The 144179-nt window shown below is 42.3% G+C and overlaps 1 protein-coding gene across 3 annotated transcripts; it reads right to left on the reverse strand.

Annotated features, from left to right (window-relative positions):
* Positions 1–28134: 28134 nt before the first annotated feature.
* SPRED2 (sprouty related EVH1 domain containing 2) lies at positions 28135–114018 on the reverse strand. Of its 3 annotated transcripts, none has more exons than XM_050952186.1 (6): positions 113878–114018; positions 58646–58823; positions 57500–57668; positions 54544–54608; positions 32133–32282; positions 28135–31469 (listed from the first exon to the last, which is right to left on the reverse strand). In XM_050952186.1, exons 1-6 carry the CDS (start codon positions 113922–113924, stop codon positions 30819–30821), a joined length of 1260 nt encoding a protein of 419 aa, XP_050808143.1. In that variant the 5' UTR covers positions 113925–114018; the 3' UTR covers positions 28135–30818. The 3 variants fall into 3 exon arrangements, with proteins under 3 accessions (XP_050808143.1, XP_050808142.1, XP_050808144.1); XM_050952185.1 differs by having other exon boundaries at positions 28135–31472; XM_050952187.1 differs by lacking the exon at positions 113878–114018 and adding an exon at positions 71946–72123 and having other exon boundaries at positions 28135–31472.
* Positions 114019–144179: the final 30161 nt, after the last annotated feature.

Here is a 144179-nt window from a genome sequence, read left to right on the forward strand (position 1 = left end):
TGGGTGAATGCCATCTGGTGACTCGTTACTGTTAAGTTTATCAATTAATTCCAAAACTTCCTCTAGAGACACTTCAATCTGTGACAATTCCTAAGATTTGTCACCTACAAAGGACAGCTCAGGTTTAGGAATCTCCCTAACATCCTCAGCCTGATGTTAGGCTGAAGCAAATAATTCATTTAGTTTCTCCGCAATGACTTTATCATCTTTAAGCACTCCTTTTGTATCTCAATCGTCCAGGGGCCCCATCGGTTGTTTAGCAGGCTTCCTGCTTCTGATGTACTTAAAAAACATTTTGTTATTATCTTTTGAGTTTTTGGCTAGCTGTTCTTCAAACTCATTTTTGGCATTTCTTATTACATTTTTACACTTAATTTGGCAGTGTTTATGCTCCTTTCTATTTACCTCACTAGGATTTGACTTCCACTTTTTAAAAGATGCCTTTTTATCTCTCACTGCTCTTTTACATGTTTGTTAAGCCACAGTGGCTCTTTTTTGGTTCTTTTACTGTGTTTTTAATTTGGGGTATACATTTAAGTTGGTGGATTTCTGAGTATTTATAAACAGGCCCAGGTCTGAGAAGGTCAACTGGATGAAGTGGACTCTGGAGTCCATTTGAGCCCCGGTCTGGAATCTGACCAGACAGTTGTCGGGGTAAGGGTACACCTGCACTCCTTGCCTTCTCAAGAAGGCCATTACAACTGTGATGCACTTTGTAAACACTTGCAGAGCTGCTGACAGGCTGAACAGGCAATCCGCGAATAGATTGTGCATGTGATCTAAGATGAATTTGAGGAACCTTCTGTGTTCCTGAAAAATCGAAATGTGAAACTGAAGGTGGTGTACCAGTCCCCTGGATCTAGGAAGGGGATGATGGAAGCCAACAAGACCATGCAGAACTTTAGCTTCTTGAAGTAACTGTTGAACTGGCACAGATTCAGGATAGGTCTGAGACCTCCCTTGGCTTTTAGGATTAGGAAATCATGGGAGTAGGACTCCTGACCCCTTAAATTCTGTGGAGCCTCTTCCACAGCTCCCACCCGTAGGAGTGACTGCAGCTCCTGTGCCAGAAGTTGCTCATGAAAGGGGTCTCTGAAGAGGGATGGGGAGCAGGAGTGGAGCAGGGCAGGTAGAACTGAACTGGAAAATATATCCCACATGCTTAGTACCCAAAGCTCTGTAGTAATACAGGAGCATGCCCAGAGAAAGAGGGACAAGCAGTCCACAAACAAGAGGTAAACTGCCTCTAATGTCTGTGTGACTGGTACAGCATCCTCAAGTGCAGCATCAACAGGCCTGCTTAAAGCCCTGTGAATGTCTGAGAGGGGCCGGCATTGATGTCAAAAAGGACAGGAGTGGAGGTCTATGTCTGAAGCCCCTGATTTTCTTCCTCTGAGAGTCCTGCCAGGCTGGCAGAGGGAAGAACTGGGAGGATTGCTGGGGCTTTAGTGCTTTCTTGAAGTCGACAGGTTGTATAAGCCCAGAGACTTCAAAGTAGCTCCAGAATCCTTGAGGCCATGGAGCTTGGGTGTCTGTCCGCTCTGAGAAGAGTGAAGTTCCCTCAAAGGGAAGGTCCAGGAGAGTCCTCCTCTTGCAGGAGGACTGAGGAAGCCATGGACTTGGCAGCCGAATCTGCTGCGTCTAGGACTGCTTGCAGGTAAGCCCTTGTCAAGGACTTCTCTTCCTCAACCAATGAGAAAAACTCCTGTTTGGCATCTTGGGGCAACGAGTCCTTAAAATTTAACAAGGAATCCCACTGTTAAAGTTGTATCTGCTCAGGAGTGCTTGTTGGTTAGTGATCCTGAGCTGAAGGCCCGCAGCTGAGCAGACCTTTCCTCCGAACAGGTCCAACTTTTTTGCATCCTTAGCTTTGGGGGGTCACTCCTTGCAAACCATGCCACTCATGCTCATTGGCTGCAGAGACCACGAGGGATCCCGGACCAGAGTAGGTATACAGGAATTCATACCCTTGAGCCAGGACCAAGTACTTCTTGACCTTCTTGGTCATGGGAGGTAGGGAGGCTGAGGATTACCATAGGGCTTTAATTGGGACCATGATGACCTCATTGAGAGGGAGAGCCAATCTTGACGGGCCTGCCACAATCAAAATGTCCACCAAGGAGTCGAAGGATTCCTTAACCTCTTCCACTTGTATGCCCAGCTTTTGGGCCACCCTCTTCAATAGTTCCTGGTGGGCCTTACAATCATTGAGGGAGGGTGACCATGGCCTCATCAGGAGAAGAGGAGGAGGAGGCCAACACCAGCAGAGGGCCTTCCTCCTCATTTTTGGCACCAGCCAGATCCCATGGCATTGGTTCCTGGTGCTCATCTCCAGCCTCAGTACTGGAGTCTGGATCGGGCACTGCCCGAAGGGGAGCAACTCTTCCCTCAGAGGCCACTGAACAGCCACCGAGCACCTCAACTGCGGCCCCTGCATTTAGGGAAACCCCAGGGGTTCCAGAATGGCCATTGCATGGGTACCGGCCAATGCCCTGGAGGTCAGGAGATCGACAGCCCTTCCTGGCCCAGGTCCAGCACCAGATAGCCCTGACTTGAGGTGTGATGGGATCAGCTCCTGTTATGAGAGGAGTACAATGCCACCTCAGACTCTGAAGATGAGGAGTCTGTGCCCAGTGACCATGGAGGAGTGGCCCTGACTGGTGCTGGGGAGACGAAGAATGGGATTGGGCCATCATGGCCAGTTTCCTCTTAGCACCAAGGGCCTCAGTGCCAAATGGTAGGCTGCAGCTTCGTGTTCTCTTCTGTCCATCAGCACTGACACCACCAACTCTTGCACTGCTGTCAACGCTGGTACCGAGAGTGAGAGGAAGTCTCTTGCCACAGCAAAGGACTCCAGGTTTGAAGGTATTGCCATACCACTAGTACTGTGCTGACGGGACGTCCAGCAAATGGGCTGGAGACAGAGATGCTGTCTTAGCTGCAGGAACTGCAGAGTGGCCTGATACAGATTGCACCTTGCTCTGGAATACATGGCCTGCTCCTTCTCAGGGTTGGGGAATGTCCCTTCTCAGCTGGCAGCTTCTTTTGCTTCTTCCTCAGCACTGGAGATGGAGAGCAGTGCTGAGATTCCTGGAGGGTTGGAGGAGCACTTCTCATGGACAGCGAGATGCTCAGAGACAAGTTGGAATGGCCTGGCTCCAAAGGAATTCAGCTTAGCCTTCTGATCCTTTTTAGAACAGGGCCTGAAGTCCCTGCAAATTTTGCAGCAGTCCCTGATGTGAGCTTCTCCCAAGCACTTATGACAGCTGGAGCGTGGGTCGCTCAGGTGCATGGCCTTGCTGCAGGAGGCACAAGGCTTGAAGCCCAGCAACCGAGGCATGCCCCAGTGCCGAGAGCAGATGGCACTTGGCTGATCACAGAGAACACTCACCACACTGACTACTAATACTTCTGTCATAACATTTTTTCCCAGATCTGGACCTTAGCGACCAAAATATGGGTGTTAGCATGAAAACCTCCAAGCTTAGTTACCAGCTTGGACCTGGTATCGCTGCCACCAGCTAAGAATTATACAGTGCCTAGCTCACTGTGGTCTCCCCAAAACCTTCCCTGGGGGACCCCAAGACTCAGATTCCTTGCGTCTCACAACAAAGGGGAATAAACCATTTCCCTTCCCCCTCCTCCTCTCCAGGTGTTCCCTCCCTGGGTTCCTGGAGAGATATACAGAAGCAAGCTCTGTGAATCTAAACAGAGGGATTCCACCCTCCCTGTTTCCAGTCCTGGAAACACAAGTACCGAGAGAGCTAATCTCTCTTCCCCCCTCACCCAGAGGGTATGCAAAGTCAGGCTTAGTAAATCTAACACAGAGATTTTCCCCTGACTTCTTCCTCCCACCAATTCCCTGGTGAGCTGCAGACTCAATTCCCTGGAGTCCCCACTAAAGAAAAACTCCAACAGGTCTTAAAAAGAAAGCTTTATATAAAAAAGAATGAAAAAGACATTAAAAATAGGCTCTGCATTAAGGTGACAATATACAGGGTCAATTGCTTAAAGGAAAAAAATGAATAAACAGCCTTATCCAAAAAGAATACAATTTAAAACATTCCAGCAACTACACACATGTAAATACAAAATAAAACAATATAAACCTATTGTCTTACTATCCTTGTACTTACAACTTGGAAACAGAAGATTAGAAAGTCAGGAGATAGAAAAATCACTTTCAGAGCTGAGAGGGCACAGCCACAAGACAAAGAACAAAGAACTCACACCCAAAACTTCCCTCCACCCAGATTTGAAAAAGTCTTGTTTCCTGATTGGTCCTCTGGTCAGGTGTTTCAGGTTCCCTGTGTTAACCCTTTACAGGTAAAAGAACATTAACCCTTAGCTATCTGTTTATGACAACTTCATAACTACAAACAACAACTATCTGCAATTTAGAAGAAACAAAGTCCACTGAGAAAGACTTGCAAAAGCAAGGTAAGCAGAGTTGTAATGACCATCCTGGGCGATAAGAAGGAACTGAGGGGGCAGAGGGTCGGCAGGGCCCTTTATACCGGCACTATGAGTGTGCAGCACCAGAGGGTGACAGAGCCGACTGAGGGAAAAAATTTCTGGGGAATGTCCTTGGGGTGCGCACTCACCTACATTTGAATGGACATGTGCAAACACTTAAGAAGAAAAAAAGTTCCTATCAGAGGATAACCCAGCACTGGGGAGATCACCACAAAAGGTTCACCGGGATGCTGGAATTAGGGGTGCTGGAAGTGCAACAGCACCCTCGGCTTGAAGTGGTTTCCATTATATAATTTAGTTGTGTTCCGTGGCTCTCAGCACCCCCACTATACAAATTGTTCTAACACTGCTGGTGTCCCTGGGCAAAAGGCTGCTTTGCTGTGGTGTGGAGGAATTACATACATTGTAAATGTTTTGTGCTCAATGAATAAAACCTCTATCACTGTTACAGTAGATAGGGTACACAACTATGAGGCATATAAAGCTTTGTGCTTCAGAGCAAAAATCAACCACTAACTGCCTGGGCTTGCTAAGAAATATCCTCTATGGACAGGTCATTCTAATAAGGAGTTTTTTACATCTTCCTTCTAAAGTTATTAGTTACAGCTGGAGACAAGAGCCCAGCCTAATAGGCCATTGGTCTGTTCCAGCAGGGCAGTTTCTATGTCCCACACTATTGAATGTTTGGCACAGCTAGCTAAAATATATGCTACTACATTCCCAGCACACCTCCCTTCTAGGGAGGATTTCAGTGACATTTTCAATAACATGTTCTATCTAAATAGTGGGAAGATAACATCTGTAGGAATCTCCTTTATATTCTTTACGACAGAGGCCTATCTCTTCTCTATCACAAAGAACCTACACATTCATAAGGGTCTAGCTTTATTCCCCAGGACAGTTGCAGTGTAACAGAGCAAGTCCACCATTTCATAGCACTGTACAGATCACTGCACTATTCTCTCACTACCCCTCTCCCTGTTACTTTCAGCACTGCCAGTCACATCTGTAGATCACAGTCCTTCCATTAGGAAGCTGGGGCTTGTAGGCTGAGAGTGCTTGAAGATTTATTTCAAGCTCAGACGGTCACAAATGGCAGTTGCTCCACTATAAAGGTATCATATTTTCTATGAGTTCAAAAACTGTCTCTGCTCAGCATCTGGATTCTCTACTCCTCATGCCACAGCTTTACAACCACTTCCTTCAGGAACTTGCAATAACGTCAGCATTGATGGCACCTTTTCAGATCTAAGTTGTGCAAAGGGGGTTACATTTATTTTATTAACAAGCTCCTTTCAGGGATGCTCATTTCAGTGCTTGCCATCACATAGCAACCCTCATGTGTTTAGACTTTTGTGTTTTAAAGAGACAGCATCAACGCGAAAACTAATCAGATTTAAAAAAAAAACAAATTTAAAGTGGTTTGAGGGCCTAATGCCTTCTCTGATTGCTCCTGCCAATTTGTGTGGCTTCTTTTTGTTTTACAGTGTTTCTCTCTTTCCTGGTTGAAAGTCTCAGAGGACACGGAAAATTGACCATATTAACAAAGGAAATGGTGAAACCATCTATACGCAAAGTGCTGTCAAATGCAGTGTGAACAAACTGGATAAATATCAACAAAATTCTAATCTCTTTTGTTTTGTTTTACATTGTCTCTGTTTCACATTCATTCCACAAGCTTAGGTGTTAGAGTAACAATGACAGATACATCCTTTGCAGACAGATGTGGTTATCAGTTGACAGCGTGGTTTTCAAGTGACCTAGAGTTTTCTTTCTTGCATTTTCCACTCTTTTCTTTGCAATTTTAGCTTGCAAACATATTGTGCTTAAACACGAGGGCCGCCTTGTTCCCCGTACATTCTCTTCCTGCAGCTGGTTCCTAACCATGCTGAATGTGTGACGTTCTCGTGGCAGCATACTGGTATCACCCACAGAGTTATGACCCCACAGCTGCAGAAGGTGGCTCTTATTTCAAACACAAATCTTTAAAGCTGATGTGTTATGGGCAATGGAAATTCCTTTTTGTGGGTCATGGTAACATCCCATCGGAAGCGGGGAAGAACATAAGTCGTAGGAAACTGTGGGAGGTTCACCTCATGGAGTTCCCAGTGAATGCACCTCTTTGGGAGAAGGGCCTGGAGACCACAGAGAAAGCAAGGAGCGTGACATCCAAACCAAATCCCAGGAGTGAAATCCTGCCTCACAGAAGTTAATGGGAGTTTTGCCAGTGATTGCAGTTGGTTTAGGATTTGGTCCTAGGGATAAATGGGGAACGACAGCTCCAGCTTTGTCTATGCACTGTTTTTCACTGATCCTCTCCCACCTGCATTGGGAAAACAAAACTCATTCAAAGCCTGTGAAAATGCCTACTCAGTAAATTATTTGTATCTTTATGGTCTATTTAAGTTTTAAATTAAATGACATAGTTTTGCCACTAACTTCCTGAGATCCTGCATTTTCTTCTCTGTCTTCTCCACAGCAATCTGCCAATCCTCCCCAGGGAATGTCTACACAGCAAAAAAAAAAATACAACCACCCGTCCTGTGGAGTCTCAGAGCCCAGATCAACTGACTTGGGCTTGTAAGGCTTGTACTGCGGGGCTAAAAATAGCAGTGTAGACATTTGGGCTCAGGCTGGAGGCCAGGCTCCGAGACCCTCACCCTAGCAAGGTTTCAGAGCCCGGCCTCCTGTCTGAGCAGGAACATCTACACTGCAAGCCTGACTCAGTTGACTCAGGCTCTGAGATGCCTGGCCAGGTTTTTTTTTTTTGCTGTGTCGATGTACCCCTCAGTCTCCCAGACCTCTAGGGTCCCTTCCCCATAGGGTTTGACCCTGTTAGATGCACAGGTGGGACAGATGTCTGCATCACAAAGCACTCCACTCCAATTAGCACTCAGGGTGTGCATTCACACACCCTACTCAGGAGCACATTCGGCCAGACAGGGAAGGGGAGTGGGATGGTGTCAAGGTTCCTTCCCCACTCTGAACTTTAGGGTACAGATGTGGGGAACTGCATGAACACCTCTAAGCTTAACTACCAGCTCAGATCTGGTTTTGCTACCACCACTCCCAAACACTAACTCCCTTCCCTGGATAGTCTTGAGAGATTTCTTCACCAAGTTCCTGGTGAACACCGATCTAACCCCTTGGATCTTAACACAAGGAGAATTTAACCATCCCCTCGTCCTTTCACCCACCAATTCCTGGTGAGTCCAGATCCAATCCCCTTGGATCTTAAAACAAGGAAAAATCAATCAGGTTCTTAAAAAGAAGGCTTTTAATTAAAGAAAGGTAAAAATCATCTCTGTAAAATCAGGATGGAAAATAACTTTACAGAGTAATCAGATTCATAGAGCCCAGAGGAACCCCCCTCTAGCCTTAGGTTCAAAGTTACAGCAAACAGAGGTAAATCCTCTCAGCAAAAAGGAACATTTACAAGTTGAGAAAACAAAAATAAAACTAACACACCTTGCCTGGCTGTTACTTACAAGTTTGAAATATGAGAGACTTGTTTAGAAAGATTTGGAAAGCATGCATTGATGTCCTGTCTCTCTTAGTCCCAAGAGCAAACCACTCCCAAAACAAAGAGCACAAACAAAAGCCTTCCCCCCACCAAGATTTGAAAGTATCTTGTCCCCTTATTGGTCTTTGGTGTCAGGTGTCAGCCAGGTTACCTGAGCTTCTTAACCCTTTATAGGTAAAAAGATTTTGGTGTCTCTGGCCAGGAGGGATTTTATAGCATTGTACCACAGGAGGGCTGTTCCCTACCCTTTATACTTATGACAGATGGTATGTGACTGCTACCCTTGCTGTGGATGGTGGAAGCCATTTTCCAGTGGCGTTAATCTGGCACGTTTATAATTCCTTGCCAAAAGATCATTCAGGAACATCCCTTCATCTCAGCTGGTTGAATGCATAGGACCAATACACCCAAGATGTACCAACTTCCTGGTATAATTGCAGCTTAATAGCTGTGTTGTTGCTTATTAATGTGCACTTGTAAACAAGCATAGTTGCCATTCAGCATTGAGCTAACAAGCGAGAGAGAACTAGGCTGATATACCTTCCAGCTGGGTGACAGATGTTTGCTTCACAGTATCAATGAATAAACGCATTTTCCTTTTCCCCTTTGGAAGGCTTCCCTTTTCTGGAGTCAGGGTTCTGGGGTTTTCCTCAACACATTCATTCATTGAAGCACACCCTAAGCAAGCAGAGAGTTCCTTTGGTGAGTCCCAATCCAGGGGCTAATGCAGGGAAGCCTCTTTCATTGTTGTCAAGCCACTAGGGACTGCCATGCAGCTGGAGTTCATTTATTTATTTTTTAAAAGATTCACCATGTCTTAGGATTTCAGCTCATTTTGATAATTTCAAGATTCTGCCTCCATAGCAATTCCCTCTCCCCACACACACACACACACCTTTTCCTTTTTGCAGCCTGAACCTTAGCAAATGCTAATCTCTAACCATTCCTCTTAGAACATCAGCCCCTGCTGGGGAGAGGAGGGCTGGATATGGACTTTATAGAACCTGAATATTAATATTGAATATTAAGATCTTTAGTCCGTTGCCTAAATATGGACTTAGGACATTGTTTTTTAAAACTTGGCCTCAGCTTTTATGTATATTTTATAGCTGGGGCAGCACACACTACAGCTCAGGCTGACTTCCAGTTTCCATTCTAATCCACCTGTTTCAGTTCATAACTTTTTAACACAATTTCTTTTAGGGTGACCAGATGTCCCGATTTTATAGAGACAGTCCCAATTTTTGGGTCTTTTTCTTATATAGGCTCCTATTACCTCCCACATCAGTCCTGATTTTTCACATTTACTGTCTGGTCACCCTTAATTCCTTTCAGTTTAAAATTTCCCAATCATATTTTTTTGAAAATTTGGAACAAACCCAATGGTGCTGTTTCTGAGATGTGTGCATTAAAAATACAATATTCCCTATGTTTTGAACAGAACATCTGCAAAACATGGTTGAAGTTTGGACTTTCTAACTTGGCTTGTTTCATAGTTCTTAATAAATCACGTCTGAAGAAAAATCAGTAGAGACTATAGGTTTAAAGTTGTGTGTTTAAAGTCAGAAATGTCACAAGAGGGCAGAAGAATTTTGCTATGTAAACTTGAATTTTTAATGCATCCAGAGTTTGAATCATTCCAGAGCTAAAGGTGATCTGAATTTAGGAGGTCTCAAACGTAAGGGTGACTTGAGTTTGGAAAGTTGTCAAACTTGATACTTCAAGGTCACAAAACTGAAAATTCCATTGGCAATCGTCCCTGCCCTCTTCTCCTCTTAGAAAACTGAACAGGAAAATTCCATTCAAAAACTCAACAAAATAAGCTGACATTAACACAGCATTGGTAGAGAAATGAAGAACTCCAATGTCAGGAAATGCATCTCTGAGATTGAAAGCTCAATATTAAAACCATCCTTTGCCTTGAATATATTTTGGTCAACTGTGAATACTATCATAACTTAACAAATGTAGATGTTGAAAAAGAAATTCCAGTTTATAATACACTGTGTACTTGACAAATATGATGATAGTCTAAGGATAAACCACATTTTAAGAGTATATTATATTGCAGAAGGCAGAGAATTCAGACTGAGTTTAACTCAGTGTTTGTTGACTTTGGAGTGGCTGATTTCTCTCCAGAGTTTGTTTATTGATATATCAGTATACAGTTATCAGTCACACAGGCAGGCACTTTTATAGTGCTTAAAAAAGTTACGCCAGTCAAAAGTACTTATGTTGTCATCTTGTCTGACCCTGCATAGACAGCGGGCTGCTCTAAGGGACCAAACAGAAATCAGACCCAAATCTGTCAACTCTTGTTTACAGGCAAGAAATGGCAGAATCAGATGAATGACACCGACTGGCTGTGCATGAATGCAGGGAGGCACGCTAAAAATATTTGGAGAGATTCAAGTGCGCCGCACCAAAAATACATGCATAGTTTCCACCATTGTAAATATCTAGTCTCTGGTCAAGTGCCAAGCATTTTTATATTTATTTCCACTTGTGCCATCAAGCCATTGAGGAATTTAATCTCATCATTCAAAATGTTAAGAAAACAGCTAACGGCACATTATCCTGGGCTAGGATGAGGTATTAGAAAGATGTGCATTCCTTTAAGCATTATGTGCTGAAGGCATTGAACTGTCTCTGGTGTTAGTTCTGCAATCAGTCGGCCACTTTGTTTGTAAAAAAGGGTTGGTCATTTATGAAGCCAAGTTTTATCCATAATAAACATTAGAAACACGCACAACAATGGATATGCTAATGGCTAGCTCACGCGTAAGCTTCAACTGTCATGACAGCTGGCTGGCAATTCACATTCCAGCTGGAATTAGCCCAAGACCCCAATTTACGTGTTCTACACTAATTGAGACAATTGGTTTGTTTCATGCTCTATCTAGAAAGTCTGTTGTGTAACCCAAAACTTCGCAAGCAGAAGGCCTGCTAGCGAGAAAGGAAAGATGATCTTGCGTTAAGGCCTAGTCTGGAATACGGGCTACTTTTGTTAAATTCTTAGCTCTATCACAGATTTCCTGTATGACCTTAGCTACGTCACTTAAACTCTATGTTTCAGTTCCCCATCTGTGAAATGAGGATAAACAACACTTCCGTTATCTGCCTTGTCTATTTAGATAGGCAGTCAGGGACTGTCTCTTACTATTTGAGCTTACCACAATAAGGCCCCAGTCTTGGCTGGAGCCGAAAGTATATTTAGTATTAAGTAGCAGCTAATATTTCATAACAATGTCAGAGCTCCGGGCCCCTGTGATGAGGAGGAGGAAAGCAGCCTGGGCTCCTGGAAAGTTGCAAGAGGTGGGAACAGCCATAACCATGCTAGTCAGTGGCAAAGCGAATGTGCCAGGGGATAGTTACACTGAAAGAGCAATGGGTGTGTGTAGACAGGGATGATTTGGGGAAGGCTTATTCCCTCACCCACATCAATTAGTTGGTTACAAACCTGTTTTTATTATTTACCAGGTTCTAAAAGCAGCCATGAGCTTTGTATCTCCTGGCTCAAGGGTTCTGCCTCTGACGGTAACAGTGCGGCGCGGAAATCATTCAACTAAAATACTTAATGATCAGGCAACATTAAGAATCTGACCTACAAGAAACCTCCCTTGTGTGTATTAGGGTTGTATAGATGGAGAGACATGTATTAAACAGCTACCTGCCTCTGGCTGTTCCAGCTGTCTCATGGGTGATTTCCTTTCTTCCTGCACTCCTATCCAGGTAACAATCTGATGCTCTTCCCCGCACCCAATCCAAACATTTCCCCTGTAGCCTGTATTTGGATTCAAAATTCCTTGCCTAGTGATCTCCCTTGCCACTTCCTTGAGTCAAAACACCCATGTCATTGTCTTACCTCACTGATCCTGAAGTTTGCAGCAGGTGTCCAGCTCCGCATCTCCCTCTGGCTTTGGTACGGCTTTCATGGGGAAGGACCGGGGGAGGTGTTTGCTAGCTTCCTGAGTGGGCCTGGCTATTACAATACTCTCCTAGCCCATTCCTTGCAACTTCCCAGCAGCTAGGAGAGTGCAGAGGAAAGGAAATAAGGGATGTTCCAATCTGCTCTCTGTCGCACAATACATCTGCTTCCAGACATTAAATATGCTTTGTTTTTTAAACGTTTAGCTACATTCTTTCTGATACAAGAGAAGATTATACTTAAATGTAATAAAAACAGTGTGACTTTCCTTTTAATTCACCCTTCCCTTACCCAGAGATACGGCAAATCAGAAATCTTGTCCACATTTTGCCTGCTCATCATTTGCAAATGTGGTTACAAGTTGGCATGTGTCACAGGGTCACTCACCACACTGGTGCCTCCTGCTGGGTGTTTTGGGAATTAGCTCAGTTCCGGCGGGTGCGCCCTAGGGTGGTGGTGGCTCTCCCATCCTCGCCTCTGCCAGCAGACCTGTTACGGCTCCTTTCTGCTCGGCATCTGGTTCATGGCACAGCTCCCCGGCCATGTCACCGTCTGGGGGACTCCTCCATCAAGAGTCCAGCCACTCCTTGCAGCAACTTGGAAGTTCACAGTTGGGCTGCTCCTACAGCGGCTAGAGGGAGGAGGGCAGGCCTGCCCACTACTCCAGGCCCCAGCCAGATCCCCTGCAAATAGCAGCTTCCTGCTGCCTCTTCCTTCCAGTTTGCTGTCTCTAGTCCCTGGGCCACTTCCCTGCAGCCTCAGTTCTTTCTGCTCCTGCCTCTGGAGCCAGCTCCTTTGCCCGCTTCCCAAGTCCTTGAGCCTGTTAGTCCTGGCAGCCTGTCAGGAGCCCTCTAGGAAGCCAGTCTTCTCCCTAGGGGTCCCTGCACAGATCACCTCACTCTGGTCTGCAGCTTCCTTTTATATGGGCCAGCTGGGCCCTGATTGGCTGGTCCGGCAGCCGCCCTAATTGGCTGTTTCCCCTGCAGCCACTGCCTGCCGCCCAGCCTCCTTAGGCTGGTTTTAACCCTCTCAGGGCCAGTGAGGGGTAGGCGCCCCATCACAGCATGGTATAGAACTGCTTACACAAGCACCAGGGCCGGTGCAACCATTTAGGCGACCTAGGCAGTCGCCTAGGGCACTAGGATTTGGGGGGCACCATTTTCTTCGGCAGCGACCGCGGCGGCCGGATCTTCGGCCGTCCCGGTCACTGCCGGCATTTAGGCGGAGGGAACTGGGGCAGGGGAGCGCGAGGAGGACCGCCTGCAGCAAGTAAAGGGGGGCGAAGTGGGGGAAGAAGTGAAGCAGCCACAGCGTGCTCGGGAAGGAGGCGGGGCAGGGGTGAGCTGCTTCACTTCTCCTGCCTCCCAGGCTTGTGGCGCCGATCAGCTTAGGCGCCACAAGCCTGGGAGGCGGGAGAAGTGAAGTAGCCACAGCGTGCTTGGGGTGCTCGTGCTCGTAGCAGAGGTGAGCTGGGGCGGGGGGGTGCCTCAGGGCGGAGGGTGCAGGGTGAGGAGCTGCCACAAGGGAGGCGCCTCAGGGCTGGTGGGGGGGGAAGCTACCATGGAGAGGGGGGGCCTCAAGGCATGGGCGGAGGAGGCACAAGGTGGAAGTTTTGCCTAGGGCGTGAAACATCCTTGCACCGGCCCTGACAAGCACAAATGCAACATATGAGGAACCATAAATGTAGGCAAGAATTGTGCTATAAACTAAACATAAGGTAATATATAGCGCTAGCTGGATTGTTTAAAAAACACTCTCTCTCATGCTAAGCAGGGAAATGGTGCTATTAGCCCATTGATCTAAAGGGGAGCTGGGGTCAGGCCCTTCATATTTTTTATTTCAGTCTCCCACTTCATTTTAAACTCTTAAACTGAACCCCTCATGTGTCCTCGTTTATTCCAAAGGCAGAACTTGTGGATGGTTTAAACTGAATCCTGAGTTCATCAGCTGAGACAGGTTCACGAATGAACCAGATATAAAAAAACCAAGGGTGCAGAACACAAGGTGTGTTAGAGTGTCGATTGTTACACAACAAGGGCCTATTTACAGCTGAACCGGCACATCCTTGGAGACTTCTTTTCCCATTCAATGTCACTTAAAGATTCCTGTTGAACGTCTAATGATAAAAATAGCTAGTAAGTATGCATAATAAACCTGTAAATTATTTTGCGTCATATACAGATAAAGCAGCCCCTAAAACCAAACTGTATGATATTTTGATTGGAGAGTGATGAACTCGACAATTGCAACTCAGTGTACTATGCACATCCCTACTGTGATTAAATTACCTTTTAGCCTCACCTCTTTTGGGACAGGAATAGTTACTTATTGTATAGTCATACTGAACTTAGCTTAATAGCGATAACTTTGTACCTAAGCTAAATTATGATTTAATTGGCAAAATTGAACTTGGTGGGATAAATCTCATGACTGGAATATTGATACTGACGGCTTTTTCAGGGAGGACAGACAGGGAAAAAAGGGAGGAGGTGTTGCATTATACATCAAGAATATGTATACTTGTACTGAGATCGAGGAGGAGAGAAGCAGACAAGTTGGAAGTGTCTGGGTGAAGATAAAAAGGCAAAAGAAAAAAACATGGTAAAGAGTCTACTATCGACCATCAAATCAGGAGGAAGAGAAGGTGAATGAGGCATTTCTAGAACAAAACAGAAATATCCAAAAGACAAGACCTGGTAGTAATGGGGGCTTTAACTAACCAGACGTCTGTTGGAAAAGTAATACAACAGAACACAACATGTCCCATAAGTTCTTGGAAGATACTGGGGAGAACTTCATGTTTCAGAAGGCGAAGGAAGTAACCAGGGGGACAGACATTTTAGACTTGATTCTGACTAACAGGAAGGAATTGGGTCTGAAGGCTGGAAGCAATTACGTCGAAAGTGATCATCATGAAATGATAGATTTTATTATTCTAAGGAAAGGAGGAAGTGAGAGTAGCAGGAGGAGGAGGATGGAAAAATTAAAAAAAAAGACTACTTACAAAATCAGAAGTGGTGGGTATGGACCTATGGGAAGAAAATCTAAGGGAAAAAGGAGTTCAAGAGAGCTAGCAGTTTGTCAGAGACAATGTAAAAGGCACAACAGCAAACTATCCAATGTAAAGGAAAGATAGGGAGAATAGTAAGAGGCCAAAAATGCTCCATCAGGAATTCTTTAATAACCTGACAATCGGAAAGGAATCCTACAAAAAGTGGAAACATGGACAAAGGGGCACTTTCAATTGTTGGTCTGGGCTTAGACTTGGAAGCTTGTATTTCTAAATGTATACAATATGATCGCACTCTTCCTGCCTATGACTTGTCAAGGTGGTAGCTCCTTAACATAAAAATGTGTGGGGAATGTTTACGGCTGGAAGGAATTCCTAGAGTGGAGGGGTATCTCCAGATTTAGGAAGATTCACATATACAGAATACTGAGCAGACACGTTAGTGCCTTGATGATGGATGCATGTTCCAGCTGTTTGGTGATGCCTTTTTAACAGACTGGAACATTTCAGTTACTCCAGTAGTAAATCTTCAGAAAGTGAGTTACTTCTCTGAGTCACAGGTTGACGTTATGGAATAGAACAACAGAGACTAAGAGAGGATATATATGGCCCTGTAAAGGAGAAGGTCAGGAAGGATGAAAGAAATCTCATGTCATGAGGCCACCTGAAAACATGCTGCCAAAAGGCCCAAGAAATGGAGCTGAAGAGTTCATGCCAAAATTACAGTGACAGAATGTGCCGAACTGTGAGTTGCAGCCTTTTAAGGGTAACTATGTCTTCGGTCCAGGAAGCATAGATCCCCTGTTTGTGGGGTTAACGGAAATGCAGACCACATGATTGTCTATGCAATGATAGACCTGCTAAACACAAGTCCTGACTCACATTGCAAATACTACTCAGGTGGTCTGCAGAGTTTGTGTGGGCTGGGACAGAAAAATGTTAACAAAATCAGACCTAGAATCTTTGAAAAGCTGCGACAAATGCTGGAAGTCAGGCCAGTTAGGTTATACATCTAAAAGGTTACTCTGCTTGGGGGATAGATGCAGACTTAGGTAGCATGCCTTTGTTCAGAAAGAGCTATTTGAAATGCTTTAAAAGGAAAATCTTAGTTAGGAGCATGTCCCACTGCACACCCTATTAAAAAGGGTCAACAAACATGTGGACAAGGGGGATCCAGAGGACATAGTGTACTTAGATTTCCAGAAAGCCTTTGACAAGGTCCCTCCCCAAAGACTCTTACTTAAACTAAGTTGTCATGGGATAAGTGGGAAGATCCTTTCATGGATTGAGAACTGGTTAAAAAACAGGGAACAAAGGGTAGGAATAAATGGTAAATTTTCAGAATGGAGAGGGATAACTAGTGGTGTTCCCCAAGGGTCAGTCCTAGGACCAATCCTATTCAACTTAATCATAAATGATCTGGAGAAAGGGGTAAACAGTGAGGTGGCAAAGTTTGCAGATGATACTTGTCATAAATATAAAGGGATGGGTAACAACCTTCCTGTATACAGTATTATAAAATCCCTCCTGGCCAGAGGCACCAACTCATCTTACCTGTAAGGGGTTAAGAAGCTCAAGTACCTGACTGGCACCTGACCCAAAGGACCAATAAAGGGACAAGATATTTTTAAACGGCGGGGGGGAAGGGCTTCTGTTTCGTCTTTTCTGTGCGGCTTTGGTCGGAGCAAGATCAAAGCAGCAAGTAATCCAACTGCTATGGGATTAGTAAGTATTTAGCAAGGAAACACGCTAGATTTACTTTTATTTTGGCTTGTGAATTTTCTCTGCGCTGAGAGGGAGGGTATTCCTGTTTTCTTTTTGTAACTTTAAAGTTTTGCCCAGAGGGAAACCCTCTGTGTTTTGAATCTGATTGTCTGTGAGATTATTTTCCATTCTAATAGACTCATAGACTTTAGGGTCAGAAGGGACCAATGTGATCATCTAGTCTGACCTCCTGCACAAAGCAGGCCACAGAACCCTACCCATCTACTTCTATAACAAACCCCTAACCTACGTCCGAGTTACTGAAGTCTTCAAATTGTGGTTTGAAGACCTCAAGCAGTAGAGAATCCACCAGCAAGTGACCCATGCCCCATGCTGCAGAGGAAGGCGAAAAACCTCCAGGGCCTCTGCCAATCTGCCCCGGAGGAAAACTCCTTCCCGACCCTAAATATGGCGATCAGCTAAACCCTGAGCATGTGGGCAAGACTCACCAGCCAGCACTCAGGAAAGAATTCTCTGCAGTAACTCAGATCCCATCCCATCCAACATCCCATCCCATCCAACATCCAATACCCCCCAGCTTCGTGTCATCCGCAAACTTTATTAGCACATTCCCGCTTTTTGTGCCAAGGTCAGTAATAAAAAGGTTAAATAAGATTGGTCCCAAAACCGATCCTTGAGGAACTCCACTAGTAACCTCCTTCCAGACTGACAGTTCACCCTTCAGTACGACCCGTTGGAGTCTCCCCTTTAACCAATTCCTTATCCACCTTTCAATTTTCATATTGATCCCCATCTTTTCCAATTTAACTAATAATTCCCCATGTGGAACTGTGTCAAATGCCTTACTGAAATCGAGGTAAATTAGGTCTACTGCATTTCCTTTGTCTAAATAATCTGTCACCTTCTCAAAGAAGGAGATCAGGTTGGTTTGGCACGATCTGCCCTTAGTAAAACCATGTTGTAATTTGTCCCAATTACCATTGACCTCAATGTCCTTAACTACTTTCTCCTTCAAAATTTTTTCCAAGACCTTACATACTACAGATGTCAAACTAACAGGCCTATAGTTACTCGGATCGCTTTTTTTCCCTTTCTTAAAGATAGGAACTACGTTAGCAATTCTCCAGTCGTACGGTACAACCCCTGAGTTTACAGATTCATTAAAAATTCTTGCTAATGGGCTTGCAATTTCATGCGCCAGTTCCTTTAATATTCTTGGATGAAGATTGTCTGGGCCCTCCAATTTTGTCCCATTAAGCTGTTCAAGTTTGGCTTCTACCTCAGATGTGGTAATATCCACCTCATATCCTCACTCCATATCCTCACTTCCATTATCCCTAAGCTCCTCATTAGCCTTATTAAAGACTGAGGCAAAGTACTTATTTAGATATTGGGCCATGCCTAGGTTATCCTTAACCTCCTTTCCATCCTCAGTGTTTAGCGGTACAGAGGTACTCCTTTCACCTTTTTTCTTGAATTAAAATTCTTCTTTTAAGAACCTGATTGATTTTTCATTGTTTTAAGATCCAAGGGTTTGGGTCTATGTTCTTCTGTACCAATTGGTGAGGATACATTCTCAAGCCTCCCCAGGAAAAGGGGTGTTGGGGCTTGTGGGGATATTTGGGGAAGGTAGAGCTCCAAGTGGCCCTCCCTAAATGTTTGTTTAAATCACTTGGTGGTGGCAGCGTTACCTAATCCAAGCTACAAGGACGGATTTGTGCCTTGGGGAGTTTTTAACCTAAGATGGTAGAAATAAGTTTAGGGAGTCTTTCATGTGGGTCCCCACGTGTATCCTAGAGTTCAGAGTGGGGAGGGAACCCTGACAATACTAAACTGCTCAAGATAGTTAAGACCAAAACAGACTGTGAAGAACTTCAAAAAGATCTCACAAAACTAAGTGATTGGGCAACAAAATGGCAAATGAAATTTAATGCAGATAAATGTAAAGTAATGCACATTGGGGAAAAATAACCCGAACCATACATACAATATGATGGGGGCTAATTTAGCTACAACTAACCAGAAAAGGGATCTTGGAGTCATCATGGATAGTTCTCTGAAGCTGCCCATGCAGTGTGCAGCAGCAGTCAAAAAAACAAACAGGATGTTAGGAATCATTAAAAAAAGGATAGAGAATAAGATGGAGAATATCTTATTGCCCTTATATAAATCAATGGTACGCCTACATCTTGAATACTGCTTACAGATGTGGTCTTCTCATCTCAAAAAAGATATACTGCCATTAGAAAAGGTTCAGAGAAGGGCAACTAAAATGATTAGGGGTTTGGAACAGGTCCCATATAAGGAGAGATTAAAGAGGCTAGGACTTTTCAGTTTGGAAAAGAGGAGACTAAGCGGGGATATGATAGAGGTATACAAAATCATGAGTGGCGTGGAGAAAGTGAATAAGGAAAAGTTATTTACTTGTTCCCAGAATATAAGAACTAGGGGCCACCAAATGAAATTAATGGGCAGCAGGTTTAAAACAAATAAAAGGAAGTTCATCTTCACACAGCGCACAGTCAACCTGTGGAACTTCTTGCCTAAGGAGGTTGTGAAGGCTAGGACTGTAACAGGGTTTAAAAGAGAGTTAGATAAATTCATGGAGGTTAAGTCCATGAATGGCTATTAACCAGGATAGGTAAGGAATAGTGTCCTTAGCCTCTGTTTGTCAGAGGGTGGAGATGGATGGCAGGAGAGAGATCACATGATCATTACCTGTTAGGTTCACTCCCTCTGAGACACCTGGCATTAGTCACTGTCATTAGACAGGATACTGGGCTGGATGGATCTTTGGTCTGACCCAGTATGGCCATTCTTGTGTTCTTATGTTCACAATATTGACCACAGTTCTGTTACTTTTCAGGCATAAAAAACAAATGGCAATTAATTAAATAATGCAAATAATTAAATTATCACTCTTGTATGTCACTTCGATATTAGTTTATGGAAAAAACAGCTGGGATTTTCAAAAGCCTAACTTTGCTCCCATTGAATTCAATGGCAAAAGGTACAATTTACTCACCTACCCATAATTTTTCTGTCTCTGAAGTTAGTACTTGGTGCTCTGTGATCCATTACATCTGGGTATTCCTCTTCTTTTTCCAAGCATAGAGGCACCGCTCTCTTTTTTTTTCTCAACCTTTCTTGGTGTAGACATAGCACTCTTTTGCTGGTTCTGGGTTATACTGGTTTCACTGAATGAAAAACTATGCAGCATAACTATCTACACAAGGGCTTTTCTCAGTATAGAAATGTCATTAAAAAAATATCACACCCCTAACCAAGATGGCTATACTGGCAAAAGTTTCTGTACATTCTGATTAACAAACATTACGAAAGATCATAGTCATCTCCAGGCAAGATTCAGGCATGATCTTCTATCTGCTAGTTCATTAATTGTTTAAAAACAAAAATGCATGGCAAAGCAAGATCCCAAAATGAGGAAGAGGAGGTTACTTACCTGTAACTGGAGATTCTTCGAGATGTGTGGTTCCTATTGTATTCCAAATACAGGTGCGCATGCGCACCATGTCCCGGAGCCAGGCGCTTTTCTGCAGCAGTGTCTGTTGACCCACGTGGTTGTCTTACATCACCGTGTGCTCCATGCGAGGTCATAGGAGGCCAGGCGGGGCAACACACCCTCAGTCCCCCTCTTACTGCTGCAGAGAGAGCCCGCAGCAGAGGGGAAGGTGTACGGGTATTGGAATACAAATAGGGTCCACACATCTCAAAGAACCTCCAGTTACAGGTTCCTCTTCTTTGAGTGATGGTCCCTATATGTATTCCAAACGTGAGTGAGTATGGAGCAATGATCAGCTCAGAGATGGGTGTGAGGATGCGATGGGTAAGGCCTGCTGCAGGATAGCCCGGCCCACAGTCCTATCAGCAGCTGCCCATTGGTCGATGGTGTAGTGAGTTGTGAAGGTGAGAATGGAGTGCCACATTGCTGCACGGCAGATCTCATGCCAGAGGATGTCTGTCAGGGAGGCAGAGATGATTGCGTGCACTCGCATGCAGTGTCCCGTGATCCTGCCGGGCAGTGTCACATTGGAGTGCATGTAACACTCTGTAATGCACTTGGGGGTGGGGGGGAGAGCGCGAAATGCATGAGTCCTGTGCAAGTAGAAGGACAGTGCCCTGCGGATGTCCAGGCAGTGCAGCATCCTGTCTGTGGGAGTGGTGTGCGGTTTAGGATGAAAGACCATGAGATGGATGGACTGGTTGAGATGAAACTTGGAGACAACGTTTGGGAGGAACTTAGGGTGAAAGCACTGGGAGATCTTGTCTTTATGAAAGACTATATATAGGGGGATCTGCCATCATGGCTGCCAATTTGCTGGGAAGAAGTGATGGCCACCAGGAAGAGGACCTTCATGGATAGGTGGGCAAGGGAGTATGTGGCCAGCGGTTTGAATGGAGGCCAGGTGAAGGCAGACAGCACGAGGTTGAGGTCCTGGGAGGGCTTGGGGTGGGAAGCAGCTCATCAGGCCCCTCAAAAACCAGGAAGTGGTAGGGTGGGTAAACACCGATCAACTGTTCATAGGAGGCAGGAAGGTGCTGAGTGCCACAAGGTGGATGCAAATCGAGCTGAGTGTGAAGCCTGAGTTCTTGAGCTCCAGGAGGTAGTTTATGATGACAGGCACGGAGACGGCATAGAGGGGGAGGTGGCGGTGTTGCCCTCATAGACTGCCGCCTATTGTGTGTAAGGATATGGTGAACAGGTGATGTACTGGCATTGTCTACATGTGAGCCCTATCCCAAAAAGCAGCCCGTCAGTTGGGTTGGGGTGGTGAACCCTGCCATTATCCTGGGTGAGAAAGGTCCAGCAGGTTGGGGAGGCTGATCTGTTCGTGGACCAACAGTCTGAGTACATTGGGAAACCAAAACTGTCGGGGCCAGTGTGAGACTATATCAGGATGACCTTGACTTGGTATCAGCAGATCTTGTGGAGGACTTGGGGAAGGAGAGGAACTGGAGGAAAAGCATACCAAAGGCCGTTGCACCATGGAAGAAGGAGGGGGTCGCCCTTGGAGTTCTGAACCCTAGTGTAGTAGAGGGGGAACTTGAGGATTGTATGGGTGGCAAAGTGGTCCCCAAGGGGCGTGCCCCAAGCGTGGCAGATGGAGCAGAGAGTGGGATTGTGGAGTTCCCACTCATGGTTGGAGGTACCAGGTTCTGCTGACTGCGTCGGCCAGGAAGTTCTGCGCCCCTGGGAGGTACACCACATGGGGTATGATGCTGTGGTGGAGAAACCAGTTCCAGAGGCAGATAGCCTCTGTGCAGAGTGACAGAGATCTGGTACCGCCCTCTTTGTTTACGTATGCCATGGCGGTGGTGTTACCCAAGAGGATCTGGCTGTGTTGGTCGCAGAGCAGAGACAGGAATATGTGGCAGGCCCAGCAGACCACGTGCAGCTCCAGTGTGTTCACATGCATGCGCGCCTCTCCGGAAGTCCACTTCCTCTGTGCGGCATGGCTGGCCAAGTGTGCTCCACACCCTGCCAGGGAGGCGCCTGTGGTGAGGGCAGCCGTGGGGATAGAGGTAATAGAGGATTGGACCCAGCTGGGGATAATCAAGAATGAGGGTGGGTGATGTGGAGCCTGCAGACTGAGAGGAGCCACAGCTGTAGGCAGTACATATGGAGGCATGCGGGCAGCATCGCCATGTGGCTGAGGAGACAGAGACAACGGCACCCCATGGTGCCCAGGTTGTGGCACAGGGGCTTCATGAGGGACGTGAGAGTGGTCTGCCGGGAGGAAGGCTCCCACTGCGACAGAGTCCTGGTGCGCTCTGATGAAGTGGATTGTCTGTACTAGGAGAAGCACAGATTTCTCTTTGTTGACAGAGATGACCGGTGGAGGTGGGTCGCTGCTGAGGAGCAGCTCAACTGGTGTAGGTGTCTGCAGGGCTGAGAGAAGGCACTGATGGTCCGGGATCAGACTCTGCATGAGGCCACGAGGAACTTGCAGAGGTGCAGAAGTTGAGCATCAAGGGGCCTTGATTGGAAGGACTTGAAGATATTGCAGCAGGAGACAAGGTGTGTCTTGCATAGGCAGTAGAGACAGCGCATGTGCTCATGAAAAATGAGTGAGAGCATGAGGCGCAGTTCTTGAACCCTGGGACATGGGGTATAATCCCCTGAAGGGGTTGGGGGGGCATGCGGGGCTACTATATACACAAACTAACTTATTTACAAAAGTAAGAAGCAGCAGAACTATCTATTTACAAAGGACTGTCATTCTCATACAGGTGACAAGTGCGAAGAGAGGATTCCAACTCCCACCATGTGGTAAGAGGGAGCTGCGGGAGCGTTGCCCCACATGGCCTCCTATAACTTCTCATGGAACACGTGGTGATATATGATGACTATGTGGGTCAACGGCCACTGCTGAGGAAAAACATACAGCTCCAGCACATGATGCAGTTTTTGGAATACATATAAGGACCATCGCTTGAAGAAGAATCCAAAGATGTCTCCATCTTTCCTTCTTTCTAAGGGGAAAAAAAGGAAGAATTTAAATATTTCTCCTCCAATTAGAATTTAATGCCAATTAGAGGATGCCCTGGGTCACGTCTCTCAGAGTAACAAAGTGTCCACTTCAGAGAAAGAAAAATTTACCATAAGTCAAATTGACTTTTCTCCCTTGTGAGCACTGGGTGCTCTGTGATCTATTAAAACTGGGCAGTAGCCAGCAGTAAAACCAATCTCCAAAACAATCATCAATAACAAACTGAGCCAAGAGGAAAACCAGTTTTTATCTGCAGATGAGCTTTTATTGTTAACTTTTGCTTTTCCTTTTCCCTTCCCCCACCATATGCAAGGTGCATAGAAGGACTGCAGATGGGTAAGACCTCAAACTTAGTTCCTCTCCTGGCCAATGCAATTGCTAATGGGGACAGTTTTTTAATAGAAAGTACAGGGAAAATCCCTCCATGTATTAAAAAAAAAAACATTCAGAGATTACCTAAAGCATCACATCATTCTACCACTCTCCTGACAGTGTCTTGGATGCTCCACAAAAGGGTAAGAAGTGGAGTAGGCAACAAGACTTCGCCCCAATAAAGAGCCTTTCTAAGAGCAACGCCAATATCTCTCTGGTTGAGACACAATGAGTCTTGAAATGCCCAGATTTGGGGACAGTTTCCAGATCTGAGCAGGAAGTCCACAAACTATCCTGAATATTCTCCTGTAAACGGAGAGGTTTTGAGAAGAAACTCAAGTGCTGTAGAGAGAATCCTGGAACAGACACTACCTACAGATCAGGAGCTTCAAAGATGCTAAGCTAAGCTATTTAGGAGTCAGAGACTATGGGTGCCTGGGCCACCATAACGGATAACTGCTTGAGGACTCAATAGTTTTAGGCAGTGTGGCATAGTGGTTTGGGCACTGGATTAGGACTCAGGAAAGGTAGGTTCAATTCACAGCTGCTGCTTCGCTGGGTGACCTTAGGCAAGTCACTTCCCTTCCTGTCCCTCAGTTTTTCCATCACTAAAATAGCGATAATTGTACTGATCATCTGTAGAGCACTTTGAGATCCAGGAATGAAAAAGACTAGTTATTCTATGTTGCTATTCTCATACATTCAACTGGCATCTGCTTAGTCAGGTGACCTACAGGCTGCTCTTACTATCCTTTGTGAGGGCTTGGTGAGCACCCAGCATATAGTGGGCACTACTGTAAACAAACAAAGTAATAAATCAACAAAACGTCCTGCTCTATGAGCACGAAAATTTCCCTTGCTTCATTCAGGATTTTTAATGAGTACTCCAGCCTCAAAGGGCCAGTACGCCCTGAAGGGACACTATTTGTTGCTTCTTTTGTGAATGACAACCAAATTCAGAGGAAATCTTGAGAAGGACAAGCCACTTAGCTGCTTGCTACTGAAGGAAGTTGTTCTGATGAGTTTCTTGGGACAATCATTTACCGTGAACTGAATAGGGCCCATTAAAGCTCCCTCAGTGATGCAGAAGAGAATCTAGTTCCTAATTCTAGAAATTCCATGAACAATCAGGAACGTGTGTAGAATACAGCAGTACATCACCAACACAGAACAGATGTTAATCCACTCACCGTCTCATAAAGTAAGTGGAGTACTTGGGGAGTTTCCAGAAGAAATACAAACTGTGAAATATTTCCTTAGGCAACTGTACTAGAACCAGGAATGTCTAATAGAATGTCCAGAGGCAGGCCAGATCCTGATTGAGAGGACACTAGGGAACACCTGTGAAGACAGATGAAGGCACGGGACTTAAATAGTTGGAAGGCCCAGTCAGTATATACAGGTAATATTTTGTATCAGTGGGCCATCAAGTCTATGAGCTTTCAGTCATCGACTGGACATCAGATACATTGGTAGACTGGTAAGTCAAGGAGGGAAGAGTAGCCAAAGGCAAAGTGCAGGTAGCACTGGCAAATTGGCACATGAGGATGGGCTCCAATCCTGAAGAGAAGTTTAACAGAATGGTCCTAACTTCATGCGGAAATGGGCGTTGCACATTGTCATTCAGCCTGGAGAGAAACAGTACTGGGTAGAACTTGTCTGTTCTCTCCCAGCTAGTCAGTGTTTTGAATGAACCCCCTCTCTCCCTGCACTCTCTCACACACAAATAGTGCTCAGGAAAAGGAGTAATTGTTTCTGGTAAAATAAAGGCTGCAATTGCCTGTTTACTTTTCCCAAGGAAGGAGAGGAATTTGAAAGTCTATGGAGAGATTCTCTGAGGCAGTTTTTAATTTGATTTGGAAGGCTTGAAAGCTATGGATGAAAGCTTTGTTCTAAGCGAAAAAACAGTGGAAATCAAGGTGTTTTTTACTCCCTTTCTGCTCTTTTTTTTTTTGTCTCATATCCCCTTTTGGGGTGCTTTTTTGGGTTATAGTACACTAAGGCATCTTACAGAAGGCATGAACTGACCACCTCAGAAATGGCAGAGGCCCCAATCTACTGGGCATCCCAGCCTCACAGCTGAAGAACACTGTTTTCACAGCTACAGCTCTTGCTGTTGTCCAGTCTGTGGACTGCCCTTCAGAAAGACAAGGGAATCAAGGGATGATTTGAGGGAGTTGGCTGAAGTTTGTCAAAGAAACCTGATAGCTTTCTTTGAAAGGGTAACAAGCCTTGTGGATGGGGGGAAGTGGTAGATGTATTATATCTTGAATTCAGTAAGGCTTTTGATAGTGTCTTACATGACCTTGTCATAAACAAACTAGGGAAATACAGCATAGATGGCTCTACTATAAGGTGGGTGCATAACTGGTTGGAAAATCATTCCCAGAGAGTAGTTATCAGTGGTTCACAGGCATGTTGGAAGGGCATAAAGAGTGGGGTCCCGCAGGGATCGAGTCTGGGTCCGGTTCTGTTCAATATCTTCATCAATGATTTAGATAATGGCATAGGGAGTACACTTTAAAGTTTGCGGATGATACCAAGCTGAGAGGGGTTGCAAGTGTTTCGGAGGATAGGATTAAAATTCAAAGTGATCTGGACAAATAAGAAATGGTCTGAAGTAAACAGATTGAAATTCAATAAGGACAAATGCAAAGTACTCCACTTAGGAAGGAACCATCAGTTGCACACATACAAAATGGGAAATGACTGCCTAGGAAGGAGTACTGCGGAAAGGGATCTGGGGGTCATAGTAGATCACAAGTTAAATATGAGTCAACAGTGTAACACTTGCAAAAAAAAAAAGCAAACATCATTGTGGGATGCATTAGCAGGAGTACTGTAAGCAAGACACAAGAACTAATTCTTCTGCTCTACTCCATGCTGATTAGGCCTCAACTAGAGTATTGTGTCCAGTTCTGGGTGCCACATTTCAGGAAAGATGTGGACAAACTGGAGAAAGTCCAGAGAAGAGCAACAAAAATAATTAAAGGTGTAGAAAACATGACCTATGCTCCCTATGAGGGAAGATTGAAAAAAATTGGTTTCTTTAGGCTGGAGAAGAGAAGACTTGGGGGGGGGGGACATGATAACAGTTTTCAAGTATGTAAAAGGTTTTTACCAGGAGGAGGAGGAAATTTTTTTTTTCTTAACCTCTGAGGATAGGACAAAAAGCAGTGGGCTTAAATTGCAGCAAGGGCAATTTAGGTTGGACATTAGGAAAAAATTCCCATCAGAGTGGTTAAGCACTTGAATAAATTGCCTGGGAGGTTGTGGAATCTCCATCACTGGGGATTTTTAAGTGCAGGTTGGACAAACACGTGTCAGGGATGGTCTCGATAATCCTTAGTCCTGCAACAAGTGCAGCGGACTGGACTAGATGATCTCTCAAGGTCCCTTCCAGTTCTATGATTCTATTCTATGTGAGCCCAGTTCAGAAGCCCCTTACTCGTGCAGTAACGCCCTATGAGCTTTAAAGTCTTGCTGAAGTGGTTTTAAAAACACCTGTACAACAAAACGGTGTGCTCTCCTCTCTCAACGATGTGATTTTAGCATCAGATTGTAGCCTTTCTGATTTGTCCACTGGAACGGGCAGGCTGAGGGTAGGAGCAACTAGATACTCAGCAGTGTCGCTTAGATGAAAGATGTCAGGCTCAACAGGATGTCTAGCTAGGCCAAACTGGAACACATGAAGGGAAACTGGAAAGAGAAAATCTTCTACCTCCAGATTCCAGCTATTTTGGCATATATAGTGGTGGTGTAGTCACGTCCGTCCCAGGATATTGGAGAGATCAGCCAGGACTGGACAAAGCCCCTTCCTGGAATTATTGGGGTAAAATCTGGCAACTGAGGCAGTCTGAAAAGGATGGTGGTGGTGGTGATAGGGGTGTGTTCCTGTGCTGTGGGTTTTCCATAACCTTCTAACTTACAAGCTTCTTAGTGACACTCCTGGACGCAGTATTTCACCTCAGTCAGAACAGCAAATAGCCCCAAACCCAGCCAAGGATCTCTAGCTTGTTGCTTCCAAGACACCAGATCCTGCATCTGAATTTCCACCTCAAACAGTTCAAAGCTTGCCTGCCACACTGCTGCTGTTGGGAGTCAGCCAAGGCTGCCATGCTTCACCTTGGTGTACCGTGCTTCCTATGATTTAATTGGACCTGCTACAGAAAAATCAAAACCAAACACAATGGGAAGCCTGGAGACACAAAGAGAAGAGTCCTAGGGGAATCTCCTGCTTCTTTGAGTGGAGATGAGACACTGGGAGACAGCCAAGTCTCTGAACAGCTCCACCCGCTGGCAGTACATTGTCACTCTAGACTAGCGGGAGAGGAAACTCCATACTTGGAAAATGAGGAAGAACTCAGTTATAATAGAGCATCAGGTGCCCAAGAGGAAAAAATCCCCATTGACCTCAAAAATCCCATGCTAACTGGAGGAATTGACATCATGTGTTCACCAGGCTTAAAAAAAAAAAATTCTTCCTTTATCCCCTCTCCTTCCATGATCAGTTTTCTCTTGTGTAACCCGCATTAATAACAACGCTATCTCTGTCTCAGCTCCAAATCTGCAAATAATGTAAGCAGCATCATTTTGATATGATGTATTTATATTTACATGGACTACGCTGATCATACATATTAGAAACAATAAAAAAAGAAGTTAACTAAAATGTACATCATACACTTGTATATATATTTTTTACACAGAGGTAAAAAGGCTTATAAAAAATCAATACAACAGGGTTTTAACTTTTAGTATACAGATACATTATGGATGTAGGCTTCAGGCACTTTCATTTGTTAATGTGAGCAATAGCTTGAAAAAAACCTCTTCACAACTGAAATAAAATTTGGTTAATGTTTTGTTACCACAGATACAAAAATAAAATCTGGAGAATGTCTCTCAAATGATTGATGTCAGTATTGCAAAGCTGACTGGGAAAACACTACACACCGTTCAGCTGCAGTGTGGAGACCAATGAGAAATATTTACAAATAAAGCCTCCATTTTCTACCATTGTGCCCTTACACCATTGCCTTCACAATCCAAAGAAAATGTGTAGCAAGATCGACAAGTATTACAAAAACCAAGAGGGGTCGGGAAGAGGGATTTTAAAAAAGACGACATACGTAAAGGCTTGGAGTATGTCTGATTTACTTAAATAAATAGGGGCACTTAATAGAGACTTGACAAAAAACTGTAAGATCTCTTCGTAGTGTTGTGCTTTGTAGAGGCAAGACCTTACAGATGTTGGTTTACATGAAACAAACTTGCAAAAAAAAGATTGTTCCATCACATCTTTTTGAGGCTGGCTTGATGTTTACTAGACACCACTGAGAGATTTGTCATTTCCGATCAGGTATGAAAAATTTGTATTTCACTCAGTGAACCCAGACACGTTACACCAAGAGCAAAAATCGATCCCTTTCTATTATCATTCAATTTTTTTGACCCTAAACCCAGCAATTGCTGCAAATTAAGTTTACCAAACTCTACAGTCTAGAAGTACGTTGCATAATTAACGGATAGTTTACAAAAAGCTGTGATTAACTCTCAGAGGAACTGTTGGAACATTCCAACTTGAAAGAATGGCAAGCATCTCTTAAATCTATTTGGCAGAAATAAAGAGTTCCTTTCCTTTAAGACTGATGTCAATGTGCAATAAGAGGGAGGGAAGGGGCATGCACCCACTGGCAATTTACTGCAGAAAAAAATTATGGCAGAAACAGCAGTGCCAGCTTTGACAAGCCAATCCCTAGCTGCCTCAAAATATTCAGATTGTACTATGCTAGTTAGAGCTAACTGATCTAAATCATTTTTTTTTTAATAAAAATTATTTGGCTATTCCTTGTAATATATTAGAAAAATACTCTTTTCCCAGCTAATTACAAGCCTTGTACACAAGACATGACAGTAAAATTTTTTTTTAAAGTATCCTCATCTTGCTGTATGCGTAACACAACCCTCTGGATCCACTTTCAATATCTGGGTGGTGAGCTGGGAGGAGAAGGGTATAGGAGACACTTAGGCTCCAACCCTGCAAACGCTTACTCATATGATGAACTTCACATATGTGAGTAAGTGCTTCTAAAGTCAATGGGATCACTCACACGTATAAAAGTAGCACATGCATAAGCATCTGCAGGGTCAGGTCCTTAGTCAGGAAACGGGAGTGGTTATTACATGTAGGCTTTTTATTTTAAATACGTATTCCGAGTTACTCTAACATATGGATTTCATTGTGGATGTAAAATTCTCGTGCACATGTATTTATTCTATAGAACAAAATGTAATTTAAAATTATTTTTTTTCTGCATAATCCACCACTTGTTCAATGTTTCTCAAAACCACAATGGATTATGCTACTACTTTTGTGGTTGCGCTGGCTATCTTATTAATAATTCTTTGCATAACAACGACAAGAATATTAGTGTTTTATTATCAAATAAAGATATAGCAGGGTAATGAAAAGTTCCTTTCCATTATGGAGAATTCCAAAACTAAAGTTTTATTTGCAAAACTATTTAAGGAAAAAAAGTTTAAATTTAAAATTTCCCTTTCAAGTATTGATCTGAAATGAATGCAGTTTGGAGGACTCTCAGATTCTCAAAAGTTAACTGAAATTAAGGCTCATTTCCCATATTCACTTAATATTTGAAATTTAACTTCAGAGAAATAATTTGTTTGCCAAAAGAAATGATTATGGACTCTAAAGAGAAACTGCAGCTTACATTACTATTTTGGCTTGAAAAAACAAACAGTGACAGCAATACTGTGTTGTGGTACAATTTTGTTACTAGAACACCTTCTATACATACAATAACTGATTGCAGGTTAAAATACTTTCTGGGAGGGATTTCGTTCCATTACACTACATTCTCAGAGTGCCAATGCTTGCTAGGTGTAGATGGTACTGCTCAAGGCAAGCTACGGCAAGACTGATCCACATTAGAGATGTTCTAAAATCCACCACCATCCACAGTTCATATCTCAGAGTCCTTTTAACTGAAAAAATATAAACATGTACACGACATTGTTTGATTACAGATTAATAATACAAAAGTCTATGCTGTAGGTTAGTTTGTTAGAACACTTGAAGAGCAAATCAATGCAGAGTGGCCCTTGAAAAACCAAACATAAATGATCCAAGTGGTTTCTGGACTGTGTTGGGCGCACAGGCTGCATCAAAATATAAAGGATTTGAATGCTCCAAACCAACGTGCTCCTTAACTACAGGGAAAGCGTAACACAATTTAAACTTGTGTGTAGTCATCCAGCTGCTTTGTGTTTCCCACCACAGCACCTGCACATAACCCCACAGTGGTAACATGCCCGAAGGGGCAAGTAACAGCACATACATGGGGCAAAGAAGGACAAGGCGATAAGGGCCATCCACCGGAGGCAAAACTTTTCATCACTGGTGTCACAGGAACAAGGGTCTGTATAGTCTCCTTCTGGATCAGACATACAGTGATAGAGCATACTGTCCGCACACCACATACAGCTGACTCGACGGATGCAACTTCTGACGCGGTCTGGTGCATCCTGACACTGACCTCGCCTGTTTTCCTCATGATTGAATATGTCCCTGCAATACACGCACCGCGATCTCTCGCCATCTTCCTTCCGTCTTGGTTTGAACTTGACAGGCTGAGTCTTTATCACAGCACCTTTTATATCTTCACCCAGGTCAAAGTCTGAGCTGTCTACGTAAGGATAATTGTAATCATGTTTTGAGGCATCACTTTTGGCAAAACGTACATACGAGTCCACATCGTCGGTGTCGATGTACTTCCCTCGCGACGGGGCATGGCGGTAGTCCTCATAACCTGTCATCCAAATCTTTTCTCGAGGGTTAATGCGCACTATCTCCTCATCATCATCTGGAAAGCTGACATGTCGATAGGACCTTTGTACTGACTGCTGGAGAAAAGGCAAACAGTTTACTTTTCTATCAATGACTGGCAGAGGCTTTTGACATTTTTGATCAAGTGTTACTAAGCATCATTAGTGCATTTGGGAAAGAAATTTTAACCAGTGTTTTCTTAGTTTTTTTAAAATTTTTCTTGATCATGCACATTATTAAAATGATAAAATTAACTTAATTTTCTTTTCTTTTTTGTATGCTACTAAGCTTTGATTAACAAAATAGATTAACCACTTGCACTTTATATTGTGCCTCACTTTCTGCACTAACATGGTTGGAACAACCTTTTACATGCTGTGACTCTACGTTGCAAGAGAAAATAGTTTCAGAACCTGCATTCCATTTAGACATAAGGAAAGGCATGTTGCTCACTATGCCTCCTGTCTCTCCCCCCGCCCCCCACATATTTGTAACCACCACAGGTACAGAGCCCCAGGTTAAAAATCCACATGCCAGCTCAATGCTGCAGTTGTCTGTTGCAGCCAGCATAGGTGAATATTCAAATTCCAATTTTAAAAAAACCCAACCTCCTTTTCCACTGAAAACGTCTAAAAACAAAATTCGTAAGTCTCTTAATATTAGACTATTTAAGAACGTGATGCTTGAACTTTCTCAAGGTATCCCTATAAGTAAGGAGGATTTAATAAGAAGCTCACTTGTTCTAGTTGGTAGTGGTCAGAGCTATACTGGTCGTGAACGTGACCATGAGTGCAAATTCTGCGATGTTCGCAGGATGTGGGAGAGGCTAGTATCCGCAGCGGCTGTTCCCTTTTTTGAGAAGAATTAGAAGAGCTGTCTGTAGCATTCTATTTTAAAATAGAAGGAAAAGATAATTAATTCGTACATCCATATATTACTGCATATAGTTTTGACGCACATGCGGCCACTCAGACATCTGCAATATTGGCAACACACAAAAGCAAACACCATTATACATGTAATCTGCCCCTAAATTCTAGAAAAAAAGCAGATGGATCTATATGTAGGTCATAGAAGTTGCTACCACAGACAGAAAATACAGTATGCCATAGCCTATGAGTGCTTGGTGAGAGAACACAATTTCTATTTGCCTGGGCATGTTATTTGTTGTAACGTACATTAGAAAGCAGGATGTTCATGCTATAACTCTTTCCGGATGGCAAAAATTAGCTGATTGCATCATTTAAAGGAATTTAAATAGGATGCATTCAGACAATGTTAGGTGCAACTAACTGATTTATGCACACACACTAGATAGTCAGGCTGCAGAAGATTTAGTAATGGCCTTTTGTAGGTTTAAAAAAAAAAAAAAAGTCAAGTGGAACCTTCTTTGCAGTTCTCTAAGAATTTGCCTAACTCTAATGGGTCACAAACTACTTACATAAAATGATTAACTTTAAGCTATTTTTTTTTAAAGATCTCACCAATCTCAAAATTCAATGGATATTCTTTAATTTTCAAAAGATACGTCCAGTGTCCTTCTAGCCCAGATCTTGCCTAGAGTCCTGACGTTTTTGGGTCTGATACTACTTCATCACTATGTTGCAAGGAGTATCTCAACAAATGGGTGATACGTCATGTACTGCCATCAAGATCAAGACCTGCAGGTTCATATTAAGATTATTTCTCCTGCAAGAGAAATTCCAAGGGGCCTTAACCAGAATCTCTATTTGATCATAGATTTGAGGATAAAACAAATAATCTTATTTGCAATCTTGATTAAGAATTCTGACTCTGATATGAAAACAAAATGCCCACCATATCGATTCAGACCATCCACTGAATCTGTTTCAGAAACTGGTCCAACTTTGTACCATATATAATCCAGAGAGTGATTTATTTAACAATTCTACAAGTTCTCCCCCGCTTGCATGAAATCCTTCATTGTATCAGCACTGAAACAGGCAGAAGTGCCAGTACACTTCATTGCACCCGTCTGCACCCCTGCCAAAAAGCATCGGGAGAGTGGAAGGAATGGATGGCAAGAGAAGTCACAAACATTGCCTAGATACCAATGAGAAACACTGTACTGTTGCACAGGTCCGGAGTTGTATCGATGTAGGTGTCTTGAAGTGTCAGAGAAAAATCCCTGCAGGATAACAATTCATGGCCGAGAATATGAAGTTGTTTATTAGTATACAGCCCATCACCAGTTTTTGCCTCCCATAATGCCATGGCATATGATTTTAAAAAGCATTTTACGCTGCAACTGATGTACGAGCTGGGATTTCTGCTGACTTTGCGCTAGCAGTCTTCCCTCTCACTTCAGTCACTGCATGCCATCAGTACACTTCTTGGGGATGCATTTAGAGACATGTGTGCCTCTGGGGCCATTTCACTGAAGGTGGCACAAAAAGTGTGCTACACCATTCCAAACCATCGCTAGAGAGGTCTGTAGGAGGAACAATATTCTTCCTCAGAGCCATCTAGAACCAGTTCAGTTCCATTAGTTCATGAAGGTAGACCGTCAAACCTGAAATGGAAGGAGGCAACACTCTGTCCACAACATGGGTATACATTTCAGTACTCCCCCACCTCCGCTCATCTCAAACACTAGGACTGCTGATGTGCTAATCCCATGGCACAGTCCCATGACACTCATTGGTGACCAAGAAATCCCAGGTTGCTTCAGGCTTGTTATCCACATGAATGCTGAAGTCCCCAAGCACTATTATTAAATACTGGGACAAGTGAAAATGTGAGTTACACACATTTATAAAAGGTGTGTGTGTGTGTAATGTGTCAGATACGGTTGCTGGGGAAGAAAATACAAATTATCCAGTTTCTGTGTGAAAAGATCTCTATTATAACTCTTCAATAGGTTTATTTTTAAAAAAATGCTTAACTTACATTTCTTTCTCAGAATTTGAGACATTCCTTTTTAAAATGACTCAGTCATTTAAAATTTTAAAAGCCCAGTCAATATATGTCATTAGTAAAGAGTAGTGTGTTAATCATTTACTACAGTCCACTTCCCACTAAATGTCTTTGTTGCTCAAGAATGGCTAATCAGGTGTCTGAGTAATATCCTGAGATAAGCGCCCATCATGAACAAGATGTGAAACGACTACTCCCCTACAGGGACAAAATTGGACTGGTCACTTTGCCTCTGCTGGTTTTTCAGAATAGTTTCGCCATCTGTGATGCAATATACAGGATGAATATATAAAGAAATTTGAAAGACTCATGCTGAAAACATGAAGCAATGCAATATAAGGCAGTGTCAGAAGTCAGCTGCTCAGGGGAAATAATGAAAGCCTTATCACTTGGGATTTTTAAAAGCAGACTGAATAGGGCACTACAAATGTGTAGTGTCAAAAATGATTCTTGAATGATGCAATAAGCCTTTCTAGATTTTATGATTCCACAAAATAAAAGTAATCATGCTTTTAAAGTTAGTCAGGAGATAAAAGAATAATAGCCTAAACATAATCTGAATCTATATTACATTAGCTTGTCTTTTTTTTTTTTTTAAAGCATAAAACATCACTAGCTGACCAATTCTCTGTGTTGCTTCACACTGCTTTGCTCACTTCCCTGTGCTATGCAGTCCCATCTGATGAATCACCCATGTTTGGCTGGGAACGTGGGTAGAGACAGAACATCTCCTTCTCTCTACCCATCTCATTCTCGTTGCTGAAGTGTCCCAGAGCCCCACCAGCCACCACAATTCTCAGACAGCAGGAAGATGCATTGAGACACTCCAACATCTTTCCCCCAGCCTCCCTTTTCAAGTTGGGAAGGAGGAGCAAAACTAAACATTCCTTTTCATAAACAAGTTATTCCTCTTCCCACCAACCTCCAAATATCCACAGGCAGGGCCGGCTCCAGGCACCAGCCCAGCAAGCAGGTGCTTAGGGCGACCAATGGAGAGGGGCGGCATTATCCAGCTCTTCGGCGGTAAGTCCCTCACTCCCTCTCGGAGCAAGGACCAGTCGCTGAATTGCTGCGGAAGACTGAAGCGGCAGCGGCAGCACCGCAGATAGCGGCTTTTTTTTCTTTTTTTTTCTTTTTGCTGCTTGGGGCGGCAAAAACCCTGGAGCCGGCACTGTCCACAGGGATAGGGGGACTTCTCCTCTCACCAGCAGCAGTGGTGTTTAGAGGAGGAGCCACTCTTTGAGGCTCCATTTTGTGTGTGTGTGTGTGTGTGTGTGTGTGTGTGTGTGCGCGCGCATGAGAGAGGCGGGGGGGGGAGAGACACAGACAGACAGAGAGACTCTGACAGACAGAAAAGACGGGGCTAAGGAAAATGAGTCTTTTCTCTCCCCTCCCCCCTATGCCCACTCTTTGGTCAAGATAGTTAACTTGTATTGATGCAGGTGCCTTAAAGTGTCAGGAAAGACTGTCACTGCAGGATAACACACACAAAGATGGGTGCACAGCAGGGTGAATAAGGATGACTGCATGGCTAACATCCTCTAGAGAAAGTAATTTTGAGGCCTGTGGAGAGCTGCAGAGCCAACTGTTCTTCATTCCCAAACAGGAGGAATAGTGGGTGATCAATCATTAGGACAATGTATCCTGCCCTCCAAGGGAGAGGCTGTTTAAGCAGTAAGGCTGGCCAGGAGGGGACAAAGATCTAATGGATCAGGAGATGCCAAGATCTCTTGATTGACAGCTTCCTCTAACTGCGTACACATCTGTGAGGATCTCCTATGTGGAATCTACCCCTTTATGTATTTACTATTGTCAGATGCACTGATTTGAGGGGAGTAGCACAAGCTATTTCTTCTTATAGGACTCGCTTTATCCAGTTGGATCATGGGGGGGTTGGGGGGGGGAGAAATTGAAATGGCAACACCATGACAGAAAAATCACAATACCTTGGCACATAAAATAAATGACTGAACAACTATTGGGTTAAGTTTGTGTCTGCAGTTTCTCTGCAGACAATCCCTTTGGTTTACACTATTTTAATATGTGTAGTTTGTGCACGATTTCAGTGGCACAATTGGGGTGCAACCATCTTTCCAATGAAATAATGAGATGTCATCCTCCCAAGATTCCTTCAGTTACATCTTATAAGAGCAAGCTCCCAGTTTTGGACGAAGCTCTCAGGGAAAGACAAGTGTCTTTGCACTTCTGATTTTGGTGGAAGTGAGGGGAGTAGAAAATATTTGCTTCCTGTATCACACCACACCAGTTCCTCCCTCATCAATGAGATTTTAGAGAAATAACCCCCCCACCCACCAAGAAATATTTTGCAGGATCAGATTTTCAAGTCACATCTAACATTGTATTTTTTGTGCTTGTAAAAAGTCCAGGTTGAAAATCCTTTGAGAATTTGGGCTGTAAGAGATTACAAAAAAAAAAAAAAAGAAAAAAATTGTAAAATGATTTCAGGCAACAGCACAGGCATTTGTGAACACAGGCAAATTTAAGTGACAAAAAATAAAATAAAACTAGTCAAAGAACACATTTTTGCCAAGAACTTGTAAGGTAAGTGGTTACTGCATAATCCTGAAAGTGATGCTGCATAAGGACAGATTTAAGAAAAAGCTTGTACATTTAGAACATATCACTACACAACTGCAGTAATATACAGAAACCTGAAGCAAATGTGAGATTATCTTTCCATGGAGTTCAGAGAAGATTTGAGTGTACATAGATAACGGTGGTTACAGTAAGCATGGGTTACGATTTTCTAAAACAGGAATAGGACTACAATTTCTTAAATGATTGGACAGTTTCCTAGTCACTATTTATACAAATAGCAAAATATAAAAGTTTTGCAAGAATACCTTTTTGACTGTTGGAGTGGTAACATATAGTGACAAAATTACTTCCATGACTGCCGTGTTAAATCAGCATAATTTAATGCAAAGTTTACATGGATTCTGTGCACAATATCTTCTGATTAAACTGCATCTTAGTCTGCTTCTAGCATTATCAAGTTCTCTCTTATGTTGTACAAGGCTTGATTAAGGCTCCCTCACACTATCAGTGTGGTAGAAGGGGGCTTAGTATATATGAGAATCCAGAACGTGAGCAGTTTAATTAGAATGGTATATGGTGTCAAATGTGCATAGGGTAAAAGCTCTGAGCTTTTTTCTGTGTTCTTTAAATACACTTGACTAATTGTCAATGATCCAAGGTGTCACACGTGTCTCTTAAAAGCAGAGGATAGAACAGAGTTTTCACACCAGACAAATTTAACAAAAAAATTTTAAAGTAAGAAATTTGCAGGTTAAAGCCACCATTCTAATACGATCTATAATCATCTTTTATGTTGTATGTTCTCATATCCTGGACACATTTGGTAAGGAAAGGTCTCACTTTCTAACTTTCAAGAAGTTGATATAAAAGGAGCAGTGAAAAGAGTTATATGGGATGTTGTTCAGAGGTATGCTGACAGCAGTGGCTAAAGCTATCGCATGTTACAGTGATGAATGTGGTACGACAACCTAGACATAAAAGAATGTTCTTTCAACCTACCAGTTCTGTTTATGAGACTCCGGAGATTCTCTCGTTATTTAGGCATCTCCTGTTTCCTTCTCTTTGTGCCTTGCCTCTATCTTAATAGATTTCTCAATAGTGAGATTAACTAGATAATTTCACTGGGAACATGGACATTGTCATGTACCTTAAAAATCACACCCTTTCCCTATTCAAAATCTTTGGTGGTTGTTTAACTTAACCCTCTGTGTAAAGATGGAGAGTCTGCCCTTGTGAGGAGAGGGTACTTACTGCATGGTAACTACACTGCATCATTAGTATATTAGTAAGTGCACAAGCAAGTGCTTTCAGCAGTTAATTTTTCCAGGCCTCAAAAGAGCATTCTGGTGATAGCTTATGACAGTCTGTAGAATCAAGTGCCGAATCTGCACATTCCCATTTACAGAGATTTGCTTCAAGATTAACAAAGACACCCCTTTCAGAGCTCATGGTAGGCCAGGCCTATTCAGGTGACCAACCAGTGTTACTTAGGCCTATCTTTCAGAAATCTGTATAAACACTACCAAGGCAAGAGGAACTAATTGGGAAAAGAACACCAGTGGGCGTGCACACACGTACAAAGAATGAGTAACTTTGTTCTGTGTCCGTCTGCTGGTAGAAGCATATAACACAAGAGATAATTCTACAAAACTTGCTATTTGGTGGCAACTGTCATTCCAAGAAAAACTGGAATTAAAAAACCTCAACAAAACTAAGTTAGCTGAGCTAAAAAATTGAGCATCCACCCCCACATTAAAGCGGTTGCTCTTCATAACTTTAAATAAACCCCATGCATTCAGCTGCACACAGTTCAGTAGACTGAACTGATATTTTAAGTCAATAAGGGGGTCATTTATTTAATTATAACTATCCACATTATTTTAGCTGGAATCCATCACCAAAATAGAACTCAACAGCTGAAGCAAACTTTTTAAATACTCTCACTGCATGCCCTGCAAATATGTCAAGCTTTGTTTATAAAGGCAGTAGTATTTATTTATTACTAACTTATCTTTTTGCAGAAATAAGCAAAGGAGGATGAAGTAACTGTCTACTTATAATTACTTCTGATTTGATTTTCATGAAACATTTACAAGATGCAGGGAAATCAGGATCTTGACAAATCTCATGAAGCAAGCAAATGAGGGAGGAGGGTTATTAGATGCAGTCATTTACAATGGATTTCTACACTATGCAGAGTTAAATTTTCAGTTCCGCACACTCAAATATTCCCAATCGGGGGAGGGATAGCTTAGTGGCTTGAGCATTGGTCTGCTAAACCCAGGGTTGTGAGTTCAATGCTTGAGGGGGCCATTTAGGGATGTGGGGCAAAAATCAGTACTTGGTCCTGCTAGTGAAGGCGGGGGCTGGACTTTATGACCTTTCAAGGTCCCTTCCAGTTCTAGGAGATAGGTATATCTCCAATTGTTGTTATTATTATTTACATATTCTTCCCCTCCATCTATTAGCAAAACGTCTATAGAAAAAGTTGATTACTATGAAAGATTACAGTAACCCTCTTCCACTTCCTCCTCTTCTTTTGGTGTGGTTCACTAAGGATTGAATGGAAGTGTTTGCCACGAAAAGAAATTGCCCTAGGTTTTTAAATTTTTTTTTGTTTGGTTGCTGACATCAAAACACATTCATTGTTCAGTTTTAGTAAAATGTTGCAAAGAGATTTTCGTCCTCCTTTGAGAACCTTCTGCAACATTTAAGAGAATAAAACTAAATTATGGTTGGTTTAACAACTCTCATGTGTACATTTCCAAGCAGACTAAAGTCTCTGCATGTTTTCATCAAGTTACAAGAGACAATAGGAATCAAAACAGATTTGTCTGTGTTTAAATAGCATGTGGAAATTATAACCTCTCTCCTGAAGAGTGGTGGTAAGATAGTCATTTGCCCTGTGGTTCTGAATCAACCCTCTTCCTGTCATCACTAAGACAGATGGTCCAAGCTAGCACCAGGAGGCAAATTCCCCTCCCCCCACTTTAAAATTACAGAGGCCAGGATGCCATGGCCAGGCACAGCTTCATCCACTAATTCCAGATTCCACTTCCCTCCAGCATTCTCCTCAGGCTTCACTAACATTGTTGTGTTATACATTGAATAGCAATTCCCTAATCCTTTTTACTGTGGTAACAGGAAGTTGTCAATCATCTCCTTGTCAGGCTGCCAAGGCTGCCTCTCTTTCAAACCATGTTTACATGCTAAGTTTGGCCAGCTCAGTGTGTCACCTTCAGGAGCAGAAGGCAGAACTGAATGACGAGCAAGAAGCAGAAATGTCTAACTGCTCCTCTGCACTGATTGCTAGCTCTCTTAATTCTAACATACATGCCCCAGAGCCAAGGAAACGAATGACGTCTGTTTGAACATATCAGAATGGATCACCATTTACAAATCTACCTTAGTAATATGTAATATAAAACAGAAGTTTTCAGCCTTTACTACGTAGTGAAATTTTCAAGTATCTTAAGAACCAAAAGAGAAAACAAAACAAAAAATGTGTATGCATTTTACAGTTTAGATATTAGTGTAAAGAGCTGTGTCCATAGATTAAAAAGAATCCTGACCAGAGGGCAGAATCAGATAAACCCTATCTTACATGCAGAACTATTATCGTTCCTGCTACTGCCAGCAGTTTGGCTACGTTGCTGTTACTCTACTCTCACCTCATCTAATATATTTATTTCAGGATGCATACCAATCATATATACTCTTCTGGATAAAATCAGCAGGATTTAAGGAGGGGCAAAAGGCTATAACTGCTGACCCACGGTCCACAGAAGATTACAGAACCAAGTCCATCCCTGACTGATGTTGGTCTAACCTGTTCTTAAAAACGTCCAGTGAGGGAGGCTGTGGAAGCTCCATAGGTAACCTATTCTAGTGACTTAATTATATACAAAGTATCTGACAAATAAAGTTCTCTCCTCCTCCACACCCTCCCACCCAAACAAAACAAAACAATGGGATTTATTACTTTAATCAGGTGTGACCCACATACGTTTTAGCAACAACACACAAAGGGCTTGTCTAAACTAGGATAAAAAGATGGATTTCAGAAATGTGTTGGCCAACATGTTTTAATACACTAGAGCAGTGGTCCCCAAACTGTGAGGTGCATCCCCCTAGGGGGGCAGAGAGGGACGTTTGGGCGAGGGTGCACGGTGGAGCCTGGGCCAGCCCCCACTAGGGGTGAAGAGGGAGTGTCATTCAGCTTCACTCTGCCCCTAGCCCAGCCCAGCTCTGGTCCCAGCCACAGCTCCACTCCGCCCCCTGCTTTGCCCCTAGCCCAGCTCTGCCCTCATTCCCTCTCTGCCCCCAGTCCAGCTCCGCCTCTAGCCCCAGCTCCTCCCCCATCCCCAGTTCTGCGCCCAGCTCCGCCATCAGCCCAAGCTCCTCTGCTGATCCAACTGTGCAGTAATGGCGGGGGAGAAGATACATGATGTCCGCTTCACTCTCTCATACCTACTATAAAAATAGAAAGCTTCCACACAACCTCCTCTTCTCCACTCCAAAAACTCCATGCTTAAAATCAGACCCACAATTATTTAAACAAACCAACAAGGGCAAAGAGATTTGGACTGCCACCCTTACCTATACTCTGTCTATATAGTGCACAGGTCCCCTGGGTAATTTTAAATAGCAGACACAGATTGGACAGAGTTACAAAGTCAGATTCTCCAGTCCGCCAAGTTCATGTGTAATGCTTATGCAGCACAAAATGAACTGAAAGTGGTTGGAGACAGCTAAGTTGCCCCTTTCTTCAACCAGGGCTGGTTCCAGGTTTTCTGCTGCCCCAACCGGGGGGTGGAGGGGAAAAGCCGCGGCAGCGCGATCGCGCCGCTCCACTCTTTGGCGGCAAGTCCTTCACTCCAAGAGGGACTGAGGGACCCACCACCGAATTACTGCCAAAGACCTGGACGTGCCGCCCCAATAGCGGATGGTATTGACCACCCCAAGCACCTGCTCCAGCTGGTGCCTGGAGCCGGCCCTGTCTCCAACCATGTTTCTATCCACCTCAGAACTTGCCTGTCAGTGTAACTGGAGGCTTGGGGCGTCAGAGTCTGTACATCTTCATAAAGTTTTAGCTACTGTAGTGATCAAAATCAAAGCCACACATTCAACAAGCATCATTCAGGATCACCTTGTGAAAAATCAAGTGTGAGCGCATGCCCTTTTCAACTGTCAGTGGTTGAGTGAAAGGGTGTTAAAAACCACAACTGTGGCAAAAGAAAAACAAAACTAAGACAAGCTGGAAATACCCATTCCCACTGCCTGGTTTGCATGGAGAGAGGTGTTAAAACTATCACAAAAGTGTTTTGAAGCTAGATCTCAGATTTAAGTAGGGTCATTTCAGTACAGACATTTGCACTTCCAAATTATTTTTCCAAACTAGAGAAATCAAGACACTTTCAAGCAACTGATGTATGAAAGTGTGACTTTGCTACAATATATTCATTCATAACAGGGATTTATTCACCTAGGTGAGAGACTACAACTTTGAAAATGGCAACTGTTCAATTCATTTTGAGCTCCGGCAGCATTCACAGCACAGGCTGAACTATGTACTTTATGATCTGAAGGAAGATGCATTTTTCTTTTATTAATTTTATCAGGTTAGAAATCTCAGATATAGGAGCATTACTCATGTGGTGGAAGAATACCTGATTGCTTCCAATTACAATTACTGTATATATAATAAAGCAATTAAATGTACTACACAAAACCAAAACAATCAGCATACTAAATAGTGTTGCCACAGCCAGTTAACCTGAGGTGCTAGGCTCATGGGGCTGGCAGGGTGTTCCTCATTAAAAAACTGCCCTCAAATTCCCACACAGGCAGTTAAATAAAAAAAAGGCAAACAATATAAAATGATGCTTAACTGGAACATCTTGTTACAATGCTTAAATGTTTTGGCAAGATACAACTATAAGGAAACTTACATCACTGCAAGAGATCACTTTTCAATTTCCTACAGGATATATCACTGTCCTACTGCAAACCTGACTGCATGTGCGTAGGGGAAGACAGAGAGCTAGGAAATGCACTATAAAACTGTTTTTAGAGAAGAGAACTAGACGCAACAGAAGTTGCTTCTTTTAGGTAAAGGAAAAGTAGTTTAGCACAACTAACAACTATTATGAATTATGGAAAAACTGCATGTTAGCATTTGTTTTCAATGCTTTATTTGTAAGCAAATCCATAAATATCTACAGTCTACTAACTCCTTCTAGTAATGCATTCTGCTATCTGCGCCTCTTCACACATACAGTAGAACCTCAGAGTTACGGGGAATGGAGATTGTTCGTAATTCTGAACAAAATATTTTGGTTATTCTTTCAAAAGCTTACAACTGAACGCTGGTTTAATACAGCTTTGAAACTTTACTATCAGAAGAAAAATGCTGCTTTCCCTTTATTTTTTTAGTTGTTTATGTTCAACAGTGTGGTACTGCAGAGACCATTCTGCCTGTATAAAGTCACTGAAGCACTGGTATGTAAGGGTCTTGGTAGTCCATCGATCCGATGATGACAAATCTGTGCAGATCATCTATTGTTGGTCTCATGGTGTGCCCTCTGATGGCTATACAAGCCAATTCTAGAGGTGCACATTTTCCTGCAGATGGTGCACGGGAAGTTCGCGGTCAGTGGGTTGTGCACTGCTGATGCTCTGTGACGTTTGCATGCCTCTTGTAGACGCCGGTAGTCAAAGGCAATGCACGCCACTGTGTTCTGTCACTGGCAGCGTCCTCAAGGTCCCTAGGTTTGATACTGCTGTATTGCAGATTGGTTTTGATGGTGTCCTTGTAATGTTTCTGTGGATGATCTATATGGCGGATGCCCTGGGAGAGCTCACTGTACAGAAGCTGGCGGAGGATTCTGTTGGCATCCATGCGGCTGACATGACCGGTCCAACGTAGCCGTGACTTCATGATCATCATTTCGATGCTTGTCATCTGGGCTCTCTCGAGGACCTCAAGATTGGGCACTTTGTCTTGCCAGCGGATCTTCATGATGTTGCGGAGGCAGTGCATGTGGAATGCTTCGAGTTGCTTGATGTGACGCCTATATAGTGTCCATGTTTCGCACCCGTACAAAAGAGATGAAAGAACAACAGCTCTGTAAACAAGCAGTTTTGCTGACATCCGGATGTTGTGGTGGTTTAAAGCTTAGACACGCAGACAGCCAAAGTGCCTGGCTTGCTTTGGATACTCATGCGTTGATCTCATTATCCAGTGATCCATCACTGGATATGACACTACCCAGGTATTTAAAGTAAAGGTAAGTCTATACTATCCACTGGATAGCGATCAGTTCAGCGGGGGTTGATTTATCGCGTCTAGTCTAGATGCGATAAATTGACCCCCGAGCGCTCTCCTGTCGACTCCTGTACTCCACCGGCACTAGAAGCACAGGTGGAGTTGACAGGGGAGCATCAGCAGTCAACTCACTGCAGTGGGTAGATCTAAGTACATCGACTTCTGTAACTTGGATCAATCCTCCCCTACCGCTGTAGACCACGCCTAAGTGCTTTGTCAAGCACTTTGAGACGTTTGGAGAATACTTTTCACTTCATCTGTTCCCTAAAACCTTTTCAGAACTGTGTGGTGAAATTCACAGAGAAATGGCAGGGTGATTTGGTGAAAAGGGATGGAGGTTATTGTTTTAAGGCCTTAAACTTATAACAGAGGATGTGTGGTTCAGAACACTTTAGTGTTACCAATTCCATTTTCCTATACTCTCAGAACAAAATTCAACTTCACTCTCCAGTGATATTAATTTGGTTGCTAAAAAAAGTTTGTTTTTTTAAAAGTAATTAAGTCTTAGAGGCTTTTTAAAATGTGACTACCTTGCAACCATCTTTCCCAAGGGTTAAACTTGCTACATGTAAATAAATTGGGAGAAAAAAATCAGTTAAATATGTTAGAATAAATCAGTTTTATGCACTGCATATCTATGCAGCTTTCACCACAGTAGGTTTTATGACTGATCCTCTCTAATCTACAAACTGCAATGGGATATAGATATTTTATAGCCGGAACTATATGATTATTCTTGTAGTTTAATCAGTTTAGGAACATAGGAATTAACATCTCAGCTCATACCAATCATCTGTCTAGCCCAGTATCAAATGCTTCAGGAGAAAGCATAACTTGCTTGTATTGGCAGCAAGTTTAATTTTAATGTAGCTTTTTTCAACTTATCTACTAAAAAAAAAAAAAATACTGTAGTCAAAGGCAGAACCGTGCCTTAACATGACATGGACGTGAATGAGAGAAGGTCTCACACTTAGCAAGGGATTTAATTTTTGAAGTAACTTCCTACAGAAAAATCTTTCCAACTAGTGGAGGTTCCCTGTTGATTGCCCAGGACTAATTAGTAGCATAATTAATCTGAGAAAAGAAAAGAATCATACAAATGTAGAGCTAGAAGGAACCTCAAAAGGTCATATAGTCCACCTCCCCCATGGTGAGATAGGGCCCAGTATACCTAGATCAGGCGTAGGCAACCAAAGGCGGCACATGAGCTGATTTTCAGTGGCACACACACTGCCTGGGTCATGGCCATCGGTCCGGGGGGCTCTGCATTTTAATTTAAATTTTAAATGAAGCTTCTTAAACATTTAAAAAACCTTACTTTACATACAATAGTTTAGTTATATATTATAGACTTATAGAAAGAGACCTTCTAAAAACATTAAAATGTATTACTGGCATGTGAAACCTTAAATCAGAGTGAATAAATGAAGACTCGGCACACCACTTCTGAAAGGTTGCCAACCCCTGACTTAGACCATCCCTAACACGTGTTTGTCTAAGGTGGTCTTAAAAGCCACAACCTCCCTTAGTAACCTATTTCAGTACTTAACCATGCTTAAAAAGATTTTCCTCTAATACCTAATCTAAATTTCCCTTGCTGCAGACCAAAAACGATTATTTCTAGTCCTTTCTCAATGGACATGGAGAACAATTGAACACTGGTCTCTTTATTACAGCCCTTAATATATTTGATAATTGTTAGCAGGTCCTCTCAGTCTTCTTTTCTCAAGGCTAAACATGCCTTTAAATTTTTTTTTATATATATATCTTTTCCTCTACTCTCTGAGCAGTGCAGAACAATTATCTCCTGTGCCTTACGTATGATACTCCTGTTGATAATACACTCCGGTATATTAACTTTTTATGCAAAAGCACCATATTACTGGGTCATATTCAACGTCTAATCCATTATAACCCCCAAGATAGAAAAGAACAAGAAATATCAAGTCGTAAGTTCTATATATTCAACACTTATTCATCCACCCACATATCTTAATATTCTCTCGTATCTCTTTGCCACAGGGTATACAATTCAAGAGGATTTCATTAGAGCAGTGGTTCCCAAATTTTAACAGCCTGTGAACCCCTTTCACTAAAATGTCAAGTCTTGCGAACCCCCTCCTAAAAATGAATATTTCCAGGGATTCTCTCCTTTACTTGAATATAAATTATAAAAGCAGTGATCTTGGAAATATAAAATTTGTTTTTATGACAATCTTATTACACACTATTTATTAATAATTATTATTTATCATTACAGTATTTTTATTACATTATGAAAACGGCAACACTCTTCCAATATCTCACTTTCGTAGCTTGTATCACTTTGAATAAGCCTGTTATAAGACAAGGCTCCTATGTTTCATCAAGGAGCATCAGATGTGAAACAGTATGAAGGTATTTAAGAAGCCAACTGAAAGAGTTCCTCCTACACAAGCATTCAGGTCTTGAGCAGTCCAGGCAAACAACACACGTTACAACAAAAGCTTAAACTTGTTCTTCATAATAATTTTTAAAACAATACTAGCTGCCTATTTAATTTTAAAATCATCAAAAAAAATATCCACCTCCGTTTCCATTTCTTATAAGGAGTCTTGAAGTTCAAATCTCCTCAGTGTGATAGATATGCTTGCTTTGATCTGCTTAGCTCTTGGAAGTCCAGGGGCTCCGGGCTGCTGGGCCCATTCTGCCCGTGGGGTCCCCAGGTACAGCTCTGTCTGCCATTAGAAATTTTTTTCCAGAGAACTCTTTGTAACATTTCACGAACCCCAGTTTGGGAACCACTGCATTAGAGGCAATTCCAGGAAGCAGTGTCAAAACACAAGACATCTTAGGATCAATGGAAGGAAAAGAATTATCACTGAACTGAGGATAATACATGTGCATGAGATTCATTATTAGGATGTAAACCTCAGTGGTCAGTCTGCTGGAACAAATAAAAACAGAATTCTGGAAGAAGTGATGAGGCAGGAAGGATGAGAGTTGTACTAAGATACAGGAACATTTGGCCAGTGTAAGTTTGGCATTTGAGTGCTGGGTTCTAATGCTCAGTAAAACATTTTGTTTAATGCAAAACACCTAAGTACTGAAAAAAATCCTATCTACTTCTAAGTCTTTCATTTTTGTTCTTTTGATAAAGCAAAGGGTTTTTTGTTTTTGAAGGAGGATTTGGGGAGGGGTTCAGGTTCACTTTTCTCTGCTGGTATTTTCGACCCAAACGGAACAGCTGTGGTTTGCATGCAAGCCCAAAAGCAGACCTCAGAGGATGTGGGTGGGAGTGCTGAGCCCACGGTCATACGTACAGAACAGCAACCGGAACTAGGAGCAGCAGCTACGGTTGGTTGCTGAGCAGCAGGAAGAATATAGGCAACATATTGCCTGATTTCACTGCTGTGGCTTTTCCCTGAACTCTGCCCAGCCTATAGAAGAGTCAAGGTGGGCGGTGGAACCTATCTAGTCGTCTTGTCCTATGTACTGCCCAGTAAAGAAGCACTTTTCCTTTCTGCCACTATCTCATAGCCCTGTGAAGGGAAGCCACAACCTGCTGCTACTGATCAAGCTCCTGTCCAAACCAATGCAGGAGTTGGTGCGGATGGAAGAATCCTAACACTCAGGGCCTGGCTCCACCCTTCAACATTGTCCACAGAGAGTCCCTTTCCCCAGAACAGACTACATTGTTTTCAGACAAAAAAATATATATATATATTCCAAATCTAAATACAACCTAAAAAAATATCCTGTGGCCAGTAACAAATTCTTGAATGAGTTTCTAAGTATTATCTCTTAAAAAAAAATGGCAGTGGTTCTTTACAGGAACTAGCTGAGTGTGAACTGACATGCTAGCAAGAAAAATCAGATTTAGTGCATATTCAACTTACATAAATCTTATGAATTTTAATACTGATGCCTCAGCGCACTTGACACCCACATGGGAGATGAAAGTAGGGGAAAGGTTTCATGGGAAGGCAGTGGGACAAGATCTCTTTTTTAAATTATAAAACAATAAGATAAAAAAAAAAGGCTGCAGTGTTAACATTTGACATAATCTGTAATGACATGGCAGGTAATCGGGTCTGAGACCTAAACAGTTGTTAGCGGCAGCCAAACCACATGACAAACACCCAACAACCTCTCAATTTTATCCACGGGCTATGGGAATTTGTGATTATACATGCATATTGAAAAAATGCAAGAGAAAAAAGGATCATTCTACTTTAGGGCTATCTCAACCAAATGTTCAGTATACTAAGTGCAAGATCCAACGTATTCCAGAGCAGGCTGGATCTATGTTCTAGAACAAGGATTCTATCTGAAGTATTTGTATGTTCCCCTACTCACTCCTTTACCATAGTATCTGAGCACCTCACAGTCTTAAAATGTGTTTATCTCACAACTCCCCCGTGAGCCAGGGGAATACTCTGATCCCCATTTTACAGATGGAGAACTAAGGCACAAAGACATGCCTACAATCCCACAACAGTCTGTGTGGGAGCAGGGAATCAAACCCAGCTGTTCAGAGTTCTAGGCTAGCAGTATAACTAGGGCTTTATCAAATTCCCCGTCCATTTTGGTCAATTTCACGGTCATAGGATTTTTAAAATAGTAAATTTCATGATCTCAGCTATTTAAACCTGAAATTTCATGGTGTTGTAATTGTAGGAGTCCTGACACAAAAGGAGTTGTGTGTGTGTGTGGGGGGGCGAGGTTATTGTAAGGGGGGTGGTTTTTTGAAGTATTGTTACTCTTACTTCTGTGAGCTGCTGGCGGTGGTGCTGCCTTCAGAGTTGGGCAGCTGGAAAGCAGTGGCTACTGGCCATGAGCCCAGCTCTGAAGGCAGATCTGCAGCCAGCAGCAGGGCAAAAGTAAGGATGACATGGTATGGTATTGCCACCCCCACTTCTGTGCAGCTACCTTTCTCCAGCCACCTAGCTCTAAAGGCAGCACAGAAGTAAGGGTGGCAATACTGCGACCCCCCTTAAATAACCTTGTGACTGTCCTTCAACTCCCTTTTGGGTCAGGACCCCCAATTTGAGAAAAGCCGGTCTCCCCAGTGAAATCTGTAAGAAGCACCCAAAAGACCAGATTTCATGGTCTGTGACACGTTTTTCATGGCCATGAATTTGGTAGGGCCCTGAGTAGAACCACCATCCTTCCTCTCTATATTATGGATTCTGAAGCATTCTGGTGTAGCAGATTGGAGATTCTTCGGCAGTTTCATTTAAACGGAGAGGTTTTGATTACATATGAAAATACTCAGTACTGTAGCATGTGTTAGAATTTGATACCAAAGTATCTATTTTACATCGGCATATTAATAACTGAATGTGGGAGAGGGGAGAACAGAGAGAAAGATTTTTGTATTTACAAAACAGAACTATACTGAGGAAGTTATTAAAGGGAAAGCTAGAGAGTTTTTCTGCCACTGGGTCCTCTTCTGGCACGCAAGATGGCTATTTGGATTTATATAATACACAGATCAGACCAACGTTTCTGCTAAGGTTGTCAACAGGTTTCAGAATTAACAGCCACTATTTATTTCGGTGGACTGTTTACACTGCTCAGAGCTATTGCTTCATGCACTCTGCAGACTCAGGAAGACACCACTCCATCATCAAGTGGACTAAGTTCTTGTTTTTCAGTTGTTAATCATATGGGAGAAAACTCTTTTTTTTCCCATTTTAATTTTTAAAAGTGAAGGCTTAGATTTTGAAAAATAATTCTCCAGCAAGAGGTGGAGGACTCAGCTGTAAATTCTGTGGCTGCAGAAGCACAGAATACATTGTGTTCTGAAGTATAAGTGATACTTCCAAATTGAAGCACATTTAATTGAGGAAGGCAGTCTGCGTGCAGACTGGATTAGTGGAGGCAAACAGAATAATCCCAGATCCTTGGAAAGACAGTGTTCCCCCAATGGAAACAGAATGGATGGCTAGCCTTACTCAGATTGCATCTCTTCAGGGGAAAATTTATAATATACAGGGACACGTGAAATTTATTTGCAAACATATGGAAAAACATTTATGGATTCCAGTGAAGGACTGGAATTAAAGTAATAGTACTATATACTGTTGAATCTAAATGAAGGTTTCATCTTTAAAGCAAGCATTTTACCTGCAAGCCAGTCATTTGTTTATGTAGTCTTTCAGGGTGGTTTGTTTTCTGTTTAGGTATGGCTTTGGCTTTCAATGCGGGAGGGAAAATTTATCAAATAATTATAGGTCTAATTCCCTCATCCCCACTTACTTCCAGGCATATTATTTACCACTACAGTAGTCCCACTGAAGTCAACAGAACTAAGCATACAAAAGCACTATATCCTGTGGTATCCACTGAAAGGATCAGGCTTTGGTGCCTATCTATACTAAGGATTTTGCACTGATATAATTACACTGGTAATTTAAACTGTCAGTGTCGACACACCTCAAACTGGAATAAGCCACACTGGTGCAACTCTGTTTTACACCAGAGTACTGCATCTAGACTGGGCTTTTGCTTGCGTATAGCTATATTGATACAAATATCCCCAGTATATATAGATCCTTAGACTGAACAGATTATGGCTGGGATTTTCAAAAGTGCTTAAGTGACTCTGTGCTCTTACATCACCTGGGCACTTTTGAAAATCTCACCATAGGTATGTTTTTTAGGTTGTTATGGTTTTATAAAATATATAAGTAGACTAAGAGGAGAAGTAATGCATCTTTATCTTGAAGCACAGTGGAAACGAAACTCAAATGGCAGCAGCACTACTGTTGAGAATACTTCTGCATTGGTTGGGAAAATGGGTGCATGGAAGTTTAAGAGTCATGTAAGAGAATGTTGATGACACCCTACTAGTGCACACAACAAAGGTAATTTTTCTTCATTCTCTTTCAGATTTAAAGGACTAAACAGTAAGCAAATAAAAATAAATAAATAATAATAAAAAATTTCCTAACCAAAACACAAATTTTGTGGCCTGACAAGGTCCCTTCACTCTACCATCATAAATCCCAGCTCCTTGATGAGATGAGCTATAAATTAACAGTTCAAAACCGCTTAAAGGTACTGGAAAGGGAAAGTTCAAGTTTGAGATCTTTTACTAACTTGGGCAACCAAAGAGGACATCTTGACACCAACACTCACTGACTATTGGAGCAATATCATAAACTGTGAATGGATGGCCTAAATGGTGGCAGAGTAGCCAATCTGATACAAATGCTTTCCTGCTTCACAAGTACAGTAAAAGCTGTTTTATGCGGCACTTCACCAACTGGAAAGCTCTGTAAACCTGCATTTCTGATCTTCACTGAAATTCTGGTTTATAGTCCGGTGCAGGGTGTCAGATCCAGAAGGGGAGCTTACCTGGGGTGGCTCCCCATAAGCGGCGACCTGTACCAGCTACTCCTAGGCAGGTGGCTCCACACACTTCCCCTGCCCCATCCCAAGCACTAGCTCTGCAGCTCCCATTGGCTGGGAACCACGGCCAATGGAAGTGGCAGGGGTGGCACCTGTGGGTAGAGGCAGTGTGCGGAGCTCCCTGCTGTGCCTCCGCCTAGGAGTGGCCGGGACAGGTCGCTGCTTGCGGGGAGCCACTCAAAGTGAGCGCCCCCCAGATCCAACACCCTGCATCCTCTCCTGTGCCCCAACATGCTGCCCTGAGCCCCTTCCCACACTCAAACTCCCTCCCTCTTAGTTAACCGGCATGTTTCACTTACCGGCACCTCCCATTCCCCCAACATGCTGGATAAAACAGCTTTTACTGTACTATGGATTACATGAGAGTCAACGTTATGGTCAACTGAGCGGCACAAAAACAGCCTTCTGGAGACTATCAACAGCTATAAAAGACAACCCAAAGCATAACCGCCTACAGCTAGTGAAAAATGGCCCTGGTCCTTGGAAACACAAAGACCTAGCAACCTTACTTTTAGTACATAAATCAACACATTATCTTCTTGAGAGAGCTGCCAGACAGATTGAAACTGAAGAACCTGAGGCATAAACTTCCACCATTCATCTTAAGTGGACGCTGATCCCAACTAAGTTTTGACTACTTGCATGCTAATATTATCCATAAACGTAGCCCGAAGTACACCACATAGCTTCAATGTTTCAAGTGTAATTATATGAAAGAGGTGAATCTTGGGTCCTGCCAACTAAGTTGGAAGGTGCACCCGAACAACCCATCACTGTAGTAAAATAATATGTGTACAGACATCTTATATATGTATACCTCATTGGGGGTCAAGTGGGAAGAAAAATTAGTTTATTTTTCAGTTCTGGTTTTGAACACTGAATGTAGGATTGAAGGTATATTTAAAATAGCTGATGCACTGTTTATCCAGCTTTCCTAACACAAGCATTAAAACTACAGTACTTCCAACATTTGTTCCTATGCAAAAACCAAAGCACCCCAACTTTCTATTCACCTAGAATCTAGACATGGGCACAAACCTAAATATTATGGACAAAACCATGGGATTTTCAGGCGTCGGTTACTTACATGGATCCATCTGGTTGCTTGACAAATTGGACTGATTTTAGGAAGAACTTAACTATCCTTAAAAGCAGCAAAGAGTCCTGTGGCAACTCATAGACTAACAGACGTTTTGGAGCATGAGCTTTCCAGGGTGAATACCCACTTCGTCGGATGCGTTGTATTCACCCATGAAAGCTCATGCTCCAAAACATCTGTTATTCTATAAGGTGCCACAGGGACTCTTTGCTGCTTTTACAGATCCAGACTAACACGGTTACCCCTCTGATACTTAACTATTTTCTATAATTCCTTTTAAAGCACTTAAAGAGAAACGTAAATGGAATGTTCATTTGGCAGCTTCAACATCTCTACCACGGCTAACAAAGCTGACCTGTACGCATGACAAGTTTTGAGTACCTTCACTTTACAACAAACGCTCAAAAGCAATACACAAGCCTGAAGATACATATGCATTTCAAATGGCACCAGACCATTGTTTTCAAGGATCTTGTAACTTTTGGATAAATACTACAAAAGAGTAAAGCACTCTGGCTCCAATGAGGCCTCACCCTCTCCCATCTCGGATTCAATAAATCACTTCTGGCAGGTAGCTGGGAAGCAGCTGCTAATGATAGTTTTGCTCTGGAGCACAGGAAGTCACCTTTTAACCCTGCCTGCTGTTGTTTGTCTCTTAGAACTGTGACAAAAGAACAGATGTGAACAACATGCCAACTGTCAAGAGGATCTGGTCAAAACACTACAGGAAACCAGTCCAGACTCACATCATGCTGATCTAATGGAAGCTCAGTTAAATTCATCTTGAGCTACCTTCCAGCTTTGGGCTCTCCCCTCCCCCACCCTACCCCCTCGCCTGACATTCACAGGATTTAACTGAATGCTTCCTGCTCCGTTTCCTCCCTCCATTATCCTAGATACATAGAAAAAGCACATTTTTGAAATGAGAAATAAATGAAATATTTTCACACTTTCACAGCAATGAAACGCAGTAATAAAGTATATTTATGACTTCTACTTTGGATTCTGAAGATATCCACCTTTAGCCCTCTGCTTTCTCCAGTGTTTTTCAACAAACAGTTCATTTACAAGAAAGGTGGGGATGCACATTACTGGAGCTGAGCAAATAATCTGATTAATTTAGTCTTCTTCTGTCCATGGAATAATATCCATGACCAGACTGAAATTTCATCCGATATATTCATTCAACCTTTTTAGCTTATGGATGGGACAGGGACACTGCCTTTTAGGAAAGCTCCAGACACATTTTAGATGCTACTACAAAATAAAATGAGAAATAACAATTATAAACAACATCAAATAATAATGAATGGCTGATTTTCTACTGTTATATAGTTGCTATTGGTCAGGTAAGTCACAAGATCTGGTTTGCTCCCCAATTTGAATAAGCTTGGATGGACTTCTTACGTTAATGCTTGCACAAGCAAATTTAAAATTCAGTTTTCATGAATAACCACAAACATGACAAACTTGATTTCCATAAACATGCCAGTAACACTCAATGTCTCTAAAACTAGCAGATAGATAACACAAAAGAGGTGTGAACTCCACCAAAGCCACGTCATTTGAAAATTAAATGAAACATATATTTTATTTTTGGCATTATCTACTTAGCTCTGTGACACTATGAACATTTGCTCTACATTGTGATACTACAGTGATGACAGTTGGAGGACTTCAGAAGGCAGAATCTTCTTTTGGGCCATGGAAGGCAGAAGATGAACAGAGAAATATCACTTACAGACACTAAAGAAAATCATGATGATGAAAAGGCTGATCAAGTGAACCACAGTGCAAAAGAGAACAATTTCAAACTAACTTTACTTACTGTGAAGACATCATCATCACCAATCTCAGCCTCATTGTGGATCGTTGAAGAGGAAGTAGTAGATCCTAGAAAAACATCATTAAAATATATGACATTTCTAAACATCAGATTTTTTTAAATTAAAAGTTGGTGGATTTTATTTGGATTTTGACCACTGGGATCATCATGGACAATTACATTCCCCAGGTAAACTACACTGACACAACAAACTTATGAAGTGAGAAAGTGGTAACAAATTAACAAGAAAAAAGAAAAATGTCTCTTGTTAGGTAGATTAGAAAGGTGACAACCAGAAAGAGTTCCTTGAACTGATATTGTATGTCTGCCTGTACTATTAGATCACGGTAGAATAATGATAAGCACTGACAATTATACAGTGTTTTCATTTTCAAAACGTGATGAAAGTATAATGAACGAACATCCAGGGCCAGATCCTTCACTAATGTAAATCAGTGGAGCTACCTTGAATTACATCAAGCTAAGGACCTCTGAAGTCAGAAAACTTATTTTTACTAAAACAAACAAAACATACAGAAAAGCTCAACCAGAAAGGGAGTCAGTCTTTAGCCTTCAGAAAATAATGACCTACTCTGAAGAATTATTTTAAAAGGTATTTGTCAGAGAGCCATCTCTTTCCTTCTCACCTCCCTGCTGTAAACAAAACATGTAAGAGTTGGCAGAAGAAAGAACAAAACAGGTAGAAGAATAAATTAATTTGAGGAGGTTCTGATTAACCTCGTGGTAACTATTAGGGTTTAACACAAAATTTGCAAATTTCATCCAAGAATCCTTCCTTCATCTCATTTAAACATTTCATGCATTTAAAAAGGGACACTCCAGTATTCTCTACATTTGGAGGGGGGAGGAGGGAGGCTGTGGAACTCTGTATGTGGATTTTTAATATTAAACCAGAGTAATCACCAAACTTTATTGTATCAAAATGCTCTCCCTCCCACATCACACATTTTTGTTATTGCTTATGAGTGCTGAGCTTTTAGCAATTTTTTTTTAATTAAATTGTTTGTACTGGGGCAGACAATGAATTACATTAACTCAGAAAGATTTTAAACGTTAATCTTATCTGTGGCAGGCTAACCTGAGTTGAGTATTCATGAAGACATGCAGAGTTAAGGGTAAAATTTTCACCTCATGAGAAATGTGCATATATATTCAGGTTGGAAGCCCAGCCCCCATGTCTCCAGAGCTGTGCGATGTCTCTAACACCAAACAGAATTTCTGTAGTTCTGATACTTCAAGAAACAAGCTAAGGATTAAGTTTTGCTTCTAAGAATATCTGAATGCAGTGAAGCTTCAGTGTATACGCTTGGTTGTGTTAATTTGACCAGATTGCAGAGACAGTATTGAGTCACAGTGACTCAAATCCAGAACTTCAATGTATATACATGAGAACTGGATATTGGTTTCAATTTGGATAGCCCTATTTGGAAGTTAAGTAAGAGTACACCCATCAGCATCAGTTTGTTCTGTTAATGTGATAAACAGATGCACTGATTTTGAACAGTAGCTAAAAAATAGCCACACAGCTTTAAATGTATACTTCAATCTTGAATTCTACTCAAATTCAATACATCTTCAATTACGAGTTGCTGCCATGTACAAATGTTCTCAAATACCATTTTATCACAATTTCCCTTAAATACAGAGTATATACATTATTAATATAATTGAGATTCAGTGTGAATTATATTATAGAAGATGCCACATTTAACGCCTCAAAGAGCTTACAGTTTATATGAGACAAACAAGAAAAGGAATACAGTTCAGAAGCATAGGGCCTAATTCTACTCCCGTTGATTTCCATGGCACAGGGTCAAGCACATAATGCATGAATGACCAGTGAGGATTTGATCTCATCTCTCAGTGGATCATCACTGAAACGTCTGCCGTAATGGAGGGAATTGAATGATGAGGGCAGGAATTGCAGGCATAAGGAATGGCAGAGAAGAATGGAAAAGGAACAGAGTGAAAAAAGGATACACACGAAAAACACTTGGGCATAATGACAGAGATGTAGACTGGGGTGGAGATGTGTAAGACCTTAAAAGGCATGGACGAAGAGTGCCATGTATTTGCGTTGGGACAGCTAAAAATGTTCAAAAATTAAAGATCTAAAAATGTAAGAAACTAGATTTTTAGCACAAACATCCTAAACTTAATATTCTGTTAATATTTATATATTTATTCCAGTCATTCAAAAAAAAGATAGCTCTCGTAGCACAACTACCTATATATGAAAAGCCATTTATCAAATAATTGATTAATTATTTTTCACTGAAATGAGAACAAACTAAAGGATAATTCTGAATTGAAGACACATTTTGATTCTCGTTTGATGGCAATATAATGCGAAAAGGAAAAGTTTAGAACAACATCCAAGTATGGACAAATCTTTTAAAATAAAATACAAATTTTGAACGGATAAAAAATATGAAGCCTTCAAGCACTAGTTCTCCAATTAAGTGGAGACTTAACATAATTAATTTTGTCAAAGAAAAAATCCTTATGATTTATTCAAGTCCACATAGGAATTCATACTATAATTTAACAAAGCACAACAACATATAATGAAATAATTACCAGTGCAGCATTAGCTGCATGTACAGAAAAGGGACCTAAAAGACAAGATGCGAAATACTTTGTTCTTTTGCTAGCTATAGTTAGATCCACAGCTATAAGTAATGCATCTTTTTATCTTAGGTCTTGATGGATTAGGCTACATAGGGATTGGAAACTCTGAAGAAATGCCCGAGTTAAATCCTTCCCTCCCCAAGAGGCTACTAATCTAATTCTCTACTGAACAGGAACTAAACTTTATTTTAAAGGCTAATTGGCTGACCGCAGTAAGAAATGCATTCAAGTTAGCTTGAGAGAGTCCTGTCTCTGGAACCTCTCCTCTGCAAAGAAACAAGCAGAATGCTGATAGGAGCCTCAGTACCTTCATTGAGGTCTTCAATTGCTTTCCGCACTCCTCTATCAAATGCTCGTGCATCGGCAGGACTTTGAAAAGTGAGCCCAAACTTCCTGTTGTCAACCTTCCAGTGGTGAAATGTAGGATTTGCTTTAGTGTAGACCAAGTCCTTTTTAACAAAGCATTCCAATACCACCTAAAAATTTTCATCACAAAAGTAAGGTTACATTTACACTTGAAAGGCGTGGCTGTCTCTATTTTAGTACAGACCAGAATCTCCTGCCCCACAATCTCCCCAACACAAAATAAGCAAGTTATGAATCTGTTACTCTGGTGCGAGAATATGATTCAATATAAAATCATGTCAAAAGCCGTTGTAAATGAAACAAAAGCTTTAAAAATCCCAGCTCTCTTGACAATAAGAATCTTAAAACTACACCAAACTATCCACTTTTATTCAACTAGCTTATTTTCAAACATTTATTATAAGCATGTACCAAACCAATTTGCAAGAGGTGGATTTTTAAGCTTTTCCATTTTATAGTTACGTATCCTAAAACCAACAAGAAAAACTAACCAACAGGGAACTAAAACAACAGGTTTTTTTTTTTTAATCTTCCAATTTATATTTGAATAGAAGTTTTATTCATTTTATTTTGTGCAATAAAAGAAGTCTTCTAAATAAATAGCTATTGGAAGGAACTGAGCTTGTCAATTCATAAAAAGACAACTTGTCCTCACATTCTTACTCTACTAGTCCAAACCTTTAAGAGCATGCAGCATAAATAATTCATTGCTGTTTTAAAGGCTTGCACTGCATTACTCAGTACAACGTGACCAGCTTCATGAATTCTTTACACTTCAGTTCACTTCTCACCTATTCTTATTAGGTCTTAGAAAAATAAATGTGTCAGTTTCATGTTTTAGGAATTAAAGGTGGCCTTTACATATTGCTGTTTAACACGCAATTGCTATCTCAAGGAGATAACATGACAACCTAAAAAACAGGTCATGATAATTTATTGTTCATTTGAATTAGGATGGGTTTATTTTGCACAATCCAGCACTGCTTTCAAGTATTTTTTTGTTTGGTTTTGAAACTCCTATAAGAATATGTTGACTTTGGGTAGCTTTCCTAAGAAAACAGACAAAAGTTGAATTAAGCTCTATTACCAGTTTGTCTTTTTGCCTTTCCCCATGGATTAGAAATCCACTTCTTCCATTGCCCTCTGGGTACATGACCTTGCAGACGCCAACTTTACTGAGACCGCCTCCTTCTTGAGGTAACCATCCCCCACTGGAGTCATCTCGGGTCATAACCACAGCTTTGACTCGCACAATATAGCTGTCACTGTAACGACAACAACAAAATAACTGTGTGAGATCACATATAATCTTACAAGAGTTTAATTTATTGCAATATTTAGAAAGTACAGATCTAGACTCCAGGTACTTGCGCAACAATTTAAAGTTTTATCTGAGGATAGATAAGTGTTTATAGCAGATGTTCTTTACTGCCACAGTCACTATACAAACAGCAGTAATTGCCCAGTCTAATTCCAGGAGCACAACACACAAATGAAACACACCACATCACAATCAAGCCTGAAGCCTTTTACTCCAGTCCATCAGGAAAAGACCCCGAATAGGAGACCAGTCTTGGACTACAAAGAAGCACGTTCCAGGGCTGAATACCCCTCGCAGAAAAGCATCCTGCCAGCAGTCCCCTCTTGAACAGGGAGAAGGATGCTAGCTCCAGTGTCCCCCATGATCACAACTGCTGAAGTATCACACTGGAAAGTGGGAACCTGTCAGGTACCAGCGTCCAAAACATGTAGGGCTACCTCCCACCCTGAACACATTAAATTACATTTGGAAACTCATCTTCAGCCAGCATAAACATGCTCCCTGAGAGAAAGAACAAACCTTGCAATATTCCACGTAAGCATGCCCTCTGGTCACAGGAACAATTTGCCCAACATTAATCTTTAGGATCACACAAGAACTCTAAGGCAGCTCCACCTACCCCATAAAGAACATGGTGTTCCATCAAGATCTCATGGGTAGTGCTGGAAGCAGCTCACAGAGCTAGGAGAATCAGTGCCGATCCCTTACTAGAAGCAGATCAACCAATGCAACTAGCACAATTTCCATAGTATACCCAGGCCTGAAACAAGAGTGGAATCAAGGAAATGCAAGAATTTCTGACACTGCTAGCCTTGTCTCACCATTTAAAAATGTTACTGAAAGAAAAAGGAGAGTGGTCTTGTCACCTGAAGAAGAGCATTCACTTCGAGATACACCCATAAATGCATTAGTTTCTCCAGTCTCAGCTGGCAATCAAAACAAGACTTTCACACATCATGGAAGAGGAGAGTCCAAACAGAAGGTGGCAGATTTCAGTCCTGCACAAAAGTGTAATTACTACCCCACCTACCACCAATCTGAGTAAAAAAACCCTCTATGTCTAGCATGTGGTCAGCTGTACTGATTAAGCCGAAGGATAGTTCTAGTGGCTATCAGGTCCCGAGCTGAAACTGAAGATTCACCATGCACATTAACAGTCAACAGGCACAATTATAATCACAGTTGGTTCCAATGCTACCACAGACATCTGATCACCTTATGCGGAGACGGTGTAGCACATTACAGTGACCTGTGTGGATCTGTACTCATCTCACTTTTTTTACTGGGGAATATTAATGCAGAGCATGCTTGTAAATTAATTGACCCACCACACCAGGGTAGGAAAATACAGAAGAAGAGGAAACTAATTGCTTGATCTAGTAAGTTTTCAACACACTGTCAAATCAAACAGGCCCAAAAGTTTGTATTAGTAAATGACACAACCTGTTCAGCCCCCAAAACATACTGTCCATAAAAAGGATGGTAAACCCATGCAGTGTTCCCAAAGGATGCCTTTTAAAATAGGCTAGACCTCAATCTGAGGGATGAAGCTTGAAATTTATTTTTTGCAAAAGTTCTTGGCATCTGACCAAACTGATAGCATCTCTTTAAAACTTGACAAGATCCGGCTAAGGTTAATAGAGAGGCAGCACCATTCGTCCTTATACACATGGTAAATCTTTTTTTTTTTAAATTTACCAACACACAGTTAATATTTCATTAAAAGTGGTTGCTGTTTGACGTATAACTTGCATTTCTCAAATGCAACCAGGCTTTAATGATCCTTCTAGTAAGTCACTAACAGTGGTCTTGCTTCCAGCCTAGTGACATGACTCGGAAAACGTTTGTTAAAAATAAATATCCTGTTTATTTCATGTTTTCCTCTCCCTTTAACGATTTATTTTCCACTTTAAATAACTTCAAAAATATGTTTAAAAATAAGCTTGGCATGTAGTCCAAAATTACCATTGACCAGAAACCAAACACCCATACTTCATGCTTATTTGCATCCTATGGATTTTACATACACAACTAAGTCAGTCTGGCCACTGGGGAACAGACAAGAAATAGCATGAGAAACTTTGGTAAAATAAAGACTTTCTCTAAACACTAAAGTGAAATTAATGCAATGGCTTATTTAAAATAGAAGTCAAAAGGAGGACTTATTAATAAGTAATAATAAGGCTTATTACAGATCAACCACCTGGCTCACTTTGCAGTCCTTTGGTACTGTTATGGTGCACACTCACCACCAATGTGACCCCTAGCGACAGGGTGGGATCTCCTGTACTCTGTCTGCTTGTATGCAACTCAGCAGTAACAAAAGTTCAAACTACTACCCAAAGTCTTTCCAAAAAAAATCAACCCTTCTTCATCTAGGCTCAGTCTTCAATCTCCCTTCTTGTAACTCCAGACTTCTTCCAGTGCTAGTATTTGAGCAATGCCCCCTCAGACAGAATCTCCCTGAGGGATCTGTTCTCCTGCAGACTCAGGCCTCTTAAAAGGCAACCAAGTCCCTTCAGATGATGAATCCTAAGTGTCCATCACCTGATGCCTCTTAGGCCCACCTCTCTAGTGGAGAAGCAACTAATTACAGCACAGGAGCGACACACGTAACTGAAATGTAAGAACATAAAATGGCCATATTGGGTCAGACTAAAGGTCCCTTTAGCCCAGTATCCTGTCTTCTGACAGTGGCCATTGCCAGGTGCCCCAGAGGGAATGAACAGAACAGGTAATTATCAAGTGATCCATTCCCTGTTGCTCATTCCCAGCTTTTAGCACACAGAGGCTAGGGACACCATCCCTGCCCATCCTGGCTAACAGCCATTGATGGAGCTCCCTCCATGAACTTATCTAGTTCTTTTTTGAACCCTGTTATAGTCTTGGTCTTCACAACATCTTCTGACAAGGAGTTCCACAGGTTGACTGTGCACTGTGTGAAGAAATACCTCTTTTTGTTTGCTTTAAACCTGCTGCCTATTAATTTCATTTGGTGACCCCTAGTTTTTGTGTTATGAGAAAGAGTAAATTAACACTTCCTTATTTACTTTCTCGATACTAGTCATGATTTTATAGACCTCTATTGTATCCTCCCTTAGTCGTCTCTTTTCCAAGCTGAAAAGTCCTAGTCTTATTAATCTCTCCTCATATAGCAGCCATTCCATAACCATACTAATTGGCTCTTAACCCCTTTCTATCTTGTGATGGCGTTTTGCCCAGTCACAGATACACTAAAAGCAAATTCCAAGACAGGAGTGTACCTAAAAGACACCCCAACTAGCACTGTTCTGTATTTCAGCCCAGGATGCACACACAGACTAGTAGGAAATAAGAGAAAAGAAATGGCAATAGGTAAAATTATTTTTCGTCCTGCACCTCCAAGTTCAGTTTGGTCACTTGTAATGTCAAAAGTAGTACCCAGAGCAGAAAGGCAGAGATCTGAGATCTACCTGGTTGTATCATGCAGAATCTGTCTCCGAACGAAAGCCTTCATAGAGGCCTAACGGTTTACCTTATGATAGAGATAAAGGTATGGACCGATGCCTGTGTTATTGCCCTGCAGAATTCATTTCAGAACTCCTCTTTTCCTAGGAGATCCAACCACCCACTCGGAAAATCTTCAGAAGTCACCCAAAAACTGAGAGTATCCCAAGGAAAATGGAAGATCTATCAAGTTTGGCAAAACATAGGAGTCTGTCAGACACTGGAGCCTCTGCTTCTAGCTGGGTATATTAGGAATCATGTAGTCTGTTTTGTGGTGATGGAGAGTTCTAGAGAAGTCTCTCCAGAATGGTTCCCTTTTGATCTGATTTATCTCCTAGACTTCTGGTTCTCTTATTGGATTTGCATGCAAAACAGCTTCATAAGGACTGTCTGATGGTTTAGTATGGCTTTTATTCCCCTGTACACAGCCTTGTACAAGGCAGAGTTTTACCTTCTGTTTGCCGTGGGCCTCTGGAACTACTTTTCCATTGGCTTTCATGACGTTTTCCAATATATTCTGATGTTGTCATTAACGGCTTTGCTTGGACATCTGCTTTTAATAAAGTCGTGTATGCCTATATTGCTGCCCATAGCTCTGGATGAGATATGCAAAGAATCAGTAGAACTGAGATTAAGTAGCTAGGGATGTCTTCAGAAATCTTGCTCCCAGCCCTCAAGATACTGTAACCTTCTATAGGAGAAAGTCAGATGAGCATGTCCAGAGTCTGATTGATCCAGACATTAGTATTTTCCCTGTAAAATGTGTTATCCAGCCATTGGCTTCTACTAAAAATAATTTCTAAATTTGATTCACAATAACTTTTAAATAATTTATTTGTTCCACTCTGGATACGAAGTGGCCAATTTACATATGCTACGTTCTTTTCAAACAAAAATTGACTTGCTTCAAGAAAGCACTCGCCATGATGATGTTTGAACTCTCTTCTCCTGTGCTTTGTTTTTCATACAGTTTCTGAAGATTATCTCTATGCATTGATTACTAAAGATTAACTATTTGTCTTTCTTCCCCTCTAGTTTTTCTAAGGTTGCATTCCTTCTATTTTGGGCTTAACTGCTTCTATATTACATCCTTTAGTGTTATTGGGAAGCATTCATGGAATTTCAACCTTTATTTTAAGAAAGAGACATGAACACAATCTTCAAAATACTCTTCAATAGAACAAATGGCCTGTTTCCCTTATTTTTTTTATTCTTTTTTTAAACTTCTTGAATGTATTTATAGCCCAGACTAACATTTTCTATACAAACTAGTACTAATTTTCTAGGCAGAATTCAGAGCCTTTCACTTTCCTGAAATAGCACTCCTAGGAACTTTCTAAAATTTGTTAATTTAGATTTTACTTGACTTAATACTGATTCCAATCACCAATATTTCAGATTTCTAAGGTTTAAAGGTTGCATGTTTCCATGATGTCAGATAATTCTCTCGTCATTGACAAGCTTCACATGCTCTTCTGTTTTAAATATTAATATAACTCTGGGTTTGAATTTTTTTTTTAATTACCCTCCCCCTCAGGCCCCATATCTGGAAATTGCATAAGGCCAAAAAGTCACCCCAAGGACACTGCCATGGGGACATAGACACGAATTAAGTCAGACCAAACTGTAGAGTGAAGACCACAGAAACGAACTGAATACTGAGGCTAGCTGGTAACAAAGACAATTCAATAGAACACTGGTATAAAGTGGGAGCTGCTAAAGAAAGAGAACATTCATGCATTTTCACTTGACGGCAGACGACAGAGAGCAGCCAGGTAGACTGGCTTGAATGACAAGGGGCTTGACTAAATGTTACAGCAGCTAAAAATTGGTTGTTTAAAGACTTTTAAGATTACAACGGATACGAAACCTAACATAACAAAACAACATGCGATGAAAGAAATACATTTCAAAAATAAGCCCCAGATTCCTGGTTTCTACAGTTGTCCAGGGAAGTGGATAGATAAATGCAGGTTCTATAGAGAAAGCCATGACTTCTCCATTTTAAAAACTGTAACTTCAGGGGATTCAGGCTTTTTCATCAGGAGACAAATCTAATTTCCCCCCTGAAAATGAGATCTTTATCCCCCTTTGCCATAGCAAAAACAACACTACCAGACAATAGCTTCTAGTTTGTGAGACCGGAAGAATACTAAATTGCTCTTCTAATACACTCAGTTGGAATTTACATTGAACACTCTTTAGAGCAGGGACAGGCTCTCCTCCCTCATGTATCACCAGACACAACACTGCCACTATTTCCAGCTACACTAACTATTAAAAAAGACTTAGGACAATAATAATTATTGGTTCCACTATTAAGGCACTGCGCTAGGACTCAGGATACCTGGGGTCAACTTCTAGTTCTGTCAAACTTCACTTAATGTCTCTGTGCCTAAGGTCTCCATCCGTAAAAGTGGAATAAGCAATGCTTTTCTATCCCACAACAGCACAGATAAATACCTGGGAGGTGTTTAGCTAATATACTGTTGGGTCATACAAGTACCTAAACAATTCTGCATGCAAACTGTTTATTTTCTTTGCAATATAATTTCAGGTGACTGCATTATGGCCTTGACCAGTTCAAGCAACTCATTCTCCATAGTTAAATAATAATTTACAAATCCTACGTGAGCATTATTTGTTCAGAGCAGCAGGAAACTCAGGATCTTGTTGCTATATCCATCTACTTTTATTGTGCTGCAGCCATTTTTTTAAAGGAGATTTATTCAGAGCATGTACAATATTTGATTAACTTCCATTTATAGTATATTGAATGCCATTAAGATTAGTTAAAGGTCAGTCTTTCACCATTAGAGTAAAACTACCAGAGGAACTGCCAAGTGGCTTCAATTCTTCTCATTTTATTGGCTTTTAAAAACTTTAAGACTGCCCTTAATTTTTGGGTTTGTTCATGGCCTACATACTATTCTGTTTGCACAATCTATTCTTAATTATTAGTTAATGGGAATATTTAGCTATTTTAACCCGAAATGATTGGTCTTAAATAGTGTTAGAAGCCTTGGAAGAAAACATCTGCTCAGATTATCCAACTGGGTGGCAGGATGCCAACCTTTTCTATCACTGTGTTTCAAGGCTGTTAGTCAGCCCCACCCAGAACCAAAACCATAATGGAACTTCGGGGCTAAAGGTAGCCTGTGGTTTGCTACACGTTTTTTATTAGAAAGAAAATCACAACCTATTTAAAGTTATAGCTCCTGGGCATTTTTTTTTTAAATTCGGAAAACTAGTAAGAATTTCCTTTGAGAAACAAACAAACAATGATATTATAATAAGCAAATCACTATCATGAATATTTTACCAATAGTCCAACACTTTTTTCTAAAAAGCCAAAAGATGGGGCAAATATATAGAGTAGTTGTAATATAAAGGATATTTTACTATCAATTTTTGAGGATTCCACTCAACTGCTTCATAAAGTGTTAATGTGTTGGTGTCATAGAACTCCCTTGTTCGTCACACTAACCATACCAGAAGGAGAAATCAAGACAAAAATTGAGTTGTTAAATGTCTACAGTGGGGTTTAGTGGCAATCTCTGCAACTGTGTATCCAAAATTCATCATATCAAATAATTTCTTTACTAGTGAAGGTTTTAAATTGCACTTCTGTCTGCAGAGTGAAAGACTGGCACCTTGAAGTCTTTAAACCATGATTCGAGGACTTCAATGGCTCAGATATAGGTTGGGGGTTTGTTGCAGAAGTGGGTGAATGAGATTCTGTGACCTGCGTTGTGCAGGAGGTCGGACTAGATGATCATAATGGTCCCTTCTGACTTTAAAGTCTATGATTCTATCTCGCCCTTTGGATTTGGGGGAAGCAGAATAAAGGGTAAGGAGTTTGGATATTTTGCTAGCTATTATGTGAAGCAACTCTTCTCTACACCCTCAGCTGCTCAACCCAGTACCTGTAGGTCTGTTTCCCTTCACAGTTTGATGAATCTGCTATTGCAATGGCTCTTTCCCACACCCTCCCTCGTTTGACACAGATTAGAATTTCAAGACCCTGCTGAATTATTTTCCTCCTCTGCTGATGGACACAGCTGGTAAAGAGCAAAGCTAAAATTAAAAGGGGGGAGGGGAAGAAGAGAGACAGATGAGGGGTAGAGGGGAAGAGGATGGGTTGCTTGCAATAACACACAAACCTCAGAGCAGGATCTATTTCTTCGTTACATAGAAGAGAGTCTTAAAAAGAGAACTCCGAACGAAACATTTACTTAAAAACGTGGACATTTTTTCCTACAGTTTTCTCCTTTTTCCATTTAGCAAACACTGTCGCAATCTAGCTTTCTTGCTGACAGCCATCTGCGTTAAAGATGCCATCACTACCGTTCCGACAGTTCTGTGAATGGGGATTGTTAATTGAATGTGTGGTCTCTCCTAGCTAGCTGCCTCTGCAGTACAATAAAATGCCGTGTATCAAGAATGGCTTATAAAAAGTTTCTCAGCAACAGAAGGGACAGGGCGCTTCCTATCTAATGATTACTGTTGTGATGTTGGTCTAATATTAGGTCAATGTCCTTTTAAAAGAAGGATCAAATTTAATAAAATAAAATCATGGTTTCCACCAATTCCGGTTCTTCCTCAACTCCTTCATGCTGCTCCCCTTTAAAAATAATTCTGTGATTAGGTTTGTAATTTCTAAAGTGTCTAGCTGTAGTTTAAAATACTTACTTTCCTTTAGTCACCCATTATACTTTTAAAATCTAAAATGCTTTCTTCTGGAAGATTTATTTCAAGCATATCCTTTAGAAGCTGGCAACTCCCCTCTACAAGTTATATTTGTCTAACTGCCTTTTCTAAACACATAAATGCTGCATGAACTTCCTTCAGGGTAGAGTTTACCTCTGCCTCCTTCCCCACTGCTGATTGCAGCACAGGCAGCTGCAGACAAGGAGATGCAGCCAGTCTTAGGGGGCTCCAACCTCAGTCTGTCAGGTCATGTCTACACTTGGAAAAAAGGTATATTTAGTTAACATGCTAACTATACACCTTTTTTTCTAGTAAGACAAGGCCCTGGGGGAAGGGGTGGCTAAATTATCTCAGAGGAATTGGAACAAATCCAACTCTAGGGCACTAAGCTGAGGGACTCTCCCACACTGACTGCATAGCAGATTTCCCACTTCCTCACAACTGACTGTGGAGGTCTAGTGGCATTTAGGAGCCAGATGTTACAAAGAGGAGGGAGAAAAATTGTTCTTCTTACCCTCAGAGGATAGGACAAGAAACAATGGACTTAAATTGCAACAAGGGAGGTTTAAGTTGGACATTAGGAAAAACTTCTTAACTGTCAGGGTGGTTAACACCGGTCAGATATGTTCTAGATAATACTTAGTCCTGCCATGAGTGCAGGGGACTGGACTAGATGACCTCTTGAGATTCCTTCCAGTCCCACGATTCTATGACCTATAGGAAGATAATAACTGGGTTCCTGCCTCCTGGGGGGGAGCTGTAAGCTGATGAATGTGCCCACTGGCTCTGGTCCTAATGAAGAAAAAGTCCTAATCTCTTGAGGCATCAGAGTCTTGCCAATGGGGCAAGAACAAAGTATTGTAGAAGAAAGTAAAGTCCAAGAGCCAGAAGTCTTTCACCATCACCGAAGGACAACTTTGGAATCTGAATCAGAAGAACCTACAGAGGAATTCCAAAAAAGAGTCTTCTAGCTTATAGCTTCAAAAGCTTCAGGCAGGCAAGTAATCATTCAGATCTTTGACACTCAACTCTTTCTTTTGAAGTGAAGGAAAGCTTGATCTAAGTTAACAGGTAGTAAGAGCATTAAGAAATACATCCTTATCAGTTAAATGCCTGGAAATTCAAAGTTAAGGTTTCAAACATTTGAAGTCATTTGAAAAGTGGAAAGTGTGCAAATTCAACAGTTTAGGTCACCCCGACAGCCTTAACTCTGCACTCATAATGCTGCTAGCCTCCTGCTAACCTCAGAGTTACAAACACCTCGGAAATGGAGATTGTTTATAACTCTGAAATGTTCACAATTCTGAACAAAATGTTACGTTGGTCTTTCAAAAGCTTACAACTGAACATTGACTTAATACAGCTTTGAAGCTTTACTATGGAGAAGAAACATACTGCTTTTAACCATCTTAATTTAAATGAAACAAGCAAAGAAACAGTTTCCTTTGTCAAATCTTCTTTTTAGCCTTTCCTGTATTTTTTTAGTAGTTTCTATTTAACACCGTACTGTACAGCATTTGTGTCTTCTTTTTCCCATCTCTGCTACCTGATTGCGTACTTCCAGTTACAAATGAGGAGCGTGGTTGACTGGTCAGTTCGCAACTCTGGCATAAGTAACTCTGAGGTTCTACTGTAGTTATTTTAAGTCTTCCTGAAGACAGATTTGAGATGCTTTGCAGAGCAGTCATTGTGAATTCCTGCCATTTGCTCTAGGATACTACGATACCACCAATATATATGCTAAAATTAAACATGCAGGTGGGAAGTAAAGGAAAAAGCGACTGAACTAGTAGAAAAGGTGAGTAAGGGAACTGCTGCAGTTAGGGTTGCCAACTTTCTAGTCGCATAAAACCGAACACACTAGCCCCTCCCCTTCCTCAAGGCCATGCTCCTTCCACGAGGCCCCACCCACTACATTCCTACTCGCTTGGTGGCTCGCTCTCCCCCACCTTCATTGACTTTCACTAGGCTGGGGTGCGGGAGGGGGTGAGGGCTCTTACTGGGGCTGCAGGCTCCGGGGTGAGGCAGAAATGAGAGGTTTAGTGTGCAGGAGGGGCTCTGGGCTGGGCCAGGGAGTTGAGGTGCAGAAGGGGGTGAAGTCTCCTGCTGGGGGTACAGGAGGGGGCTCTAAGCTGGGGGGGTGGGGCTGAGAGATTTGGAGTGTGGGAGGGGGCTGCGAGTTGAGGCAGAGGGTTGGGGGTGCGGGATGGGGTGAGGGCTCTGGGGTTCGGCCAGGTATGAGGGGTTCAGGGTGTGGGCCAGGCTCTGGGCTGAGTCTTAAGGTGCAGGGGCTGAGGGGCTTGGAGTGCAGGAAGGTGCTCTGAGTTTGAGGGGGAGGTGCTCAGGGTTGGGGCTTGGACTTACCTCGGGCAGTTCCCTGTCAGTGGTGCAGCAGGGGGCTGGAGGGGCGCTATGGCAGGCTGCCTGCCTGTCCTGGCATCCAGTGGCACTGGAACATTTTTAGCAGTGGAGGTGCTGAAAGCCAGCCCCCTTACCCCTGTCTCCATACCTTCTGGGGCGCAGTACAATGCCAGCCAGACAGGTAGGGACTAGCCTGCCTTACCACTGCCAACCAGACTTTTAATAGTCCAGTCGCCGGTGCTGACCTTCCCACGTGGATGTTACCAAGGATGTTCTGGGCAAAAACAGGACACCTGGTCACCCGAGCTGCAGCGCCTGAGTGTCTGATTGAAGAGAAGCAGCTCTGAAGAAGGCCTAGTAGCAACATTGTGAGTAGGTGAGTAAGAAGGACAAAGCTGTGAACATCAGTGAAAGCTATACTGGCATGGATGGTGGCAAACGGAGGTTCATTTACATCTTCAAACTCAATTAAGAGGCTCATTTTCAATGCAGTATTTCTCCTCTCTCACATTGTCAGTTTAGAGTAACACAATACAGATAGCAAAATGAAGTTTGAGAAATTTAAGTAAGTTTCCTTTTACTAAATTTGTGATGCTCATTGTTTGCTTCAGTGATGAACTAGAAAACCATATGGAAATTCTGGCTGTATCGTAAGGTCAATTTTAAAGCATAGTTAGAATTTTATAATACCAGTCAAACTACTGTTCAAAGCTGTTTTAGAGCAATTCTCATTTAAACTTTTCAGTGTTTGCTGTGGCAGTAATGATGGATTATTAGATTATTTATTTGCAGAGACTTCTCTTAAAATATCAAATTGTTAAATTTAAATAGACCAACTATTCAATTAATCATTTCGGTTGTACATAAACTCTGGGACACACATTCAAGCTGCAAAAGAAATTCAGTTTAAACGAATAGTTTTTGAATGACGTACCCTGTCTCACATTAAAATGCAAGGGCAATGACAAGCAGAGTAGAAGAGAAAAATCTAACTGAGGTGTCCCGCATTTTATACAAGACCACTGCCGATTTCGGCAGAAAATCCTTGTAGATTTCAACAAAATTCCCCACAGATTTCTGTTGCACATTACCATTATCCCCTGTTGTAATTAGCATGTTATTGAATGACAGATGGCATTTGTTTCATAGCATATGCAAGACAAATGAAGAGTGCTCGTTTAGTATGACCAGCCAAATAAACAGGCAATTCAAGAATCGCATCATGAATTACATTTTTTTTAAACCAGCCCTACCTACTTTCATCCTTTACTACACAAAATTATTTGTGTAATACATACCAATCATAAAAATCCCATGATATTTATTCTGCTTAAACTAAAACAAGGAATGACATGGTTTGAATGAGTAATGATCAGCAAACATAATAAATAATACTAACAAGCACTTCTGAGGGTTTTCATCTCAAGACGGGCACCGTTTTACAGATACGGAAATGGAGGTACAGAGAAGAAATGCAACTTGCTCTATGATCTTGGGCAAGTCAGTGGAAGAACTGGGCAGAGAACCCTAACCTCCTGACTCCCAGTCCTGCGCCATTGCTACTGGATCCTTGTCTTTTACAAATCAGATTTTTCTTGCAATCATGTACATAGGTATCACAACAGCAAACAAACAGAAATTCAGGACGCCAGACATCAAGTCATCCTCTTATTCACAAAAAAATTCAGTTTCAAAGGCTAGAGCTCCTGGTCCTGATGCAGCCATATTAGTGAACCTGCATGGGAAGCTTACACAAAAACATGTCTGTCTCCAACTACAGCCATTAGTCCTTAAACATTTGATACATTAAAATTTTTAGATGATTGATAAATGTGGTAGAGACACAGTTTTGAAACATACAAATCAGCAATACACTCAATACTTTTAGTGCATGTAAAATGTATTTTTTTCATTCGGCTTCATTTTGGTGAAGGCAGAATGCATCTTTTATTTCAATAAGAAATCTTCACTTTAGTACATATAGTACAATATAACAGACTAATCTGTAAGAATATTTTGCATACACACTAAGACTATTTCAGTAATTCAGCCCAAGCTAATTCACAAAAAATAAAAGAGGATACATACCATGAACACATTCACAATTCAAGCATTTTCCCCTGCCAGATAAATAAATCAGAAAAATTATGCTCCTAAATTATATAAACATTGTACAGCATGCACAATTCAATGCACCTTCCTTCTCTCCCTAACCCCTCACATCAATTACTGCCCATGAAGAGGGGGCACCCACCTAGATAAGTTATTTCCTAGGCAGCATCTATTTTCCTCTCAGAATTTTATGAAAGGATGAAGATCAAAAGATTGATATTACTTATGAAAAACTCACATATTAAGCATAAATGAAAACGTGTGTTCCCTAGAAGAAGTCACACAGTATTTACTTACAGATTATGTACAGAATTAAAAAGAGAACCAGAGGAGGAAAGGAGAGGCAGAAAAAAAAAATGTAAAAATGAAATCATAGGTATCAAGAGAATAAATATACCTGCTGGGAGATGCCATTTCTTCTACATTTTATACCCTGGGTGCTCTGTCTTACCATTATTACCACTATAAACCTTCTGATAAAATGGATCGTCTTTTGCTGACCTGAGTACCAGCTGGCTGCCTGAAAAGTGTCTTCCCCCCATGTATGATTCAGTCTCCTTGACAAATATACTGCATTGTACTAGATGAGTCATCAGAGGGTTATTCTGCATATTATTGGCCTGTTGTATCATTACTCATATTCAACATCCTGCTTCTCAGAAGTGAGGCACATTGAACTGATTGAAGATCTCTGCCCCCTTGCCACCCCAGTTCAGCGTTAGGTTTTTTTTTAAGAAAATTCTGTAGCTACCATTAATTAGTAATTCAGCAATTTCATAATAGCTCACGAACACACTGCTAAAATCAGTCAGAAATTACACAGAATCCGCAGAATCGTATCAGTGAATTGTCCCAAATTACAAACAGGTTCAAAGTTGAAAGCAGGTATAATCTCTTTACGGCCTCCAGATTGCACTTTGTGCTAGCTGTTTATGCTGAATAATGTTCATATTGTATCAGGTTAATCCTAAAAGTTCAAACTACTTGACACTTCTGTAAGCAGCAGTCTGTGCCTATCAGTGGGCTTGTCTATGATACAATTTGTAATAGTGTTCACTAACGTGATTACAAATTGCAGTGTAAACAAGGTCAATGTATTTCCAAGTACCACATATGGTTAAATGATAAAAGAAACTGGAATTAACATAAAGTTAACACCGAAGTTCTGAAGTCAGGAAATTCCCAAAAGTTTCTACCACAATGTTAGCCACATATCACATGTAGCATTTCTTATTCCTGTTTTTCTTATTAAATGTAAAATGGAATGTATTATTACTCAGGTTAGTCTCTATTATATAACATACAGTACATGTAACTTTTAAAGTCACACTACAAGAAAGCCCTTAACCACGTTTAATTTTAAACACGAAATCAATGAGACTTAAGTACATGCTCAAAATTAAAAACATGTTTGAGGGTTTTGGTGAATTGGGGCTTTCGCGCTTACTCACCCTTAAAGTTACACACATTTCTTTGCATTTAAATTTCCCCATTTTGTTTCTGAAAACCAAAATGCTTCTGCAGAACTGCCATAGCATAGCCTTAGCATTTTTTCCTGCCATGTTTAACACTTGTGAAAATTCCAACTCTAAAAATATTTATAACTTTAAAGTAGTGACCTGATTTATGAATGAATTATTTTCCTTGTGGACAGATAAGTCTGAAGATTCCAGCTTTAGCCATTTTTGAGTAATCCAAGCTCAAAGTGTGTAATCAGAACAAAAGGCAAAGTTATTTTCCCCTTGATGTTCGTATAACTCAAAAATGGCTGAAGTGATATTGCACAAGCTTCCAGCTTTAAGAGGCCTGGAAGAGTTTAGTCCAAAAGGTGACAAAGTTATGAGAAAATGAAAGGGGTTTAGAACAGAAAAATACATTTTACTTTAAAACTACAGCAGTCTGTATGCAGGACAAGTGAAAATGTCAGGATGACCCATTTATAACATTGCTTTATTTTGTAGCATACACAAGACTAATTATATTCCCAAGCCTTGCTAGAGACTTGGGGCTTGGCTACACTGGCACTTTACAGCGCTGCAACTTTCGCGCTCAGGGGTGTGAAAAAACACCCCCCTGAGAGCTGCAAGATACAGCGCTGTAAAGCCTCAGTGTAATCAGTGCCGCAGCGCTGGGAGCACGGCTCCCAGCACTGCAAGCTACACCCGTAAGGGATGTGGTTTACGTGCAGCGCTGGGAGAGCTCTCTCCCAGCACTGGTGCTCCGACCACACTCACACTTAAATTTCAAGTGTAGCCATACCCTTAGATAGCACAAAATAGGAACAACACATTTTAACTTTGTTGTAACTGGGTCAACTGATAACTGTGTTGTACCCTAACCCGAATTCTTCTGTTTGTAGTATAGAAAGGCCCTTAAATTTGATGGGTAATTGTTTTCACTAAAAAGGGGGACAATTAAGGTATGACTTCATAAAAGATCAACAGTGACATGGTATATCTCGATATGCAAATATTTACAACTTCCTTATATAAAACCAGATGGTGGCCTGCTCTGCATATATGTGCAGAGGTGTAAGTTGCTGCTTTACTTCCCTGTTCCGGCTTCCCACGTCAGTCGGGGTTGGGGAAGAAGTAGGCTCTGCAGAACCACTATCTCCATTCCTGAAAAGGTGGCTCTGACCCACCAGTGCACTGGGCAGTGCAGCTGCACCAGGGGGATGTACCCTGAATCAAATATAGAGCTATGACAGGGTATGTCCCTCCTTGGAATAAGGGGAGATCTGGAAGACTGAATGATAGTCTCCTTACAGGGCTGCTCCTGAAAGACACACTATAATATTGGCTAAACTTACTTTCTGTTTAAGAATGGTTTCAAAGAAACTGAATTCTAATATCAGATCTATTAATCTGAGGATCAGATAAACCTAAGTATGAAAGCCAAAAGAGTGAAACAAAACTTGGTAACTAATTTTGCTGCACCATCTGGTTTTCAAAGCTTCTTCTAAAGCAGAGATAAAATACAGAATATTATGTAGCCTGTAATGGAATATCAGCCTAGATTGTCACTCTTTCAAACACCCTTCAGGTTTGAAGATATACTAGCCAAACTTCAATTCCCAGTTTGGCAACAGTGCTACAATCCTTAAAAAACCCCCACCAATGTTTGAGACTAAATGCATGCTTTGTGCTACACTGACTGTCCTCTAACATTTTAGTACGCTTCCTGACTTGGACTGCAGTGTGACTGTTCTGATATATGGACATTTTTTCTAATGCGGAGTGGAACACATTACTGCTGCATAGTTTTGCTACTAGAAGACTAAGGTAAACACTGGAATTGCACAGCCAACAAGGCACTACATCTGTGTTCCACTGCCTATATGCCCACAACAAGCACAGTTCAAAGAGCTGAGGCAGTGGTCTGGGCAAGAGAAGACTATTTTCCCTGTGGTTATTGGAGTAATTACAATTAAGGAGAAGGAAGTCAACCACTTAAAAAAAAATTAACGGGACTAAAATTTAACAGCAAAACATTAACAATGGGCCACTTGTCCAGTGGTGCTGTGTTTTATCTGTATGTCTAAGATTTATTTTTTTTAAAAGGTGCACATTAAAAGAAGAGTAGTAAAACAACCTTTAAAGTCTTCACTTGGAACATTTTCTATCCAGAATTTAATGGGTGCCTATTACTTCTATATGCCCTTCCTTGCCCACAAAGATGTCCAATCTAGCCTTTGTCCAAGTCACATTGTACTCAAAAGATGTGATCAGAGCAGTGATGGGAAGAGAATGCTCTAGCCCAGGGGTAGGCAACCTATGGGACATATGCCGCAGGCGGTACGCGAGCTGATTTTCAGTGGCACTCACACTGCCCAGGTCCCGGCCACCGGTCCGGGAGGCTCTGCATTTTAATTTAATTGTAAATGAAGCTTCTTAAACATTTTTAAAACCTTATTTATTTTGCATACAACAGTTTAGTTATATATTATAGACTTAGACAAAGAGATCTTCTAAAAACATTTAAATGTATTATTGGCACACAAAACCTTAAATTAGACTGAATAAATGAAGACTCGGCACATCACTTCTGAAAGGTTGCCGACCCCTGCTCCAGCCTTACACCCTTAAGAATCGTGTCAAATTTTACAGTGTGCTTGTCTCAAAAATAGTTGAAAGTCTACTTATTTGTAGTCAGGTAGTGTTGAAAACACCCCAACCAATAGCAGGATCCCACTATACTGCACATTTAATTTGCTGGTGAAAAAAAGCAAGTCTATAAAAATGCGTAGATCTAATATAACGAGGTAATTCTCTCAGGGTTCTTCTTTTACAACCATGCTATTCCAAAGTAATATCCCTAAATATATTAGGCAACTAGGCTTCATAGTGTAGACAAAGCATTTCATAAGAGACAAGTGGTCTATAAACATTAGGCGTGAAAATTTTTTTTTTTAAACACAGTTTTGATTCTATCCACAGAGTAAGGGCCAGACAATGTTTATAACACACAGTCAGTTCCCCCACTAAGTTAAACATCATTGCGTAAGCATTTCATAGCGCAGATGGGTCTTAACGCCTCTCGTGGCTAAGAGGGGTGAAAACATTATCTAAGTTGTAACTAGAAGCTGTTATAGGGAAGTTAAAGATTTATTTTTTGTACTCACCATTGGACCAAGAAAAAGGTATCAAGGATTCCTTCCCTCTCCTTTCTGCAAGGATACCTCAAGCAGCAGTGGCCTTTTCCTGTTCCTTCCTGTTCTCCACTCCCTGACAAACTTGATTTTTTAATATTTTTATAATAAAGTCCCTGGACAACAACAGCAGGGCCGAAACTACCCTATCACTAACCCCCCACTCACAGTCAGAGCACTTTACGTTTCTCTCACCACCTTGCCGCTCAACGTAAGAGGAATTCCAGACAGCAGCAGCACAGCATCATTGGAAACAGAGGTGGTGGTGTGGCATCCTAACAATGGAAGTGTTTCCTTTTTTTCCTAAAACTATAAAGGGCTATAGTTTTTCATCTCCAGACACTTACAGAATGCTCACAATGTTATAATTCCTGTATATTCTGGAATTCAGGTGTTTTAGAATGCCAACAAACCAAACTGAAAATTAGTTGCGATTTCCTGCTAGCAAAACTGGGGGATGTTAGAAGACCACACCACCCCCTCCTGCCACTTGTCAGTGGTGAGAAAACACATGGTCATGCAACAGGTTACATCTGTTTAACAGATTTGAAAGGTACATGTGTTTTGGGGAAAAATTTCTGAGACAGTAGAAATCAGTCTTCCCTTTTCCTCCTCTTTTTCCCCCAAGACTGGGAGCTCCTGAACCCTGTAACTCTAAAGGTGTAAACATACCCACAGTGAAAGACCAGCAATACTAGGATGAGACAACCAGATGAGCAAAGTCAAGGTAAACTGGGTATTTGATAAACTTGAGAGAGTTTGGACAACGGCCCTTGAGGATCGTAGGGTGAAATCCTGACCTTAATGAAGCCCATGGTAAAAATTCCCATTGACTTCAACAGTGTTAAGATTTCATGTCTTGTCTCCTACTTCTCAGGATTCTGAAAGAAGCTAAAGGTCATTGTACTTCTGAAAACCATCATTGGAGTGCCTCCCTGCCTGAGGCTCTGAAGGATTTCACATTAGAAATCAAATGGGCTCTTCAGTTCAAACCAGCACAATGATACAAACTGAGGCCAATGATGTTACTGGTGAAGTAAAACACTTAACTCAGAGCTAGAGTACTACTAATTCTTAGGAAACGAGTTTCTCTCCTTTAAGGAAGTAAAAGAGAAACTGTCTGAGAACTTCTGGATTTCCCTGTGTTTTATTATTTTCAGAGTTTAATGTTTCTCTTCTCTACCCTTGAAGAGATTTTTTTTTTTAAACAAGAGAAGCTCTGGCCTTTCAAATGTAACCATCTCTCTTTAGATGATCCCTAGAAGCTTTATAGGAGACTGTACAGGGTTCTCACAAGAAGCCTCCCCTTAAAAAAGGGCAATCGCGACTGTTTGGAAATCAAAGCAGTATGCTCAACTCCAGTTTGACTCTTGACAAATTGTTTCATTTCATGTGAAAATATATTTGGGCTGCTACATATGCCAGTATACAATCACTATTAAATGGTAACAAGAAGTATAAAGGTGATCCCCCTATACATCAACAGATGCTGGAGAATGTGTGAACTGAAAGGCAAACAGTGTCATATACTGTGGGCTTGTACCAGCATTTCCTGTCCACTTCTAGTCTGCGAATTTGGCAACGATCGCAGGCATTCCTTCAAACACCTGGGTATTGTGTACACTTGACAATTCCATGATCTAGTGTAGATGGACACCCCATTATAAAATAAACGGGTCCAGACTACATGACAAGTTGCAGAGGTAATATTCCTTGCAGCTTCAAACTGAAAAATCCACTTGCTTGACAACCATGACAACAAAATGTATTTGTTTAAAAGTATCCAGCTTAATACTATTGAGGCCAATGGCTCTGAGCAATTTGTGACAGCTACAGTTACTTGTTTGCATATGAGATTTAGGACCCTTTAGATAAAGAGATAGAATTTACATTCTCTTCAATTTTGTGCATAATAATTATTGCAGCGATGGATATTTTAAAGCATCCTGTAAGATTTCAACAGGAAGTCAGATGGATTTATTTTTCTGCTTGTTTTCTTTGAAAAAAAAAAGCTAGAGTCTTGCCAGATTCCATGTATTTATTAGCAGTTTCTGAACTGGATGTTTTAAATCTATAATACACACCAACCTGAAGACCCTTAGTACCAAGAAAGCACCAGTTTACAGCATACGCTTTTCTTCTAAAGACACCAATCTTTAACATTTTTCAAAATATACACAGACAATGACATTTTCTGTGTCCACCCTTTGTCAACATTGTGGTTTCCATTTTCCTGTGAGAACAGCACCAGAGAGGGCAACTTATAAATTTCCTTAAGTATTTGCTTGTTAAAAGCAAGATTTCCCCCCTCCCTTCTTAAATTTTTAAAATATACCTAACTCAAAGGATGGCAGCAGGGTGGGGATCACCTACCTTCTGACTTGTCACCCCATTCACCCAGAAAGAATAGTCGCTAGGATGGTGACTAGAGTGTGTGTCTGAATTTTGCTGACCGATTTCACAAAATTTTGAATTTTTTCATTTTGCTCATTTTTCCTACCTGAATTTCACTTGCCCTAATTGCGGGTATATCCAAACCACATGTATTTAGTGGATGCTAGTGGAACAACAGATGCCTATCTGGACCCCATATTGCCAAATTTTGCCAAAATCCAGATTTAGCTGAGATTTAATTCAGATAACGGTGACATAAAATTCCCCAATGTTTTACAGAAAGAGCAAAAGAGACTCCTGTACATGAGCTAAAAATGGGGGCTTCAGCCAGTTACATTATGTCTATATTGTCTCTGGAGCTGGAGGAATGACAAAAGAGAAAATCCTACACTTGAAAGGCAGGTGCTTCTACTTTGAAATGGACACACTTTCGGATCAATTTCCCAACAGGAAAATGGATAGAGATACAGCACAAAAATAAATCACACCAGAATTTATACACCAAGTTGTACACAGATAGAAGGTCCATGCCCATATTCGAACGGGATGTTTTGGCTCAGAAACAAGACGATTAAGCAAGCACAAACTGCCACGGGGATTATCCAACACCCTGTGTCCACTAGAAATGAATTTTCAGAGAGAACATGCACATATTGTTGGTAATTACACAGTATTATACATATGCTATCTGTCTGAAAATAATTAATATATATTTCTCAGAATAATTAACAGAGGGACTGGACATCATAATTCACTTGCCGATACTGTTAACATCCAGCACCAAATCCACATCTCCTTGAATCTAACCAAGTGGTGCTTCCAGTACTAAATTTAAGGGGCTGCTTCAGAGGTCACATGTCTAAAATAGAATAATTTTGTTTTGTACAGGAGCAGAAGAAAACCACAAAGATTACGCCTTTTTACCTTTAGCTACCATAGGCAACTAATAAAAATCTATTCCTTATGTCTGAAGTCCACATCAGATTTCCATGTAATTAGAAAATCTGGAGGTGCTTGGCAGTATTAAAAATAGGCTCTATAAAGGACTGTAGAAAAAGGAAGCCAGACAGGCTCCCTTTTTTATCTGGAGTAAGTTGCCCATTTATCAATGCCAGCATCACGGCAATGCAAACTTTCAAACCCACATTTTCTCCACTGCAAATGCAGCGTGGAGGAGGAGATAAGTCTTTACAATTGGGATACCGGGGATAGTGGTGTAATTCAGCACATGCCACAGAAACTTAACATGTTGCCAAGAAAAGTGTAAGTTACTGGAGGCCTAACAGATCAACTCAGCTTTAATGGATTTAGCGATTTTAAGAAGTTGGTTCTTAATGCAAGAGTTCAATTCCAAACAGAAAGTCTAGGCAGAAAGCCAGTTACTCATCCCCAAATAGAATTTGCATAACCACATGAACACTTCAGGAATCCTCTCCCATTTCTATGGGGGTTCTTAAGTCCAGGCATTCGAAGTTGGGCTTTAGCCCATCTGTTTATTCAGAGGCAGCAGCTCTTTCTACTCTCTCAGACTGGTCACTAACCCCTGCTTTTCATTTGCTCAATCACTAGGGCATTTACACTGTTCAGAAAGATGGGATAGATGAGCTTCATGCAAGGCTACAGCTGATGCCAATCCACAGAAAGTCCAGCAGGAAACATTCTGGGAACTTGTTCACTTATCTCAAAGAGATGAAGAGTGACATACTGATCTCCAGCAAAGACTGAGAAGTCACTATACTTCAAAGTTAATTAGCCCATCACACTAAGTTTTAAATCATGAACACCCATTCCAATTTCTTTAATATGCTGGGCTGTGGGCCTGGTTTGACAGCATCTTCCACTGTCCAGTAGCCACTGAAGTATAAGGTGTTGTGAAAGACTGGAGAACACTTATAAAAACACCGTATTATGTCCGGTCTACAATGGAGGTAAACAACATGCTAACTGAAACAATTTTAAAACCAAGTTTTCTACCACCGTGTTTTCTGTAGCACATATAGGCCCTTTCAACAGAACTACATCCCATTAGTTAGCATGTTCTCCTCCTCTATAAAATGGGGAACATTTTTATAGTCCTTGATTACACAGTGATCTAGCTGTTCAACAGTGGAGCTGAGAACTGATATTCCTGAGAGGAGCAGTCTGAAGCCTGCTCCTCTTCCTAAAGAAGTTAAGTTCTAAATAATAATTTGTTTCTGTGGTCTAGTTACACTAATCCAAAATTATGTCTTGTCCTTAAACCCATCAGTCAAGGCAGAGGGAGCCAGTCAACAATCAAGATTTTCACACCCATCAGTTCTGGGTTAGAACACAAAAACCACATTCACAGTTTGGATCATTAAAACTCAATCAAAAGTTTCATAATGGGTCTGTAGTGGATTCTGGAATTGATCCCCATCCGCTACATAAATATATGTTAGGGCGACTAAAGGACATCTATTCAAAAGTTGAGCTTAGTTTAGCTGGATGGGAAACAAGTTAATAGCATAGTTAAGAGAATGACTGCTCCCACCCCACTGAAGATGATCAAGAAAACAAGGGGTCTGGGTTTAGTACAATAGTACAAACTGTTGATTAAAAGTTAATACCTCACTTATGTAGGCCCTTCCATCCAACGACTGCAGTCTTTGAGCTGATATTAGATTGAGCAGTATCCCTTCTGCAGAACCAGGCAGTGCGTAGACAAAAGGATTCTAGCTGCACTTACTACGGAATATTAAATTTAGCTAAAGTAATGCCGAGCCAAAACTAACACAAAGATAGTGACCTCTAGAATTTGAGGCTACATGCAGATGCCCTAAAGGATGCCATTGGCTAAAACCTACAAAAGGCACTTTAACCCCCCAACAATGCTTCATTGAGATTTTTCTAGCAAAAAGCTTCGTTACTATGGACAATTTCCTATCATTCAGAGCAAAATTTAAAAAGAACTAATAAAAACTAACTTGATAAAGACAGATAAACATGTACAAGAAATACTTCTAGGAAGGTCCCGGTCCTCTGAAGATTATTAATCTACAGTACTGGAGACAAAACCATGACACTGAGGAAATAATCTAACTATGAAAATAGGAAGAAGTAGATGTTTATTTTTTTTAAATGTTATTTTGAGAGAATATTTGTTTTTGTGACGCTCAAGATATTGGCAAAAGCCTCCCAGCTGCAGGTCCTATTACTCTATACGAGGACAGCTGCAACAAAAGCATCTTTACACAAGCCCACCAAAGATCTCTATTACTTGCCCAGAAAGGCCACGTTCCAGATCTTCAAGCTATTTACTTCATTAGCCACAGATATTGCTATTCACCTAGTTTAGAAACCTTTACAAGTCATAATGTTGGCACTGTAGCTAAAGATGCATAGATGATATACAACAAAATAGGGTTCCTTTTCCATTGGCTTTTTCTAAAATAATATGCTGCATTACTAATCTGATGACAGCTTTCCTCAGGTAAATATTGTATTACAGATGCAGTGTCAGAGCACAAGTTTGGTACTACAGCCACAGATTTTGCCAGTCATGACAAGCTGTGCAATTAAGGTAAAGGTTTCCATTTAAGACAATTATTGCATCTGAACAAATAAAGACTTCAAGATTAACTCATTCTACACACAGAATCATTTAATTTCACACACATTCTTTATTTGAAAGATTAACTTATTTGGTATTGCCTTACTGGTTCACCCAGTAGCCGTTTTGGTTCAGAAAATGTCTCACAATGTGGCGGGGTGCTGCCAGAGAGATGGATTTAAACTGGCATAGCTGGGGATAGTGCTTCCTTAGGCACTAGCTGAAATCAGGGCAAAAGGCCATTTTCTGGATGGCATATACCCAGAAGAGTTCTACAATGGAAAGATTTATAATATTAAAAGAAAGGAATAAAAATCAATTAAAAAGAAAGCAAGCCAAAAACGGGTTGGTCTCCTTTACACAAGGCTAACCTGATTATATTTATCAGATGGGTAGCCGTGTTAGTCTGAATCTGTAAAAGCAGCAAAGATCCATGACATGCATCTGATGAAGTGGGTATTCACCCACAAAAGCTCATGCTCCAAAACGTCTGTTAGTCTGTAAGGTGCCACAGGATTCTTTGCTGCTTTTACAGATTACATTTGATTGCAAACACTAACATTTTCTTCCTTTTCTGAAGCATATATTTACTGTTTTCTAAAAGAATCCAATAGAAACACAGTAAACTATATACAAAATAAATTATTCTACTAATATTTTGAAACCATTAAATTGTCCTTATATAGTACATCTGAGGAATGGTGCAGTTCTGGATGACCTCTGGTGCAGTATACTTTTCTGCTGTTTTCAATCACAAACCCCCAAACAACTTAAACCCACATCCATTTGTTCTATTCCAGTAGCCATTTTGAAGTATCAAATGAACCTTCGTATAATCTGGGAGCCACAAGAAATCTGAGTCATTCAATTTAAGAATAAACTTAAGGTGAAAACTAAAATAAAGAGGAGTAAAGCCCATGAGTAAAACCCTGACAATGGAGGACAGTAAGCACAGAAAAAATTGATCTTACTTTCAAAGAATACATTCTCTTCTCTGATACCCAATGCCACCTCCCTGTTTCATGACGATAGTGTCATTAATGAATGGTAAAATGATTTATTTTGTGGATAGAAGGCACCCCAAGTTTCATGGGTTATAGCGAGGCTCCTGGTGTCTGATGTTAGAGAATAATGAATTCCAGAACATCTTCACCAAAGCAGGAAGTGACAGAGAATTTCAAAGCCGGGGAAGTTCCTAAATACTGTAGGGTCAGCTGCGACTTGTTTGTACTGAAAGCATTCAACAGTCTGAATTGGGGCATTCTTCTCTTACTTTGGAAAATAACTCAAATGTGTCTGCTTTGCGGTTTCATCTTTAATACAGTCTATATCTCCAAATTAACTATTTGTTTCCTGCAGTATTCCAGTTGGAGTTGCACTCTAACCAAACTATGAATATAAATTAACAAGTGTTTAGTGTACACAGCTTAAATAACTGTTTGGTACCCACACTATAAAGCACCACACCACAGTAGTTATATTTACATACCTCAACTTGTACAAGTTATTGCCACAATTTAAGATAGATTAAAAATAGCCAAACTGAACACAGAAATAAAAATATGGCTGTAATATACCTTAAAAGGTATGAAAAGTAAATAACTTCAAATGTTTCTCCCAATATAAATATTCAGCTAACTAGCTTAACATAGTGTAAAACTTCAAAGTGTGCCCCTTTCAAAGTATAGTTATAGTCAAGAAACTACATCCCATCCCATCCCATTCCATACCCACTGCACATGAAGTGACCCCTATTTATTCACTGTCAAGTGTTTTCAGTTTACAGGTCAAAATTATTTTACAAAATTCTGCTTATGCCAACTTGCTTTATGACCTGATGCATGTGTAAAGTGAAACTTTGTTCTCCTTCTTGCTTTGTCACCAAATAAGAGATTTTGCAAATATGCAGTTAATTTTCACCAACCCTGACTTTCTCTGGAGTATGGGAAGATCCTGGGCAAGTTTTCAGCTATGGTTATAGTTGAAAAATGACTCTAAAAATACTCATTTTACATAGCTGTTCTCCCAAAACTGCCTTTTTAAAGTATGTAAAAGCACCTTGACCAGGTTAATATGCTAAAATAAAAAATGACTTATTTTATATTTAATATTGCTTGCTTTCCTGACAGTCAAATATTTACTATGGTTAGGACTTGCCCAGCCAATACAGAGTTACGAGCTGTGCTCTGTTCTGCCTTACACACCAACATCATTGTTAGCTAAGTTTAGGTTTAAAAAAAAAAAAAAGGGGGCAACCCTTAAAACTGAGATTAAGGAGGTACAAACACAATCTTTGTCATGCCTCTGCAAAAAACCACCTCGTGCACCTGCTGACAAAAGGAGGAAGCAGCAAATGAAGATATGCATCAGTGCAGAAAGAGGAACCCTCTTGTCCCTCAGACATTTGCCAGACTGAGATGACACCATCCCTCAACTCTGCCCCTTATCTCCCACTCATATCCCAAGACAGCCCCAGGAGAAGAGAGTGTGAGTGTCACTGAGGGGGTCAAGAAACTGACAAGCAGTGAAGCAGACCAGCCCAGTGCGCTCGCATTTACTTCAGTGAACACATATAGCTGCAGTCGCATTGACCCCACAAGCAGGAGGCAGCAGCACTGACTCTGGTTCGGGGGGATGGGAGGGATTGGGTGTGGTAGGCCTTAAAAATCAAGCTCCAGCAGACCTCTACTCCCCAGGCCCTCCATCTTCTCCTCTTGAGAATCCAGGTACCTGAGGGCAAGGAAAACTGCACCCTGTGTCTTGAACTGAGACCTGAGGTAATTTGCTCAACTTATTTCCTCCCCAGCTCTCACTTGTGAGGAAAACACAGGAGTGCTACCTTCTGTGAAATACTGTATAGCTCTCTGGATCTCTCTGGCTTCTCTTTCCCTCCTCAGTCTCAACATGCTGCCACATCCGGTCATGTGGTTATGGATGGGGAGAGGAAGCCTATCCCTGTCATAAGCCAGTGGGAGCTTTCTTCCTAGCAGCAGGAAGAACAGAGAAATTAGACTTGGGAGAGCATTCCGTAGCTGTACATACAGTTTTGTTTTAGTTTTAAATTAGATGTAGAAAAAGCAGAAAACACCTACCCTATAAGGACAGGTGTGACCTTACTTTGATTATAACATAATCAACAAAATGTTAAGAAATTCCCTTTTCTGGCATTAAAATAAATAACATTAAATATAGCCTTAAAATCCCTTTAAAATGTGTAAAGGTTTTTCTGCCCCCCCCGCCCTTTTTTTTTTTAAATATTTATAAGGATCTTTTCAGCCAGGAAGAAATTGGCCAGGGGGAGGAACAGTGGAAAGTGACTGCCCACAAAGTGCTGTCTGATGCACAAAGTAAGCCAACTGAAAACAATAGAGAAAAAAATATTTCACTAATCTTAGGCATTACAATTTAACAGCAGATTCAAAATCATACATACAGAAATGTGATTTTAAAGTTGATAGTGTCCTTTAGGAGGGGAACTTCATTTTCCCTTAGTAGTTAATATTGAAGTGAATTTTATAAGCAAACAGAGAAACTGCACTACTTTTTGCTCAGGAAAAGGCTGGTCATGAATCAAAAGATAGGAGAGATTAAAAAAACCAAAACACTGATGTTCCCTACACCACATGCAATCCTTCCCTTTTCACACGGTTTCATTAATTCTAGTTTGAGCATCCTCTAACACAGGGGTAGGCAACCTTTCAGAAGCGGTGTGCCAAGTTCACTGTAATTTAAAGTTTCACGTGCCGGTAATACATTTATTTATAATAATACATATTTATAGAGAGAGACCTTCTAAAAACATTAAACTATTGTATTTAAAGTAAATAAGGTTTTAAAAATATTTAAGAAGCTTCATTTAAAATAAAATTAAAATGCAGATCTTATCAGTTTAGTGTGATTCTCGCCCTCGCTTTTCCTTGCTGAGTTTTCCAATGCGGGCTACAGCAGGGGGTGACTGAAGAGCACTGGGTCGAGGCCAGGAGCAGAGCCCTGGGCTGGCTGCCAGTACCCCAGCCTGCCAGTGGGCTGAGCGGGGCCGGTGGCTGGAACCCCAGACCTGCAGCGGGATGAGCAGCTCAGCCCACCGCTGGCTCCGCTCAGTCCGCTGCTGGTCTGGGGTTCCAGCAGGGGTGAAAATAACTTAAATTTCTTACAGGTACTGTCATATTGCAATCCTCCTCAGGGGGAGGAGCTCAGGGGCTGGGGATGTGTGGGTGTGGTGGGGAGCACTCAGGGCAGGGGGCTGGCATGCATGGGGCTCAGGGCAGAGAGTGGGGATGTGGATGATGCAGGAGTCAGGGCTGGGAGCATGGGGGGGTGCAGGAGTCAGGGTTGAGTGGCATTAGGGGCTCAGGGCAAGGGGTTGGGGTGTCTGTGTAGGGGGGAAGTTCTGGGGCAGCAGGGGCTTGGAGCTAGCCTGGGACAGTCCCGCTTGCAGCCGGGTTACCTGGATGGGTCCCTGGCCTGCCGCTCCCTTCCCCTTCCCCACCATGGACCGCAGCTGTGCAAGCCGCAGGAACGGCACATGCTTCGAGTGCCCTGGTAACCAGCCACAGTGGCGAGAGAGGGGCAGCAGGACAGGCTGGGACACGGACACCTCCACTGCGACTCCTGCTGGCCCCTTTCACTTGCCTGACCACCTGCTGCTTAGTCCGGTGCACGGGGCCGCCAGTGCCAGCCTGCCAGACAGTTCCGGAAGCCAGCAGGACCCCCGCTGGGAGCGCGCCATGAGCTGTGCCTCCAGCCGCAGTAGAGTGCCCCAGCATCAGCCGGCTCCAAGCGTGCACGCTCTGCCTTACTTTCACTTCTAGGTTCTGGCTGCCGGCCCGTTGCCAGCCAGGGTCCTGGCGGCCAGGACCCCAGCTGGCAAGGGTCCAGCAGCCAGAAACCCAGAGCAGTGGCAGGCTGAGCAGCTGCTAGCCCTGCTCAGCCCGCTGCTGGCCCTGGGTTCCGTCCATCCAGGCCAGCAGCAGGCTGAGTGGGACTGGCGGCTGGGACCCTGGGCTGGCAACGGGCTGAGCAGGGCCGGGATCCCGCTCAGCTCGCTGCCAGTCTGGGGTTCCGGCCGCCGGCTCCTGCCAGCTGGACTCTCAGCCGCTGGCTCCGTTCAACCCACTACTGGCCTGGGGTTCCCTTCACCCAGGATGGCAGCGGACTGAGCAAGGCCAGCGGCCAGAACCTTGGCGTGCCATTAAAAAAATCAGTTCACGTGCCACCATTGGTACGCGTGCTGCCGACCCCTGGTCTAACAGCATTTAATATTTTCCAAGTATAGAAACAGTAGCCTGGCCTCAGAGCTTTGATACACTGCAGTGATACAGGGAGCACCACTGAAATTAATACACTTGCAAAGGACAAAAATAAGCCACTATTGACTTGAATATGTACCAGCCTAACCACTGTTACACAGATTCTCTTCTATCGGGTTATGTTAAAATTGTATCAGTGTCTTCTCCCAACAAGCAGTATTTTAGAGCACAAAACCTCTCATTTTGTTCTCAGTTTAAATGCTAATGCTATGTCAAAAAACACATTTTGCAAATATTTTAAATAGCCAATATATACTTTTTAAAACCATGTTTTTCAGAATTTAAATACAGCATCAATCTGCTTTACTGGATTATATTGGATATGCTATGCTCTACTCACAGTCCTTTCCGGGGGAATTTGTGTATTGCCAACACATACATTGTAACGTTTCCCTTCCCAACAGGATGAGAATGGGAGTGTTATACCAATACACGGCAGCTTCTTCGGCTTTCACTAGCTTCTCTACTATCAATTCTCCTCCCTCCAGAAGCGTTTGCAGAGAGAGCGAGCGAGCAAATGCAACCACCAGAAAGGAACAAGTGAGTGGGCTTGTTGCTAGAGATCCGCCAGTACTGCAGAGAAGTGGCTACTCACAGCCTGCTGCCAGGAGCCGCTCAAGAGGAAAGCATTATCACAGCTCTGTAGGTGGTTCTTCATAAGCAGCAATCCTGTTCCTGAAGCTTTGTTGACTACTCAACCTGCTGCAGTCCCTCCGACTCAATATTCAGAAGCCCCCTTACAGTCAGACTCATTGGACTGCCAAGGTCCCTCTGTACACCCCACAGTTAAGACTCCCTTCTCCCTCAAGCCTGCAGTTGGAGAAGAGAATTAACATGGGTATTGTGCTGGTCCCACAAGCAAAGAATCTTAGCCTAGGATCTCCAAAAGTCAGTTCCTTGGTACTGCTCTCACACAAGTCAAAGTCTTCTCAACGTCCATCTTCCCTAAGAGAGCTTGTTTCATGCCATGAAGTAGATGGGACTAGGCAATAAATCCAACCTAAACTTAAACTATTAAAATTAAATAATCCTCAGTGAGTGGTTTACTATGGGCAGCAGAATTTTAAAATGTGAGATTTGCAGGAGGGAACAATACTTAACTGCTTACTAACAGTTCATTGTAAACCTTTTCCTGTTCCATGCAAAAAACTTTAGAGCTGAAGTCCACATATTTCTGGTCTCATCTTTATTTGTTATAGGAGATGGTAAGAAAAATATTCAGGTTACCAATCTGCTTCAAAGGAAGAAACTGTGCAGTACTTCTTCAAAACAAGTTACTAGTAATTAAATTAGTTGGGCTCCCACCTTGTGTCTTGTTAGCGTATTGCATGCCAGTTAGCGTGCACTGCACTGGGGGGCCAAGTCTCCATTTTCTTCCCCCCCACCTGCCAATAATTAGTACATCAGGTACTTCAGGCTACAGTCAACACTAGCCCCTCAAATCCTGGGGAGGGATAGCTCAGTGGTTTGAGCATTGGCCTGCTAAACCCAGGGTTGTGAGTTCAATCTTTGAAGGGGCCACTTAGGGATCTGGGGCAAAAATCAGTACTTGGTCCTGATAGTGAAGGCAGGGGGCTGGACTTTATGACCTTTCAAGGTCCCTTCCAGTTCTAGGAGATAGATATATCACCAATTATTATTATATTTAAAAGATTAAAAGCTATTAGCAACTTGCTGAATAGCTATGGAAAGACTGTCAGAGGCAACCCTTCCGCACCACAGTCATTTTTCAATTGTGTGTGCTATCCCAAAACTACATTCAGAAAGTCCTGGAAATCCATTTTTACGCTGCATTCATCATGGTTCTCAAAGAGAGTTCTGAGCAAAGGCTAGTCAAAGACCTTGTCAGTTTGCTTATCAGAGACCAGCTTCTCTGGAGGTTCCCATGGCTTCTAGATTTTGTACAGGTATGGTTGCCCTATGTCGATGAAGCCATGATAAACCATTCTTTCCTTCATCCGTTCTATGTAAACATTTTAGATAATGATTTCTAAGGAATCAATTGCCTTCAAAGTTCATTGTGCACCTTTCTCCCTGCCTTTAAAAAGCCCCTGGTTGAGAACCACTTAGGTCTGGGGCCCTAAGGGGTCCACGACCAGGTTTCAGGGGGGCCAATAAGCAGGGCCAGCATTAGACTTGCTGGGGCCCAGGATAGAGAGCTGAAGCCCCATCACATTGGGCTGAAGCTGAAGCCTGAGCAATGTAGTTTCGTAGGGGCCCCTGTGGCATAGGGCCCCAGGCAACTGTCCTGCTTGCTACCACCTAATGTCAGCCCTGGCTTTTATATGAAGAAAAACAGTTACTGTGGCACAGGTGGGCCATGGAGTTTTTATAGCATGTTGCGGGGGGGGGGGGGGGGAAGGGGGCTCAGAAAGAAAAAGGTTGAGAACTCCTAAGTCTAAGAGGCAAAGAAAAACCAAACAATTAAGTCGATCAGTATTTGACACCAGCACATACTTACAGGGAAACTACTCAGATTCATAGCCCAGTATCATTGACTTAAGTTGGCATGTCTACACAAGCCCTTTTGTCAGTAACATTTTTGTCGGTCAGGGGTGTGAAAAAATCCACACCTTGGACTGATGTAAGTTTCACCGACAAAAGTGCCGGTGTGGAGAGGTCTCCTGCTTAGCTGCTCATTGGAGGTGGTTTAATTATGCTGGCAGAAGAGCATCTGTAAGGTTCATAGTGTAGACATAGCCTGAAACCTCAGTGGTTCAGGAGCCAAATTGGCAATTAACATTACCCAAAAGAGTCACATAGTGTGAATTCATTGTTTTCATTTACTATTTATATACATTATTCTCACAGCAAAATGACTGAGAACCATTATTATTTTATCAGCTACAATTGGTTAGTATCATAATAAAAGCATCCTTATTGGTGAAGAACTTATATTGGTGAATAATTAAACCACAGAGTGTTTCAATATTATGTGCTGCAAAGAGCTGCAGGAGACACATTAAAGAGCCACTTGCAGCTCAAGAGCCTCAGTCTGAGGATCACTGTTCTAAGCAGAAGACATGAAAAGTTTGCTGGACACCTACTAGCTCAAAGACTAAATCTACAACTAGGGAGACACCAAAGACAAAGGTTGGCTTTGTTACTGGGGGCCACAAAAACTCACTGATGAGAAGCCCATCACCATCCTGACCAGCAAATGCTGCTAAGGAGGAAGGTACCAAAAATGTTGCCTGTGTTCTGCCGGGGGCTTCTTATTTCTTACCCATATGTGATACATAGGTATCTCATAGAATTTAATGTTCCACCCACCCTCTATAGCTATTGAAAGGGATTGTTGTCTTTCTCCTGCCTTCCAGAGTCCTGGGGCTACTCCTGGCAGCTGCTGAGGGGGGTAGGGGGCGGACAGGATCTCCACCATTTTACAATTCCTCCAGCCTTTATTATTTGGGTGATCCTCCAGTGCCTTGCTCTGATGCAGCTCTAAGTTTTTCCAAACAGCAGCATGAAATGGACATGGTTCTTAGTTTCATGTTGCTCACATAGTTCTGGAAAACAGTAGCAGTTAAACTTGCCCTAAGGTTCAGAGTCTTATTTCATTCTGCTGGTGTTTGGCCAAGCAATGCAAATAGCACTGGTTGAAGAGGACACTGCATTGGTTCATATTGTTCACATCTGTAAAGTTAAATTTTATCTTATGTCAAATGACAGCTTAATTTTTTGGTTCAAGTCCCACTGCTTGTTAGGGCAAGTTATTCACCTGAGGCAAGTAGACTTTTCAAGCTTAAATCAGAAAATGAACCACACTGAAGAACTTAATAGTTAACTGAAATACGGCACCAACTCAACGTATGTTCTGAACGTCTCTCAGGAGGACGAAACTCCAAGAGTGGGAGTAATTTGGGGCGGGGAGGATTAGTGTTTAATTTTAGAAAAAAAGGAACATATTCAGCACACCTCTGAGTTCAAACAAAATTATTCTGTCCAAATTCATGTTTAGAGGGATCTGCAGCATGATCTGAAGTTGTGACATGCCCAATTCACATTTTAGCGTCTTCTGTGGCATGCTGTGGATAGATGACAAAAGTGATACATTTACAGGTTTATGCAAAATGCTGCATACATGAACCTCATGTAAAGTTCGCATAATTCCTGGAGTGTCTGAATGTCTCTAAATTACTAATTGTACAACTGTGGCAACCCCATCTGTGTTAGGCTTTTTCAAGGGAAACTGTACCTTAGATTCAAATATCAGCTTGGAACATTTGGTCAACATGACAGAGAGCTGAAGTAAAGAAAAAGTCAACCAAAATACCTGTAGCTTTTGCTTGCAAAGCACACGTTTGGAATCTAGACAAATGCGTATCAGTCATTACTAGTCTAAATTAGAACAATACCTTTACAATATCAAGCAGTGACATGTCATGGGAACTCATTCTGTGTTTGTAAACCTGAATGGGTTCTTTGAGGTACCAAAACTTGAATGTAGCCAAAGGGCTTGCTGGGAACTGAAGCCTATTATTATACAGGAAAATTTGGATCTGCAAGCCACTCCCCAGCCAGACAAAAATATTGGGAATATGCCTTTGCATAACAGAATTGTTGGCTTCAAGTTAAGAACACAGAAAATGGCTTCGAGATCAGGACCAAAAAGGGACTCAAGAGAGTACCTCTCCACTGAATGATTTCATCCAAACTGTGGTCATACAGAAACACACAACTAGTCACAGGTTTTTGTTTATTTGCTTTGTGACTGGAGGAAAAAGAGAGTCATTCAGAACTTACCATTTTTGGAACTTTCAGGCAAATGGCTTTAACAAAGTGAAAGCAAATCTAAAATGGGATGTTACTACACACAAAAAAACAAAGGTTTTTCTTAATTATGCATATGAGGAGTTTAGTAAAGGCTAGTATTTTGATGATATCCTTGAATGGATCACAAACCCACATTCCTACAAAGTATCTGTGTGAACTGATTTTATCCAAAAATGTCTTGCACATATGTGTGGTGTGACAAAGTTTCTCCTCTACCTTGGTGGATCCTGCACTTATTGGCAGATTTGCTCGCCTCACAGATTCACCATGTGGGTCAGGAAACAGCCCAGGGACCTTCTCCTCTGGTAGAAGCCACAGTACAGGTCAATTCCTCCTGTATCTGGTCAGAAGTTGGGAAGTTTGGAGGGAACCTGGGCCCGCCCTCTACTCCGGGTTCCAGCCCAGGGCCCTGTGGACTACAGCTGTCTAGAGTGCCTCCTGGTATAGTTGCACGACAGCTACAACTCCCTGGGCTACTTCCCCATGGCCTCCTTTATCCTCACGACAGGACCTTTCTCCTGGTGCCCGATAATGCTTGTACTCCTCAGTCTTCCAGCAATATATCTCCTCACTCTCAGCTCCTCGTGCCTCTTGCTCCCAGCTTGTCGCATGCACACTACAAACTGAAGTGAGGTCCTTTTTAAACTCAGGTGCCCTGATTAGCTAGCCTGTCCTAATTGATTCTAGCAGTTTCTTAATTGGCTCCAGGTGTCTTAATTATCTTGCCTGTTTTAATTGGTTCTAGCAGGTTCCTGATTACTCTAGTGCAGCCCCTGCTCTGGTCACTCAGGGAACAGAAAAATACTCATCCAGTGACCAGTATATTTGCCCTCTATCAGACTCCTGTACCCCACTGGTCTGGGTCTGTCACAGTGGGTTTACTCCTTTGAGATTTCCCCTCATCTTCCCTCCTCAAAAAAAAACCAAACAAACCCCAAACCAAAATTCAAGGTCTATGGTTTGTGGCTATAACATTCACTAAATTATTAAATAGAAGCTAACTTTCAAAGATACCAGTTGTGATGATAGTTACTCTGCTTAACTAAAGGAAAGAAATTCACAGAAAGGCTGACATCTCCAGTCATTCCTGCTCTGACTTATTCATTGCTTTTGCAACTCTAAACTTAAGGACGAAGTGGCATTTTAAACAGAACAACCTTCCTTCTCCACTTTCACCTGTGTGTAACACAACCACGACACAGATGAACTATTTTAAATATCTGTGGGATAACATAGTGCTCTTAAAAATGAGGGAATAATTAGCAACAACTTAAGGTAGGCGAGTGAGCACAGGACTAGGAGCTAGGAACCTCTAAATTCTCATCATAGCTCTCATATCAACTCCCTAGGAAGCTGGGGCAAGGTAACAGTCTCTCTTCCTCAGTTTTCTGCATTTGTAAAAGAGGGGAATCCCCTAGCTTACAGGGTTATTGAAGGCTTGACTGTTTGTAAAGCAGTTGGAAGATGAAAAAGAACTATTGTAAATAATGTGATCACAATCTCTGCCATTCCAGGCCTTCAACTCTCTAGAGAAAAGCCTACCAAATGCATCCAACCAATACAGCTATGTACACAAATGGCAGAGAGAAGAAACTAGTGGCAGGACTTGAATCCAGTATCGTGACATAAAATACCATGCCACTCTCTTGTACCAACTCCTCTGAATGGATGTGTGTAAATATTTCCAGTTGCTATTGTATCTGGCCTGAGGCAACTAATTATTTGAAACCGGCAAGGTTCCCATTGTGATTATTACAACTCCTCCTGTTTTAAAGAGATACTTTCAATGAATCCACAACAAGCTTGAATGACACATTTGGCAGATGTCAGCCCATATTATGACTGGTATGCATTACATAATGAACCTTTAAGATCATTAAGATTAAGAGTCCAGATTTCTAATATTCCACTGTGCGTACGTTGGAACACTTCTCCTGAAGTCAGACCAAGCCTGATTCTACCCCGCTTACTCACACTGCATAGCACATCATGCTAGGCAAGTGGTGCTATTAACTTCAATAATGCTATATGCACAGAAAGATACCACATCTTGTCAGCAAGGGTGGGAGAACTGAGCTCCAAGATTTTGCCACAATACGGAGGCCAGGTCAACACTCAAAAGTTAAGTTGACCCAGCTGTGTCATTCAGGGTATGAAAATTCCACACCCTGAGCGACATAGTTAAGCCGACCTAACCCCCAGTGTAGACGGTGCTAGGTCCATGGAGGAATTCTTGTCAACCTACCATCCATCTGCTGGTGAGATGGATTAACTACATTGATGGGAGAATCCTTCCCGTCACCGTAATGAGTGGCTACACTGAAGTGCTACAGCACTGCAGCTGTGCCACTGTAGTGTCTCCAGTGTAGACTAGCCCTGAGATAGCAGGATTCTTGTGAATCTGCATATTTGTATACAGAGAAGTACAGATTACAGCAGGCCTGCACAACTCGTAAAGCGGCAAGGGCCATATTACTCCAAAAAAACATCTGAGGGCCGAACCCCCCCGCCCCCTCCAGCGCCGCCAAGGCCCCCTGAAATACACCCCCAACCCCAGCGCCACCAAGCCCCACTGAAATACTCCCCCACGCTCCAGCACTGCCCACTCAGTGGAAACAAACCCTCCTTCCCCAGCGCTGCCCCGTCAAAACAGCGGTATTGAACCTTGGTAATATATTATAGCGGGCCTCTAAGGTAGTATAATTAAGATAAAAGAAAAATGTCTTTTTGATAGAAGTAGAATAAGATCTTCCCCCAACATCGTAATCGATTGCCCTGTTGAATGAATGAAGTGTGAAGGAGGAAGGCATGGAAGGCAGCTGCAACCCTCGGAGAGGGGATGGGAGCCAGACCAGATCAGTAGAACAGGTCAGTCACCGACTCGCAGCTCGCCTCCTCAGGCCCCCTTCACCACCACCGGCTCACTTGTTCCCCTGTCATTGCTCGCCCACTCGCCTACTCAGCCCCCCTGTAGGCCGCACAGCGAGCCCACCTACTCATGCCCTGTGGGCCGCACAGCGAGCCCACACGGGCCGCATGTTGTGCAGGCCTGGATTAGAGCCACAGTAAGGGATACCGTGCAAAGGGTGCGCCAAGCTTTACAGCATCCCTAGAACTTTAATTAATAGCAAAATAAGGCTGAGGCAATGGATTGCCAAGGATCAAGTTTAACCCCTTTGGTAGTTACATGCACACATCATAAAAAGTTGACTCTTAGAGATGTTGCCCTTTTCAGATGATGAAAATTAGTTGGACCTTGGCTTCATGGGCTGTAATGCTACATGAAGCAAGAAACAGTCACTCAAATGCACTGCACATTCCAGGTCATTCTTTAAAGAAAGTGACTAAGCCAACGATTAAACTAGTATGTATAGAACGTTCATCAGTTCTGGGGAAAGTTTTCATTCAAACAATAACTGCAGGCATTTCAGTTCAGTACAAAGCATTGAACTAACTGAATTCTTCATTCTAAATCTGGAAGTAAAGTGCTCTCTACACAATAAGGATTTTGGGGGGGGGGGTATGGCTTGTGTTTGATTGGTGGCAACCATGCTGCTTGCCTTATAATATTTTATGTATAATATTTTACATGAGAAGAAGGTCCAGCATTCTTCTATGTTCAAGGTGAGTTTTAATGCCATTTACAAAGTAATCTTAACACTTTGTTCCATTTAACCTTCATTTACAACATATAAAGGAGGCCTCCTCTTTCGAGACAAGCTCTCAGCCACTGTCATATGGTCATCCCCCAAACAACTGTCTTCTCCACATCCAAGGGGTGCACCTTCAGGTGTTCCTGAATATCTCTGCAGGTGAATAGATGAGCATAGTAAGCGCAGTTTCGAGCAACTGCTTCACAACACCAAGCTGCCACAATCACTGCAAAGAAAAAAACAACCCAGACTACTGGCATGGAATAAGGAAGAGACTTGGTTGAGTATGAACAAGGACATATTGAAACTTATTTAAATGGCAGTTTGAGCTACAGCAAAGCCTGCCAAGTGCTTGGTTTCTGTATAGGAGTTTGAGTCATTTTTTTTTTTAAATAAGGAACAAACTAATATCCAATATCTTTTAAGCGAGAATCCTCTTTACTGAAGACAGGAGTAAACATTTGGCTACTCTACTCTACCCTAGTCTGCATGACTCTGGTTAGCAGCAGAAGGCTCTCTTGCACACAGCCAGGTTACAGAAGCTAAGAGTTACTGTTTTACACAGGTCAAAGAGAGAGACTTCTTGACCTCCAAGAAAGTCAAAGTAGCATCAGATGAAAATATCCCGATTAAAATTTTGGAGTATGAAGGAATTCTCTACCTGAAGCAAACACCACATAAACATGGGCAAAGATAACTAAAATCTGAAAGATCACATGGACTGTTCCAAATAAATCAAACACCCAGTATCTAGCTCTCTCATACATCATGTGAATTTTTTAAACAACAAGCTCACTCATTCTTCGGAAATTTGGAATCCTACAAAAGAGAACCAAGATTTGAGCTCGTAAGGAACTTAACGACTTTCAATTAAACTTTTGCAAATGGGACTTATATACTTTTTAAATTTTTACCCCTTATCAAAATTGTCCTTGGAAATAACTTGTATATTGATTGTTATTATAAATCAGTCATTGAAAGTGGCATTCTTAACTAGCATGCAGTATGCTGCTTTAGTTCACATTACAAAGAAACAGACAATAAAAGATGCAATATTGATCACTGTAACAGGGCTTGGGTAGCCGGGCAGCCTAGCGGTTAGATCACCTGGCTCTCAGCCTCCTGCTGGCTGAGTGGCCTCAGCCTTTAAGGCTGGGGTGCGGGTAGCAGGACCCAGGCCATCCCTCTCCACCAGGTCATAGCCCAGGGCCCTGCGTATGTCAACCCCTGAAGAGGGAGGTTGGTATCCCTCCTGGCAGGGAGTCAGAATCTGCTGCCCTGGGCTACTTCCTACCAATCTGTTCAGTTTGGGGGGTGGCCCCTCTAGTCCAATCTACCAGCTGGCTTGCTTCCCACAGGATTCCCTCTGGGGCTGGATGGTGCCTTGCTGCGGTCCTAGGCTACTTTGGGCAGGACAGCTGCAAGCTGGTGAGGGCAAGCCTCACAATGTCTCTGTGGTTTGCTCACTCAGTTTCCCCACACTGGGGATTCGTCTGCAGTCTCCTTTGGCTGGGAAACTAGTGCTTACTTCCAGGGGGCTGCCTTGACTGGCAGGCACCTGTGCGCTATCCCTTCAGGCAGGGAGACAGCCAGCTCCTGCCTCTTTGCCAGTCAGCCCTGAACTGAGCTTCCTTCTTTTATTCCCCCTCTAGGCCTGTCATTGGCTGCAGGTATGGTGGGGTGGGGCTAGCTGGGCCCAAAGGCTTTTTTTAACCCCTGCTGTGCTGGCTGGCTGGCTGTTTCTCCGCTTCATCACAATCATTAACACCACAGCAAGTTAGAGGAAAATTACTCAAAGGAGCCTAGGACTAAGTCCATTTTCTGTTGAAATGAATAATGAAAACGTATGGGGTCCTTCACTCAGGTTGAAGAGGGCATCGGTAGGGCTTGAGGGGCTTGTTCCCCTCCTCATCTTCAGTCATTGCACTAAGGTGTAAGGTAGAATGCTATTCTTCGTATTTTCACTAAACTAGTTTCCCAGCAAATTCACTTGCAATATGAGCAGGCTGCTGGTTTATTATGTGCCCTGGATTTATGTTGGATTCTGGGTACACTTGCCTACAGCTGTAGCCTTTCATGAAGAAACATGCTTGCCAAACAGACAAACGGATAAGCAAGACATTTGATTGTCTTAAATCCTCCGGCAAGGTTTTACTCTCATAAGATATGTTTGTGAGATTTGTATTTTAAGGCTTGTGGCTAGACCTACGTGAAAAAAAGTAACCTCTTTCTTTCAAAAGACTCTGCTATTTCAAATTTGGTCCAAGGGCAGTCTGCCCAGCAAACTATCCTGAAGATGCAGACACTGGACGCCCAGGGTCCCCAGTGGGCTGCCGATGAAGTGGGAGGGTGAGCTGGCAGGCATGAAACCAGAATAGGTAATCCACCTCCCTGAGAAGCAGTAGCTAGGTAGATGAAAGAATTCTTCCATCATCCTAGCACTGTCTACCTGACGGTTGGGTCGGCTTAACTATAGGTGCTCAGGGGGGTGGATTTTTCACACCCCTGAGCAATGTAGGTGGGTAGACCTAACTCTTTAGTGCAGAACAGAACTAACCATTAAAGTATTATTTAAGGATAATTATTCCTCTTTGGGAAACATAAAGACTATTTTTCTATCAGCTACTCTGGACATCCATGCAGTTTCTACTTCAAGTATTTTATTCAGATATCAAGAAGCTATTTGTTACAGGTGTAACACTATTCTTTGTCCACACTTTAATATCCATATTAAATATACTTCAAAGGCCCCAGTGTAATCAGGAAAATAAAGTCAGTTAATAATTATATCACCAACATCATTACAGGACATAGGCACACCACGGATATTATTTTGTAGCAGTAACATCTAAGAAGTAGGTTACTACTCATGCTCACTGCTAGTTTGTGACAGCGTTTTTTTTGCCCAGATCAAATGCCCGAAGTTCTCTCTTTGAAGATAGTGTACATAAAAAAATATAGCAATGAAATATTTATTGGCACGTGTTCTTTTCTGACCTTACAGCACGCTGGGATGAGCTGTTCCTCTGATAACTTGATAAAGGTAGCCTGTACCTCCTTAGTGATATGAGTGCTCATGCACACACACTCCCAAAATGACAAGCTCGCCAGAATTATTTTTCACTAAGCTATTATTAAATATCTGGATACTATTCTGACTAGGACACAAGACAGTATGAAATTGTACTACCCTTTTAAAGTGCTGAAATTTGGTATATTTGGCTAGCTTTATTCTGGAGTCTGAGAATAATCGCAAACTGTTACAGAGCTATTGAAATTATTATTAGTTTAGCATCTCATATATAGTGTGCGCATGCGCAAGGGAAGAGCACATGAGATAAAAGCCTTAGCCAAGGTATCAAATACAAAATACTTTATGGATCTTAAGTTATCAATACACAACATATCTTTAAATTCACTACAGTTATAAACTTGGGAAAAATTCTTGGGTTAATGCTAGTATTATTTTGAAAAATGAATTAGAAACTGGTTAAATGAATAATCTTTTGCATTAACTTTTTTAAAAGTAAATGGTTACAATGTATTTGACAGGTCTGCTAGTTTATGAACATTTCAGTTTGATATATAAAAGGTGTACTTATTTTCTGATATGTACTTTTATCAGGCAATTGGGGGGCACGGAGGGGGATTGGAATTTTGTTTTTAGGCAGTTCCCAAGGGTGGTCTGCAACAAAGCTTAAGTCTGGTTGTTCCAAATAAGGTCGAGGCATACAGGTCGGAATTTTCAGGGGCACCTAAGGGAGTCAGGCCCTTGCCTAACCTTAACTCCCTTAGACACCTTTGAAAAACCCAGGCATACTGATTTCTTTTACAGGTGCTGCAAAGTTATGTTCTACTAGCTCCAGCTCCAAGTGATGTCACAACTATCAAGTGCCCCACTGGAACCAGGCCCATTAATGGAGACACTTTTTCCTTCCCCTCATTAACTGTATATATTATTGAATACCAAAAAGCTATTTTAAAAGGTTAAGGTTATTGGTAACCAACCACTCAAAAGTCTGGAAGTGTCAGAATTAAAGTTGCCCAGGCAACTTTATTTTGGTCCCATGGCGCACATACACTATGGGCATGTCTACACTGCAATAAAAAACATGTGGCATCAAGTTTCAGAGCCCGAGTCAGCTGACTTGGACTTGCAGGGCCAAAAATAGCAGTGTAGACATTTGGGCTGGGGCTGGAGCCTGGGCTCCAACACTCTGCAAGAGGGGTACAAAAGACAGCTTCTTGTGTGAAAATGGATACACAAGGATAGAGTCTCACCTTTCTATTTTTTGCTTTTGTCGATTTCTCTCTCACTTAATTACCTTTATATTTTTAAATCCTCTTTTTGAAAAAGCAATCCACCTACAAGAACGAGAGTGATGATCTCCGGAAACCTTATGACTTATTAAATTTAAACTGCAAGATGCAAATTATATAACTACACAAAGAACTTGTAAAAACATGAACTGACTTGACTAATGGCTCCAAAATAGCTGTTGAGGCCTACTGTGTAATTTGTTTTTAGGAAGTATTTTTAAAAGGCACATCACCTCTGTGATAAGATCTTTACAGCCATTATAGTTTATATAAGTACATGGAAAAATATTAAAAAGAAACCAGTCTTGCAAAACCCTCACTAGTGGACATAGTGCTTACAATGAGAATATTCCTATAACCTCCTGCAGCATTCAGTCCTCAATGTGTATGTTAGACTCCGCCTAAAAAGATGCAACATACATACAATATTGCAGGTCTCAGTAATGCAGAGTCCTATCCTGCAGATAACTAAGTAGTTCTATTGATATACGGAACTACTTGTTTAAGGAAAGTCACTCATATGCATTAAGCATTAGTAGGAGCTGTCTTTCTTTATTTACATGTATGTCTTCAAGGAAAATAAGAATCATGATTTACAAAATGTCTTTACAACCACCACCACTTTCCATTATTAAAATGGAAAGTATTTAAAAGTCTACGTTACTTTTTGTCATTGATGCTATTAGCTTACTTTCTGCATTTTAATCAGCTGGCACAATAAAAATAGACTTGTCTTCATCACTTTTGTGAAGTCAGTTTCTAATTAATTTAACTTTCCGGTTGTCATGCACAATGCCACAATCTCTGGTTTGAAAACATGATGGGGAAAAGTGTATTTCTTTAAAATAACTGTTTCTATAGGGTATCAGAGGGGTAGCCGTGTTAGTCTGGATCTGTAAAAGCAGCAAAGAATCCTGTGGCACCTAACAGACTAACAGACGTTTTGGAGCATGAGCTTTCGTGGGTGAATACCTACTTCTTCAGATGCATGTGGTGGAAATTTCCAGGGGCAGGTATATATATGCTAGCAAGCAAGCTAGAGATAACGAGGTCAGTTCAATCAGGGAGGATGAGGCCCTGTTCTAGCAGTTGAGGTGTGAAAACCAAGAGAGGAGAAACTGGTTCTGTAGTTGGCAAGCCATTCACAGTCTTTGTTCAATCCTGAGCTGATGGTGTCAAATTTGAGATGAACTGAAGCTCAGCAGTTTCTCTTTGAAGTCTGGTCCTGAAGTTTTTTTGCTGCAGGATGGCCACCTTAAGGTCTGCAATAGAGTGGCCAGGGAGGTTGTATATTTTGTATATTGCCATTCCTAATCAGACATTAGGAATGGCAATATACAAAAACCTGTAGGAGAGCACTTCAACCTCCCTGGCCACTCTACTGCAGACCTTAAGGTGGCCATCCTGCAGCAAAAAAACTTCAGGACCAGACTTCAAAGAGAAACTGCTGAGCTTCAGTTCATCTGCAAATTTGACACCATCAGCTCAGGACTGAACAAAGACTGTGAATGGCTTGCCAACTACAGAACCAGTTTCTCCTCTCTTGGTTTTCACACTTCAACTGCTAGAACAGGGCCTCATCCTCCCTGATTGAACTGACCTCGTTATCTCTAGCTTGCTTGCTAGCATATATATACCTGCCCCTGGAAATTTCCACCACATGCATCTGAAGAAGTGGGTATTCACCCACGAAAGCTCATGCGCCAAAACGTCTGTTAGTCTATAAGGTGCCACAGGATTCTTTGCTGTTTCTATAGGATTTATGTCCCTGGAAGCTTTACTAATCTCCACTTTTGTAAAAGCTTACTTTTTACAAAACCTAAAGTTTGAACTAATTTGACTGACAGTATTGCTTATTTCTAAGTTTAATTGATTTTATTTGGACTAATTATTTGACAACTTCCATTTTAAAACAAAGTTGATTAAAGACATATGAATACAAAAGAGTATCAAAAGCACTCCTTACAAAAAGGACACTTGCCAACATAATTTACTACTTTTACTCTCTCCTCCCTCCAGCCACCGATAAAACAAATAAATAAGTCTCATTTTAATAGCATGTAAAGAAGGGGAGGATGGGCGAGAGAGTACGATCAGCCTGCTACCTTTTGTGTCAAGTTTTAGTCAGGAGTGAATTATGATGGCAGAGTTATAAATCCTAAGAGATGAAGTTTTCACTACAAATTTTTAAGTATAAAAGCACCAGCATGCACCACTAAAATGTTAGGTGTCAAACTACTACAGTCTGAATCGGACTACCATGGACTCACTGTGCGGCCTTGGGCGAGTCACTTAGCCTCTCTACCTTAGCTTCCCTACCTAAGAGACAAAGTTGGTAATACAACAGAAAGCCTGCTGTGGCAGTGAAGTTAATTATCTTAGAAAGATGGCACCAAACTTTGAACATTTAAAGTTCTATATATTTAACAGAGTCCTTAAAATTAAATAAATGATTTCATAAACTTCTGGGGCTCAAAGGATTAGATGGTCTATTTACTCTCATACAAGCATTTAAAAGTCAGTCTATTTGTAAATAGCTTGCAACAGCCCATGTAGAAGCCACACAGGAATGTCTGAATTTACGCTCTCATTAACCCTCTGGATGCCTCCTGGCATCCTTCCACTGCACTACTTGGCTAATAACATGGGGAAAATGTATAGTTGGTGCTTTAAAAAGCAATTTTAAAGATCATGAGAGTTACCAGCTTTAGTTCCAGTGTTGCGGTTTGTCAATTCCCACTCTAAAGTCAGTAGGTAGCAGTCCTGTTGCCAAAGGAGAGGATGTGCAAGAGGAAATACACTGAGGACCTGCCCCTGCTGCAACCGAATATCAGAGCATTAGCTGATGGAGTCACAATCTTAACTCACTTTTGTCTCAAGTTGAGGCAACACACACTCCTCTTTATATGTTGTAACTAGAAGTATTAGTAACCTTACAGCAGCTTTGGGGCATACCTTTCTGCTCATCAACAGGTAGATTACTTTCCACGTGTTAAAATGCGGGAGAACCAAATTGTTAAGACATGTTAATGGAAAAAAATATACTGAAAACATGTGTGAATTAGCATCCTGGCTTTCACTGAACATAGCATGTAATATTGTCAGCTACAGAAGCACTGTGATAGGGCATTAAACACCGCTCATAGAGAACATTTGGTGTCACCCAGTAGGGACCACTCTATAGATGCTCTTTGGCAGCACTTCAGCTGCAAGAAACAAGTCAATACTGATTTTTCCACAAGGGAGACCACTCTGCCTGTTTGTTTCAGAGTGGTGTTGGAAAGAAAAAAAATAAATGCATACAAGAGGAATGTCTAGCAGAAGGGTGAACGGGTGGCCTTTTTGAGTTTGGGAGATCTTTTCAGAACTGCTTTTTCCACTGCATAAGGACAAAAGCAAAAAGATACCATACGAGTCAGTGAACTACAGTCTCGTCTGGAGACACTAGTTCAAAATAACCTTTAGGTCACATGTGAAGTGATTTTAGTGGTATCAATCTAATCCTCAATGCGCATTAATCCAGATAATAAAGCCACATTTTAATACAATTACAAATACTGAAGGCAAGGGAGGAACCAGACTGGTGTTGTAGGCCAAGACCGAGGACACGTGGTCAGCTGTTTGGGGAAGCACAAAAAGAGATTTCCTCTAGCTTTTGAGACTCTTCAGCGCCATCATCAGACTTTCATGAATAAAATTTAATGAAATTTTAATAAAAATGAAACCAATATTTTCCCCATGATAGTAACTATTAGACATACCTGTTTAAAGTAGTACATTGGCAGTTAAATTATTCAATATTATAAAATTACTGAACAGGAAACTAATCTCGCTCAGCTACTTTATTAAAGTGATGCTATACATTTAAATGTATGAGAAAAAATAGAGTCCTGAGTGTTTTCTAATAGAACTTAGACTAATTTGAAACTTTCAGCATATTTTTTTATTCTGAATAATATGACTTTTAAAATCTAAATGTTTCTAAGTCTTCACATGCATTCAAATGCTAAGCAGAAATCAGCTCTTAAAAATTTAGGCCCTGGTCCAGCAATGGGGCTCCACACAAGTGCAGGGGTCTGTCTGTACAAAGCAGCTTGCAGGATGGGAACCTTTACTTTCACATAGTACTTACTGATATTTAAAAGCTGTCATCAGCTTTTGCACAAGACTGACTTTAGTGGGAGTCCCTCATAAAGATCAATGGCTGGATCTGGCATCAGCGGACTCTACCTGCCTTGCCCAAATATTGCAAAAAAGATGTCTGCTCTTGTTGAGAGAGGAACACTGTTCCCAGAGAGAAACAGATACAGGAAGAGGTAGTTCTAAAAATAGTTTTGAAAGTCCTTTTAACATATAGGTAAAGTCTTAAAATAAAATAGGTTAGATTTAGTTAAAACTTTACTAAGGGCATTGCACAGCTTAAATTTGTCTCCATAGCCGCTAGGCCACAGCTACTGCACAACGAAGGCTGCTTCTTACTGAGGTAGCTTTTACCTCCTAAGGTCAAAAGCACAGCCCATCAATGGTGACCTAAGCCCACTTTCTTCCTAAGTTAGTTTGACAACAAAACTGCCCAATGGCTACTTGGCTTACATGAGTGTCGGAGATAAAGAAGCCCAGTAGTTTTGGTACCGAGTTGTGAATCCCCAGCTTGCCAAAGATGAGGAAAGTTCTTTCCTGGCTAACAATCAATTAGTCACAGAGGGCTTTGTAACTGGGCCACAAAGCATCTTCCCCTGGCTGTCGACTCCTTGACAGAGTTTACCCAGAGTGTAGTATGGGGGATCTTTGGCATATATTCCCCTTAAAGTTACACTTGGAGAGAGGATGTGTTTTTTGGTTTTGTCCAACAAGGAAGTTATATGAACACAGATGAAACAGGCCAACGACTAACATGGATTCTAATTTGGCAGTTTGAGAGAAGGTTAAATCTCAAGCAATAGGTGGTACCCTGGTTAAAAAATGACATGTATTTACAACCCTGAAAGTAAGTTTATAATATTATTCTGTGACGTAATTTACTTTTAAGGTACGCATCCAGTTCTACTGCATTGAATATCTGGCATTCAAAAAGGTATTTGACTGGTATATGTAATAGGCTCATTAAGAGATACTCTTTTCCTCTATAGCTAGTCAAAAGAGCAAGCAGAGTAATTTTGGGCAACATCCCTTTAAAAAAAGGGGGAAGGGGAAGAGGATTTTGGAAACAGAAGATTCTGAGGCAAGAAAACTGAAATGCAGTGATGGCAGGTTTTCCCTTGGGAGGAGGAGAGATAAAGCAGCAAGTGATGGAACAGAAACAGGAGAGAAAAGGACAAGTGTGAGAGACAAACAGTGTAAGGGAAGGGGGCTAAAAAAGGGAGCTAAAAAAACTATTCTTCAGAACAAAAAATGAAACAGGAAGAATGTGAGCAGAAAAGGAGACTGAAAATTCCACCTAAAGAGAAAGGTGAGCAGTTTATCATCTCTCTGCAGAGAGTGTATGACATGTTCAAACTGCTGCCTGACGCACATTTTGTTTAACTTCACTGGGAGAAAATTTTCTCCCAATAAACATATTCTTGTCTCTAAACTAAAAATTAAATGTAGCAAGGGTATATAGGTGCAGGGACAATACAGTCGGTACTCTGATACTTCATTTAATACCGTGCAATTCTTTCAGAGCAGTGAACAACAACACCTGGTACCGGAGTAGGTGACTTTGGGCTACCCAGGTAGTATACATGAGCTCAAATGTTCATCTAAGGAAAATTTCTAGAAATAAAAGCACAATGATGTTTTTTGGAAATACAGCACAGAATTAAGACTTCAGTAAGGTTAAGTTTCATATCCTAAAAGCATTTATGTTACATTACATAGAAACTTATGAAAAATGAACAATACTTAGTAAGTTTTAGCCAGTCATTTGTTTTGTATTATAACAGTCCCATGCTGGAAAGACAGACTATCACTGATCATCATTTATATTGTGGTAGTGCCCAAAACTCCAGTCAGGATCAGGGTCCCAATGAACTAGGCATTGTTCAAACTCTCAGGAAAAGAGAGCCCCTTCCCCAAAAAGCTTACATTCTAAAAGACATAACACACCTGAAGAATAGGGAATAAATGGACGAAGAACTTAAATTATCGAAGTGATATCTGGCACAAACCTTAGGGCTTGTCTGCATAGTGAAATACTCCAGCGTAGCTATAGCGGAAGAATTATTCTGGAATAAAGTCACTTTCATTTGAGAATACAGCATCCACACAGGGAGTTAAACCAGTATAGACACAGCAGAAAACTTATAATTATTGCACTATAGCTATGCTGGTCAATTTCCCCATGTACACAAGCCCTGTGTTTCTTTTTAAATGGGGTTGGCGGTGAGAATTAGTAAGGCCAAACAAATGCAAAGGCAAAAGGAAGGGGAAGAAGAAGGGAGAGGAAAGGAGGAAGAGTTTATGGAAAGCAGGGACAGGGCAGAAAGCAGAGGTATTAAGGGAGAAAAGCAGGAGGAGTCTGAGGCAAAACCATTGGCAAAAAAAAGTGTCCCAAAATCAAGTTGTAAGAATCATAGAATATCAGGGTTGGAAGAGACCTCAGGAGGTCATCTAGTCCAGCCCCCTGCTCAAAGCAGGACCAATGAAGCTGACATCACAGACTAAGAGTTTGGAAGATGCCCCACTACCCCAAGCTCCTACTAGGGTTGAGGAGGGCCTTCACTTCTAGCGGCTGGTTCTGCTCCTGGGAGCTCCTCCTCTTCTCTCTAGGCTTTATGACTGGGGAAAGGCTGCCATATCCCCTCTTCAGTTCCTGCTGTGCATAGTGTATATTTGTTGGTGATTAAATTTTCAGTCTATTTCAGTCTATTTGGCAAAGGAAATAAAGTGCAGGGATTCTCCTTATACTCCTATTTGCTAGATTTCAATGCTAAATATGTGACAGCAGTGCAATGAGGAAAGAAAAAACCAAGAGAATTAGCCACCCATTCACCTCAACAAAATGGATAACTGGCCTAAGTATTGCATTTCTGGCTCTCTGTGCACAAGATGCAAAATCAGGTAGGCTAATAATTCACTTATATGTTTCATTTAGTAGAATTATGAAATTATACTCTCACATCAGAGCCTACATACCATCATTTCTTGCTGTCTACACTACCATGGCAGTTTAAATACACGAACTGACTAGTCTGTTCAGCAAACAGGTTACGTATTAGAGACTCTGCCTGCACCCGTAGTTTCTGATTATGTACTTTTGTTTTATCAGTTCTGTAACTATTTGTGTGCCCACAATGTAAACTTGTAGTCGTGTAAATCTCAGTTTCTCATATGAAGGCATTATTCTGCCTTTTAACAAACATGCACAATCCACTAAGTCAGCAGGAGCTGCACATATCTTCTTGAGCAGACTTAGTCCCAAGATACAAGGATATATAGGGTACAGCCTTGCAAGGCTGCAAGTATTCTTAATTCCTTGACTTCCGTGGAAGTTGAGTGCACCCAGAATATGACAGGCTTGAGCCCGTTTTACACCATTTGCTTTGGATTTGTCCCTCTAAAGATATAAAAGGTATTCCACTGCCTGATGACTCCTCTCCCAGGTTTTACCCAACTGGAGGATCATTTCCTTCCCTCTAGCACAGTGCGAGATGATGAGTAGAGTTCATTTAATAAACTTGACAGGGTGTGTTGGGAAGCAGAGGAATTGGAAGGCTCAAGGGATTTATGGTGGCTTTCAGTTTCCTTTTTTTCCTCAATGTCACTGGTTCTAATATGGCTCAGTCTGAGAGACTAAAAGTGAGTGCTATGCAATGGTGGCTTGCTGGCCTAACAAACAAATTTATAATTTAAATCCAGCTCTCACAGAGCTACATTAAAACATCCCACTACATTGGATACTCTTGTTTGGAGTGTCAAGATTTAATAAACCTGCAGAGGAAATAAACCTTTCAGCCCTTAGTGGCAGTTTTGCCAGATCAGAAATGAGGCACATTGCAGGGCAGTCCATTGCCCCTGCCTGGGCTGCATCTGTTTTATAAGTAGCAAACAATCTCTAGTTGCAGGGCTGTCAATTTGAGAACCACACTTTCCCACGAAAAAAAACAAAAAAGCGTTTAAAAGGATAGATGGACTATGGACTTTTTTGTCTAACTGACGGCAAATTATTTGATTCCCCTTATCACTTTAGCTTCCCAATACCTGAACTTGCTGTTCTTGTCTGTAATTAAGAGTGAAGTGCTACCTCTGGTGAGAAATATGGTGCACCTCTACCAGTTCTGTTCCTTCCCTGTTGTCTTGACTTCTCTTTGTCTTGCTTTTCTCACTTGACCAGGTGCCACATACCATTCCCATAAACCATTCAGGATGTAGTATAAATACATAAACAAACAAACCTATGAGTCCCTTTAAAGCCCTGGCCTGGGATAAGGAAGTAGAAGGTGCTAGATTCAATTATCACATCTCATTAAGAACTTCCCTTGAAAAGAGTTAGCTCTCAATGTAATTGAATACATTAGCTAGTTATTTGTAGTATTTTTTAAAGTAATGTATAAACCTCAGAAATAATCATATTACATTTTTAGGCCAAAAAGTGAATGGTTAAATTTTGGCAAGCCTGCATGTCCTGTCCCAAGCGCAAGCAATGACATCATGACACACAGTATGGCCAGTGTCCTCCTGTACAGCTCATACTCATGACAAAAAAAAAAAAAAAAGAAAAAAAAGGCAATCAGTTGTTTATTACATCTAGGAGACAGCAGTCAGTAATGTGCAATAGACAACGTTACTCCGAAAATGAGACAAGTCTAATTCTAAAGGGCAACCTTAAAGCTTGAATATTTTCAGCATTCACAGTGAGCACAGTGATGATGTATGGCTCTTATTTTCAGTGGTGGGTGGGATCAGTGTATCCGACACAATAAAACCAGCTGCAAAACATGCCAATGCAAAGTTAATATTCCACTTTAAACTGTTATTTGAAACATTTCAAGAGGATTGCTAGTCATATTTGCAAAGTTTGGGATGTGTCTCTACTGCAGGGGTAGGCAACCTATGGCATGCATGCCAGCTGATTTTCAGTGGCAATCACAGTGCCCAGGTGCTGGCCACCGGTCCGGGGGGCTCTGCATTTTAATTTAATTTTAAATCAATCTTCTTAAACATTTTAAAAACTTTACGTACTTTACATACAACCACAGTTTAGTTATATATTATAGACTTATAGAAAGAGACCTTCTAAAAATGTTAAAATGTATGACTGGCACACGAAACCTTAAACAAAAGTGAATAAATAAGACTCAGCACACCACTTCTGAAAGGTTGCTGACCCCTGCTCTACTGTTTCTAGGACCAAGTTTCCGCAAGGTCAGCACCCCATAGCATAATTGCTACAGACTTTCATAAAGCAACTTTGACACTTCTAATCAGAGTCACAAACTGTTTGCTTCCCAGCTAACTTAATGCCATGAATAAGCTACAGGTGGCTGGTGGAGGATCTAAGGCCAGTTTATTTCTGAATGAGATCAGCCACACAAGGCTTTAATGTACTATATCTTCACACTTTCAGTTAATTTGCCTTAACTTTCCTGAGTGTCTCCATACAGACAAGCCCTGAAGCTAACTTAATTATCTTGACACAGAACAACAAACAATGCTACACACAAACACATCCTCATTTTCTGACCTTTTCCATTTAATTACTTCCTGTGACGACTTCTGGCACTGGGAGTATGCATCATGCTCAGTGAAAGTAGCATTAAATATAATTGATTTTTGTACATGCAAATTCTGATGGAATCTTATATTCTTCCCAGTGAAACCCGTAAACACATCACCAGCAACATGTAATAATACATTAACATCTGTATGGAACATAGAATCAACTAACCTATATTCTTCAATTGTATAGACAATTATAGTACTTGCTGATATTTAAAAGCTGGCATCAGCTTTTGCACAAAACTGACTTTAGTGGGAGTCCCTCATAAAGATCAATGGCTGGATTAAGCATAGACAATTATAATGGAATGGCCCACAGGAACATGGAATTTGATATTTTTTTAATGTCTCTTAGCTTCAACTCATTCAACATTACATCTTAATTAGGTTTAAGTTTTATTAAATATTCGCAAGCCCATTAACACCAACATGGATTAGAAGTACTGTGGTGATATGCTTGTAGGGTACTCAGTGAAACTAGAATAAGCAAATCAGAGCCAGATATCAAGGGCAAATAGAAGAGCTTATTACCACTGTTTGGAGAACTTGAGGAAATGGATCAGCGTACTGGTCCTTACTTCTTTTTACTGAAGTGAAAAACAACATACAAGTCACTACTTCAGCAACATTATCCATCAATTCAGGATAGGAGGTGAAGAATTACTTATAAAGGAAATTACAGAGAATATTGAAGCAAGTCATAATGTAAACTGCCTGAATTGTACTGCAGCAATCCGTGCTTCACTAGAAAAACATGATTACTCTTACAAATACTTGCTCAGGATGTTTAATGATGTAAGTGGTCAGGACCTCTGTTTTACATTTGACCTGAAAGACAGGACCTCCAACAGCCACTGACAATTAGCACTATACTGGGAAATTGGTTCAATAGTTACCCAGACTAAAGAGCGCTGCCCACTGAGTCACCAGCACCACTTCCTCTCGCCCATGAGATTTTCTTGTAAATCACACATTTAAGTAATGGCCAGGGACAGCTCTGAATGGTTAAACTGTGAAGATCCCAGGGCAAACTGGTGTGGCATCCTTCCCATCCCCCCGAAAAATAAAATAAAATAAGTCATGAGTTAGTTTCCTTTTTAAAAGCATGACAGAAATGCAAATATAAGCAGTGGAACAGTTAAAGGGGGAAATGATTCTAAAACAAATCAAAATGAACCACTGAAAATCAAAGCATCAGATTTCTGAACAGAATGCTCTCAATTTTCTAATACGCTGTTTTAAATCAACATCCATCCTGGCTCCAACTCCCAAATGCACTTAGAATATTCTGTCATCTAATACCATAAAAAGTAAAATATTGTTTAACTAGATAAAAGAGCATAAATAAATACATAACCACTAACCACCTTAATCCACTTTAAACCAGAAAGTTAATTTCTTCACTACAGACTAACTATGCTTAGACATGGCCTAGTAGACTGGAAAGTGTGGCAACCATTTTTTGTAATACTACTAAAAAAAAAAAAAAAACCACCCTACAGTTTGTTTGTTTTAAACCTAGCTTTATTAGTGGAGAAAATCCATATGATAAACTGGACTATTATTTGGAAGAATTGTCATAGTCTGCTAGACTTCAACATAATTTATCACAATTTCATAAAATATGCAGATATTTTACAGCTTCTCCATTGAGAAATGCCAAAAATATAATCTCTCTTAACACCTGGGTTGAAGTTAAAAGCCATTTCCTTCATCACTCTGCAACAACCTGATTTAGTGTGGGTTTGGTTTTTAGCTATAGTGATAACACAGGACACACCACTGAACCACCATTTCTATTGTAAATAGGAATAAAGCTGTATATTTTTTACAATGTTTTAAAATACCTGCAGTAGTCATTGTAAGTATGGGTCTAATGCCAAATACTGAAGAATATACCAGTTTTATAGGTTGAGACTCATTTTTCTGTCTGTCAAACCCAGAAAAAGATAGCCTGGACCAATGTTTTGGTGAGTACATCTCTTAAATAGGTTTCCGTAATATTGTGATAACATCTTTGTTAATTTATTTTTGAGACCAGTCCTCTCAATAATTATGAAAAAAATGCAAACATGGTATCCCTAGCTTTTAGCCACAAAATGATCTTGTAGAAGTATTAATCTATTTATTTGCAAATACTGTTAACACTGACAGGTTTAACTGGAGATCACTTACAAGAAAAAAGCATTACGGTATTGGAGGATTTCAGCTCTTTCTATTCTATTGCTATTGAAATAGAAAAGTCATGCTAACAGTCTGAGTTGTATATTAAATATCTTGTGCATTTTATTGATGACTACTACCATATTTCACTGGAGGAAGGTTACATACCTAAGACATGATCCTGCAAACACTAAAAAAAAATGTTCTTTTATGTTTATTTAAACATGCATATAAGTGACTACAGAATCGGAACCATTATTATAATTGCCACAATGGAACAGTTGAATAAGTTATACCACAATTACTTTTTTCTTCAAACATGTCAAATCAAGATTTCTGGACAAAATGTGAGGGCATGCGTCTGAAGAACTCATTACTAAATATGCATACAAAGACTGTAACCAGCAGAGGATAATGCACTTTTAATAGGCATTTCCCCACACCAATTACGTTTAAGTAGGGTCCAGTGTTATTTTATGGTTTGACATTTAACCTTTTATTCATGTTTACTACCATTCCTTGAATAGGATGTGCAAGGTTCATTAGTTGCAATAGGTATATAGGCAGTGGGATCTCCTAGTCAAGTGTGGATACTGCGTTCCTGCATAAATCCTCACACAAACCAAAAGGCAGGAACTGCTCTTCTGAGTGCGTTGACGATCATCCAAATTAGGGGCAACAGTAACAATATCTTCCCCACGTCTGCGAGATTACACCTTGGACATCGACCGCCCCTTGCCTGTGCTGCAAAACTGAGTCACTTCCCCTTCCCCTTCAGCGCAGCGCATGGAACAGGGGGTGGTCTGGGGCCCACAAGTGGGTTTTTTTTTTCCCCAAAAGGGAGAGTTTCCCAACCAGGCAGAGTCTCTCCCCGCCAGACCTTGCGGGCAGCAGCCGCGCACCAGGCAGCCGGAGCGAGTGAATGGGACAGGCTGAAGGTTACCGGATTTATGAATGCCAGGATCATGTGACAATAACGGGAACCGTCTTATTCACAAACAGCCGCCGCCGCCGCGCCACTGGCTGAGCTGGCCCACGGGGCAGGGAGAGGCGAGCTCTGCCCCTGCCCGGCGCTGGAGGCAGAGCCGAGTCCCAGCCGCCTTCACGCCAGAGCAGGTTCCGCGCGACTGTCCCAGCCCCCGCCCGCAGGCCAGGCACGCTCCGCCGGGCGCCCCGGACCTCCCCGCCACCCCGTTTGCAGGGGACCTTCCCCCAGGCCCACGCCGCTGCAGGGTCCCGGCGGCAGCCCCGCCGGGCTGTTCCACCAGCGGCCAGCCCGGCACGCCGCGCCGGGCCCTCGCCTGCCCGGACAGGGTATTTTTTTTTTATGAATGAAAATGTGGTATGCAAATGAGGGCGATTCAAGAAAAAAGAAATGGCGGATATGAGAGCTACAGCGCGCACACCCCGGGGGAGGGGAGGGGACTGACCAGGCTGGAGGCACTGGCGGGGGGCTTCCAAGAGCCAGGCTGGGCGAGCGGGGAGCAGTCGGGCAGAGCCCGAGGGGAGCAGGGTTAGTAGGACCGTTCATATAGCCGAGGCACAGACAACACACTGGGCCTCTCCGGCCCCCTCCCCCAGCAACAAAGGCTGCAAAGACATGCACCGTGCACCCAATGCACACAGCAGGGGCCCTGCAACCAGCAAAGGGAGCGGGCTGGGCATGGCTGCAGGGAGCAGCAGGCATGCACCGCCCCCGCTGGCCCGACCCGGGGTACCCCCCCTCCGCAGCCCTTCCACGCACAAGTGCCACAACTTTGCCCTCCCCCAGGTGTTTCTCCCCCGTCACTTACTCGTCTGGGTGGGTTTCCTCGGTCATTTTCTCCCCGTCTAGGCTCATCCCCCGCCGCGGGCAGCCGGGCTGCGCCTCCGCATCTTCCTGGGCTTCACATTGCGGGGGAGGCCGCCTGGCTGCGGGCGGGGGCCTGGCTCGGGGCGGGGGTGCTGGCCCGGTCAGCGGGCGGCGGCGGCACGAGGAGCAGCGGCGCCCGGGTGCAGCCGGCGGCCCCGCGCGAGCCCCATCCCCGCCTCAGTCACTCCATGTCCGAGGCGCGCCGCCGCCGACGGCAGGAGGAAACTGGGCGGAAGCGATGACGTGATCGGACAGCCCCGCCGCTGCCAAAGCCGCCGCCGCGCGGCAGCCTCCAGTCCCGCTGGAGCGCGGGGACGGCGGAGCCCGAGCGAGCCGAGGAGGGGAGGAGACGCGTCTGCGAAGTAGGACCTCCCCCTACCTCCTCCTCCTTCTCCGGCCGGCCGGGCCCAGCCGCGCTCGGCGTGCAGGGGGCGGCGCTGCGCCAGACCCCCGCCCGCTGCCTTTGCCCCCCCGTAACCCCGGCCTGGCCCCTCCTTCTGCGTGGGCTCCCCCCCACCCGTGTAACCCCCGCCGGGTCCCTCCTCCACTAGTGTAATGCTAAGCAGGCCCCTGCCACTGTGTGGGTTTCTCCCCCACCCGTGTAATGTGGACTGGGCCCCTCCCGCTGCGTGGGCTCCCCCCCACCCGTGTAACCCCCGCCGGGTCCCTCCTCCTCTAGTGTAATGCTAAGCAGGCCCCTGCCACTGTGTGGGTTTCTCCCCCACCCGTGTAATGTGGACTGGGCCCCTCCTGCTGTGTGGGCTCCTCCCCCACCCGTGTAACTCCGGCTGGGCCCCTGCCACTGCGTGGGTTTCTCCCACACCCATGCCAGCCAGGCACCTCCTGCTGCATAGGATTCCCTGTGTAACCCCAGCCCTCACTACTGTCTGGGGTCCCCCAGATAACTGCAGCGGAGTCCCTCCATGCTGCATGGATCCCCCCATGTAACCTCAGCTGGGTCCTTCTGTGCTGCACGGGATCCCCTGTGTAACCTTAGCTGAGTCCCTCAATGCTGCATGGGATCCCCTGTATAAACTTAGCTGGGCCCTTCTGTGCTGCATGCAATCCCCCTGTATCTCCAGCCCCCTGTACAGCATGGGACCCATCCCAGATAATCCCAGCCTGGCCCCTCTGTACTGCACAGGATCTCCCCATGTAACCTCGCCTAGGCCCCTCCGTGCTGCAGGGGATCTCCCATGTAACCTCGCCTGGGTCCCTCCGTGCTGCAGGGGATTCCCCCCATGTAACCTCACCCAGGTCTCCCTCCGTGCTGCATGGGATCCCGTGTGTAACCTCAGGTGGGTTCCTCTGTTCTGCATGGGATTTCTCATTAACCCTGCTGGGCCCTTCCATGCTGCATGAGATGCTCATGAACTCCAGCTGGGCCACTCTGTGCTGCATGGGATCCCCCTGTAGCCCCAGCCCCCTATGTAGCATGGGACCTCCCTCTCCCTCTCCCCCTGATTATCCCAACCTGGCCGCTCTGTGCTGCATGAGATCCTCCAGACAACTCCAGCTCTAAGGACTGTATGGGATTCCCCAGATGAACGCTCCCCACTCTGCAAGGGATCCCCCATATAAGCCCAGCCCCCTGTTCTGCACTGGGTCCCCCATAGAATTCCGGCACCTCAGTAAAGCATGAGATCCTTTACATAACCCTAGTCCCTTAGTAATGTATCAGATCCCCAAATAACCCCATCACCTTGGTAATACATTGGATCCCCCATATGGCCCCATCTCCGCAGTACTGCATCAGATCCCCAGATAACCCCAGCCCCTCAGTAATATATTGGATCATCCCTTATTACCCCAGCCACTCAGTAGTGGTTCTGCCTCCCATACAATCCTATCTGTCTCAAAAATGCATCTGCTTCTGTATAAATCCAGCCTTTTGATGCATCTGATACCCCATATAACTCAACCCCACAATATAACCCTGGCCCCTCAGTAATGCAACTACCCCTACAATACAACTGCCCAACCTTCTCAATAATGCATCTGATCCCCATGTAACTCAACCCCACAATATAACCCTGGCCCCCTCAATAACGCATCTGATCCCTCATGAAACCCAAGACCCCAGGAATACATCTGCCCCTATATAACCACAGGTCTGTCTCAAAAATGCATCTGCCTTCATATAACCCCATACCCTTCAATAATGCGTCTGATACCCCATATAATTCAAGCTCCTAAGGACACATCTCTCTTACAACCCCATTCTCTGGAGCCTCAGACCTTACTCTTATTTTAAGGGATAATATCTGTAACTGCCCCCACACACAAACACACACACCCTTAGGGTCTTTGCAGGAATTTCTTCCACACCCATGAGTTTCAAAGCAGTTAAAAGGCGCACCTTTTATTTTCCTTTCCCAAATGCCTCTACTTGTAGCTGCCAGATATGAATGGAGAAGGCCCTTGCTCCTGCCCACCAAATGCAAAGGCCATTCATGCAAACAGAGCTGGAGCAGCAATTCTGTCCTCAGCTCACCCCCTTGTGCTCAGGGACTGCAGCATGTGCTGCAGCTCTAGGCGGCTGTGCGCATGCTGGGACACACTGGGAAATGGTAGTGTGGGAGATAAGGGATTTTTTTTTCACTTTCTTTGATTCTAGGGTTGTAAATCAAATCCCTTCATGTTAGTTTCATGTATTTGATTTGTTTTTGCATTTTTCATTGATTTTTGTCTTGTTTTCTGTTTGCCTTCATTTCACTTCACGCAGAGCTCTTTACTGTGGTGCCAGGTGGTTTGGTAGAGTTCAACATGCTCTCCCCCAAGCAGCGTCATGCTTTATAATAATACTAATGCTTGGCACTTATCTTCACACAAGTCTGTAAGCTGCATTGGATGATACGGGCATTGTAAAATAATGAATAATAATGTTATATATTTATATTACTTCCATATTTTCAGCACTATATAAATATAGCACCTTATTACAGCAGATCCTCTATTTTACAAACAATTGGGGATTGAGGAGTTCATAAAACTGAATATCTCACAATTACAGTAGGCATGGTGCATAAGTTCCAGTGCATCACTTTCTTGCTGTTTTATAAACCACTGCAAATCGATTTCCAATGCATTTGAAGGCATCAGAATGTGAGGGATGTTAACTTGTTCTTCATCAACATCATGTTTGTTCTGTATTTTGTTTCTTCCTGTTTGGAAAAATAGTTCATATCACTGGTTGTTTGTAAGATTGTTGGTTGTAAACTTGAAGTTCTACTGTATTTCCAAGTATCAGAGAGATAGCTGTGTTAGTCTGTATCTACAAAAACAACGAGGAGTCCGGTGGCACCTTCATGCATCTGAAGAAGTGAGTTTTTTATCCATGAAAATTTATGCCCAAATAAAGCTGTTAGTCTTTAAGGTGCCTCCGGACTCCTCATTGTGTTTGTATTTCCAAGGGTCTCCAAGCACTTTATAGAATAAAGTACTTACCCCATGGCATATAGATTAAAACAAAAGCCTGTACTGTAAAAATGGGGGTATACACAGACACAGTGTACTATAATGGCTCCTCCAGGAGCATTGCAACATGTTTTGCTTAACTTTTAATTCAAGAAACTTGTTCACGCATCTAATCAGACTGCAACAAAGAGAAATTTCACTTTTTGTTCAGTCTCTCTCTTCTTTTGCTGTTACATGTTTTTGTAACTCACTTTATTGTACACTTATAATAATTATAAAGCACCTTTCCCAAAAGTGTATTCTAAAACGATTCTTACACAGGGAAATACAGTAAGTCATGATTACTGTGTACTTTAAAGTGCACAGTATGAATGCTTATTATTGTGTAATACCTGAGGCCACTCCTGCAGACACTTGCTACCATGCATGGTGCTTACTACCATGAATAGTCCTATTGGTTTCAATGGGTCTACTCATGGTAGTAGGCATTATACCTGGCAAGTGTCTGCAAGATCAGCCCCATAGTAAGGACGTATTATTCCCCAGTTCACTGAAACCCTGGGTTATATTATTGTTCCAATCTGCACTACGAGTTCTTGCAAGGCATGCAAGGCACTAAAAAGTTCCATTATAGTGTGGGTCTCAGTGAGCTTGAACTAAATACCAAGACACTGGCTAACCTTGTGTACCTGCATGCAGGAGATTAAAGGGATTAAGTCACCTCCTTCCTCCCCTGCACTGGCTGCCTGCATCACAGGTTATACTGTTGTGTAGACTAGCCACTGCTGAGCTGCTGCTTCCCCTCCCACATAAGTGGGCAGGGTCCGTATTGCTCTCCCATCCCCTCAACACACCAGCCAGCATAGCTAGCCAGCGAAGAGGGAAGCCACAGGAATAGATATGGTTGGTGGCAGATTACCTGCAGCAAGGGAGGAACTAGGGGCTCATATGTAACTCTCTCATCATAGTCTGGTCCTTGGTCTGCTCCTGGAGCAACATAAATACATGCTGCCCCTTACCTGGGGTAACCTCCCAGTCAAGCCTTAAATTATTGACTAGGTTTAACCATCCCATCAGGAGGTTTTTAAATTAAAGAAATAACCAGTTATTAGCTGTGTTTTACACCAATACTCTGATTTCTTAACAGGAAAGGGGCTGATGAATGTCTGCAATAGGACTTGTCAGAGCACTGGGAAGCTGACTTGCAGATTTTCAGCTGTTAGCATGTGGCAAGGCCTCAACTCCACTATCCCTGAGGAACCAGCTTTATGAAGACTGAAAGTGTGATGCCTGTTGTTGCTAGGAGCTGCAGCTGAATGCCCTGGGGGCCTGCAAGGTCATGCATGTCTGAGAGAGAGAAGCTGTAAGTAAAGGGGAGCTGCTTTTCCAGACCCAAAAGGACGGGAGAGAGGAGTGTGGGCCTGACTCACTGACAGGTGGGTGACATGTGGGAGGGGCAAGGAGGGTTACATGCCCCTCCCCAGACACCTGGGGGCACATTCAGCAGGGAACCACAGTGTCGAAAAGAACAGAACGTGGGGCCGCTGCCCCCGCCCCCAGCCCTTCCATGCAGCTGCGTATCCTGTCTGGGGACTGTACAGCCCCAGTGGAGGACAGGGTTGGGGGTGGTACAGCCACGCCAGAGGAGTGGCCCCACATTCTACTCCTTTAGCTGCTGTGGTTCCTGGGGGAGCCCTGCAATTCAGAAATCTGTGTCCGCTGAAATCAGTACATGGTGCAGCAAGAGGATAGAGGCTATCCCTCAGGTAACGTGGGTCAGGGAGGGGATGGAGAGAGCATGGAGGCCCAGGGTTGGGGGCGGGGCAGGGAGGAGTCACGTGGGGAGGTCACGTGCCCCCCCTCCTTTTAGCTGGTGCCACTCTTTGTGTCCCTCCCATGAGTCACCATCCTCAGACTAATCGCCAGCTACTCTCACCTGGCAACCTTCTTCCTTCCTTTCCTGTGGAAGAGGAGTTGTTGAGAGCTGCATGCTATTGGTAGAGGTCAGAGACAAAAGAATGGGTCCTGTGTTCCCATAAAATCCTTCTCAAGTCATGGCCAAAGAAGCAATTTGCCCATCTTAGAAACAGAGAGCCATTTCCATGAGGCATTTTAATACTGTTGCCTCTTGGCCCAAGCAATTAGCCAATATTCAGTTCCTTGCCAGGTTAGGTATTCCTTTTTATTCTAAAATCCTGTTTATTTACGCTGAATCTACACAAAGTCCTGTTTCACTGACTGCAGTAGGAACAAACAACAGGAGGCAGTTTCCTTTCACAGAAATTCACGCCTGCTTTCCAGCCAGTCCTGTGCCCCAGGAAGCTCTGTTTCAGGGTCATGATACCAATGCTTCTCTCACTGTCCACTTGCTTTCTCCTAGCTTTCTGCTTCTCACAGACACTGGGTTTTCAATCAGCCCCCGGGGAACTCCTTGCTCACATAACTCTGCTTCTGGTTGGCTTTGCATGTGGTCTGGTCTCTTGGATGATGGCTATTGATTCAGCTTTCTTACTCCACAAAGAAGCCTGTTTGCTTTCTACCGTACATTTATCCTGGATTAAAGGGTCTGTGAGGTCTGGGCTATGTATCTTCTGGTAGCCAGCACCCTCCAGCCTAACAGTATCTATGCAGGTCCGCTATGTTGTTCTTGTCTCTGTAGGCACTGACAAAAATGGTATCATTCTTTGTGTGCAACTGAATATCTGCAAATACATTGTGAAATCCTTTCCTAGCTCTGAAAAAAAAAACAGAAAAAGAGTCATTTCGTGTTTGCCCCTAACAAGCAAAAACCCAGTAAGTATAAGTATACATGAGGGACAAACACATGAGCTGCAGTAGAAACTGATTTTTGGAAAATAAGATTTAATTGGTATAGTTGAATGACCCTTACAAAAGGTGATAATGAAAAACCAAAATTCCACCATAATTGATTAGTACTGGGGAAAAAAATATTTCTGTCCTGTCTAAACTTTATTTCCAAGAAGGTCTCTTTGGCTGCTGTCCTGTGGAAACTCCTCATTTGCAGAGTCTACTTCTTATTCTAAATGGGAAATACCCCTTTTTAGCAGATACCTTGAGCTTAATTTTAAAGGTATGTCAGATCAGTCTTAGGTAATTGTAAGTGGTAATCGTGGCACGTACATGTCTAACTACCTGATTGTGCTTGCAAATCTAAATGGTGTCATTTGTGCCAACAACTATGCACAACTGGAAGCCGTTTTTTGAAAACCTGGCTCGTTAGGCACTCCACGGGCTGAAGTTGATTAAATTTACAAGATCTATTTCAAGTCGTGATTACGCCAGTTTTGTGCTGGTTTAAGTCAACTTATTTCAGTTGGTTTACAGTGGTGTAAGTGAGCTAAGAATCACATGATAGCGACTAATACCTTAAAAGAAACAAACAGTCCTTTAGAGATACTGTAGGAATCATTCACTTTGTCCTGTCAGTTCACCACACTGAAGTTAAAATTACTTTGTCACTATTTTTTTCCGTAGTGCTGACTTTTGTTTTTACTCTCTGTCATTTGTAAATATCCTGGAAAACAAATTTACTTTCCTTAATGATTTGGTCCTTGTCCTATATGTAAAGCACTTCCTCCCCGTGTTTCAAATGTTGCTGGGTTTACAAAGGCCATTAAATTCTATTACACCTTTTCATGCCAAAATGTCTTTGTACAGCAAAATGATGATGTCAGCAGAGTACTGAAAATAGTATTTGTTGGTAACTGCTGCAGGACCAGAACGAGTATAGAAGATGGAACTAAGACATGGCAGGAGTTATGTGGAGAAAATAGTATGAGATCACATAATTAAAGACTATATCATAATTAGGCATGGAAGTCTTAAACTTGTACATATCTGTAAATGTCAATAAATATCAATTTTACTGTACACACAAAAACCAAAGACAAATATTTCTGTTGATAATAGAAATGTAAAGGTAGGCAAAGTAAGAAAAATGCTACTTGAGAACTTGTTGGAGTTTGACAAAGTTATTTATGTAATATATATTGACATGTGGTGTTGACAAGATATGTATTAATGGTCATAAAGCTTTAACTTTTTGAATGTTAATGGCATTAAGTAAATCTTTGAACCTCAATAATTTCCTGCAACTGTGAAAATTTAAATAGATAAAAACAAAAACATGCTTAAAAATAAAGTTCGATATCTGCTGAAGTTATCAAAATATAAAAATTGAATTCTGCTAAGCCTGGTCATAATTAAGGCTGCGAATCATTCACGGAGGTTACGGCTTCCATGACTTTCCGTGACCTCCGTGAATTTTGCAGCGCTGGTGTGCTGACCCAAAGACCATCCCAGCAGCTGGGGAAGCCCCGCGGTCAGCTGCACTGACCGCTGCTCTGGCAGCCCCAGGTAGCTGGTCCCTGGCACTGCCCTGGAGCAGTGGTCCAGGACCAGCGGTGGCGAGGCCCTGAGCCATCCCTGCCCAGACCAGAGGCCATGGTGGCAGGGCTCTGGCCACCCCTCACTCAGAGTGGCAGCAGCGCTACGGGCTACCCTTCACCCGGACTGGCGGCAGCAGGGAGAGGGCCATGGGCCACCCCCCCCCAGAAGCGGCAGGGGGCCCCATCCAATTCCCCTCCAGCAGCAGGAGGCCCTGGGTTGCCCTCAGTGGCAATAGGGCCCCGGGTTGCCCTCCCCCAACAGAAGCGTCACCCTGCACTGCCCCTCCCCCAGCAGCAGTCTTCAGGAGCGCCCCCTCCCAGCAGGTAAGGTTTAGTCACAGGTATTTTTAGTAAAAGTCATGGACAGGTCACTGGGCCATGACTTTTTGTTTATTACCCGTGATCTGTCCATGACTTTTACTAAAAATACCCATGACTAAAACGTAGCCTAATTCATGATGCATATGCACAAGGAGTCTGAATTAAGATTGTGGGGGCAGCCTTAATTCTGGCATTTCCTAACTTTTCCATGCTTGACTTTGCAACTTTAATGTTCTTTTAATGTACTTCTTTTGTTTGCAATAAATACATAATGGCCAGATATAGACTCCTCTTAGACTTAAGAAATGGATTTTGTACCAAAACTCATTATAAAAGTAATTTCCCCTAGATCTCAGATATGATCTCTGGTCCCACTGTCAGAATAATTTGAGTGTTATTAACATAACTGTTCTTTGAATTGTTTCCCCTGATATGCAACTTGAAATATACAGCTATTCAGAATACCTTTAATATTTATGAATACTAAATGATAGTTTTCTGGTATTTGAAGCTATCATACTGGTCCCATGGAGAATGACTTACAAACATCTGGCTTTTCTGAATGAAATATCAGAAAGATACAATGGTGGCTCTCAGCCATGGAAAAGATTGGATATTTTGCATGTCTCTTAGGGTTACATGTTCTCTTTGTATATCCCTCCTTATTGTTGGTTGCATACAGTGTTACTACTCACACAGAGAATGTCGTTTTCCCTGTGTTGTGATCATTCCAGTACAGAAAATTAGCCATTAGTGAGAGTACTTTAAGACAGGAGTTTCAGCTGAGTGTCTAGCTGAATGATATTACTGTTCCACATGCTATTTTTTAAGGAAAGTTTATGATGCAAAGTTATATTGTAACTGCTTTAAAGAATATAGTATATTCCAAACTGATCCTTTTTTACAGGAAAATGAAATTCACCAAACTTTGTTGTAGCATCAGCTGTCTCCTATAGTTGCTTTGGTTTAATGTGTCATCTTTTGCAATAATAAAGTTATTAGTTAAGTCTATAGTTAAGGTTATTTGCAGACTTCCATTCTAACCTCTTGCTTTTGTATACTCTTATCTTTCTCAGAAGTTCTTCTTTTGGGCTGAAACTTATTTAGGCGCCTAAATATGAGTTTAGGCACCTGTCTTAGAATATCAGGGTTGGAAGGGACCTTAGGAGGTCATCTAGTCCAACCCCCTGCTCAAAGCAGGACCAATCCCCAGACAGATTTTTACCCTAGTTCCCTAAATGGCCCCCACAAGGATTGAGCTCACAACCCTGGGTTTAGCAGGCCAATGCTCAAACCACTGAACTATCCGTCCCCGCTTTACACAGTCAAGTTAAATATTCTCTTTTAAATGGCTTTGTCACTGACTCACTCTGTGACCTGGGATGAGTGAAGAATAAACCCAAATAGTCCTGAATCTATTCATTAGAATAGTCCAGTGTTTCTCAAACTGGGGTTACCACTTGTGTAGAGAAAGCCCCTAGCGGGCCGGGCTGGTTTGTTTACCTGCCCTGTCCGCAGGTCCGGCCAATTGCAGCTCCCACTGGCCGCGGTTTGTTGCTCTGGGCCAATGAGAGCTGCTGGAAGCAGTGCGGGTCGAGGGACATACTGGTTGCCACTTCCATCACCTCCCACTGGCCTGCAGCAGCGAACCGCAGCCAGTGGGAGCTGCGATCGGCTGGACCTGCAGACGGGACAGGTAAACAAACCAGCCCAGCCCATCAGGGGCTTTCCCTACACAAGCGACAACCCCAGTTTGAGAAACACTGCAATAGTCCTTTGGCAAGCCGATCGTATTTTAAAAGCAACAAGAACGAGCATCAGTGTTTTTCCCAGTGACGCTTCTCAGAATTTATAGCGAAAGCAAATAATCTAAGCTTGCAAACATGAACAGTTCAATGTAGATGCATTCCTTAGATTGGAAAGTTTTGAAATATAACCTATAGATTCTTCACTTTGGGTGGGATTTTCCGGTGGATCTTTTTTCAGTGTAGGGCTAGGAGTTGAGCATGTATCTTGAGGATTTTTTGTCACCTGCCAGTGGGAAAGGAAATGGAGTTAGTCGGCAGTGTTGCATCTTTACCAATGTGTAGTTTTGAGATAAACAGAGAGCAGCACTGCAGGATATAGAGGATCAACAGAGTTGTAACATCATATGAGAGAGTGAGATATGGCCCAAATTGCTGAAGGCTGCTGCTTTGCGTGAGATCTGGCAGTCCTAACGCTCTTGTTAGGTTTTTATTGTGTTCTGTTTTGTTAATGGATGGAAAATACTCATTAACTTCTCTTATGAAGTCCTTTTATATTTCTTTATGCTTAAAAAGTATTTTTAGGCTATTGAAAAAATTCCCTTTCACTTATATCTCTTGTTCCCATTTGGAATTCTGATCTAGCCTGAGCAGTAAACATTTAGAGATCTGTTTCCCTCATTGCATGATGGTTTCTCTCGTTTGCATAATTTGCTTTAAATATAAACAGAAGATGATAAACCCAAATCCTAATCTTAGATGCACATGACACATTGTCCTTGAGGCACAGACAGTGTTAAAGTTCTTTGCTCTTGAATAGAATTGTGTGATGGGTTATTTATACCATCCTAGTTTCCTGCTTCTGAAAGGGTTAATGTGGGCCTCAGAGCCAATTAACCTATCTGTCTGCACCTGGAGGTTGGGCCAGACTTAATTAAAGATGAAGCCAAGATGGATAGGAGCTAGGAGGGTGAGTATAAGGAAAGGCAGCACAAATTAGAAGGAGGCTGTAAGAGGGGCAAAGAATGGCGCAGTCCCTCTGAATAGTGGAGTGTGGAATAATGGAAAATGGAGAGATACAGAGAAACTATAGTTTAGCACATGCTTCAGCAGTGAGCCCTGACAAAATAGCAAGACCTGGGCCTCCAGGGAAGAAATCCAGGAAGACGTTCAACTGAAGAGAAGCTTCAGGGGAATATACTCCCCTGTGATGGGCCTGATGGGAGAGAGAAGCAGGGGTGAAGGAGAATCCTGGATTGGGTCTGAGAGAAACCCAGCTGACAAGCTGATGGCCTGGGGTTCATAAGAGTGAAGAATCCAGAGTAAGGCAAGGCTCCAGGGTGGTAACTCTTGAGAGTCAGTATTCTGCAGAGGAGCTGAGAGCTGGGGGAAGACCCAGGGTGGATTAAAAGTTTAAGCACGAGAAAGGGATAGAAGTTGTTTTCATTGTGGTTTGTGTTTCCCTTCTGACTTTGGTTAAGAGACTCCAGGGAGAAGAAGCTGGGGGGCCACTACTCTGACAAAAAAGTGGAACAAGGAAAGAGCCCTGGAAGAGAGGAATATGTCATATATAGATGACCAGTGTTGTTTGGCATATTGATACCCTTGAAGTGGTGGGACTAAAGGTGACGTGGCTGGAAGGCTGTCACAAGAAGAGGCAGACTACCACAGGACTGAATCAACTGGTGGAAGGTGGCACTAGAGAGGAGAGCGTTGCTATGCCACAGTGAGTCCACTCTTCTGCAACTCGCCGTTTCCAAAAACTAGAATTTCTCCAGCTTGATGACAGAAAAATATCATCAGAGTGTTGACAACACTAATGAGAAAACAATGTACACAGCGGGATTCCTTCAGATAGGGTGAGGCAGCAGGCTAGTGACACATTCCTCAGAGGCCCCGATGGGCTTGTATCACTGGTGCTGCTGCCATAGGTGCCAACTTTCTCCGGCGCCGGTGGCTACTCGCGCCCCCCTGCCCCTGGCCCTGTCCTGACTCCAGCCTTTCCCCGCCCCCACTCCAACCCCTTCCCCAAAATCCTTGCCCCAACTCCACCCGCTCCCTGTCCCTATTGGATCCCTTCCCCAAATCCCCGCCCCAGCCCCGCCATGTCCCCCAGCGCCGGGAGCGGTGCCAGAGTTTCTGGCGCCCTAGGCAGAATTCAGGGGGTGGCATTTTGCGCGCTCCCCATGGGGCGTGCGGGAGCTTCTGGTTCCACTCCCATCGCGCCGCCGAAGAAGGACCTTCCGCTGAAATGCTGCAGGCGACAGTGGTAGTCATTGAGCTGCTCAATTGCCTCCTGCTGTTTTCCGCGGCATGTCAGCAGAAGGTCCTTCTTTGGTGGTGCGATGGGAACGGAACTGGAAGCTCCTGTGCGCCCCATGGAGACCGCACAAAATGCTGCCCCCCAAATCCTGGTGCCCTAGGCGACCGCCTAGGGTCGCCTAATGGAAGCGCCAGCCCTGCCCAGCGTGCCACGTTCCCACTCCTCCCCCTCCCTCCCTGCCCTGCGAAACAGCTGGGAGGGAGTGGGGAGAAGCAGGACGCAGCGGCAAGCTTGCAGAGGAGGCAGAGGCAGAGGTGAGCTGGAGCAGGGGGATGGGGCCATGGGGAGCTGCCAGTGGGTGCTCAGCACCCACAAATTTTTCTCTGTGGGTGTGCTGGCCCCTATGGGTGCTGCCTGGAGTGAGCAGCTAACATTTGAATGTGTATCTTATGTGTTATTTTACAGTGGTTTTTTTTTCTATTGATGGTTTTACATTGATGGTTACGGTAAAGATTTTTAATGACTTAGGTGAAATACTGTTACTACTGCAGCATCTCAGATTGCTGTGAATTTCCAAATAGGGCCCCACTCAAGCACGTTCCTTACTTCAAGCACATGAGTAGACCTGTTGACTTGAAGTTAAGCATGTGCATAAACTCTACAAATATTATATGTTCTTATGAGACAAGGGTTAAAAACACCTTTATTGTTTGGAAACATTTAAGAAATTAAGCTAGAGCCTCCCTGCCCTATCTAGCATGTATTTCTGACCATTCAGGCCTCTGGGCTACACTGAAAATGTAGGTAGACGCAGGTAGATCAACAGAAGAAAGCTTTCAACCAAGCTACCTTCGCTTGGGGAGGTGGAGTTCCTACAGCAATGGAAAACTGCTTCTTGTCACTGTAGTCTGTGTCTATGCTACAGGATGACAGCAGCATAGTCATAGTGCTGTAGCTACGTTCCTGTGGTGCCCATAGTGTAGACATGGCCTCAGTCTATGCTCCTGACCCCTCCCTATGATGGTATAATTAGATGAAAGCAAAATATATTGATTCACTTAGACCAGTGCTTTCAGAACTCAAACTTGAAATCATTTGAACGGTTAGCACAATAGAAGCTCAAAAAATGAGATATTTACAAGTACTTTCAATTGCAACATTTCCTCCATCTCAAATTGGACCGGGCAGTTGCACAGCAACCGAATGTCCAGCCTTGAGAGTGTACTTGAAAGACTGAGATACATGGTGCCTAAAGAATGGATTGCTAAACTCTTTACATTTCTGCATGATTCTGTAATCAATAAGTCACAGCATAAAACAAGAAAGTTTGAAAGGAGAATTCAAGGGTACCACAGAGAATGACTGTGATGCTTCCTCACAGTGGCCAGGAATGTGACTCATCTTGTCCCCCCACCTCTCCCCCCCCCTTTGGCCTCCAGGAAGAGGAAGACATGATTGTGCTTAAGTGGGTGTGAGCTCTCTGACACCTCTAATCTATTAGCCACCCAAACAATCTGTTCTGGGCAATGTCAGCCCTTACTTTGTTTTTCAGGTTAACAAGAGGTGTACCCAGACTCTGCAAATTTTAAGGGTTCTCCTCTGGTGTTCAGCTCTTCATCCACTGAAGACTCACAGTTATACCAGGTTTGCTGTCCCAAAGGAACAGTGTACAGAGCAACTTGAATGACACCACACCACAGCACTGAGTTATATTTATAGTGAAAACAATCATAATTTTGTCATCAAAGATTAAGATTTAAAAGATAGTGGAAAAGCATAATGGAAACGGAAAGGTTCCATATCAAACCAGATCATAACACATCTTCTAGAGATTAAACTTAACTTTCTGTCTAAGAAAGTTTATCTCACCCCAAATGTCTTTGCAGCGTTTCAACCAAGCCTGGCTGAGGTCCCATTTTCATTAATGTAAATGCACAGTCCAAGTACGTCCTCTGGTGCAAGACATAGGGGTGTCTCCTTGCCTTCTACTTGTATCCTCAAGGTTCATTGTCTGCCCCAAAGATAGGACAGTCCCCTGTGGTTCAGTCTTTGGTGTCTTGCCTCCCTGTTGACTTCATTTGTAAATGGGGCTTCCATTGTGGAAAGAATTCCAATGAAAAATAATCACGTACTCCTTCAATATTGGTGGTGATTGCCAATATATTGAACTTGAACAGTGCCAACATCTTTTACGGAGGCCCCGTCAAGTTGATCACCACATATAAATCTTTTGGCACAATATGCGCGTCCCAACATTTTGGTCACACCTACATGTTCACTGTGTACAGATGGATACAGATGTATGGATCTAATACTTAGGTATTTGACTTACTTTCATTTGCAGTAACAGAACACAGGGCCTTTCACTTATAGACTCATAGACTCATAGACTCTAGGACTGGAAGGGACCTCGAGAGGTCATCGAGTCCAGTCCCCTGCCCTCATGGCAGGACCAAATACTGTCTAGACCATCCCTAATAGACATTTATCTAACCTACTCTTAAATATCTCCAGAGATGGAGATTCCACAACTTCCCTAGGCAATCTATTCCAATGTTTAACTACCCTGACAGTTAGGAACTTTTTCCTAATGTCCAACCTAAATCTCCCTTGCTGCAGTTTTACTTGTTTACCATCAGTTCAGGAAGACTGTAGGACATCAGCCAAACCCTGGTTCATACTTCCATCACAATGTAATGAATGCATGAAATGGGAGTCAGTATTACAAAAACAGTAAGGCTGCAGTTCTTCTCAGTGCAGTGGAGCACCTTTTAACTACTTAAGCCCCACATTAAGGATTTAAGTGATGTGTCAGGCCCTTTGGAAACTGGGATGAGTTAGGCCCTGATCCTATTGCCATTAAAGTTGGTCACAAAACTCCCCTTGACTTTGATAGGGCAGGATCAGACCCTTTTTTCTCAGTCTTTCCAAACTTGGGAGTGGCTAGACTGATAAGGTTGCCAGGTACCCAGTTTTTGACTGGAATGCCTGGTCAAAAACAGACAATGGCGGTTCTGGTCGGCACTGCTGACTGGGCCGTTGAAAGTCCAGTCGGCAGCGCAGTGAGGCTAAGGCAGGCTCTCTGCCTGGCTCCACATGGATTCCAGAAGTGGCTGGCATGTCTCTGCGGTCCCTAGGCACAGGGGCAATCATGGAAGCTCTGTGCACTGCTCCCGCCCCAGGCACTGGCCAATGGAAGCTGTGGGGGTGGCGCCTGTGAGCGCAGGCAGTGTGCACCATGCAGAGCTGTCTGGCCGCCTCTGCACTTAGGAGCCAGATATGCTAGTCACTTCTGGGAGCCGCATGGAACCAGGGCAGGCAGGGAGCCTGCCTGAGCCCCACTGCACCGCAGACCAGTGAGCCACGTGAGGCTCAAGCCCACACCCCAACCCCTCTCCTGCACTGCAATCTCCTGCCCCAGTCCTGAGCCGCCTCCCAGAGCCTGCACCCTGCACCCCTTCTTCCCCGCAACCTCAGCCCTGAGCCCAGTCCTGCACCCAAACTCCCTCCTGGAGCCTGCATCCCCTCCTGCTCCCAACCTCCAGCCCCAGCCCTGAGCTCGCTCCCACACTCCAAACTTCTCTGCTCCAGCCCAGAGCCCCCTCCTGGTACCCCAACCCCCTCACCCCAGCCACACCCCAGAGCCCGCACCCCAACCTCCTGCCCCAGCGTGGAGCCCCCCCTGCACCCTGAACCCCTAATTTCTGGCCCCACGCCAGAGCCCACATCCCCAGCTAGAGCCGTAACTCCCCCTGCACTCCTACCCCAGGCCAGTGAAAGTGAGTGATGGTGGGGGAGAGCAAGTGATGGATGGAGGGGGAATGGAGTGAGTGAGCGCGGGGCTTCGGAGAAGGGATGGGGTAGAGGCAGGCCTTGGGGAAGGGACGGGGCAAGGGAGTTCAATTTTATGGGATTAGAAAGTTGGCAACCCTACTGCTTGAGGTTGGGAGGATCAGGCCAGGTTTCTGGTTCAATCCCAGCCCAGACTGGTACTGATTTAAAGTTACAGGAGCTCAGATTAGGCGATCATAACTGTCTGTTATGGCTTTAAAAATCTGTGAATGGAAACAGTCTTAAAGTGGCCTACAAAATGAAGTGGCTATTAAAATAACCTTAAATGAGAAAAAAAATCTTAAGCTAACATCATCTAACTACTGTGATAAGTGAGGATTTTTGTCCTTAATATGATTGTTTATTGTTATAGAAAATAATTATTTGGAATATGCTGGAAAATGGCGATATTTTTCATGATTTGTTTCCATAGTTTGAAGAATTTTGCAGCGTGTGAGATTTTTAGATAAACTGTGTATCAAGCAAGAGGATTATCAGGGATTGTGAAGTGCACACAGTGATCCATGGTAGAGTAACATTTGTATTAGATTTCTCCTCCCCCCCCTCCTTAGTTCAAATCAAATGCTTTGTTTTACAACATTTACACCACCACTGTCACATTCAAATAAATGCTCCATTTTTTCCTATTTGGGAAGATAAGATCATGCATTTCATGCACATTTGTTGAAATCTGTCCAATTGCAGCTTTGTAAATTGTCAGTCATCACTACATCTAGAGGTTGATTTACATAGAAAGAGCATACACAATAAATGCCTGACCCAGCTTCCACTGAGGTCACTGGGAGTTGAATATGATTTTTAGAAGAAAGAATCTAGAACACAGATTCTGTGAAATGTTGCAAAATCATAGGCCCTGATCTGCAAAAACTTAAGCATGTGCTTGATGTTAAGCATGTAAATAACACAGTTGACATAAGAGGGGATCACTTATGCTTAAAATTAAATGCACATAAATCTTTGCAAGATGAGGGGCCTCCCTTTGTAAAATCTTTCATTTTCAGGTGTTCCATGTTACTGATAAAACTAGATCCATACTCCTCGGCAACCTATAGACTCAAAACAACCACCAGAAGCAGTACTAGAATATGTTGCCCTTTGTTCCAAGTATTCTACCATTTTTTTCAAATAAAGAACTTATGAACAAAAAGGTTGTTTTTTAGTTTTTTGTTAGTGATTGATAATTTTTTTTAAAAGGACACCTGTTTTGTTTTTTTACTAGACATATCACATAATCTAGGCTTCTCTGCAGTTTTTAACTTCCAGCTCTGCTCTTGTCTGTCAGATCTGCGCCACATATACCTTGCTGTGGTGTCACAGGAAACCAAGCTCAAAAGTTAGCTGGAAATGACAGAATCAACCTAACTCAAGTGCTGTGTATGAGCTGTTGCCTGGTACACGTTCCTTTAGCCTGCACAGTCATTATGCTACCAGCTCTTAATGTATTGCCATATAATGTGCTTTGGGAAACTCTGACACTGAAAAGCACCCCATAAAACAATTGCTACCTGGTCTTAACAAGATTGAGATCGTCTCTTTGACATCTCTGATTCTACCAAAACAATAAAACAAAAAGACTGAGAAAGATATGGTCACCAGTGATCTGACCAAAGGACCACTAGGCAGGAATCCTGGGCTGTGACCCTGCTTCCCTCTATGGCCAAAGGTTATAGCTATCTCGATGTAAAATCCCAATGAAGACAAGCACAGGTAAATTTTACCTTGATGTGGTTAGTCAAGGTCAACTCCGTACCCCCCGCCCCCAACCTGGGTATTATCTCTGCTAATGACATCAAGGTAAAGACTATAGTGCTTTGGCTTTACTAGGATTTTACAAGATAGCTATATCCATGTGTAATAACCTTAGTCCCAGATTTGGACCTTAGCGTCCAAAATATGGGGGTTAGCATGAAAACCTCCAAGCTTAGCCACCAGCCTGGACCTGGTACCTGCTGCCACCACCCAAAAAATTAGAGTGTTTTGGGGCACTCTGGTCCCTCTGAAAAACCTTCCCTGGGGACCCCAAGACCCAAATCCCTTGAGTCTCACAACAAAGGGAAATAATCCTTTTTCCCTTCCCCCCTCCAGATGCTCCTGGAGAGATACACAGACACAAGCTCTGTGAAACTACACAGAGTGACTCCCCCTCTCTGCTTCCAGTCCTGGAAACAAAAAGTACTTTCCTATTCCCCCAGAGGGAATGCAAAGTCAGGCTAGCAATCCAACACACAAATCTCCCCTTGATTTCTTCCTCCCACCAATTCCCTGGTGAGTACAGACTCAATTTCCCTGAAGTAAAGAAAAACTCCAACAGGTCTTAAAAGAAAGCTTTATATAAAAAAGAAAGAAAAAATACAAATAGTCTCTCTGTATCAAGATGACACAATACAGGGCAATTTCTTAAAAGAATATTGAATAAACAGCCTTATTCAAAAAGAATACAAATCAAAGCACTCCAGCACTTATATTCATGCAAATCCCAAAGAAAAGAAACCATATAACTTACTATCTGATCTCTTTGTCCTTACACTTGGAAACAGAAGACTAGAAAGTAGAACTACTTCTCCAAAGCTCAGAGAAAGCAGGCAGCCAGAAAACAAAGACCTTAGACACTCAATTCCCTCCACCCAAAGTTGAAAAAATCCGGTTTCCTGATTGGTCCTCTGGTCAGGTGCTTCAGGTGAAAGAGACATTAACCCTTAGCTATCTGTTTATGACACCATGTAAAAACACCCCTTTTTCTGCAGTGTCTACATAGCCACAGGCCCAAATTTTCAAAAGCAGCCACTGATTTTGAGTGTTCAACTTGAGACATCTTGAATCTGACTTTCAGAGGTGCTGAGTACCGGCAGTTCTAAATAACTTCAAGTTGTGGGCTTCAATACAGTGGCCACCGTTAGAAATGTTGGACTTAAACTTCCCTCTTTCCGTTTCCTTATCTGACCTGCCTCACTGGGTGGTGTGCAAATGAACTAGTTAGGGCCAAATTCTGGTTCTTTACTCATGTTCAGTAGTGTCTTATGGCATGATTAGTTCCAAAGAAATCAATGGGCCTAGGGGTCCCACTGAGTAAAGAACATCAGAATCTGGCTCTTAATGTTTGTAAAGTACATTAAAAATACTGTTATAAGAGCCCCTGAAATTACGGTAAATTCTTTACTTTGACTAGTTATACAGCAGAAAGTGACAGAAGGTTTGTTGTGACTTTGTGTTTACAGTAAATACATTATTCCAAAATAATATCATCATATTTAATGATTGAATTGCATAATAGCAGCTTCTTGATATTTAGTTTTCAAACATCATGTGTTGAAAAGAGACACCCACAGATGTACTGGATAATACTACACCACCACTGATATAATCAGTGCACATATGTGATAATACCTAGTGCTTTTTTATCAGTAGATCTCAAGCCATTTTACAAAGGAGGGCAGTATCATTATCCCCACTTTACAGATGGAGAAACTGAGGCACAGAGACTTGCCCAAGGTCACTCAGAAGACAAGAGGAAGAGCCAGGTGTAAAACCCAGGTCTCCAGAGTACTAGTCCAGTGTCCTATCCACAAGATCACAGCTTCACCTTTACTTCATTCCCAATGCACGTTTATGTATAATTGGCTGGGGATTCTTCCTTGCCTATAAGTGATAGTTTAATAATTGCTAAAAACTCTCCCTCTTTGTAAATTTTTATTGGGAAGGATGAAGACTTTTCTGTCAATTTTTTGAGGTAGGTATGTGTGTGCTTAGCAACATTTGTAGGGTAAAATCTGAGCCTTCCAAGCCTAAATATTGTACTGTTTTTTCTCCTGTCATATTTGTTTAGTTTACCATTATATTGATTGACTCAAGAAAAAGGCAGTAAAAGGGCCGAATCAAATTGGACAGGGCTGTATTCTTTTTGACTTGGCCCGAGTAGTGAACATCCATTGTACTTTTCCATCCCACTGGAGTGAAAACTTGCTACCTCCTAATTTCTTTGTTTTTAAATAACTCCCCATAGATTAAACACATTTTTCCCCTTCCAAAACACTGTTTTCACTTACAGACTCTCTTTTCCTAAACATGAGCCCCTTCCTTTGCACTGGTGCCAACATGCAACTTGGATGAAGCATAAACCCTAGACTCCTGGTTGCAATACTTTTCTTTTTAAAAATGTAATCCTTACTGGAAGACACTGCCCATCTCCCTTCTTAATTATAATCTTTGTAACAAAGGTCTATATGAAGAATGCATTCCATTGAGAAACATCTTTATAGTATCATGTTTGTGCCTCTACAGTTAAGTTGAGCTGCCTTTTCCATTGTGTTCTATAGTTTTCATGGTTTTATAACATTTACCGCTTTGCATTAGGTTGGAATATACTGTAATATGTTATAGTGTACAAACTCAGCAGGGCAAGTTAAAGGAAAACCACACTGAAATATAAAAGATAGTGTAATCAGTGCATTTAATTGCAAAGAAGATCAAGGCTGAGATTTTCAGTGGAGCTACGGGAGTTAGGTACCCAAAATCAGTGACATTCAGGCTTCTTTCAAAATCCCAGCCTAAATCACTAAACCCTAACTCTGACTGGTGTTGAATAACTGCACCAGTGGGAATAATAGGTTTACAATCTGGCCCTAAATGAAAGTGGATTTAGCTCCAGTTCCTTGAGCTACGAAACCTCTGCTTTTGTAGGTTAAATTAGACGATTGGGACCGGATCTCATGTATGCTGGTATAATTCCATTGACATTTTTATTGTGGACTGATACAAGTGTGAGACCAGAATCTGACTTTTAATATAACATCAGCACATTTTATTTTGTCTACATATAGCCATGAACAATATAACCCTACAGATCTGGAGTTCTCTCACTCTCTTTGTCAGTCTCTCTCTGAGTTTTTATCAGATCAACAATAAATACCACTGAAGTCCCATTACCCCTTTCCAATTCCAAATATGTATCTTCAGAGTGCGATAAGCTGTTCCAGTCCTGTGGTGTGCAAACAAACCTGCCAAGTTTCATTTCATATTGGGTGAGAGATTCTCATTTTGGGTTAATTTTAAGTCAGTCTTTAAAAGTTGTGAGGAAAGATTTTTGCAATACAGTTCAATTATCAGACATTCGCGATCACTGATTTAAATTGTCACAGCTTGAGAGTCCCCGGTGCTAATTGAGTAGATACAATATTCTCTCATGTCTAGAATTTGCAGCAGCCACAATTCAGCCAGATTACCAGGTTCAATAGAAGGACTGTGCTGGGCAAGACAAGGTGAAAAAGTAATATAGGATTCGCCACCATTGACATAAACTACCTACCTTGGCTACTCTGGCAGTTCTGCGGTATGCATCTGCAAAACAACAGTTCTGATAAGTACCTTGATAGCCTTGAACTGGAATGTGCTATAGATCTTTTTCCTCTCCCTTTCTTTTGAGGGAATGTCTTTCTTTTCCATGGCAGCAGCATTGGGAATTACGTATTGTTACTGAATCCTAGGGATTCCTCTCCAAGCCATCTCCTAATTGCCCTCTAAGCCAGACCTCTGCTCTGAGAAACTGCCTATGGAAGGTGAGGTCTCTGACTGAAGTGGAAAGAGGGACCTAAACCCTTTCCAAGGAGGTTTATTTTTTAGTCCTTTCATTTCCAGATTCTGCCAAAAAAAAAAAATTCATCCTATGCTTGATTTGAAAGACTGAGCAGTTATCCTGGGAATCTCCTGGTTTCCTGGGGTCCTGATTTACTCCCTCACTGAGTCCTTGGAACTAGTTCAAAGTAGAGCTGGTCAAAAATGGTAAAAATATATCTTACCAACAACTTTTTTAAAATTTCATTTTTTCTCTGTATGTAAAAAAATATAATTTTCTTGTGTTTTTTTTAACAAACCCCCCCAACATTTTTCAATCTCTGAAAATCAGAACATTGAAAAAAATATAATCATGAGTTACTATGCTTTACACTAGTCTAAGGGAGAGGAGAATCAGGTCGTCTCTTTTTAGTTTGTATGTGTATAGTGTGTACAGCAGAGAAAGAGGTTGCAGTCTCTATAATTAGGTTAAGGAGAGGAGACTGGACCAGACTGTTAGGGTGCTAGCCTAAGACCTAGGTTTAAGCTCCTGCTCTGCCATAGACTTCCTGTGTGACCCTGGGCAAATCACGTAGCCTCTCTCTGTCTCAGTTCCCCATCTGTAAATGGGGATAATACTTTCCGGCCCTACTGGGGTGTTTGAGCATAAACTCATTAAAGACTGTGCAGTACTCAGGTTGCTGTGTGCATATGATTTCTCTGTGTGTATGCTCTGTAAGGTGTAAGGGAGTTCCCTGTTCTTTGAGTCCAGATGGTGGGCATGTTGTCTGCGGTGTGGAAGTGAAAGTAAGTTTTGCCATGGTGCATGTCGTCACAGAGCTGTAGACAAGTCTCACTCATTTGTGGCGGAGGAGGGGTAGCTCCAGGATTTCAGGATTCATTTTAAGATTTGTTTCTTCCTGTGAGGATGGAAAATTTTCGTGTATGTGTTTCAATAGGACCTTTGTCTCCCTCATTTGCACTGACCCAGTCTGAGAGCAGTCCCACAGTTAGAATCAGAGGACGTGCTGAGCTTGTTTTTATCTTCTAGACAAATCTCTCAATGAGGAAAAGTGAGAAAGACATACACCTACAGGTACTGCGAGCACAGCTGTCTGTTGTGGGGCCACAGCAAACCGCCGGAAACCCACTGAAGAGGATGCAACAAATGTGAAAGGTGAAAAAAAAAAAAAGTTGTTTTCTTTTTCTACATGCCTGGCTGCAGGTGGCATTTATGAGCAGAATAACCTCACAAAATAGGCAAACATCTTATGTAGATTAGGATTATTAAAATATTTCTTTATCCTACCGATAGATGTTTAAATTAAGGGTAATAAAGGTCATTACATAACAATAGTCTAAAGACTTACAGTACTTAGCATTTTCAGTATGCTGTATAAATTAATAAATCCTCACAGTGACCTGCCAGGTTGGTAAAGCTTATTTCCATTTGATAGATGGGGAAACAGAGGCACAGAAGTTAAATAACTTGCCAGAGCCATGCAAAAAGTTAGTGGCAGAGTTGGGATTAGAATTCAGGAATTCCCATCAACTTGTGCCATTCTCATTCATACACAGTGCCCCATGTAAAAATTGTATATGGATCAAGACTTTGGTTCACAAGTTAGGGCAAATTTATGTTAGGGGTGAAGCATCCTGAATAAAAATAGGTCTCTGAGGGACTAGTTCAGTTTTGCCCCAAAGAGGCAAATTATATGGCTTCCTGAAGTCTCTAGCCCTTATACTGCCGGTAGCAGAGAGAACAGGCCCAGGACATGGAATACAGACTTCTGTGAAGCTAATACAGGTTCAGCAACAAATTGGGGGGTGGGATTCTGTACTTGGGGGTGCTGGATGTCAGGTAAAGAAGTGTTCTGAGCATGGAGGCTTTTGTGGGTGTATTGTGGAGAAATTGTTCTGAGCCTGTGCACATTGGGAGGAAGAAGGTGGTTCTGATCTGTGGAACGATTCCACAGGTCCTCAGCCTGGGTGAATAGGTGTGTATGTATTTCTGGGCGGGTGGTGGTTGGGGGAAGCTGGATCACGGAGAGATAAACATGATTTTTTCACACCCTTCCCTTTACAGTCAAGTGTCTCAGTTTTTCATACTGAAAGGGAGAAGAGGACACCCCTTATTCTTTCAACTTCCACATGAATCTTGCTTATATCCTACCATTATGCTTCTCTGTGACAGTCCCCCTACAGTGCTGTAGTTTTTCACTTTGAAACTATGATTAATGTGCAGGGGAGGGTGGGAGTTGTGCGCGCGCACACAATGGGGATCAAGGGAGGGAGCAGCTGACTACCTGCAGGCTCAGCCCTACCACTTGCTGTGGCCACTACTGGAGTAAGGAGGAGGAAAACAAAGCTTAAAGGGAAATGGGGAAAAGGCAGTTAGAAACAAAATGAAGAGAATATGGTACCATCCACTCTTAAAGAACCAGCCCTGAATAAAACCCTTTCTTCTAATATGTCTTCATTGCAGAGTTAACTCAGGTAATCAGCACCTGAGCTAGCCTAGCTCAGGTGTGAGCAGCCACACTACACAGCCATAACTGAATCCTGGTGCTGCACTCACTTTGTATGCTACTAGGATTTCTGGGGGCATATTATCCCATGGTTCTTTGGGCTGCAATAAGCTGGGTCACTCTGATTCTTTCCCAGTCACTTGTGGGAGAATTTGACTGTCCTTCTGGGCTCATGGAGGAACTATGAGAAGGCACTGGGTGGGTGGGTGGGTTGCTAGCCCAAGTGAAAACAGAATCTGGGCTCTAACCCACAAGCCCAGAACAGGTCAGTTAGCCTGGGCTGAAAGCACCAGTTATCTATGGTGAGAGTGATTTGTGTGTGGATGGGGAAAGGGGTTGAGACAACAACCGAATAAGAGCCTGGGTTAACTCAGATGTAAAAAAATACTCTTGACTGTAAGAATCTTGCCAGTTAACACCTTCTGTGCTGAGGGAAAGCTATTGAAAAGGTGATATTGGAGCAGCAGCACTTACATCTTAGTTTTACAGTCGTCTTCTGTCTTCCATTCCCTATCGGTCTGATTTTTAAATGTGGGTGCACTTGGGGGATTGTTAATAATGGTTGATCTTCTAGCAATAAGTGCCTGTAAGTAGTCCGAGTGGATTTTGCTAGAGCTATCATTAGCCTTTGATACCATTGACATTGAGGTTTTGTTAATTTGCCTGCAGGATCCTTGCAGAGATGGATGGGAAAGGCAGGGTCATTCTTTCCTCTCTGTGTGGTGCCAAAGGATAGTTTGAGTACCCTGTTTCCTTAAAGGATCTCTTATGTGGAGTCTGCAGGGTTCTTGTCATCCCTCTTGTTTGTGAAGCTGCTAAAGGAGACAGTGAGATGGTTGGCAGGGTCATCAGTATACAGATGTTACTCAGCTCTGCATCACCTTTTCACTGAACCCCGATATTATGGTCTCCTTGCTTTCCTAGAGTTCTGAAAGATGTAGGATATATGTAAGGGCAGCCTGCCTTACACTTATCCCAAGTAAGACAGCAATTATACTGCTATGCAAAAGGAAACATCTAGAGTAACTGATTGCAATATGGTTTCTATTAGAAGTGTTTGTCTGACTTGCTCTTACCATTTGCAGCCTGGAGGACATATTAGATCCATCACTCTTCTTGGATCAAGGGCGTAACAAGGCTGAAGAGGTCCTTGATGCAAAATAGGTGAGGGACCCCATTCCCGAATCTGAAATCTAAAATTTTGCTTATCTTTACCCTCTTGGAAAATGAGAACATATCTATCTCATCCATAAATACATGAACACAATATGCAGACTACGTCTATACATTTTTGCCTACTCTCTGTAGAAGTTCATAACGAGGAGATCAATGTCTTTTCAGTTAGGTTGGATTCACTTACAAAGGAAGAGCACAAAGCCCGTCAGTTAATGCTGTGATAAAAAAATGCATGTAATCACTCATCTAAATCATCATAATTTTGAAATTCTGTGATTGTCCGTACTGAATTCTTTCACACTAGATTCAGATTGTGTGCAGCACGGTGCACATATCTTGTGTTTGGTACTTTCTCAGTAGTTTTTGCTTCTACACCACAATAGATTCTGCTCAGATTTGCAGTGCCATCATATCCCTGTCCTCCTATTTTTGATAGTTCTAGACCTATCTTCGATATACTTGCTGGTATTGCTTTCAGAATTAGCGCCTGATTGACTACTTACTCTGTGAAATCCTAGAAAACTCTTGTTAATATTTATTTTGGCAGGATTGCCTTTTTCATCTTTTTCTATGGTAACCTACCAAAAAATTTGGTTTAGCTGGTCGATTTTGAATAAGTCCTGGGTCATGTCCATTATCTTTGGTAAAATGGAGCATTCTTTGTGTCATTAACAATACTTTCTGTAACCTGGCCTGATAGCAACTGGATGATTTCATTTGGAATTTTTGGTCTGAAGTAAATTGTTGAGCCTTTTGGCTTCTTTATGATAAACAGGATTGTATTTGTCTGATAGTTCAACAGTAGACAAAAAATTACTGCTGTTTCCCCCAGCAATGACCTCTCTACAACCTCTAAATACAAGATTAGACATAAATAAAGTGATGGTGCGTCAATGATAAGATTGAGGTCGTGCCATAAGCAACTGGCCCCTTTTCCTTATTTTCAATTTGAGATCTTTGTCAATGGTCCTATGCAAGGACCACTGATCATACACCAAGCAAGCTATGAAATGACAGTCAGATGTCTTTGAAAAGTCATGGAAGACAGGAGAGATTCCAGAGGACTAGAAAAGGGCAAATATGCTGCCAATCTATAAAAAGAGAAATAAGGACAACCTGGGGAATTACAGACCAGTTAGTTTAACTTCAGTACCCAGAAAGAGCATGAAGAAGAAATGGACCAAATAATTAAGCAATCAATTTGCAAACTCCTAGAAGGTAATAAGGTGATAAGTAAGAGTTAGCATGGATTTGTCAAGAATAAATCATATCAGACCAACCTGATAGCTTTCTTTGACAGGGAAACACGCCTTGTGGATAGGGGAGAAGCAGTAGATGTGGTATATCTTGACTTTAGGAAGGTTTTTTATACTGTCTCACATGACCTTCTCATAAACAAACTAGGGAAATACAACCTAAATGGAGCTACTTTATGATGGGTGCATAACTGATTGGAAAACTGTTCCCAGGCCCATTTGGTGGATACAAAGCATCTGGGATTGGGCGAGAGTTGGGGGAATATGGTCTGGAGGCATATGCAGAAGTGAAAACTGTAACAATCAAAGTTCCACAGAAGATGTTCCCAGAGAGTAGTTATCAACTTCAACTTCTGGCCAGGCCAGAGGGTAGGGTCCTGGGGGAAGAGAAGGAGCAGGGGGAAGGGCCACAGTTCCAGTGCCAGTTCCCCCTGCACTTTTACCCAAGTTCTGGCGCACATGAGGGTGCCTCCAGACTGACCCATATGTTGTTTTGCCATTGGTTGAAAGTGCTTTGGAGGATAGGATTAAAATTCAAAATGATCTGGACAAACTGGAGAAATGGTCTGAAGTAAATAGGATGAAATTTAATAAGAACAAATGTAAAGTACTCCATTAGGAAGGAACAATAAATTGCACACACATAAAATGGGAAATGACTACCTATGAAAGAGTACTGCAGAAAGTGATCTGGGGGTCACAGTGGATCACAAGTTAAATATGTGTCAACAGTGTAACACTGTTGCAAAAAAAATAATCATTCTGGGATATATTAGCAGGAGTATTGTAAGCAAGACACAAGAAGTAATTATTCTATCCTACTCCACACTGATTAGGCCTCAGCTGGAGTTTTGTGTCCAGTTCTGGGTGTCACATTTCAGGAAAGAGACAGTCCAAACAGTCCATTGGGGACAGTCCAGAGAAGAGCAACAAAAAATATTAAATGGTCTAGAAAACATGACCTATGAGGGAAGATTGAAAAAATTGGGTTTGTGTAGTCTGGAGAAGAGAAGACTGAGAAAGGACATAACAGTTTTCAAGTACATAAAAGTTGTTACAAGGAGGAAGGAGAAAAATTGTTCTCCTTAACTTCTGAGGATAGGACAAGAAGCAATGGGCTTAAATTGCAGCAAGGGAAGTTTAGGTTGGATATTATGAAAAACTTCCTGTCAGGGAGGTTAAGCACTGGAACAAATTGCCCAGAGAGGTTGTAGAATTTGCATCATTTGAGACTGTTAAGAGCAGGTTAGACAAACACCTGTCAGGGATGGTCTAGATAATTCTTAGTCCTGTCATGAGTGCAGGGGATTGGACTACATGACCTCTCGATGTCCCTTCCAGTCCTCTGATTCTATGTTTCATATATTACTATATTTATCATTTCACTTACTGAAGCCAAGTCATCTGACATTTTTTCCCCTCAGTCCCTGAAAAGCCAACAGAGTTGGCAGTAAATGTTGTCCTGCACAGGAGAATAGCATAACCAAATTAATTTGTTTGATTTCAGCCTTTGACAGGGAATGGTGGGGTGTATTAGGCCCAGAGGCCCCCTGTTGGAGGCCTCACAATCCTAACCCATCCTGTCCCAGGAAGGAGCAGTGGAGGTGAGTACTCCAAGCTGCTTAGAGTGGCTGTGTTGGACGCAGCCAATCAGAAAGAGGCTCCAGGGAAGCAGCCAACCAGGTCTCAGCAGGCTGGTATAAAAGGAGCTACAGGGAAAGCGTGCGTTCAGTCTGCTGCCCGGGACCAGGGAAGTAAGAAGTGCTCCTGGCTGGCTACAGGAGCTGCAAGGGACACTGCAAGCAGTTACTGGCAGGGATCAGGGGAGCAGGGAAGGTGATCCTGGCTGGCTGCTAGGACTCGAGAAAGATAATGGCTGTGGGAAAGGGGTCTAGGGAAATACAGTTAGTTAGAGGGATGTGGCATGTGGTTGCTAGTTTTAGGGTCCAAGGGTTGGGGCCTGGAGTAGTGGCTGGGTCTGGGTTGCCCTCCCATCAGCCCACTGGGGAAGTAGCTACGCTCTGAGAAAGGGAGTTTAAACAGGCCTAGAGATGGGCTGCATCTGGGACTGTTACTCTCCCAGAAGGGAGCTGAACTGAGACTGGCTCAGCTGGAGAACTAGGGTCCATGAACTGAGTTTGAGAGGAGAATCTCAGCTGGAGGGGTACCCGTGTGCCCTAAAAGGGTGTGTTTGGCTTTGCATATGGACTGTGTGTGATTCGGCTGGAGGGCTGTCATCGAAGACCAGCGCAGCGGCCAGCAGGGGACACCATGAGTGGAGAAATCGGGAAAAAAGAGCAGACACATGCACACTTGATTAAGGGGTGCTCCCATAAGGTGAGTGCACTTTGTTACACCTGGTTTCATAATAAGATGCTGAAAAGAATTGATTTGTCTGAGTCATGTGGGAATGGTCCCACAGAGGTTGAGAAAAAAAAAGCCATATTTTACAATAAAATGTTTCTATTCTGAACTTAAATTTTCTGCACTAAATTTTGATTTGTCAATGGGATTTTCTTTAGACAACTGCTTTAACTTCACTGCAATTAGTCAATAAGACATCAATGGATGCTGCTGAGGTATAAATATTTTCATTCTGACCAGAGTCTGCTCCTGGAGCACTACCAAGTTTGACTATCTTGTGTATATCAGCATTAAAACATTTTCAACACAGACACTGACTGCCAAAATCTTCCATGATTTTGTCTCTGGTAGCCGAAGATGATGTGGGCCCATCTGATGCAGTGTTAAGAAAACCATCAATTTTGGCTAATTTGCAATTTGCTCACTAGTTTAATTTTGCATCTTGAATTAACCGCTCCACTCAGTTGTTTAACATTTTAAAAATGGTGTGTAAATTTCTAGCGATACAAATACAAATAACTCACCTTTTATATCTGAGACTTTAAATCAAGTAGCAAGACATATAGTCAGTCAGAAAGCCCAAGGGCTTGAGTAACCATTGTGCGTTACTCCAGTTTCAAGTTGGTACAACTCTACTGGAACTGAATGTCTGGAGTTACACCACTGTAAAAGAGGAGTAATGTAATGGGGAATCAAACCCCAAATCTTTATAGCTGAACCTACAGTTTTGCCGATGGAAAAACTTGCAATTTGAACGCAAGCAGCACTAGCTTTGCATTCACCAATAGTGTGGCACCAAATGCAAACAAGTATTGTCACAAATTTACAGACCACTCTTGAGGATGTGGTCTCTGTGTCACAGAAACCAAACACGATTCATAGTGCCATGCAATTAAAAACAATTAAAATAACATCCTCAGCACTTTTCAAAGATTATGATATCTAGTCCTTTTTACATTACTGTGTAAGTCAGGCACTTATGGTGTATCTGTTTCCATATCATCAAAATGTTAATTGATCTAGATAAAAAACCAGCCCTCACCAATATCATTATCATCTTCTAAGTCCCTGTAAAATACACACACTGTTCGGATTGGTTTTGATCTTGCCCCACGTAGGGCAAGAGTCACTGGTATGCTTCAGCTATTATGGGCCACTCCATAAATCCAATTTAACTTGCTGATCAGACCAAGTTGACAATGATTTTCCATGTCAAAATGTTGGATGTGAGCTCCATTGCAAAAGTGAATCTAGTTGCATTAGGAGAAAAACATTATAACAGAGTGAAAAGAGATTAATTCTTATCAGGGGCCACTCCCCATATGCTTCCTGCATCTATCCCCCAGCATCCTCCTCTAACATCTG

The sequence above is a fragment of the Gopherus flavomarginatus genome, chromosome 4 (genome assembly GCF_025201925.1).
Source record: "Gopherus flavomarginatus isolate rGopFla2 chromosome 4, rGopFla2.mat.asm, whole genome shotgun sequence".
In the NCBI taxonomy this organism is placed as follows: domain Eukaryota; kingdom Metazoa; phylum Chordata; order Testudines; family Testudinidae; genus Gopherus; species Gopherus flavomarginatus.

Excerpts from the sequence above, each read along its gene's own strand:
- SPRED2 (XM_050952185.1), bottom strand. The coding sequence starts at position 113,924 with ATGAGCCTAGACGGGGAGAAAATGACCGAGGAAACCCACCCAGACGA. Across the intron at positions 32,283-54,543 it reads GTGATGATGATGTCTTCACA|AATGCTACAGACAGCTCTTC; the intron begins GTAAGTAAAGTT and ends ATTTTAAAATAG. Across the intron at positions 31,473-32,132 it reads ACCACTACCAACTAGAACAA|CAGTCAGTACAAAGGTCCTA; the intron begins GTGAGCTTCTTA and ends CCTTTTCTCCAG.